The sequence below is a fragment of the Danio aesculapii genome, chromosome 17 (assembly GCF_903798145.1).
Source record: "Danio aesculapii chromosome 17, fDanAes4.1, whole genome shotgun sequence".
Taxonomy (NCBI): domain Eukaryota; kingdom Metazoa; phylum Chordata; class Actinopteri; order Cypriniformes; family Danionidae; genus Danio; species Danio aesculapii.
The window spans coordinates 29,444,798-29,584,456 of record NC_079451.1 but is presented as its reverse complement, the minus strand read 5'-3'; the positions used below and the strand labels follow the sequence as shown (position 1 = coordinate 29,584,456).

Genomic DNA, 139,659 nt, shown 5'->3' with positions numbered 1-139,659 from the left:
ACTTATTAAGAGAATAAGCACAACACTGTTAAACCATGCGCCAGGGTGCAAAGTGTATTTTTCCGTCCTTACACACCCTTAATGCTTTTGAGGCGCTTTAGACTTTGCTCCTGTATCATTAAAATAGAAAAGTTTGGGGACAAATTTGTTAGCGGAAGTTAACTAAATCTGATCTCTATTCGATGACATCATTACAGAAAGTAATTTTAAGAAAGTTGTGTTTATTAACATGTGGCTATTATGATTAGCTTTATATATATATATATATATTATATATATATATATATATATATATATATATATATATATACTGTATATATACAATAGAACTTTCATATTTGTCGTCATTTCTCTGGTTAGGTAATGAACGTGTGAAAAATAAACTTTTGCTGTGCTGATGATCTGTGTCGCATCAGTAATATTTAAGCTCTGTTAGCACACCACACACACACAGTCATTCACAGATCTGTAGTTTCTGCAGTTACACAGAATCTCTGATGCCTAGTGTAGGCAGGTGTCTGTAACATGGATGATCTTTCCTTACTGTCTATGCTTTCTCGTTTGACTAATTTGTCAACCTACTTTTGCACTGCATTTATCTCTACGTCTCCTCCTTATCAATGTTATTTGCAATACTGTTGTGAGCCGTAGCTCCTGTTTCCAGTAAAATGGCAGGCTATTTATAGAGCAAGAGTGTCGATGTGTGTTTGTGCCCTGCTGCGTATGTGCACGCATGTCTGTCTTCTGTCCATATCGGAGGGATTCTAAGCTAGCATTGTGACGGTGTATTTACGTTTGAAGTTTTTTCTTTGCTGAAAACCAGTAACATCAATAACTTCATAGTGGCTTGAGCATTAGCTGAACTTGTCATGTAGTTAGTTAATTACATTTTAATCAGTTTAGAGATTTAAAACTCTTCTTTATTGATTAAAACCACTGTGACTAGTACTGTAGTTTGCAAACTTCATTTTGACTTGATTTTTCCACAAGACAACAGGATTGATTTTATTAATCAGGAATTCATCCTAGGATAATAAATGTTACTTTATGTACCAAAATCCAGACAGACCAGATACAAAGTTTGCTAAAACAGTGCTTAAATCACTCTTTAGCTATTTTTGTTATCCAGTGGTCAGCAGAAAAGGAACATTGTTTCATTAAATGAATCTGTTATTAGTTGAATTAAGGTTTCAAAGACAATCATTCTGTTGACTACTGTATATCTAACTTTGCAACTACACATAGCTTACAGTCTATTCATTCTTTATTAGCATGTATTCACACTTGTTTGGCTCTCTTGGCTCAGACCATAAAACAAAAAATAATACGCTTTGTCCTGGTTGAACTTACAAGTGTTCACGCTTGCTACAAAACAAATGGCACATATTATATGACATAATATAACGTATATAATGATGTGTGCTGGGCTAAATGTGCTTGCTGTGTGTGCAGACATAAAATGCTTAATTAGCTGAGAACTCATCGTGAGCTAATAAAATGTGTAAAGGAGCTGAAACAGTGCCAGTGATTGCTCTGTCACGTGCACAAACAAAGATCTGCTGGAGTTAGATGTGATTCAAATGTCTGTTCTGAAACTTGTAAAGGAAAGATAGCTCTTGTGAATAGAGACACAATGCTTGAGCATTCTGTTCTTTTTGAGCGAATTCCCATATTGTTTTTGGTTAGTTTGCCTGTTCTGCACAATATATGGTTTCAGCATTGATATCACAATGCATTCTCAATACTCACTTCGAAGCATTTGCGACATCAAGTTGGAATTCAGAACAAGTTGGAACAATTTAGAACACATAAGATTTGAGAGTCACAAAGTTTAACCATAATAAAGTGAAAGTTTATCATCTCAAGAATCATCCGTCCATCTTTGCAAAAAGAGCTTTTTAAGCCATCGGGTGAAATTGTATTCATATCGCAATATATATTTTGCAGAAAAACTAATATTGACATTTCCAATATCATGCAACTCAAAAAATTACTTTTTCAAACTACGTATTTAAAATTAGTTGAATAAACACAGGTGTCACGGTGGCTCAGTGGTAAGCACTGTCGCCTCACAGCAAGAAGGTCGCTGGTTTGAGCTCCAGCTGGGTCTGTTAGCATTTCTGTGTGGAGTTTGCATGTTCTCCCTTTGTTCGTGTGGGTTTCCTTCGGGTGCTCCGGCTTCCCCCACAGTCCAAAGACATGTGCTATAGGTGAATTGAATAAGATAAATTGGCTGTAGTGTATGAGTGTGAATGTAAGACTGTATGGGTGTTTCCCTGTACTGGATTGTGGCTGAAAGAGCATCTGCTAGGTAAAACATATGCTGGATAAGTTGCCGGTTGGCAACCCCTGATAAATAAAGGGACTAAGCCGGAGGAAAATGAATGAATGAATGAATGAATAAACACAGTTCTTCAGTTTTTTGGGGGACGACATAATTGTTTTACTTAATTGTTAAGTAAAGCATTTTTAAAGCATTTGTTAAGCACCCGGGTTAAGAACCCGGGTTCAGATGGAAGCATTCACACTTAATGAAATGAATCACATTAAGCTGCCACAGTATATTTTGAAAATAAATTAACCAAACATGCCAAGTGTGAATGTATCCTTTGTAGATGTACATATGATAAACATATTGCATTAAAAAGACCATATAAAATGTAGCCTAGTTTTTAAATTTGTTTGATAATACATTTTTTGGAATGACATGCATCTATGAATTATTCACAGTAAGAGGAACCTTTGATTTCCTCTGTCTTCTACATAGTCTTCCCCTTTCTATCTATAAATCAGGTACAGAAATTCACACACTTTCTATAAGCGAAGCGGATGGCAGTGCTTTACAGCAAAAAGCACTTAGCTCCCATCAGAAGTCTCTCCTGTCTTTCTAACCATGTTAGAAACTGTTTGATCGGTGATCCTGAATCAGTCTTTCACTTGTTTCTGTCACTTGTACTCTATTTCATCTGTCCTCAAATTTAGTCAGACGTTACTGCTAGAGTCAAGCAGCACAAGCAGTTCTTTATTTATGTACGTTTACCTGTAACATTTCCTCATATCTTAACTGCATGCATGAATTCATTCAGTCACACATTAGCTACAGCTTTCATGAGAGCCACAAAATCCTGCATATACTGAACAGTCTACCTACCTCCGAAGTGACATTTTTATCACATTTGCACCCCCAAAAATGAACATTTCTTCAACATTTACTCAATAGCATTTTTCTGTTGAAGACTAAACATGATATTCTAAATAATTTTGTAAAAAAAAAAAAAGAAACCATTAAGTACGTTTGCATAGACACCAATAATCCATATAATTAATGCGATTAAGACAATACTCAGATTAAAAGTCTACTATGTAAACAGCGAGTTTTGATTAATTTAATCTGATTAAGGTCATAATCAAACTAAACAGAATTCGAATTAGGACACGTGGAGTATGCTGATTTTAGTCACAATATTGAAGTGCAGTACAGACATGTAAACACCTTAATCAAACTGTTACCATCGTGTAAGACTTTCATCGCATTTTGTGACAAGATATTCTATACACACATGGCTGTTTGACACTATTCTCTGCACCTACCGAGTCAGTGAAGGACCACAAAAATACCTGCATCTCGAAATGCAGAGTTTTTTTCCCATTCAGCTTGCGGTATCAAATTCCATTAAAACAACACTCCTCCAGCAGTTCATACTCACATCCAATATCTCGTTTGTCACGGGCGGCATGCATGAAATGTTCCTGAATGAAAGTGAAAGTGCCGAACTGCAGTTAAAGTCGACAAATTAAAAATGAAAGACACAAAATTATATGAAACTCTGGAGGAAATGTGGATAACGTGGTGACGCAAAGACGTCAATCAAATAATGCGCTATAACATGTAAAACGGGATCATGAAAGGAATGTTCAAAAACAAATCATGTAAACAGTCTACCTACCTCCGAAGTGACATTTTTATCACATTTGTACTTCTTATAGGAATAGTTTACCCCCAAAAATGAAAATTTCTTCAACATTTACTCAGTAGCATTTTTCTGTTGAAGACAAAACATGATATTCTGAATAATTTTGTAAAAAAAAAAAAAAAGCAACCATTGAGTACGTTTGCATAGACACCAATAATCAATATAATTAATGCGATTAAGACAATACTCAGATTAAAAGTCTACTATGTAAACAGCGAGTTTTGATTAATTTAATCTGATTAATCTGATTAACGTTCAAAAAGAAAATCATGTAAACACCTTTATCATATTATTGTCTTATTCAGATTAGGGCAAATAATTCAATCATTGATGTCAAACAGGTTCAGAACAAGTGGCAGATGAGTACATAATAACCGAATTTTCATTTTTGGGAAAACTATTACTTGAAATCTTTACAATGTGGAATTTTATACAAGACATGCAGAGTATTTAGGAAAAGTTGCATGGAAGTGTTTTGTAAGTGTGAAGCCCGCATAAATGTGTTAGTCATGATTACAGAACAAAACAATCTGTCCATGAACAGTTGGACATCTCATTTGGATGTTTCAAAGAATTTCTATGAATGTGTCTTTGAAATCTAAGTAAATTTTTGGTAAATGGGAGTCTTAGACAAGTGCGTCACGGTTTCATCAGAGACCTGAAATCTTTCACAGCTTTTCATGTGACTCAAAGCCACATAACAATCACTGAAGAGGCCATAAACTTGTATAATTCAGTCTTTTCATAATTATTACGAATATTATTCAACAGCTTTTCAGCAGGCCGGTGGAATGTTAGTACTTCATGAAGCGGTTTCATCCGTTTTGTTCTAGTCTACCGACGCAGCACACATCAGTAACAATAGCCCGATTCTAACATTCACATAGTCGTTTAAAACAAACACTGCGAGAGTGTGAAACAAACTGTTTGGCGGAGCAGGATATGTGCTCATTGTTTGTGTTTAGCCGGTTCTTTTTTAGACCCGAGGAGACAAGATGGTCTGCATCCCCTTTGAATGAACAGGAAGACAGACAGAAAAACAGCTGCTAGTGTCACACTTACACACACACAATACACTTAGAGAGAAAGAGAGAGATGGAGGACAAGGGTCCTTCAGTGTAGCCATGGCCCACTTTGTCATATGATGAAAATTCATTGAACTATTCATGATGTGAAATCAGTGTTGTGTTCTGTCAAAATGTAGGATATATTAAGCTCCCAGATTATGCTGTAAAAGTAGGCTACTAATTGGTTGAACTTCTTTTGTATTCATTGTGCTTTTATACTTATTAGGGCTTCCTTCAGTTGAACTAGTTAACCCATTAAACCCAGTGAAAGGAGTGCGGAGTACTACCACTATGTCGATTCACTTTTCAAACTGCTCATAATATCACATTAGCTGCATCCGAAACCACCTACAACTCAGTAGGTACTGCATTTGAATGTACTAGTCGGTCGTTAGAAAATTAGGTTCAATGCTGTATGCTGAATGTGAGTAGTATTAATGGAACTCGGACGTACTACGTCCGTCATTTTGTCATGATCACGTGACCTTCCCAAGTGAGTTGTGTCGATTCACTCCTATTTACGAATTCTTTCTGGTTGCATCATTGGATAGCGTAGCGTACATTGTCGGAAGTAGTAGGTCATCCGGGTACTTTTCGTACTATATAGTATGGAAGTATGCGATTTCGGATGCAGCCATTGTTTAAAAATAATCTTGGGTTTACATTCACCGACATTTTACACAGTACATCCCAAAACCAGTTAACGTGATTTGCATATTTGTTTTGTCAGTGATTGCATCGAGTTGCATGCAAAATCTCTCAAGGCAACCTTGTTTTATACATTACAGAATATACTTTATGTTTGGGCTGCACGACATTGGAAAAATCGGACATTACTATATATTTTTTTCTGTGATATACCTTGCAATATGAATACAATTTTGACAGATGACTTAAATAGCTCTAGTTGGAATGAAATCATTCATTTAGATTGAGTGAATCAAACAAATTGCATGCATAAATAAGAGTGGTCAGATATTCTGGTACAATAATTCGATACTATATTATCACAATATTTTTGCACCCAATAATAATAAAGACGATGACGACAATGATAGTTCAGAAAACAATCCACAATATATCATATTTTGTAAAATTGCAACATTGATGTGTTTTCGATCCACCATTACGAGAAGCGCCACCTCATGTACTGTGATAGATAGTAGCAGTGCAAGGCTGATTAATTAATTCAGATCTTTTGTGCTTTTAATTAAATATCGATAATTTATCACAGTAGCAGAACTATCATGATAAATCAGCATATTGATATTTTATCCCACCCCTTTATTATTGAATAATCAAATGTAGTGTAAAAAGTAAAATAACACTGTACATTCTTCATTGCTGATCAACTATAATCCCAATTCAACATTGCAGAATCTGCAATGTGACTATTTTGAATAGATACATTGCGATATCAATGCTGAAACTATATATTGTGGCAGCCCTACTTTATGTTATCCAAACTTAAATGGTCTCTTCTTCACTTATAGTTTTTTTGTTTTTTGCTCAACCATGATCATAAAGTGTTTACGTAATTGTCCCAAGCCTGTGAATATGAAGCATGCAATTTACTGTTGGATGTGAAAAAATTGAATGAAGTTTCAGATATTATTTTGGATCTTCAGTATAATCTTTAGTAGTAACTATACTCTGATAACTTTACTCAGTAGACTCCTGATTACTGCTCATTAAAATAAACAGAGTGTTAAATATAAGGGTTTTTGAAGCAACCCCCCCCCGCCCCCTCCACAAACAAAAGGACACAAACAACAGTTTCTAAAGAACAATCTATTTCTTAGAGTGAAGGTATTCTTGTTCTGATTTATTTGTTATGTCTGTATCAATTTTGTCTCTAATGTTCCTCCTAAACTACTTAGGATAAAAAGCACAGAAAAATGTGTTATACAATAAGTATAGTGAGCAATAATAGGCATATTATTTATGACATCAAAGCCCAGATCATGTGTTTTAAAAGGGTAATGATGGGAAAATTGTGTGTTCGTATAAAAGTGTTTGACTTTTGTTTGCAAACTTGAGTAGTTTGCAATATTGTTGCGATCCTATCCAGTCATTTTCCTCTGGGAAGGGATTTTCATTTGATCTGCAAGAAATTGATCTCTGAAAGATTTGTAGAAGCAATTGAGGAAGTAATTACTTTTGACATGTTTCCTTGAAGTACCACATAAATAACCCTATGGCAATCGTTCAGGATCAAACATATAGCCATAGAACCATTCTACTGGCCACTTATACTTTCATTTTTAACATAACGCCAGCCCTGAATGCAGTCGAGAGTTATAAATGCATCTCGCTGTATTTTCCTTCTTAGGTAAGAGCTTTAAACATTCAGCGGTTCTGCGAAACTCACCTGAAACTGGAGTCAATTTCAGTTGTTGCATGTTTAGCGGCTACATACTGAACCATTATATGTGCAAAGCTCTTCCGTTATGAAACCTGTCTTTACCCCTGTACACTTGCGTATTCAAACCACAGGCAAGGCAGATCGAAGAGCTCATACCTCAGACCCACTCAAACAGGCCGAACGGAGAGATGGGAAAACAGAAACATTCACAAGGCGTATTTAAGGCGGGGGGTGATCTTAACTGTGAGTAATTCCTGCCCGTAAATATCTGCGATTGAACGACAGCCTGCTGGGTGGGAAGTCCTATTGTTTCCCAATAAATCCTTCTCACTATGGTAACCAGAGGGGCTCGTCCCTTCAAAGACTGATTGGAAGCTGGGAAAAATTGTTGTACGTGGTAGTCATATTAAAAATATCTGCCGCTCATTTGAATAGAGGCCCTCCGAAACAAAAGAGAGAGTTGAGAATTGGGTTATCCATTGTTCGAATACCCTGTTAATGTCCCTCGCTTTTGTCCGGGCTGAGAGTTTGATGTATTCGCAATTGTTCCGCGGCTCTCGTTTGAGATCAGATCAAGGTCAGGCTGTTTATTGAAGCTATAGTTGCTTGGGTTGATTATTTTGGGGGAGGTGGAAACCACGTGACGCAGATCCACTGTGTGTCTATGACATCCTGTTCAAAAGCCACTGACTGGAAAAAAAACAAGCAGCCTTTATTTAACCTGCAGCGTGTGAGGAGAACCAAAGAGACAGTAATGATAACACTACAGACTATTGTCTCTCGCTCATGATCTTTCTCTTTTCCTCACTCACACCCCCTTTTCGCACACACACAAAAGGACAGATTGGTGGTCAACCACCACCCCTCCTGCGAGTGTATTGTGACGTGGTTCCTGTGTGCCGGCTTCAGTTTACGGTGTGTTTGGGGGTATTTTAGCCTGGCACAGGGACGCCTGCTACACAGACAGGAAAAAGGCCAGAATAGAAGGAAGTCCATTCGCCTTTTACACAAACAATCCCTTCATCTGCATCAGTGAACTGTGGGACAGAGGGAGAGAGAGAGAGAGAACGAGAGAGAGAACGAGGATGAATATTTCTCACATTTATTAGTGCCACATGGTGTTCTCAGGCCTTCTTGCAGAATTTCACAATGTTGAGGTCCAGAGATGTAACTCATGATATTCACTGTCTCGTTATTACAGAAACCGTTCACTTCCCCATTTCTCTCTGCATATATCATCTTAGTCAAAAGTTTTAGTTGTAAACAATTTTTCATCGCATTCCGCAAGTTAGCAAGGATAATTGTATTTGCAGGCTTGATTTCAATGAAAACAAACACTGTATAGATGTCTGAGAATGTTTTCTTATGTTTATGTTATCCATATAATAAAAACATAAATCTAAAATGGTGGCTCAGTGGGTAGCACAATCGCCTCGCATACCTAGAAGTAAAAAAATACCTATAAATTATATATAACATTGTGTTGGTGTAGCATGATCGCCTCACAGCAAGAAGTTGCTGGTTTGAGTTCCGGCTGGGTCAGACACACACCCTTACAGTAGGACCTAGTGAGACTCAGTGGTGTTTCAGTAGTGAACAGCTGTTTACTGTTCCTGTCAGCAAATTCTAATAATATACAGCTGCAACCCCAGCCACTTTCAGATTGATGCATTTCAACAGAGTTAAAGTGTTTTACTGTATTTTACATTTCTTTGTTAATTTTTAATGGATATGAATAGTAGATCAACAGATGAATAGTAGTCAGTCCAATTCAAAGCAGCAGCTGTTTTTTTACTCTGTTTCTCCTGTTGTCCTGTGAGGTTCATTTTTTGAGGGTTCATTTATATGTTTCTTTTTTAAATACTGTAGAAAAATAAGAGAATACTAGTAGAAAGCAAAATAAAAGTAAATAATTAGGGTTAAAATAAGCATCTCAGACAATCAGTTTAAGAGAAAATGTCAGACGGTGGGCCTTCAAAACATTTTGAATGAGGAAGTTGGCCTCAAAGTGAAAAAGGTTGAGAACCCCTGCATTAGTTTACCAGAGTACATGTGAAATTGTGTGCACTACAGAAATGGAATTTAAAAAAATAATAAATATATTTATTCATTCATTAATTTCTTTTCGGCTTAGTCCCGAACCGCCAACTTATCCATCACATGTTTTACGCAGCGTATACCTTTCCAGCTGCAACCCATCACTGGGAAACACTCATACACTCTCATTCACACACATACAATTTTAGCTTACCCAATTCACCTGTAACACATGTCTTTGGACTTGAGGGGGAAACCGGAGCACCCGGAGGAAAACCCACGTGAACATGGGGAGAACATGCAAACTCCACACAGAAATGCCAACTGAGCCAGTTGGAACTCGAACCAGCGACCTTCTTGCTGTGAGGCGACAGCACTACCTACTGCGCCACGGTGTCACCCTAAATATATTTATTTTTTGCATTTATTTTTTTATAAAGACCCATATATAGGATGTAGAAAATGCATGGTATTTGGCAATTGATTAGATTAGCTGCTGTTAAAATAAATGTTATTCTGTTTCAGTGTACAACATAATACCTTACATTCATTCAATTTATACCCACAGTCCACTCTGATTTCTAGTGAACACCTGACACTTTACAATCAATTGCAAGGTAGTGATAGAAAAAATGATGGCATAGTGGAAACACCGGAGGGGGCAGTTTATGAACATTTTACGGCAGGTTTAACTCAGGAGGCAGCTTGAGGTCAGTGACCCAGCCAAAATAATGTTTAAATAGCATATGGTAATACACTTGTGTAGACTCTTGTAAACAACAGTTGATTTTGTGATTATGCTATGAATGTTAGTTGTATAAATATTCAATTCAAAAACATTTGAAGTGCTTTTTTTAAAGAACACCTATTTTACTGCTTTTTCAAGATTTAAGATAAGTCTTTTGTGTCTCCAGAATGTGTCTGTAAAGTTTCAGCTCAAAACACTCGTCAGATTATTTAATATGCCTTTCAGAATGCTGGAATTTTCTAATCTGAACACAATGTAGCTGTTTTTTTTTTTGTTGCCTCTGCCTTTAATGCTAGTTCTCCCCGCCCACCTTTCCCACATGGCTGTCAGAGTGTGTCTCAATCTCCACCTCGGCTGCGTCAGATAAGCAGCCCAGTGACAGACATGAAGAAGGCAGATTCTTATGTAATGTTTGTAAGAAATACCACAGTAAGAACTTTCCCAATGATTATTATTTGATGTATTTGTTGTAGAGTTACAAAGCTGAGTCACACACAATGTCGTTACAAAAGTTCACGCACATATAGACACACACAACTCATTCTTGATCACCTTTGATGATGATTGATGATCACAACGAGCTGAACAGATCTTTTAATCCATTGCTTTGCGCACGTCCTGTCTTGTTGATATGATTATATGTGTTACTACAGAGACATGTCAATACATTGCTGTCAATCAATTCGGTGGACGGAGAAAACCGCACTCCTACGTCATGTTGCGGTTGGCCTCAAAATGGGAGAGATTTGGATCCTATTTTAACATCAGGAGATTTAAAAAAAGAGATTTATTGTGTTTATATCACCTCAGTATGACTCTGGACACACTATACCTACACACAGTTCTGTCCAAACAGCTTACAAAAGATGATTTTTATCATACACGCCCTTTAAAATAATAAATATTATCTGAAATGTTCCTGTAAACTCTGAGAGCTCATTTTATTTATCTTTGTTGTTTCCTCTCAGATTATCCACAGAATCCATTGTGGTCTACCATGGGGGTCCTAGAACCCCAGTTGCTGAACCTCTTGGTTATAAGACCATCAAGGAAAATACTATTTGCGTTACAGATGCATTAAATCATGAGGATTTTCCATGAGTAAATGCTGACAGAATCTTAATTTTTGATTGCACAGTTGCTTTAAATGGAAGTGTATTCAATAGCCCATCTGTCATGTGCTGCGATAGCCAAAAGCTATATATTCAGTAAACAGATTCCTCCCTTTTATCCAGATTTCTGATCGTGAGGGAAAGCAGTTGCTCTTAGGCCAGAATGCATTCCCTGCTTCAGTCTGAGTTATAAATTTAGCACTTTTCGAATGTTCTTGGAATATCTGAGCTCGTCCGGTTCCTCATCAGGTCTCGGTCTGTTGAAGTGAACAACAGACCAGTTCAGATGTTACAGTATAACTTTTAACTGGGTTAGCATTGGCACGGCTCTTTAAAAATGCATGCTTTTGGGGAAGTTTCAGCACAATGTGAGGAACAAGTGACAGCCGTGGCTTTATGAATTATACATGTCTTTTGTTCCTCTGGATTTTAACTTTTTCTATATGCCAATTTCACGCACACTTTAGTTCCTGCTGGGTCCCTTTGCAGTGTGTGGCAGGATGTTAGCAGTTCTGTTTCACAAAGTGACTTCACCCAAAGTTGTGTTTGAACTGCGTGCACGGATACTGTACCTGCAAGTGTTGGAGAGTACCTGATTAAATGCAGCAGTGATACTACCTTTTTCAGCTATGTTGTTTACAGTGGTTTCAGAGGAGGCTGTCTGTAGCTTTTCTATAGATCCAGCAGTTGTAGCATTGCACTGGCTTCACTAAAGTGAATGTCATGTTTGGATTCAAAATTAATATATAGGCTACCGTTAAAACCAGCACAGGCTCATTTGAAATACATTCAAGTGTGAAATACATACAAGTGTAAAATGGACATGTTTTGTTGTACGTTTCAAATGATAAATCCAGTAGAGGTCAGCAGAGGTTTAATTTTTGCGAATCTAAAATATGTTAGCTAGAGTACATTTGTTGGACATTTCACAAACACATCCTCCTTGTACATGTCCATGAGAAGGCGGGGCTTGACGTACAGATTACCTTGAGCAGTGTTTCTTAACCACGTTCCTGGAGGACCACCAGCTCTGCACATTTTTCCATGTTTTCTTAACCAAGCACACCTAAATCAGTTCATCAGCCCATTAATAGAGACAGAAGACCTGTAATGGGTGTGACAGACTAAGGAGATATCCAAACATGCAGTGTTGGTGGTCCTCCAGGAATGTGGTTGAGATACACTGACCTAGAGAACCTAAACCCTTTCCTAAACTCAAAAGCAAAAGCAAATGTAAGAGAAAAGTGCACTGTGATGTAGTTTTATCTTGGTTTTATCTCTTTTGTGGAACACTGCTTCATTAGACTTGAACCTGAATGCTCTGTATCACAGGTACGAGCAAACTGATCACAGCAGAAAAGTTGTCCATAGGGAGATACTGTAGATGAGGTAAACGTATCGCATTATATTATATTCATCCTTAAGTTGTTGTGTGGTATTCATTTGGTCTTGTGCAAAGAACTGCATGAAAATAATACTTTATTCATTGATAATATGTTCCTGTAAATATTAATGTGAAAAGGAGCAAAAGTTGATAGTGTCAAACTGCCTCGTTGTGTTCATTTTACATAGAAGCCTCAGTCAAATAAATGTAAGGATGCATTTCCGATTAGCATATGAAGAGTTTAGATGCAAAAACCTTTAAGTGCTGTCTGAAATTTTCTTTAAAAATGAGCATTTTTCTTACACTTAATTCTTAATTCAGAAATTTCACTTTTATGGCAAATAAAAGGTTATTTTCATCACTTTTAGCATAGAATAACTGAACATTAACATAAACAAGCTAAGAAAAATGCTCATTTTAGAAGAATATTCCAGATGGCACTTGGAGTTTTTTGCATCTGAACTCTTCATATATTGATTAAATCCAATGCAAACCACTTTGGATGAAAGCATCTTACAAATGCTTAGATTTGACCCTGGACCACAAAACTGTATGTTGCATTAGTATATTTTTGGAAACCGACAAAACACATATATGGGTCAAAATTTCACATTTTTCTATTATGCCAAAATTCATTGTGATATGATGTCTTATAAAGATATCAGAACTTTTTTTATTATGTATATGCATTGTAAAGAACTTGAATTTCAACTAAGGATTTGATCTGATTTAAGGGTGTTTTCTCAGTATTAACCCTAAGCTTTCAGATATTCTAATGCTGTGTCCAGGTCAAATATTGGCCAACTCTAACAAATTATATACATTAATGTAAAGATTATCACACTTTATCTTCACCTCTCATTTACCGAAATGTATACTAATGACTGGTTTTGTGGTTTAGGGTCACAGATATGAATGTCGAGCTTTTCCAGCAACACTTTTCATTGGAGTATGATTGCTATATAATTAGCAGTATATTATTTAAAAAACAAAAAATTTAATTGAAACTAAACATTAATCAAAGATTCTTTGTGTTGGAAAATTCAGTTTATTGTTGTGAATCCGTTTGTTCAAACAGCTGAACCACTTCAAATGATTCACTGATTTATTTCCCTACACAGGAAGTCCTCGTATACAGCATTCAATGTCTTTGGTGTAGCAAAACATTTAGTGCAAAGCTTTGACGTTAGGGTGTTTTCTGTTTTTAGCAGTTGCTGTCACCCTAATTGAAATCCTTTTTTGCCAGATAGAAGCAGCTGCGGTAAATAAATGATGTCACATTGCATTCTTAAATAGCTTCTGTGTTTTGTTTGTAGCATGTACTGGAGTGAACCCACAATGCTAATTATAAAGGAATTGTTCATACAGAAATGCTAATTCTGTCATAATTTATTCAACCTTATGTAGTTGTAAACTTGTTTGATCTTTAAAGAAAACTTTTCTTATCAGAACTGTTTTCAGTTCATTTATTTATATCATTTTTTTCTATGATTGTAAGTCCATAAAGTTGAATGTAATCAGAACAGTTTTGACTGATGCTTCACAAAATATCTTCTTTTGTGTTCTGCAAAGAAGTTAAGTTTGTAAATGGTGACATTATTATTGTTATTATTTTTGGGTGCTTTGAACTACTAATTATGAGGAAATTGTGGTCTGGTCGTTTGAGTTTCAAAGATGCTTTTCAAACATTGCTAGCATCTTCCCGTCATCTAGACAAAACCCTAATTTGGTTTACTGACAGGATGATTTGGGTCTCATAATTCCACTGAAAGAGGTAAATCTCTGAAGTGCACAGGTTTTGGCCCTGATTGGATTTGGAACTGTTGGCGGTGTTGTGTTTTGGGTTTGCTGGGTTCGTCTGTAGTAAATCAGGCTTTATAGAGCGACTGTCAGAGATAATCGGCTGTTGTCTCTGCGGGCTGAAGCTTTAGATGACTGTTTGATAATGAGGTTGCGGAGAGGTAACTCATTTACTGATTGCAGGTTTCTGGCGTTGTGTGAATGGTTCTTTCTGGTCTGTGTCTTTGTGTGCATGAGAGCATGTGTGAACGTGGTTGTGTGCGTGCATTGATGCATGTTCGTGTTTTCTTGTCTCTAATAGTAGTGGGAACTCTGAGAAAGCACTGAAGTGTGAATAAAGTCTTAATTTCTTACTGAATATTACTGATCACAATGCTGGAGGAGATTGAATTTGTACTGTATTTATTGTGTTGATACGTTAACTAATTATTTTGTAAATGTGTATTTGTGTGTGCTCTGTGTATTTGAATTAAACTTGATAATAAGCCCACAAAATGTTTCCAATCTTAGTGTTACTATAACGTGGAGAAAATATATTGTAGGAGTAGTTAATTTGTTATTTTTAACCAGATAACAAACAACAGTTCAGATCCCAAAATAATTTCTCTAAAACATTAATGACATCACTGTGAAACCCCTATTTTGGAACCATTCGTTTTAAGAGTGTGACTACACAAAAATAGCATTAGACTTTTAAAAATGAATGTACAATAATTTATTTAAACATTAGTCACAATCACAGGACATGTAGATCATCTCAAATATTTGAGTTGGTCTAACTGCCCAAGTTTAGTTACAATAAATAAGTCAGTGATTGATAATGTTCGATCTAATTCCAAGTCTGATTAGAGCTATCATTTATGTTATTTGAGAACCAATTATTCATGGACCACCTAAAAAATTGGAACCATTTGGATGATTAAACACCAGTTTCTAAAACCAAGAAAAGATTATTAATCCATCTTCATCTTCATATATATATATATATACAGTTGTATAATAAACCCTGTTTATTTTCAAGTTTCTGTTTATTGGAGAGAAGATTTTTTTCAACACATTTCTAAACCAAATAGTTTTAATAATTCATTTCTATTAACTGATTTATTTTATCTTTGCCTTTATGACAATAAATCATATATGACTAGATATTTTTCAAGACACTATTATTCAGCTTAAAGTGACATTTAAAAGGCTTAACTAGGTTAATTAGGTTAACTAGGCAGATTAGGGTAAATAGGCAAATCATTCTATAACGATGGTTTGTTCTGTAGTCTGTCCAAAAAAATAGCTTGAAGAGGCTAATAATTTGACCTTAAAACTTTTATTCTAGCCAAAATAATACACAAATAAGACTTTCGTCAGAAGAAAAAAAATTATCGGAAATACTGTGAAAATTTCCTTGCTCTGTTAAACATAAACTGGGAAATATTTAAAGTTAGAAAAAATTCAAATAATAATTCTGACTTCAACTGCGTGTGTTATATATATAAAATAAAATTTTAGGCTAGAGTAAATATAAAATATAGCCAACTTCACAATTTACAATAGATGTGGATTAATATTCATAGACCAAATGCATTATAGCATTGGCTGGAACACATATGTTTGTTCAGAAATTTGTTGTGGAGATTGAGAACCTGGGCCTTTTAGAATGATAATTGTCATTTTTCTACTGTAATACAGTATGTGCTTACTAGCCACTTCAGTAGGTGCGCTAGTTCAGCTGTTCTTTCAGGCATGTAGACGTGCTTAACACTCTTTAAAATAAAGCTTTCTGCATTTATGTCACTGCAGTGATTCCTTAGAACTTTTCAGGTTCATAAAATATCTATTTATTCCTTAGTTTAATAATCCCAAAAATTATTTTCCACTATAATTAATGTTTTCAGGGCCTCACGGTGGCTCAGTGGTTAGCACAGTCAGCTCACAGCAAGAAGGTTTATGGTTTGAGTCCCTGCATTGGGGTCAGTTGGCATTTCTGTGTGGAGTTTGCATGTTCTCCCCATGTTCAAGTGAGTTTCCTCTGGGTGCTCCAGCTTCCCCCACAGTCCAAAGACATGTGGTATAGGTGAATTGTATGTACTAAATTGGCTGTAGTGTATGTGTGAATGGTTTCCTAGTACTGGGTTGCAGCTGGGAGGGTTGATGGTAATAATAATTAAATATTTTTTCCTAGTTTATGGAAGTATCAACCAGCATTTTTCAAAATATATTCTTTTATGTTAATCTTTTAAGTGACATGAAGGTTGCTAATCTAATTACTTGTTTTATAATTTATAAAAAAAATTCACACACAACTCCAGGGTTTACAAAGAATTGTCTAAAAAAAATAGAAAAATACAGTGAATAAATTAAGACAATAGGGGATTTAACCTGCTACAGAAAGGTCAAAGTATCAGTATATTTATAGAGCGCATTTTTTAAAACAGCAAATGCTTGTCAAAGTGTTGTATGTAAAACAATGAGTCAGACACTCAATAGCAGAAAAAAACTCATAGTTATGCATTTAAATAAAAATACAACTGATTTGTATTAGTTATATTATCTTAATTTAATCAAATAACTATGACTTTTGGTTTTACTTCGTTAGGCATTAACTAAGAAAATCACATAAGACTAATAAATGCTTTTGTAGTGGTCATTACATTTGCATACAACAAATTATCTGATGTTAAAAAATGGACCCTTAGTCGGCGCCAATAGCCTCGGGGTTAGTGTGTCGACATATAGCACCCAGGTGCTCGCGGCGACCCGAGTTCGATTCCAGGCTCGAGGTCCTTTGCCATTCCTCTCCCTCTCTCTACTCCCCATACTTTCCTGTCTGTAAATCTCCACTGTCCTGTAATTAAAGGTGAAACCCCTTAAAAAGACCCTTACTGTACAAACTGTGTAAAATGCCTATAAATAGTCACAGAAATGTCAAAATCAAGTATTTGCTGCTGTTATGAAAAATCGATAAAACAGTCTGAATATTCTCTTAAAGACGTTCTAAACGTTTTAAATAATATATAATTATTCACAGTATTTTGATGTGATATTAATATTATTATGATATATTGATTTATTGAATATCGGCATACACTGTAAAAAATGCATGGTTCAACACAAATCATTCATATTGTCCCAATACAAATCGATTAAGTTAGCACAACAACTTAAGTGGAGTGAACCAGAGATTAATTCCCCCAAAAAAATCTTTTTTTGAACAAGCAGCAAAAATATTTTTTTTTATTTTTACTTTCCCCTGAGTACATTTTTAGTGCTCTATCAGTACTTTTAATCCACTACTTTATTATTTTCAGTCTATGGGGATTAGAAAAATCAGCCCTGTGAGTGGAATCAAATTGCACACTAAAGTAAATCGCATCATACTGAACTACCTTAAGACCTGCAGCAAACTGCTTGGAAGCATTAAAAGTGTCTAAGAGGATACTTTACACCAGGGTTTTGCAGAGTTTTGCTCCAACTTGCTTCAATACACTTGCCAGAAGCTTTGTAGAATACCTAGTAAAAGCTTGATTAGTTGGTTTTGGTTTGTCTAATTGTGGATAGAGCTAAAATTTGCAGGACACTGGGCCTCCAGGATCGAGTTTGGGCACCCTGTTTTACATGCAATGACCCAGAGATTGTTTAGATTGCATGTCACTGAAGAGAAGAATGCAGATGTCAACTGTATGATGACTGAAATGACTAACATGACTAACAATAACTAACAGATGCACTACAGAATGTTAGTATACACACACACACAAATTTCATGTAAACGCATCAACCTTTCCCAGCGTAATACTCACTACACTTGAGTACTTTTAAGGTACTTTTAACTTTTTTCATACTTTGAGTAATAATTACAACAGATACTTTAACCCTACTTGGACTACATTTTTGGGTAAGTAATTTCAGTACTCTTTCCACCACTGGGCCTGATTAATGCTTATATGGAGGCCATTACAATAGTCCAGCTGAGGTGAACCCAAAAATGGCCAGTGAGCGTAAAATTGAATGATGCAGGGACAGAAATACACTAAAAACAGACTGGAGGAAATACATCTACCGAGGTGTAAAGTCTTTAGCCTTATACAGTAGAAATGCCTCTATCAGTCTTTAGACGTATAGAAATTATGAAAAGCTTGACCTCTTTTGAGGGTCAGAGGGAGGAGTCTGGGTTGTAAACAGCTGTAGTTCGGTTCACTGAGAACCCAATGACTTCATCTTATGCACCCCACACACACACACACACACACACACACACACACACACACACACACACACACACACACACACACACACACACACACACACACAGATGCAGAGGGCAGCTGTTTATCTCTGGCTGCCAGAGACACTGACATCTGCTGCATCTGCTTTTCACCCAGACGCTCTGTCCTCCTGCTCCTGCCTCTTTCACAATGAATTCATCATCAACTTCTGTTGTCCATTTAGCTTAGTGACAATAAGTACCCTCCAACTTGTCCCTGAATACGAACAAGCAAACGCTGCATCTCTTTCACTTTTCGGCTTATTATTATTCATTTGATCCTCTCCTCTAGCTCAATTCTCACATCTCATCTTCACCCCCTCTTTCTCACTCTTTCTTTCGCCCATTTGTATTCATCTTGTCCCCTGTTAGTGGTTTGAGCCCTTCTGTCACTCTGATTGGCTGTGATGATCTGTCATATGGCCGTCTGATGTGCGTTGGTGTTTACAAACAGGCGTGGAGGACAGTGGGATAGCCAGTCTGTTCTGCTAGAGAGGAGTTCTCGAATTCTCATGAACCACTGCAGCTTTTAGAAGTTACACATCGGATTTTGCAGCCAATGTAAAGATTTAGGGTGAGTGAACATGGGTTAGTTTTTTTTGTGTTTTTGTTAGATTTGATGAAAAGCATCATCAATCTGTGCTCACTCTGTATGCTGTATCATCATATTCATCACATTCAAGTTCTGAGTCCTTGCGTTTTTCTCAATGAGTAATTCTCTCGCTCTCTGTTTTGTTCTGATTTTCGAGAGCTTGTTCAGTGCTTCTGCATTGGGGAGAATATTAAATGGCATTCAGGTCTGTGCAGTTTATTCCAGTTTTCTGCTATTGAAGGTAGCTTTTCGAATTTCACATTTTGAGATTTCAGTTGCTTGATGGTGTATTAATTTTTTCTTCTGGTAATGTGTTTCTCATTGAAATGACACATTTGGGTTGGACTAGACGGTTTTGTGATGTTGTATGAACTGCTGCAAGCTGATATTAGGGTTTGTGTGTTCTCAATGTACAAACTTTTATGATTGGACACAAATCATCACACTGTCATCAATGGACACATATACAATGCTCAGTGTAATTGAGTACACCCCATTTTGAAAATAAAGATTTTTATCCATTTCTCAGTGAATATAGGCAATGTATTTTGGTGCATTTAAACAAAATGGATTTATTAAAGGGCGTCGCGGTGGCGCAGTGGGTAGCGATGCCACCTCACAGCATGAAGGTTGCTGGTTCGAGCCTCGGCTGGGCCAGTTTTGCGTGGAGTTTGCATGTTCTCCCCGTGTTCGTGTGGGTTTCCTCCGGGTGCTCCGGTTTCCCCTACAAGTCCAAAGACATGCGCTATAGGGAAATAGAATCAACTAAATTGTCCATAGTGTATGAATGTGAATTAGTTTGTATGGGTGTTTCCCAGTGATGAGTTGCAACTGGAAGGGCATCCGCTGTGTAAAACACATTCTGGATAAGTTGGCTGTTCATTCCGCTGTGGTGACCCCTGATTAATAATGGGACTACTAATATTCTTCCACAGAAATATAAGAAATAATTCAGAAGGGAGAAAGTAAAATCTAATCAAATATTGAATCAAGTTGGCAGATTAATGGATATTCAAAAGAAGGATATAAGAAAGATTTGACAGCAAGATGAAAGTTAAAAGTGTAATTTCCTAATCTGTGATGTGCATCCATCACAACTAATGAACTGAAGCAATCTGTTGACTGAAAAATATATTTTGCTGCTTGTTCAAACTACTTATTTATAATGAGCTAAATCAACACAATTCTTGGGTTTTTATGTTATAACTTAATTTTGTTATGTTCAACCAACTTAAATTTGTAAAAACAATTAGGTTAACATGCCGTAATTGATTTGTATTGGGACAACAAGAAGAAATTGGTTGGAACCCTGCAATTTTTACAGCGTCTGGACTCATTTCTGCTCAAATCACTGTTTGCTTTATAGTTAAATCTCTAATAACTAGCATAATATAACACTGTAAATAGTACAGTATCTAAATCTATAGCCCTTGAGTCATAAATATGTGATGTTTGTCTTGACGTGATGCTTGTGTTACTGACGTCTCTGTGTATGACGGTCTGGATGAGGCGAGTCAGGACAGGTTCCAGCCGTCAGCACTCAAAATCACAGATGAGAGGGGTGAAAATTAGACTGGGATATTTATAACCGCACAGCGCTGGTCCCTTCATCTCTGTGGTCAGGGATCTCTTTTGGGTGCAGGTGTACTTTAAAATGCATTTCATGTGGATCAAGGTGGAAATGTCTGATGTTTTTGCACGTCTCATGTAGATTCCATCAAGTCATATGCACTTCCTTTCATCCACTCACTCGCTGATGTCATTGATGACATTGTGAGAAGGTAATGGATCGCGAACAGAGTTGCTGACAGTACCTCGCTTGCGTCACATGATATTCAATAACACAATTTATCGTGATAATGTACATGCATGATTTTTTAATCATGACACTGTAAGACATTGTGAATACTTATTTATTATTGAAACGTTTAGAATGCCTCTTGTGGTGTTCAGCACAACACCAAACACTTGATAGGATATTTATTTTCAAATATAAACACTTTTGTATGTTAATCAGCTCTAGGATATTCCCAAGATATTGATTGAGTCTTTATTGACCTGCTGTTTGTTATCACTGTGCAAAAAGGCTAATTAGTTGATTAAACTAAACTTAAAATGAAAACTACTTGTAAAACATACATTAATCCTAGATGATGTTAATTTCTTCGTTAATGTCTCAAAATTTGTCTCAAAATTTGTCTCAAAATTTGTTTTATTTATTGTTGTTGAAAATTGTTTAATGGTTAATGAGTTAAAGGTTAATTAAAAGTTCAGTTGTATTTTAAGATAATCTTTATTTGCACAACAATTATATTAATCTTAAGCCCCTTTCACACAGTGATACCAGTAAATATCCGGACACTTGGATATTTTACACTTTTGCATGTCGAGATGTACATAATATGTGTGTGCTGGTAATTTTCCGGAAAGGTCTGTATGTGTAAAAGGGGCTTTAAATTATGTTCTTTTATTATAATATTAATAATAATTAATAACAATAACTCCTTTATAACATTTATATAGCGCTTTTTTGAATACTCAGAGCCCTTTACACATATTTTGGGGGAATCTCCTCCTCTACCACCAGTGTGCAGCATCCACCTGGATGACGCAATGCAGCCATATTGCGCCCAGACCACACACCAGCTGATTGATGGAGATATGGGGATGGTTAGGAGGTCATAATGGACAGAGGCCAGTGGGCGAATTTGACCTACTCTGTTTCGAAGGATATCCTGGGATTTTAAGGACCACAGAAAGGTGGGACCTCAGTTTAACGTCTCATCCAAAAGACAGTGCTCACTGGGCAGTATAGAGTCCCCATCAATATACTTGGGCATTACGACCCACACAGACAACGAGTGCCCCCTTCTGGTCCTCACTAACACCACTTCCGGCAGCAAACTAGCTTTCCCATGTGGTCTCTAGGGTTGTCATGATACTGGAATTCGATACCACCCGGTACTGACATTTTAAAACATCCATTTCCCGCTAAATTTGCGTTTCAAAGTCATGCCGATCAGCTGGTTTGTCTATATTCTGACATATGAGCGATCCATCACGGATGGATGTAGAATCACCTCTTTAAAACGCTCCAGTGTCCTTGTATCTGTATTGTAAACAGCAGTGAGTTCGGTGAACTGATAACCTTCGCTGCCAATCACAGTCATTTCTGTTAAGCACGTGAACACAATGGCAGATCAGCGCTGTTTAAGGACATGCTTCACAACGCTCAAATCATGAGAAATGGACATTTTTACAATTTCAATACCGATTGGTATTAAATTCCAGTATCATGACAATCCTAGTGGTCTCCTATCCAAATACTGACCAGGCGCAGCACTGCTTAGCTTCAGTGGGCAACCATGTGAGAGTTGCAGATAGCTAGCTGCCGACGTATTAGTTGATGTTTAATAGCTCATTGAATACAAAAGTCGTAACTCTTTATTTGGTTTAATGGTGGTAATAATTAATAAAGCTCAATTGTATTTTATTTTAATTCAACATTAACATAACTTCTGTAGCAAAGGTAGCAATTGTTCACTGTTAATGTTACAAAATGCATAACAAATGTTTACTAATGAGACTTTACGTAAAGTGTTATTTTTGTACTTTATAATCCTTTTCCAGGATAATTTGTTTTAAACATTTGTTTTGCTCAGAACATTTATGATTAAAGAAGCAGTTCAAAATAGTCCTTATTGTTATTATATCATACTGTAATAATACTGTAAATCCTCATAGCACATGATCACAACATTAAAAAGAAATGATAACATCATATGCCAAATCCTAAACTGAAAGTCCCAAAAGATTAATCTGACCCTTCTCCCGTCACAAGCAGCTGCTTCACATCATGTGTTGTTTTTGTTGTTGTTGTTGTTATGACTAGAGTTGATTTCAATGTTTGTATTTTGAAGGCTAATTTGTAGTTGATCTTCACGATTGCACCTTTTTCTGATCTTCGCCACAATAAAAATAGACCCAAATCTATATTTAAGCTATTAGCTATTTATGCACAGGAACACGCACTTACCCTCCCTGTTTTGATCGCATAGATAAAGGACACAGGAAAAAAAACACACGTCATCTTCAAAACACAGGACAAAAATAAAGCAGAAAGAGCAGAAGAGAAGGAGGAAGGTTTAGTAGTGGTGTGAAGGGCCTGTTGTACTTCACGTGTGGACACGGACAGTTCATAAGTGTTAATGAGTAAAGACACTATAGTGTTATGTAAGCTCTAATCAGGTAGTGCACGTCCAGCTCAGTGGGCCAGAATGATGTCATGCCATCTGTGTGGATCGTGATCTGCGATGTAGCGTCAAGCAAACACTGCTCCTGCGAGAGCGATGAAATATTGATAGCTGCCATGGGGAGTTCAGAGAAGAATAAAGCAGTCAAACAATTCAACCTTAACATTGGCCTGTCATTTGGAAAGAAAGGTTTGTGTGGGGGGGAACATACAGAACAGAAGGCAGTTTTTTAATCCATTTAGGCACAAATCTCATGCTTTTTGAAGGGTTTTGTAGGATCATAAAGACACGGTGAATCAGGATTTAGACACATTGACTTTCTTTACAGAAAAAAACTAAAAATAAATAAATATATTTTTAATAAGATTTTTTTTTATTTATGAGGCTTTAGCAATCATTCCAAAGAAGTACCTCTGGTAGATTTCGACTAAATTCTGGCCACTTTTAGTTTTTTAATTAAATCTAGGTGTGTGGCATACGACAGAAAGATTCAGTCGACATCATTCTCGCTCAAGGAAATGTCAAAGTAAAGCTGTACGGGTCATCACATATTATAAGAAGTGCTTCTTATAACAAAGATGCTTTATACACACAAATACTTGTGTATAAATGTTCATGACCAACATTTCTATGAATATGATTTGATTATAATTGCAGATCAATGATCAACATCTGCAGTTATATAAAATTAATAAATAAATGCAACATATATGAACACACACATCTCCTTACCGTCTCCGAAATGTTAACAATTACAGAAAAAACTACACACAGTATACATGTAGTCCTTATTTGTGTTCAAAAACAGCACGCAACATATAACCCACAGTCAGTGCAAATCTCTCATCTGTAGCTTTAATCCTCACCAGCACATGTGACCTCTTGTAGGAAAGTAATTCCTTCATTCATAGTTCATAATAGTTCAAAAGGTGAGGATGATAATAGTTAAACATGGCAGTTTGTTCATGTTTTAGGTTGCTGAAAGAATCATTTGCTCCTTTGTTTTTTCGGGCTTCTCCTTTGTTTTATTCACACTTCACTCTCGCATTTGTCTGTTTCTAAAACGATGTCAGAAGCACTTCAATAATCACGTGCACGATATTATCATCAGCTCAAGAAGTTCGTTATTTCAAATATAGATGCGCAGCGAGCTCTATCGAAAACGCAAAACCACTTGCGCTTTAGACGGCCTTGTAAACAACAACGGGGCACAGGGTAGATTCTGCTCTTCTTCTTGGCTTTGTGGCTGTTCATTAAGACAACATCAAGGTGTGTTTAAGCTTGGATCGACCATGGCTCGTTATTATATGTATATATTATTACTGTATATACATATAATGTATATATTATTACTAATGTCGCGGCTGTGTATTTAAAAAATGGCGCTTCCCTTGTTTTCATTCACCTGGCTTTGCACAAGTTAGTGACGTATCTCTGTAAACCAATAGCATTAAGCTACACGTCTGGCTTTGCTTTTTGGTACCCTTTTGTTGTGCTTGGTACCTTTTCAAAAGGTTATTACAAAAAGTGGAATGGTGTGGTTCACTTTTTGGTACCTTTTGACATTGGAAACGGCCATAAATAAATAAAGGGAGTATTATGTAGTACAATCACACAAAGTGTGAAAAAGACAAAGATGGTCTCACAAACTTCTTAGCAAGAGGTGATTACTAAACAGCATCCGTTCATTCATTATAAAGCCTCATCAGTTCATTCACTATAAAGCCCCTTTGGTGCAAGCATGTGAAAAGCTTCATAAAATATTTCTGTACATTTTTTTTAGTTATTAACAGTGTTTTGTTTGTTCCTGCAGGGAGGCACAGAGTCAGTCATTCTTCTGCTGAGCACATCGAGCACATTTAAAGCAGAGGAGACGTGAAAGAAAGGCGAGAAGAAAAGAGAGAGAGAGAGACAGAGGCTAGCCTGCCTGATGGCAGAGAGCTGGATGTCCCAGTGAGGTCAGGTCGGACGGAGGTCATGGGGTCATTTACGCTGGGCAAAGCTGCTTCACTGGAGCTGCTACTGGATGCCTGCATTCATGCATTTGGTAAGTGAACACTAAAATGACTAAACTATCAATTTATCCACTATCATCTTATCAGATACCATGTGGCTCGAACATCATGTTAAACACTGTAAATGACCTGTTCACATATTCCCCACATAGTCATATTCTTGTTGGGTGATCAACAAATTGCAATAATAAACACTCACAGTGTGTTGTATCACTATTGAAAATCATGATTGTAATGTTTACATCCATGCTTCATCTCAGATGGTCAGACTGTAGTTCTTCTTTTATAAATCATTAAAGTGATGGTATCTGGGAAGTCCAGAGACTGCAGTTAATGTCGAGATTTTGTAAAAGATTCACTGTAATGTGTGATATGCCTAAACAGTGGTCATAAACAGCAATTGAGATGCAAATGAGAGAACACTTGGAGACAGAAACAATATATCAGGTCACAATTTAGCAAGTGGATCGGTTGTTGCTATCATAGATTGCTTTGATTTGCTTAGTAACAATTGCTCATTGTAATAGATTTTGTTCTTATTAATTGCCTCATTAATTGATTATTTTAATCTCTGTAATTACTTGTTGATCATCATGGGTCTTTGTGTATATGATTGTTGACCTCTTCAATGTCTAATACCAGGTGTTAATAACGCTGCTAATTGATTTTGATCACTCATTCATTAAAGATTATTAACATTAATTTCCTCATCATTTACTGATACTCAAGTGACTCTAAACTTCTCTAAATTTCTTCCTTCCGTTGAACACAAAATTTGATATTCTTAATAAAATTGGGAAAAAGCAGCCATTGATATTGGCATATGTTAACTAATCTCTGTATAATAACCATAGCTAATCATGGAATAGTTCACCCAAAACTGAAAAGTTTCCCATAATTGAATCACCCTCAACCCATCCTCAGTATTTATGATTTTTTTTAAATCCTGGCTGTGTAATGTTGTTGCCTTGTGTTTTTTAAGCTTAAAAAGGGCATAAATCTGTCATAAAATCCATATGCAGCTTGAAGGTTAACACATGTCTTAAGGAGCATACTGATGCATTTTTGTAACAAAATTATTACCGATGGCACAATGACTTTTTTTTTTATAAGATGGGGGCCAAACGCATGTATGACATATGACGAATAGCATTAAACAGGTAGATACATCTAAGCAGCATTGTACACAAAAAAAAGGATGTCTGCAAAATTGTTGCAAACAATTTATATGGGTTGAATTTAAGCAAACTAATTAAATTTAGTAATGTTGAACTTAATTTGTTTGTTTAAATTTAGTCTAAATAAATTATTTACAACCACTTGAATAATCTTTGAATAATAATAAAAACTTAATAATCCTTGAGTAACGCCAAGCCAACTAGTTGTCTTTTGAGGTAAACAAACTATATGATAAGTGGTTCCCGTGAGGTGCGTTTATTCGCCAGAGAGTCCACTTTGAATGTGTCTTACGTTATGCACCATATCATATATAAATTTTTTAAAAGTATTATTTAAATGTTGATTGTTTAACTTAGGCAGTGGTAGTGTTATTTTATTAAATCAAATTAGTTAGACTGAACACTTGTAGATGTCCAATTAAATTAATCTGAAATTAAACTCTTCATTAACTCTTGTTCATTGAACTCTGGTCAAAGTGGATTATATTTACACCAATGAAATGCTAAAATGAACTCTCACAGAGTTAATGCGCATTTGGTTGCCACCGGAAGTCGCTATGTAGCTATGTTTTCATACAAAGATGCGAATTAAATTTATGCACAAAACTTGAATATCGCATATAAGACATGCGAATAACGCAGATTTTCCATCCAAGTAGTCAAAGAGAACAAAATCGTCACTTCCTGATTAACTAGCACCAAATATCAAAAGTAAAAATGCGCCTCAGAAGACCGTATGCTAACGCACAATAAAAACAAGTTGGCGTTTAAAGGCATTAGACATGGAGCACAGATGCTCTTAACAGTTCTGGAGGTAATTAATAATATAATAACACTAATACTGAAATGATTAAGGCATTTTAGAACGAACAAAACAGCATTTCAAATGTTTTACAGTGTGCTCAGCTGGCTGGTTTGTCCATTTACACATCATCACATGATTTCTTATAAACCAATCACATGACTTTTTTAATGCACATACTGGAATTTGTTCTGCAAAAGTGTTTCCATCGTAGTTTATGCACATCTTTTTTATCGAATAAAAAAAGTTTATCCTTCTCAGTTATGCGCATATGTTTTCATGCGCATCTTGACATTTCCAGCTGTTTTCAAAATGCACATAAAAATTGGTGGATGGAAATGTAACTAGTGATTGAAGTTCATATTTGAAAAACCTGAAGTGTTTTTAATACAAAAACACATTGGTCCACTACATAAAACATGCATTAACTCCCAAGCGCTGTATGAGTTAGTTTTACAATGCATTAATGCGCATTTGAAAGATCAAAATAAAAGCCACTATCAAACAACACCATTATACTGTATGGAATAGCCAGGATAAAATTGAAAACTACTCCGACTGTGTTAGTCTTACTGAAAAAACTCACATACACCAAGACATGGTTGAGGGTGAGTAAATTATGGTGTAATTTTCATTTTTGGATGAACTATTGCTTTAAGATGAATGAACATATTAATGATTAAAAGTGACAGCTAATTAACATCTGCTTTCATTGATCAGTGTAGTTGGCCAAATGTTTACTGATATCCTTCATTTTATCTAATGTTTTTTCTTTATATAAATATCACACAACATCTCATATCACATTCAAGAGCTGCTGTTTATAAATATTCTAAACATATATATTCCTCTTTCTATATTACGCACTTGTCTCATTATTTTTCCATATTACGAATATATGTGTTTTACTGATAGTATTTCTCTCTCTTTCTGTCTCGGTCTGTTGTAGATGATAAAGGAGAGCTGCATGAAAATCAGCTTCCTCGAACATTTCTGCTGATGCATCGCTGGTATGTTTCCTCCACCGAGCTCGCTGGGAAGCTTCTGATCATATATCCTCTGGCAGCCCAGTGTGTGTGTGTGTGCGTGCATGCCTGTGTGTGTGTGTGGTTTATGCATATGATTTCGGTAAATCTCTGTTTTTAAGAGTGTGTGCTTTATGAATAATATTTCAGCAACTCTCTGTTTTAAAGTCTGTGATGTTAGAACTCTCAGTAGATACCGGGGGGCATCTTAACCATTAGTTAACCATTTCACATCTTTTTGTGAAATGTTTTGCAAGAAAATAAATTGTCCTTTTAAATAAATGCCACTAATATTATTATGTTGTCCAATGCAAGGTCATTCGGTCATTGAATATTTGTAAAGCAATACTATATATACTGTACATCTATTCATTCTCCAGCAAGTTTAATTCTCCTTGACTTTCTATCACGTATCGTGACTGTCGGGGAGATGACTGCCAAAGGACACGACTGAAGATCTGTTATTTAATGAGGTAAATAAAAACATCTTTTGTTTAACAAGATAAATAACCCATTTATTCCACATGAATTTCCTCTTCTGAACATTTTAAGGTGTTTATTTGCATTGCTAGGCAACAGGCTATGATAGGATATGTCGTGAGGAGGCTATTATTTAGTGCGCTTTCATTTTTTTAAATATATATATATATATTCCCCTTCTGTTCTTCCTCTTTTTCTCTGGGGACGGACTGACTGTCGCCTGTGTCTAGAATGAGAATTGATGATGTCACAGAAACCGGCGTTACTCCTTCGGATGGACGTTTGTGCACAGTGGACATTTTGTGTTTTAGCGCATGGCAAAGAATGATTCAGCATCTCGTCCATCCATTATTCACAGAGCACATCTCCTCAGGCCACTTTTCCTTTCTTCTCTGTTCACATCTGCCTGCCACTTTGCATCGCTCCATCAAAAACACAAGCTCTAGGATTTGTTTTGAGAAATACTGTATAATATCAAAAAATACTGGATATTAATATGTGAATCAATTTTTTGATTAACAGTTTTTGTTATTTATCTTTTGGAATTTCACATTTTCTATTTTGACAACTCTTTAACGGGATAGTTTACGCTGAAATGAAAAGAAATTGCTGTTAATTTACTCATCTTATTCAAGATCTTTTCTTTAGTAGGATATTAGAGAAGATTTATAGCTGGAACTTAATGGCGATTCATATAATGGAAATCAAGATAGTCAAGAGCAAAAAAAACCCATATACTACCTCCTGATGATACATTGTAGTTGAACGTTACTTGGAGCATTTTTCAATGCATATTTTAATAATAATATACCATCGTTATAATATACACTGTAAAAAAATCCTGGTTGCCTTAAATTTTTAAGCTGAATCAAATTAACCTTATGAGGCCATTGAACTTATATTATGTTAAACTGACTTAAAACAGCTTGCGTAACTTAAAAAAATAAGTTAGAACATGATTAACTTAGTTTAAGAAGTTTAACAATGAACTAAAAACATATGCTGTCATGACTAATTGATCATAAGCTATATCATATGTAATCTCTTTAAAATTTAAATCAGAAAAATTTAAGTTTATGTTTGATTTTATTATATAAAAGACAAAAGGAAAAAATTAATTTCAATTCAGTTTTATTTTATTTGTATAGCGCTTTTTACAATAATTATTGTTTTAAAGCAGCTTTATAGAAGGTGCACAATATTGCATTACAGTGAAATTAAGTTAAAGTTACAAACGAATTAACCTGCAATTTTATTACATATAGCTGGTGCCTATGTGCATGTTTAATGAAGTGTATTTGTATATTAAGTGTACAGTGCATCCCGAAAGTATTCATAGCGCTTCACTTTTTCCACATTTGCTTGTGCTAAAGCCTTATTCCAAAATGAATTAAATTCATTTATTTTCTTAACATTCTACACACAATACTCCATTATGACAATGTGAAAAAAGATGAAATTGTTGCAAATTTATTTAAAAAATAATGCAATTTATTAAAAATAGGGATAAGTATGTCCAGGTGGAAATGGAGAACAAGGGAAACAATTAGCGGTGCTGCTGTTCATAATATATTTGAAAAAGAGATAATAAATATCACTGCAAAAATGAAGTGCTAGAAATGGAAATAGCAGTTATATAAACAAACACAGAAACAAATATATAAAGCATATGAGTCTTTCTAACAAAATGCCTGGTGCATTAACAGGAGGAGTGTGTCCTAAAGGTGGTTATCAAGCCCACTCAGCATCATACCGTTATGTTGTGCATTGTGTGTATGGTTTTAAAAATAAAAAGTGTAAAAACTGTTTTAATTACTCAATAAGGAATTTAAGTCTCAAAAAGTGCATACACTATATATATGAACTAATTTAATTTTAATTATAATTTTTTTTTAAATGTGATACTTAAGCATTTTAATTTACTAACATTCTTTAGTTAACAAACAGAATTACCCTGCAAAAAGATCTTTGTATTAAAACATTGAATGTTTCAAACCAAGGACATATTGCATACATAAAATATAATATCATTATTTTTGTACTTAATTCATTGTTTCTTAAAGATGTGCAAGTGAATGTGTCTGACAAGTGAAACCTTTCATTTAAAAATAGTTGTTATTTTCTAAATATATTTGTATAAAAACATATACAATTACATGTATATAAAATGTATTTATTTACAGCATTTAAGACAAGTAATGATAATAGCTGTATTTACTGTAGCTGACCTAAAAGTGAACAGTAATCCCTTACTTGACTTTTTCAGTAAATTAGTCATTTAATTAGAGTGACTATTTACTGTACTTTGTATCTAATTACACCCAACACTGCTTAAATGTCAATTTCAATTTTCAGAAGTTGCGTAAATGTCATATGCCCAGTGACCTTTTGACCCGTGCTCTCATTGGTCTCATAAATATACACTCTTTCACAATACAAACACCCTTGGGTTGTTAACTCCAAACTACATGATGTCACTCTGACTCACGCTGGGCACACACAGCATCTGATGTTTGTGTCTGAAAAAAAAGCAAGAAAAAGAATGTGTTTTTGTGTATCTGTACCCTTAGTGAGTCCGGCAGTCAAAAACATCTACATAATTAATGATAAACGGCATGCTTCTGACATAAATACACTTCATCCGTTCCTTTCTCCGGGGACTCGGTTAGAGTCACCAAAACAAAAACATCACAAATTGAAGGAGGTCAGTGTTTTGTAGACCTGTATCCTGTTGGGGGAGAAGTAACTTTGCTTGATTTTAAATCGAGCCTTCATATTTACTCGATTTATCCAACTGGCTGAAGCTGTTGATGTGTTTTGGTGGGTCCGCAGGAAATCAACTCCTTTCCCATATAAACAAAACCTGTGCACATGAAGCTGAGGAATTGGGAGAGTGTGCTTAAATGGCTGTCTGGTAGAACTGCACTTGGAAAACAAGCACTATAGTAATACAGTTGCTTTGTTTTAATATAAATAATGATGTAATGGTTTTAGATGTGTACCAAAGCACATTACAAGATGAAAGATGACAATACAACACTTACTATGACAATCATCAGCACTTTTTATAGTTTATTTTACAGACTAATAATATGCTGTTGTTCTATTGGAATTTTCATTCAAAATGGCCGCCGCGTGACACTAACGGCATCTAGTGGCTGTTTCCCAAACAACAACAGAGTGTCGCCTCTTGGTGATTCTATGCTCTTTGTGTGTACTATGGTGCATTTTAAAGTCATATTCAGCTTGAATGGAGAAATTCTCCAAAATTGCTTGCCAAGTTTACGATTAAATTTTATATTAGGAATCACCAATTAAATTGAACAACAACTGTCTCATAAGTTTCGTTTCTAAATGTTCGGATCGCACAAAGTCTGCAGAAACTCACGTCTAGTCTGAGACCTTCCCCAGAGAATCCTCAGTCTATAGCGATCGCTGATTGGCTGCTGTACTAGAAGGCGGGGCTTAATTCCCCATATTGACCATTACACTTTCCCCATTCAAAACTATATGAGTGACATGTCTTGAGTATTCTAGAGTCTTTGTTGCAACCTAACAGACACCTCCTCCTCAGCATTTCTGTTTGTTGTCATAGCGCTGTCAAAACTGATAGCTGAAGGGATGTGTTTAAGTATGTCAACCATGCCCAATACCGTTTTATGCTAGATGAGATATGGTTGTTAATGAGAATGATCTATATTGTTTATTAAGTTACCTCTACCCCAACCTCTACCCCTACCCTAAACTAGTAATTGTACAGAGTATTATTTAAGTTATTCTTTAAATTACGCAATAAATTGTATTATATTAACATCTACCCCAACCCTAAACCTTAATTTTGTATATATTTGGGCATTTTTTTATGATTTCCTCTTAATTAAATTAAATCACTTTTGTTGACATTTTTCTTTTGCTTCCACCATCACATGGTAAAACTGCCACACCTTAAATGTTACCCTTTTTACCCTAAGCTAACATCAAAGGAGTTGTAACACAACCCTGATGGTAATTTAAACATCTTAATTATTTTTCAACAGTGTCACAAAATTGATGCCATATTGATGTGCGTATCTGCGGCTGTATCCTATCTAGACTTTCCCCCATACCTCAGAAAGATGTAATCTGAGAATTTCACTGAAAACAAACAGGAAGCACATTTTCAGATTTCAATTTTAGATTACAAGGGCAAAGTAATTTTCTTTTCTTAATCACATGCACATATGAATTGTTCACTTCAAAACTAGCAATGTGAGCGAACAACGTCAGAATGGTTAGTTTTAATTTCATGTGTACTTTAAAGTCCATATGAACCAGAAGTATCTGACACTTTTATTTTAGTATGTATTTTCCACTGAAATGGAATATTGAGTAGGGGGCAGGGCTTTCTTTTTGCCCATCATTCTCTCATAGCATAGTAAGAGTGGCGTAGTTAAGAATATTGTGGCTTAGCAGTGTTGCCAAGTCACTGGAATTGGGCTACTCTTGATCTGTGTCTGCGGGTTGTTTTAAAAGATGTATTTTTTTTTATGGAATCACATATTTTTTGTTTAGGGATTAGGATTTTTGGGGCTAGTTTGAATGGTCATTGGGTTGTGGGCTAGTTTTGATTGGCCATTGATCTACTTTTGTTGTGAAAACCTTTGATTGAAGATTACAAAAAAAAAATTTATGTCATTGAATTAATTGTTTATCTAAACATTGTAAATGTACTTCAACATCCAAAAGAAGTATCTTATACTCACCAAGACTCAATTTATTTAATCAGTACAGTTATACCCACAAGAAATATTATAATTTAAAATAACTTTTATTATTATTATTTAAAATATAATTGAAAACCTATTTAAAATAGATTTCCTCCAGTCTTGAGTGTCACATGATTGGTCAGAAATCATTCTAATATGATGTTTGGTGTTTAAAAAATCTTAATATTTCAATTGTCTGACTATTTTGGCCTAATTTACCAAAATATTACAGTCCATTGGTTACCCAGCCTTTATTGTCAGCAACATAAAAATTACTTTATGGATACCCAAATGAGAAAAGTACTGTAGTGTTTTTGAACCATACTATCGTAAAGCACTTTAATATAATCAAATTACTGGAGTTTTCTACAACTCAAGGGTATATAATACTGCAATACACCACAGTTTACTGTAGTAAAACCTATACTACTGTAAGTATACTACAATATTTATTACATCTTATCAGTTAACTATAGTTAATGCTAAATTATGATGTACAGTAACATTCGTTAAAAACTAGTTGTAAATACTATAATATATACAGTGCAACACTCTTCACTGTAATTCAAAAAGTACTGTAGTATTTACTGTAAATTACTATAGTAATGTTTCCTGTTTGACTTTATGGTTAGTTATTATTTCATATTTGCATTCTCTTTTTTTTTTTGCCTTTTTGTCTGCAACCTAGAATAGACCTGCAACCCATTTTTGGGGCACAACACCAGCTCAAACCAAGGCTTTGAAGTTCCATGCCATCCAAACTATGTTTTTTTTTTTTTGCTTTAAAATTATGGCAATCTTTGCAGTGAAAAAACATTGTACCAGCTTTTTTTGTGAGGGTTAGATGAATTAAAAACACACAATCCTACAGAACTAATGTTTGTAGCATTTTGAGCTGTTACTATGTTTTGCGTTTGTGGTTTAGACAGACTGTGCTCAAGGTTACAGTTCCCCACAAGTAAGTATGGCGAGGCTGCGTTTCAACAGTTTCTCAAGGCTCTAGTTTCACATCTTACCTGACAACAAGCAGAACTGCACACAGCCTCAGGAAACTGATGTTTATCATGTAATTGGGCACAAACGTATCTTTTTTTTTTTCGTTTTGTACATGACAACAAAATATGTTGGGGTATTTAAAATACTATGTAAAAATTATCTAAATTTGGAGAACATTTGTACACTGTCAAACACTTTGTGGCAGATTTAGTAAACAAAGCAAAAACACATTACATTACAATCCCATAAAAATCTCATAAAAGTTGCAGATCATTTCCATATTGACCAAGAGCATCAATGTTATAAATAGGTCTAAAATGCCTTTTGGTTACTTTATTAGATTATTATTATTTAAATGAATATTTTGGATCATTTATTTAATCATTTGTCGTTATCACTTAGCACTTTTTTGCTATTTAGTTTACATTATTTTAATTTTATTCATTTTAATTTGATTAAATGTAATACATGTATTTGTTTATTTCTTTTATACCAAACCAATGAGGTAATTTAATTATCTTTTAAAAATGTGTGTTCATTTTGATCTGAACATTTGTGATTTGAATGATTTTGATTTTAATAATAAACAAAACTCCGTTTCAACAGACCCCAACACTCCTGTGTAGAGACCCCAATTTGAAAACCTGTTAAGACACAAAACATGTATAAATCAAGTTGTTTACATTTTAAAACTATACTTTAATATTTTATTATTATTATTATTATTATTATTATTATTATTATTATTATTATGGACCCTTTTCACAAGCCTAATGTAACACGTTTAATGGTCATCGTAATCTTAAATCCTTAAAAGTTTTTAATATTTTGATTTTTTTTTATGTATTAACATTTATATGCATTTATCTTTGCATCAAATTACAAAAAACAAATTTGGTGTTTCTAATTTTCCTCCTCCGTCAGTCTCACACAATTCTTTTTCTTTTTCTGAAAGTCTTGATAAAACCACCGTGGAGTTTTTCTTTTATTATTTCAGCAAATAGGATTGTTAAAAAGATTATTTGTTGTACCCTCCCATTCACTGCGCTCTAAGTTTTCCCAACCTTCCGCTACTAAGAAACCCGGAAATGTGAAAAGGGTCTATTATTATTATTATTATTATTATTATTATTATTATTGCTATAATGGGACCTCCTTGGGAATGGGAATGAGAATTCCTTAACTGCATGTGTAAAATAGTCATAGTGATAATAATTCACTGTGTGCTTTCAGTAAATCCTGACAGTAATTTTAAAAGACAAAAGTGAATCTGCACTGATTTTAGTCCCTTTTTGTGTACTTAATATGTACTTTTCCAAGAAAGTGCTGGATTAAATCAGAATTTACTGCATTTAATGTTAAAGGGGTAGTTTAATCAAAACTGAAAAGAAAATGTATTCATTCACCTGTCACAAATCCATTTGAGTTTCTTTTTTTCTGTTGAACACGAAAGAAGTTTTGCTTTTTAATTGAAAACCTGTAACCATTGACTTCCATACCATTTTTTTTTTATCTACTATAGAAGTCAATAGTTACCAGTTTCAAACATTCTTCAAAAGAACTTATTTTGTGTTTAACAGAAAAAAGAACCTCATACCACTCGGGGGTGAGTGAATAGTGAGTACATTTTATTTTTGTGTGAACTGTTCCTTTGGGTTCATGAGTTGGTTTGCTAATATGTTCATGGCAAATGAACTGTAAAATAAAGTGCTACTGTTTAGTTACAGTAATGAAATTTCAAAACAATTTATAGTTTTCAAACCTGTGTTGTGTAGGTACTGGATTGCTGAATTCCCTGCAGAGTTTGATCTGGATCTGGGTCTGATCCGTCTTACAGAAGAGTTTCGAGATGCAGCCGCTGAGCTTGGTGGAGACAAACACATTAAACTACTTGACATTTCTACAATGTGAGTGTCGGTACAGCACACAAACACTCTGTGTATCCCATCACAGCATGCCCTTCATTGACTATGACATTATTACTATTGACCTATTTGCTTTTGATGAAGAGTAGCGTTTTGATTGAAATGAATACATGCTGTTATAAATTCAAATGTTGCCCTTTTGTGAAATAATAACTTGACTCTAATGAGCATGTGTTTTAATCATTGATTTAAATTATGTGGAAGTGATTGTACAACATTATGCACCTGTCGTTTAGCCTCATTAACACTGAATGGCATTCAAATTTGCACATCAGAATTCATGAGATTATTTCGTGGTTATCTTATTTGATAATGGCAGATGTCTTGTCACATCTGGGTAATGAGCTCAAACCAAAATGTGTGTTTGTGCGCCACAGTTTGACTTTCTATTGAGAATTTTTTTTATTTGTATACTGAGTAAATAGTGTTAGATTTAACAAGATTGTAAAGGGTTAGTTCACCTGAAAATGTTATTACTCACTCATGCTTTCAAACCCTGGAGATCTTCCTTTATCTTTTGAGCACAAATGAAGACTTTTTTGAGCTCCCTCATCCTTCATAGAGAGCAATAGCCCCGTCTCTTTCAAAGTACAAAATAACAGTTCAAAACATCATCAAAACAGACCATTTGTACGCTGTAACAAAATTCTTGCAGCCTTAAGTTTTTGAGTTGAATCAAATTAACTTTTCTAGTCAACTTATATTAATCAAACTGACTAAAATATTAAGAATAACTTTGTATAGCTGAAACCTGATTAACTTATTTAAATATGTTAAAGCAACATTTTGTTGTTGTGATCGCCAGCGGTGTTTTCTCTGCTGGTGATTACTTCTGGTATTCTTAGCGAACTTTTAACTCCCAGAACTCTTTGCGCTCATCAAATCCTGCCACAGTTGACAATAATTTGGACACTCACACCCACACACACAGCTGAAAGTCATGATTACTGATTACATGGACTATATATACCACTCACTTTTACAGACACTTTGCTGAGTCTTGTTTTTCTGCTAACATTACAAAATGTCTTTCCTTGTCTAGTCTGCTGGTGTTTTGACCTTTTGCTGGTCATGAGCAAAGCGAGACTTCATGAAACACTGAAACAAATGTGTCGAAGCAAATGTGTTGCTGCTTCGAAACGTTTTTAAAACCCGTTTCTACAATGACACCTAGTGGTCATTTTTTATGCATTACTCTGGAAGCTGCAGCAAAGAAACAGTTAAGCAAATTGAGGTATTAAACCCAACATTGTAGAGCTGAGGCTTCAAGTGATTTAATGAAGAGGTGAGAGTTTCAGACTAGCATGCAGAAATAATGGGTTTGTATCCAGGGTGATGCAGCTATAGATGTTAGTTTTTAAATGCTCTGTTCTTGTAACGTGTTTTGTTTTAACAATGGTCTGACACCTGAATGAACATTTTGTGAATAAATATGTTTTGTTTTGGTCATAAAAAAAGTAGCATTAATAAAATCGTCAAGTCATAATTTCACATAAGTCAGGATTTAAACTCCGGCCATCAGCAGCACAGTCACTCTGTGGACACGCACAGTCCACTAGCTTAATGAGCTTTTTTCCAACCTGTCAATTAAACACAGATTTGCCAGGTCTTGAAACACTTCTGAAATAACCGATGCCTTGAATAGCTTTAGTCACGTGACCAGGGTGTTTTTTGAAACACTTTAATCATGTGACCTGGGTGTTTCAGGTCATGCTTCAGTGCAGTGTTTTGAAAGACTTGAACTTCATGATCTCAACTTTGTGTCAAAACGTCAGTTTCACGCCAACCATCCCTAATTTTGCTTGTTTGATTCCTTGCCGCCTAACCTGACCATTAGCCTGTATTTTGACTTCATATTTTGGATCACCTTTGGATCACCATTGCATGCATGACTTTTCTTGTTATTGCTATACGTGGATCCGCACACCTATTGCCCAGCGCCCTATCATTACAATTTTCTTGACTTTTTGTCATTAAATAGTTTTAAAGTGCATTCAGTGGTTTAATCTGAATATTATCCATCTACTATGATGCTTTTGTTCGCTCACAAAACAAAAATAACAACTTTATCCAACAGTTTCTTCTCGCCTGTGTCAGTATAGGGCGCACACTCGCTCGAAGCTTGGACATATTCTCCAGCTCCCAGTCTGCAGCTCTGCACAAGATGTTGCATAGGAGAAATGGTCGTGCCCAACTGAGCCTGGTTTCTCTCGAGGTTTTTTAATTCTTCACTTTCGCCACTTGGTGAAGTTTTTTCTTCGCCGCTGTCGCCACTGGCTTGCATGGTTCGGGAACTGTAGAGCTGCACATCGATGGATTTGCTTCTTTAATAAACAATTAACATGATTTTAATTTTTGGGTGAAAAAATTTCCAGTGAAAACATGTTTGTCTTTTTAGCCCCTCGTATGACTGGATGCGTAAACTGACTCAGCGGAAGAAGCAGGTGAAGAAGGGCAAAGCGTCACTGCTGTTTGATCATCTGGAACCCATCGAGTTGGCCGAACATCTTACCTTCTTAGAGTACAAGTCCATCAGGAGGATATCGGTTAGTGTGCACTGTGGAAATGGAAAAATAGAGTGTTTCTTTCACTTGGGAAGGCCGTCAGCTGTGGAGGACTTGCGTCAGTGATGATAATGTGTGTGTGTGTGTTTGTTTTGTGATATAGAAAGAAAAAAAGACTATGCATATGAGAGCTCGCTTTTAGTTCTCTTATCAGAGCTGCTCTTTTTTTCCATCGCCCTGCATTGTTATTCTTAGCCACTAACACTCGAGTGTTTTTTTAGTTAACAAACATCCTTCCTTTATCTGTTCCTCCCTTCTAAATCAGCTTTTGAGCTTTGGAAAATTATTGTGATGAAAGCTCTGGAAAAGCTTGACATTTAAATGAATCAGATTTTTTTTCTCTTACATCAGTTTACAACATATATTTGAATCAGTGAATACTTTTTTATATGTGTATTTAAATAAAATAGACAACCAGATCATTAGAATGAACTTTCTGAAGGTACAATTGAGTGACACTTGACTATTAAAGGTAAACCAATTTACTAAAATGAGTCAATGAATTGGATTTTTAATCAGTTTATTTAGAGTAAATTGAATTGAATTGCTACATATGAGAATGTGGACCACTGAATGGAGAAACCAGTCCACTAGAATGAATCAGCGAATTGCTTTTAATTTGTTAATTTAAATTAACCATTCAGTCAATTCATTAGAGTGAACTGAAACTTATAAGGCTACTGTAGGTATGACAGACAATGGACCATTTAATGTAAACTTATTCACTTAAATGAATTAGTAAACTGGATTTTTAATCCATTTAATTATAGTAAGCTTCCAAAACCAACCATTTACTTGAGTGAATTTTAATTTTCAGAAGCTACAGTGGACAATTTATGGCAAAGTCAATGAATTTGGATTTTAATCTGTTTAATTATAGTTGTTGAGTAGTTGAAAGCTGAATACGAGTATGCAGGTCAACCTAATATAAAAATGCAGTTTTATCCTCATTTTATTATTATACATCCATTTGATCTAATATACGCAATTCAATAATACATCAAAACTGAGAATCACCTGCATAACAATGATATGAAACATTGTATTTTTGGAAAATGTGGACCAGTGGAAGCATATAATGGGAAAACATTAGGTCCCAAAATAGATCCCTGGGGCACCCTGCACAACATAGATGTGGAGGATGAGAATAAATGTCCTAAGTTTATAGAAAAAAGTATAATCTTTACTTATACTAAGCATCCAAACAAATAAACAACTAGAATAAATCAGTCTATTTTTTTTGAGCTAAGCATGAAAGTGGACCATTTAGGGCAACAGTTTTGGGTGCAGTTTTGCTTCAACCCTAATCAAACACAGCTGATCCAACTGATGAAGATGTTCAAGACTATTAGAGACTATTAAGCAGGTGTGAGTTGGAGGTGGTTGGAGCTAAACTGTGCAGAGCTGCGGCCCTCTAGGAATTAAGTTTGAGACCATTGATTTAGGGTAAAATGAATCAGTGAATCACAGTTTTTATGTTTATTTAGTTAAACCATCAAAAATACATGTTAACTAGAATTAATAAGACATCCCATTATTAAATAAGAGACAAATAGGACTATTTAGGATTATTCAATTGACGAAATAAATTCCTGATTTACTAGAATGAAACTTTTAAATGAATGAGGTTGCCACAGCGGAATGAACTGCCAACTTATCCAGCATATGTTTTACACAGCGGATGCCCTTCCAGCTGCAACCCAGTGCTGGGAAAACACCCATACACACACACACACACACACACACACACACACACACACACACACACACACACACACACACAGACACACACACACAGACACTAAGTTTAGCTTATTCAATTCACCTATTGCACACGTGTTTGGACTGTGGGGGAAACCGGAGCACCAAGAGGAAACCCACTCCAAGAACATACAAACTCCACACAGAAACGACAACTGACCCAGCCGGGGCTCGAACGAGCGACCTTCTTGCTGTGAGGCAACAGTGCTAACCACTGAGCCACTGTGCCACACTTTCTGACCATTTTACTGAGAATTTCCAATCACTTAAAGATATATCCCAAAATAAGCTACATTTGCTGGTTTAATCTTTGTTTAATCTTTAAAGTTAACAATTGTGCTTGTTTTTGTTTAATCCTAAGTATAACATCGTCTCTATATGTTTATTACCTCAGTTCACAGATTACCAGAGTTATGTGATTCACGGCTGTCTGGTAGATAACCCTACACTAGAGCGCTCCATCGCTCTGTTTAACGGCATCTCTCAGTGGGTTCAGCTGATGGTTCTCAGTAAACTCACCCCTCAGCACAGAGCAGAGGTCATCACCAAATACATCCACGTCGCACAGGTAACAACACGTATTTATCTTCTTTTCCGAAAAGATTTAACATGTTTAGATCTTGCTGATGAAAGTTTGTTAGCTTGTGCAAATTTCCAGAAGCATTATACTTAATAAAATATCAACACAACTAAATCTAAAAGAAAAAACTCAAGAAGTGCAACAACAGGAAATGAAAACCAGTTATAAGTATGGTAAAAGGCCAGTATCCTGAAAAATAAGCATGCTTTCCGGATATCACACTGAAGCGACACGCTGTCTAACTGTAACGTTGATTACGCAAATGTTAGACCCTTCACCCAGCAAACCAGTTTCTGTCAGTGCATTCTGAAAGCAGCTAGATGACATTTGCAGGCCCTTTGATATGTTAATGTGTGCCAGTGAAAGAGTGTGATGGAGCCGCCTGCCTGCTCTCACGCTGCCGGGGGTGAATGAAACTCCTCCATTGTGAAGAGCACCCAGGCATCCCTTCAGTACAAAGCCTGTGCTTTTAGTATCTGTTTTAAGGCCTGCTGGGCATGATCCGTGTCAGCTAATAGATGTTAAGTGTTGAGCTGTCGAGTTGCGGGAGCTCTAGTAATAAAGCAGAGCTGTGCTTTTATGAGATCGGCCAGCACTTGTACAACTACACTGCCAAAGAAGAGCCCTGTGAATCACATGTGAATTAATGGATGGATCGATTTATCTATCTGTTGATTCATCTGTCTGTTAGTGTATCTGTTTATCGATATGTCCGTTTGTCCATTGATAAGTTTAGATATCCATCTGTCTGTCAATTTATCTGTCTCTTTTTCTGTAGCGCAATAAAGTACGATTGGAGTTAGGTTGGTTTTATATTCGCACATTCGAGTCTCGTTAAGTCCGCATTATATTCGGACTTCCTCCTTAATGATATGGTTTCAGAAAATAAATAGGGAAATCATATTAGCAGCCAATGACTATCAAAGGACAACATTGTTCAGTCATACTTACATGCGATTTTAGAGATTGAATTTATCAAGACGATGCTTTTGTTTATCCCTCTGTGCCTGTCAGACTGTCTGTCTATCTAACAACCTGTCTGTCTCTCTGTGCCTCTTTCAGAAACTGCTCCACCTGCAGAACTTTAACACATTGATGGCTGTGGTTGGTGGTCTGAGTCACAGCTCCATTTCCCGCCTGAAGGAAACTCATTCACACCTCAGCCCAGAGGTCACTAAGGTGCAACAGTCACAGCAAAAAACAGCTGTTTAGTTTTTTTGGAGTAGTACACTACCTGACAAAAGTCTTGTCATTGATCCCAGTTGTTAGAGCAAAAAATAATGAGTTGACTTCTAGTTGAGCATTTGGAAAAGTGGCAGAAGGTAGATTTTTCCAATGAATCATCTGTTGAACTGCATCTTAATCATCACAAATACTGCAGAAGACCCATTGGAATCTGCATAGACCCAAGATTCTCACATAAATCAGTCAAGTTTGGTGAAGGAGAAATCATGGTTTAGGGTTACATTAAGTTTGGGGGCATTAGAGAGATCTGCAGAGTGGATGGCAACATCAACAGCCTAAGGTATCAAGACATTTGTGCTGCCCATTACATTACACCGCAGGAGAGGGCAAATACTTCAACAGGATAGTGCTCCTCCTCATACTTCAGCCTCCACATCTAAGTTCCTGAAAGCAAAGTAGGTCAAGGTGCTCCAGGATTGGCCAGCCCAGTCACCAGAAATGAACATTATCGAGCATGTTTGGGATAAGATGGAGGCATTGAAGATGAATCCAAATGATCTTGATGAACTTGAGTCCTGCAAGGACGCGTTCTTTGCCATTCCAGATGACTTAAATGAGATGAATCATTGCAGAGATGTATGGATGCAGTCCTCCAATCTTATGGGATTCATACACAATATTAATTCTTTTTCCACTGCACCATGACTTTATATTCTATACTGTACATTATTTCTGTTAAGTGACAAGACTTTTGTCTAAGCAAATTCAGACCTAATTAAATAATTAAAAATTAAGGCATAATCATATTTTATCTTGGTAAAATAAGCATAATCTAGGGACCTTTGCCTTTCATAAAAGCCACCTCTGATACCAAATTATTAACTAGTCAAGTTATTATTTGTTGTTCCTAACTTGGGTTAGGTGACAAGACCTATATATATATATTCACTCCCTTGGCTCTTTATAGTCAAGTTGTCATTGAAGGCCAGCTTCCACTGCTGAGGGAGTTCATAACATACTTTGTGAAAAAATGTTATAAGACATTTAAAGATTTTCATTTAAAGAGGTTCTACTCTAACCCAGAGTAGAGAAGTGAGTTGTATGAAAAGGCATTATGCAGATGTCACTTGTTAAATATGTTGTAATTTGTTATGAAAAATATTTAGGGGTATTAAGTTCTCTTTTATAGGTAACATTGTAGTTTGAGGACAAGTTCATGCTAATAACTGATTGCTTATTAGCTTGCACATAGCTAGCACATTGGGTGTTTATTGCTACTTATTAGTAATTATTCCTAACTCAGACTTAAACTGTTCATGAATGTGTAATTTGCTGCTTATTAATAGTTAGTAAGGTTACTAACTATTAATAAGCAGCAAGTTACTTGTTTATTAAAGTAAAAATCGTTGTTAATACTATTTCAAATACCATTTTAGACTAATTTATTTGAGAAGTGCCCTAAAAAAACGAGTTGGTCAGATGTGTGATATGTAGACCATAAAACAGAGAAAGGTGAATAATTTCAGTAACTGTCATTTTCTCTTGCTATTGACAGATCTGGAATGAAATGACAGAGCTGGTTTCGTCCAACGGTAATTACTGTGCTTACCGCAAAGCCTTTGGTGAAAGCAAAGGCTTTAAGATCCCGATTCTAGGTGTTCATCTGAAGGACCTGATCGCTGTACATGTGGTGTTTGCGGACTGGGTGGAGGATGGGAAGGTGAACATTGCAAAGATGCAGCAGCTTTTTCTCACCTTTAACGAGCTGGTGTCTCTGCAGAGTGCTGTGGCTCAGGTGGAGCCCAACATGGACCTCATTTACCTGCTCAACGTGAGTCTTTCTCATCTATCTGGGCTCCAAAATCAATTTACTGGAGTTTTGTGAACTAATGAAATTAGTGGTTTCAATTTAAATGTTATGTCTGTTTGTGTAAAGCTGTCCTTGGATCTGTACTACACAGAAGATGAAATTTACGAGCTGTCCTTGCTCAGAGAACCCCGCAATCCTAAATCTCAGGTAAGACTATAGGTTTGCTCACACGCTGGTTTTTTCTTTATTATTAAATTGATCTCTTCTGAAATTTTGAATTGATAAAAAAGCAAGTATTTTAAATTGTAATGTTCTTTTACAATAGAGCTTTTTTTAGTGTGTGTGTTTTTTTTTTAATAAATGCAGCTTTATTGAGGAAAAAATATTATCTGACATACTGTGAATATTTCCTTGCTCTGTTAAACATCATTTGGAAAATATTTAAGAAAGAAAAAAATTCAAAGGGGGGCTAATAATTATGACTTTAACTGTATATATAAAAAAATAACTCTGTGTTATATATGAGATTCTTTATAGTTTATTGTAAGAAGTATATTATAAAATGTAATATAATATATAATTATTGTTATGATTGAATAATATTTATTTTCTATGTATTTGTAAATATTATTAAATTAGGAAGTTACCATGGCAGCTTGATGTAATCAGTTTGGTCATTTAGCTTCGGCCCACAACCCTCAATTAAGTTGGTTTTTGGCCCTTCATAAGAAAAGTTGGGCACCCTGATTTATCGTATGATATGGTGAAAATTGCTCCATAAAACATCTGTTTTATTCAGAGCCCGAAAAAATAGATGTCAATGTTATCTGTGGTGTATTTGTAATGCAAAAGAACACAAGAAATGCTGCTAATTTTTTCTCCAAATGTTGAGATGTCTTTTTAAATCCAAGCTTTCAAATTTGGCTTTAAAAACTCTCCCTCCTAAATATGAATGGTAGTTTATGATAAGCCTATTATTTAACAGGTTTTGATTACTTATGTTTTTTAATATGATTAATAATAATAATAATAATAATAATACATTTTATTTGTAATGCACTTTTCTCAAACCCGACGTGTTACAAGGCAAAACAATAAACAGAAAAATATAACAATAAGATGACAATAATTCATTCATTAAAAACACTGCTAAAAAGTGAGTCTAAAGAAGCTTCTTAAAACAGTCCATAGAAATGCCATTTCTGATGGTAATTGGTAAAGCATTCCATAAATTCGGCGCATGGTATGAAAAAACCCTACCACCCGTGGTGTTAAGTCTGCAGCATGGCTGGAACAGTGTAAGACCCAAAGCAGAGCAAAGACTGCAAGGAGTAGAAAGTGTCACAAGATCACAGATGTAATCAGGAGCTAGCCTATGGACTGCTTTATAAATAAAATCAGACTCTTAAAATCAATACGTGACCTAACTGGTAGCCAATGAAGTTGCTGGAGAACAGGTGTGTGTGTGATGGCGGGAGAATATATGAGTCAAAACATGTGCAACAGAATTTTGAATATACTGTAAACTTATATACTGATACTTATATACTTATATTCCATCAAACCTTTTTAACCTCTGCTTAAATGTAACCTTAACATATTGACTGGTTTGTTTTGTAGAATTTAATTGACTTGACTGAACTGATTTCGTAACTGTCTTTCTCTTTCTGCAGCCCACATCACCCACAACACCCAACAAACCTTTGGCTCCACTGGACTGGGCTTCTGGGGTAACCACCAAACCAGATCCCTCAGTGGTCAACAAACACATCAGGAAAGTTGTGGATGTAAGAATACAACAACAGTTCATGCTTTCTCTACATCTACATTATATTTCATAATTCATCACATTTATTAAAGCCACCAATTGCTTTGCAGTTCCATTCAGTAATTGAATATAAGAGGCTGATTATGCTGACTCCAAACTTCCTCAGTGCTTTATTCAGATGAATTTGAATATATGGTAGATTATATCAATGCACGCTTCAGTGCAAAAAAAAAAATCAGTCCCAGTAATTAACGGATAAATATTTCACTTTTGTGCATCACATAACAGTTTATAATGTCTGTTATGAATTTATGTTTTTCATTGCATGCTCAGTCTGTCTTTCGAAACTACGATCATGATCACGATGGATACATATCTCAAGAAGACTTTGAGAGCATCGCTGCAAATTTCCCTTTCCTTGATTCCTTCTGCGTGCTGGATAAAGACCAGTGAGTAGGAAACACACACACACACACAAACAAAATGTGTGATTCTTGTAACAGACCCCTGCAGTGCCAACATGCTAATAGCATTTTTTTTGGCGAGAGCAACTCATAGTGTTGATGATCGTTTATAAGCCTGGGCAGAGATTCAGATATTGGTGGGGGCACATTTTCGGTACATCATCTCCTTTCTGACAGGGTCAGTGTAGTCTGTCTGGAAATTCCTCCAAGGGTTGTTTTCAACCATACTAAATATGTAAGTGTTTTTATCACAGCAAATGAAGCATAGAATGGCGTGCAGACTACACAACATCGTGATGTAATATTTAAACAACAATAATACATTTTTAAAGAGCATTTGAGTGATTTTGGATGGATTTTTATGGTACTTTCTCCTTCACTGGAAGAACATATAGAGTGTTCAGCATATATAAATTACACCCCTCTAAAATCTATCTTTTAAATTCATATTTTTATTAGGAAGCTATACAATATTCTATTTGTGCATATACATTAGATTAGTCAGTACTGAAGTTAAATCTGGAGCTATTTAACAAAATAACTTACGATAACAGCTCAAAAACTAGTACACCCAAATTTATATGTTATAGAACAATATTAAATACAAATTTAAAAAAGAAGAAAAATCAAGAGAAGCAAAAAAGTTGAAAGTTGAAATTTAGCATGTTGTATAAAAATTAGCAATATTTTGCTTGAAATTAGTTGTATTATCTTTCAATTTCTAAAAATGTTTGGTAACTAAAATATTATTTTAATAAATATATTTGTTTAACAAATCTGTTTGTTTAAATGCACCAAAATACATTGCTTATATTCACTGAGAGATTGATACAAATATTCATTTTCAAAATGGGTTGTACTCAATTATGCTGAGCACTGTATAGTACGTAATATTTATTCATATACATTTTTAATTATCAGAGGTAGGGGTGTAGTACTGTACAGATTGAAAGTCTGATATGGTCCCACTGGTACTCCAGTCTCGACCTAACCTCCTGAATAGGCTCATAGCCCATTGAAGCCCCATGTGGGGCTGGAAATGAAGTCCATTATTGTATGAGTAGGTGCCCAGTGGTTCTGATGGAGTATAAGTCTGACCCTGGCTCAATTTTTGATATCACAGAATGTGGATGTTGGAGAAAAGCTTTTAAGTACACCCTTGGATGCAAAATATATTAGCACAAAATCCTCTGTCTAATTGACATGCATATCCATGACGGCACTCATTCAGTGAAGTCTGAGAAGCTAAAGCCACTAAAAAGCAACAGACCGGAAAGACATTATTTTTAATATAAAGGTTAGGGAAACAGTGTTAAAATTGAGAAAATGTAGGATTAGTGCTTTCATAAATCTGCTAATGGGGGAACTTATTAAAATTATAAAAGAGAACTATTTATAAAATACGGAATGTCCTTTTCTGGGCTCGCATGTTTTGTTGTAGATTATGAAGATATAGATGCAACAAGGTACACTACCTGACAAAAGACTTGTCGTCAATCCCAGTTGTAAGAGCACAATTAATGAGTTGACTTCTGGTTGATCATTTGGAAAAGTGGCAGAAGGTAGACTTTTCTGATGAATCATCTGTTCCCCAATCATCACAAATACTGCTGAAGACCTATTGGAACCCAAAAAGACCCAAGATTCTCACAAAAAATCAGTCAAGTTTAGTGAAGGAAAAATCATGGTTTGGGTTTACATTCAGTATGGAGGCATGTGAGAGATCTGCAGAGTGGATGGCAATATCAAAGGCTTGAGGTATCAAGACATTTGTGCTGCCCATTACATTACAAACCACAGGAGAAGGCAAATTCTTCAGCATCATAGTGCTCCTCCTCATACTTCAGCCTTCACATCAAAGTTCCTGAAAGCAAGAAGGTCAAGGTGCTCCAGGATTGGCCAGCCCCAGTCACTTGTAATGAAACATTATTGAGCATCTCTGGGGAAAGATGAAAGAGGCATTGAAAATGAATCCAAAGGATCTTGAACTCTGAGAGTCCTGCAAGAACGCTTCTTTGCTGTTCCAGATGACTTTATTAATAAGTTATTTGAGTCATTGCAGAGATGTGTGGATGCAGTCCTCCATGCTCATGGAAATCATAAACAATATTAATTCATTTTCCACTGCACCATGACTTTAATTCTGTACTGTACATTATTTCTGTTATGTGACAAGACTTTTGTCTAAGCAAATTCGACCTAATTAATAATTAAAAATCAAGGCCATGATCATATTTTTATTTTGTAAAATAAGCATAATCTAGAGGCCTTTGCCTTTCATATAAGCCACTTCTGATACCAAGTGATAAACTAGAAGTCAAGTTATTATTTTTTGTTTCCTAAAACTTGGATAGGCAACAAGACTTTTGTCAGGTAGTAATTAAGTGTAACTAGAATAAAAGATGTCTTTAAGAATAGCAAAAACATATAGCGTTTTAAAAATGTGTAAAATGAGTTGAACTAAATTTCTTCTTCTGCAGAGTTGATTTATATACAGCAGTACCCATACACTTAACCCATCACCTACTTAACTTTGTTAAGATCAATGCAAAAAGCAGACTTTTTTACTCAAGAAATATTGCCTCAGATAACGTCAGGTAAACTTTCTTATTTCTTCAAAATATTTGAACTTCTGCTGGTAGACCTGACCAAATATCATGTATTCTAATCAAAACCACTGATCTACATATAGACCATTATAGAGATCTCTGATTAAAGCTATGAGCATGAGGTTAGAATTGCAATAGTACATGAATGTCAGAGAGTTATCGAGTTTCAGCATGTGCATTAATTAGACAAGAGGATATTTCGCTCAAAGATTTTGTGATCCAAAAGTATAAGTAATTGAAATCTCTTCACCCAATAACAACAGTACTATAAACTGAAATATGTTTAATTCTAACAATATTGAATGTTTGAATATATAGACAGACACTGTTTGTTCAGTAATTCCCTGTTGTACCAAAAACATACACAACCATGACATACTGGACAATCATTTAGTGTTAAAAACGCCGCATGTGAGCAGTTTAGTCATTCCAGCACATGCAGCTTCTCAGTGTGGGTTATGATTACCTGCAGCAGTGGTAAAAGACTGAAGGTCAAGACTCATGGTGAAGGACACACAACATCATACACACACATACACACACTTAGGAATTCCCCAGGTGTTCTCTGCGGTTCATCTCAGCACAACACAGCCCCAAACCACATTACTGGCAAGTGAATGCATGCATTTATCCTGAGTGCACGCTGACTCTTAACAGACTCTTAACATTCAGGTGTCAAAACCTGCTGGGACACAGGAAGAACAATAGCAGAGCAGGATTTGTTGCATTATGAGCTAGAGAGGATATGAATATCTTTTTTTCCCAGGGATGGACTGATCAGTAAGGATGAGATGATGGCGTATTTCTTGCGTGCCAACCCGCTGCTGCAGTGCAAGATGGGGCCTGGATTTATTCACAACTTCCAGGAGATTACGTACCTGAAGCCGACCTTCTGCGAACACTGCGCTGGATTTGTAAGAGCTCATTTTAATTGGCTGATTTAATAAATAAATAAATAAACTTTCCTTGCAATTGATACTGCATATTGGGAGATTTCTGCTGTGCAACACTTATGCAAAGATACTCTCTGTGGCAAAAGTGCAGTTTGTACACGCGCGTGTGTGTGTACGTGCATACAATAACACCTAGCAGGAGCTGCGTTTGCCACCACATCACTGAACATCGCAGACAGTTTTTAAAGGTTAAATCCAACCACAATGTCTAGCTATTTTTCTCAGCACTTTTAATAATAGTGTTAAGCACATTTTTGCTATTTTACATTACAGGGCAAGTCACTGACTTGATTCTATTTTTCAAAATAGTAATAAAATACATTTATGTTCAAATGTTTCTGTTAGGTAACATTATTATTTTGCTTTAATTACGAGGCAAATTTAGTTAACAGAATGGATTAGCTTGACAATGCAAACCCTAAAAATTGCAAATAGTTGTGGAAAGTTTCCAATGAATTAATGAAGACAGACACTCAACACCTCATTTTTGTAATATCTAATGAAGCCAACAAGTCAGTGTAAATGATCTGCAAACAAGAAGGGTCCATGCAGGTAATCTAATAGTAACACAAGTTCAAAAGTGCTTAAAACATGCTATATGCCCATCAAATAACTGTGCAAAATCAGTAAACAGTCTAGTGCAAAACATAGTTAATCACACTTGTTTGAAATTGTAGTAATATTTTACATTTTAATGAATTTTGGCTTAAATAAATGCATCCATTGGTTTCCCTAATTTTAAGTGTCCCTAAGGTACATTTATTACCATTGCATCAATGCATCAATGCATTAAGGTCGCCCACTGAAGCTTAACAGGGCTGCGCATGGTCAGTACCTGAATGGGATACCATATTGGAAAACTAGCTTGTTGCTGGAAGTAATGTTAGGGAGACCAGCAGGCAGGGTCGGCGCGTCCATAGAGGCGACCTAGGCCCCCCCCCTCGCCACACCCCACACCCCAACCACCCCCCATAGGCGACACAGTGGCTCAGTGGTTAGCACTGTCGCTTCACAGCAAGAAGGTCGCTGGTTCTTGGCCGTAGTGTATGAGTATGAATACAAGAGTGTATGGATGTTTCCCAGTACTGTGCTACAGCTGGAAGGGTATCCGCCGTGTAAACACATACTGGATAAGTTACCGGTTCATTCTGCTGTGGCGACCCCTGATGAATAAAGGGACTATGCTGAAGAAAAATAAATGAATATCGTATGTATGTTGCATTTTAATGTTGAAAATTAGGCTAATGTCTCGGTTACTGATGAAAGGGTAGAGACATGTTATGTTAAAGACAACATAGTTTAATTAAGATTAATAAATGCTATCTCAAGGTCAGCTTTATTTATATAGCACCTTAAAACACAATATGAATATTGACCAAAGTGCTTCACAAACATGTAAAAATAATAAACAATTACACAGACAGGACAATATATGCTACAGTAAAATTAAAAAATTAAAAAAAAATCTGTACAGTCATGAGTCCCTAAAAAATATATATATATATCAGTAGGCCAAAGAGAAGTAGGTTTTAACTGATTTTTAAAAATACATAGTGCCCTATCATACACCCGGCGCAATAAGGTGCAAGACGTGTTTGGTGTGGTTTGTTGATGTTTTCACACTAGTGCAACACTAGTTTTCATGTTTTGCCTCACAGTGTTTAAATAGCAAATCTATTTGTGCCATTTTGTGGACTCATGGGTGTTCTGGTCTAAAATGGAGATGTGTTAAGGCACAGTTTTTGTGCGTTGCTATTTTGAAGAACTGAAAAAGACTGCACCATTGACCAATTAAAACCTGGTCTAAAGTCCAGTGCAGAGCACGTTAGTTATGTGCCTATGCAGGTCCAATACACACAGGATGTACAGCAATACACAAATGTCTTTACATAAGAAAAAAAGTTAAAGAATTAAAATATTACAAAATTTATTATTTTCTACCTAAATATAAAAACCACTATCTCTATGCCTCATCTCGGGGGGCTTTTTCAGTTTATTCATGCCAATTTGCATTTGTATATTGCTATTATTATTATTAGCAGTATTATTTATTATATGCATATTTATATTTGTTTTAATAAAAACAAGTTTAGAAATGTCCACCTGTTGGATTTTGGAGACGTCTGCATCACCATATGGGGCAAAAGAATAGGACGTGTGTTTGGATATAACTCATATGGATACATTTGGATACAACTCATGTGGTTTTTTGACCACACCTCGTATTATTGTTCACTTGCTGGAAATTAGAACTGAATTTAGAAATAGTTTTGAAACTAATCTTTTTGCTTAACAAACTAAATTAATTACGTATGCTAATGGATGTCTTTAGTGGAGTGAGTACAACACTGTTTCCTTATCCACGAAAGTAAAGGAGTAAAATAAAGAGTAAAAGTAAAGCGGCAGAATGGAGAAGGCTCTTTCTTTATCCTCGCGCTGCAGATGATCTGTTTAACTGTTTTCTCACTAGTGAAGCCTTCAGTTTTTCCTCTTACAAAGTCCGGCATGTTAATAGCAAATGCGCCATGGCAATGGGAGATGAATCGGAATGGGAGATGAAACTCTGATTAGTTTAATGCACTCATTACTCTTTAAGAGAATAAGCACAACCCTGTTAGAACATGTGCCAAGGCACAAAGAGTATTTTTCCATCCTTAGGAATAGCAAATAGCAAATAACAAAGGTGGATTCGGACACACCCTTAATGCTTTTGCGCCATGCGCTTTAGACTTTGCGTCTAGATCGTTAAAATAGAGCCCTTAATGTTGAGCCCTAATTTCTAATGTTATGTGTTCCAAAGTATTTTTATTTTTTGCTACCAAAAAGCTGGATACTATATTTTTAGTACTACATTCTCCAGAATTACAAAACATAGCTTAGAATTTTGTCATGCATATAAAAAAAATAAACGCAACATTTATTTATATTAATGTAACAATAAAACTAAGGCATTCAGACGTTGCTGTTCACATGCTTGTGGGGGCCATTGTATGAAAATTAAACATTGTGTTGTCAACAGTGGCCACCGGCTCTGCGCACACAAAAGAAATGCACATAATGAATGCATTACATTTCCTGTTGGCACTGATCCGAGTGTTCAGCGCTGATACTATAGAGAGAGTTTATACACTACAGCGAGTGTTTAGTCACAGTCACTGCTGCTCAGATTGTTCTCTATTTACACAGATGGTTAGACAGGAATCTGCTGAGTTAACACACACACACATGCATTCTTTTAAACACTCAAGCACACACACACACACAGATCCACCTTCTCACACTGTATTGCACAGGAAGGGTGCAACATGTGTGGAAGTATCCTGTTTATTACACATGGCATAAACCATCAACCCGCTGTTTCTGTCCTCATTTCATATTTACTCACATGATTCTCTGTATTTTGTTCTCTACATGCCCTTCTTCCCCACCCTGTGGTCTGTGCTTCCAGCTCTGGGGGATTATTAAACAAGGATACAAGTGCAAAGGTAAAAAAAACATAAAAATCATTTAAATAAAGCAGATTACAATAGATGTGAACATGGCACAATTTGTGCAAATTCACTAGTTTTTATACTGTAGATTATTTTAAAGCTATAGCTAGACATCCTGTTGATCATTTTTAGGAATAATACAATTAATATAAATCTATCCATTGCATGTGTATTCTGCTCACCAAAGCTTACATTTTTTACTTTAATACTGTAAAATTGTTCAGAAATTATAATATTCTGATTTTCACTATTCTGTTATCATCAGTTATTATTGGTATACAATAATAAAGAATTATTAAAGTTGACATCCTAAATATATCAAAACTATGTCAGTTTTTTTAGAAACCGTTTCATACAGTTTCATACAAGTGATGTATTTGAGTCTCTCAAAAAAATGACGTCTCACCTGCGCCCTCACAATCATTACACTACATGGAAGGGGGGGGGGGGGGGGGGGGGGGTTGTTTTGCAGCCTGTGCAATAAGCAGACGCGGATGAAGCTCGAGTGACTTACATGTGAAGTCAATGCAAAGATGCGATTTGACATCCTGTGGTGCAAATTAAGCGTTTTGTGCATGTGATACGCTTCTGACTGCAAAGAAAGTAGGAGCAAACATCTAACAAATGGGGCAATGGAACAGACAGAAAAGCAAGCAGCTACAATGATAGAGATTGGTTCAAGGATGGTAATAAGATTATTTTTTATTTATTTTTATTTTAAATAAGATCATTTTAAAATTTTTTATTATTTATTTTTTTCGCAAATTTCTGGAAGTACCACCCCAAAATCTGTAATTTTTTATCGCGAAAAATCACAAAATAAATCGTAAAATAATTAAAGTAAATAAACTTGGGGTCTAATATAATATTAACAGTGTTAATATTTAATTTGATATTGTTTTAAATTTATTCATATCTATATAGGTTTTGATAACTATTTGACTACTTCAAATGTGATACATTACAATTCAATATACAGTTGAAGTCAGAATTATTAGCCCCCTTTGAATTTTTTTTCTTTTTTAAATATTTCCCAAATTATGTTTAACAGAGCAAAGAAATGTTCACAGTGTGTCTGATAATATTTTTCTTTTTAAGTTTTATTTGTTTTATTTCTGCTATAATAAAAGTAGTTTGAGTTTTTTCATGTGCAATTCAGGGGGTTAATACTTGTGACTTAAACTGTATATATATAGTCTATATAGTCTAATGTTACTTTTGAATAGTAATGCAATAGTTATGAAAAAAGTAGTCAAACAGTTATCAGCACTGATAATAATAACAATTATGAAGGCTTCTTGAGGAGTAGATCAACACATTATAATGATTTTTGAAGGATCAAATGATGGTGAAGACTGGAATAATTATGCTGAATAAAATGTAATGAATGCAATTTTAAACTACATTGAACAGGAAAATAATGTTTCACAATGTTTTAATTTTTAACTGTATTATTTGATAGTTTACTGTGTTTTTTGCTTTGGTGAACAGAATAGGGTTTTTTTAAAACATTACAAAATCTTACTGGTTTGAAATATGAAATTTTCCATATAACAGTTTCAGTGGTGGAATAAGTGCTGAAAAATCATACTCAAGTAAAATACCCAGAGTACTCAGAGTATAGGTAAAAAGTAGCCCTTTCAAAATGACCCAAGAGTAGTGAGTAGTATACTGTGAAAGGCTGATGCTTTTGTATGCAATTTGTGCTGGTGTGTGTAAAACGTAACATTCTGTAGTACATTTAGTTATTGTTTAAGACTATTTGGCAATTTTCAGACTGTCTAAACAGTCTCTTGGTCATTGTGTGTGAAGATATTGACCATCTCCTTGGAAACTTTTAATGCTTTCAAACAGTTTGCTGCAATTATAAAGCGCCCATGTCTTGAGGTTGTTCAGTATGATGCGATTTACTTTCTCTATGTGATTTGATTGGACAGAAATCAAATCACAGGATTGATTTTTCTAATCACCATATACAAGTAAAAAATAAGAGTAGTAACTTCAGGTGGAAGGAAAGTAGTGGGGTAAAAGTAGCAATACAGCACTAAAAATTTACAAAAAAGTACACATCTTTTAAACTACTTAGTAAATTACAATTCCTGAGAAAAATTACAGTAATTTGAGTATTTGTAATCTGTGACTTTGCACCACTGATCAGTTGTCATTTATCTAGGTTAATGTATTTTGTTGTTGAAGTTGAGTGTGTTGTGTTTCAGATTGTGGAGTGAACTGTCATAAACAGTGTCGTGAGCTGCTGGTTTTGGCATGTCGTCGTCTGCCTCGCTCCACGTCTCTGGGCAGTGTGTCTCCTGGAGTGCTCACACACAGCTCTTTACCCAGCAGCCCCAACCTGCCCACCTGTAAAGGTGAAACACACCTTCGCATTACTTCTCCATCTCATTCATTTAGAGTTTAAAAAAATGTGTGAAATGGAAATATGAAGGGTGATCTCTTTCTCTCACACACACAAACATACACTTAATGAAAAACCTGCTGTCTTCTCTGTTGCCTGTTCTATAATTAAGACTCCAGTGTTATTTTTTTTCTTTAAATATTATTTTTATCTGTCATCTCTTTCTCCTACTTTGCTATCTGTCAGTCCTCCTTTCCATTAAAGGAAAGAAATACTTAAAGATAGGTAAATATAAAATATATATATATATTTATACATTTTCTTTACATTTCTTTCTGTATAGTTTTTCTCTAAAGTAGTATTCTTGTGTTTAATCAAGACATTTTAAATCAAGATGAATTTACTTCAGAAGCAAAATAACGCTAAAATAAAAACATCATACATTTCATACATTCAAATCATACATTTAGTTGAAAGATTTTAATACATATAGAATTATAATATAATCTTTATTATGGTGGCTTGAGAAAACCAACATACTGTTATACTACTTAAACTACTTATTCTTCGACTATTTTAAGAATGCTACAACCACCAAACTAACTCCAAACCCCCAAACTATGCTGAATTAAGTTGCTATATCTTTTCCAACTGATTCCACTTACGGTTTTCCCAATACTGTCCTGGAAAATTTGGAAAAGTCCCATTGACTTAACATTGGACCAAATTTTGTGACTTCATAACTTTGCGCCAGACTGTCATACAGATTTGAAGTTAAGCTCATTTAACTACGACTACCAGTTTTCCAACCACTGATGACCTTTTAACTTACTAGCCACATCCTAGCAACCACTTACAGCACCCTAGCAACTGTCCCATAGACTTCTATTGTAAAAAAAAATAACTGCCATTGAATTTGCATTGGACATACTAACAACATAACAATCCATACTAGCAAATATGCTTATTCATACTAGAAACATACTAGCAACATGCTAATTCACACTATTAACATACTAGCAACATGCTAATTCATACTAAATTCATGCTAGCAACATGCTAATTCACACTATAAACATACTAGCAACATGCTAATTCATACTAAAGTCATGCTAACAACATGCTAGTTTATACTAGAAACATGCTAGCAACATGCGAATCCATACTAGAAACATGCTAACATATGTAGTTATAACAGTTTTAAACTTCTTAAAAGCTACCTAATTCATTAAAACTTTAAAACTACTTCAAACTTTCATTCTAATAAAATTTGTCTACCAACTTTTCTTTTCTAGTTACTACTGTTCTTATCTTATTTGTCATTTTATATGTATATTTAAGTATATTCTCTAATGCTGAGTTCAGACTGCACCATTTTCAAAGTGGTCCCACCAGAGATGTTTTCACACTGCATGACTATTTGGGGTAGCATTCTGTTGCTGCTGTGTTTACACTGCAAGTGTACATGTCTTTACAGTAGGAAGAATCGCAGACAACTTTGTCTCAGCCCGAAAACTGTCTCTCACGCTAGAAGTGACATGGAATTAACATGAAGTCATATAATTTTTTTTTTGTTGTTAACTACATAATGAGAAGGAAGCCTTTAGTGGGGTGGAAAATGTACTTATTTGAGCACGTGGCTTTAAGAGAATTAGCAATTTATCCTCAACTCCTTTTCCAACCCGGTTGTGATATTGCTCAGATGACACAGACACGGATGCTCCTGCCAAATTTCCATTCGTGTTTCCTTCACTTCTTGGGTCCAAATAGACCAGGGATGGGCAAACTCGATCCTGGAGGGCCGGTGTCCCTGCAAAGTTTTGCACCAACCCTAATCAAACACACCTGCTTGTAGCTTTCTAGTGATCTTGAAGACACTAATTAGGGTGTTCAGGTGTGTTTGATTAGTGTTGGAGCAAAGGTCTGCAGGGACACCGGCCCTCGAGGATCGAGTTTGCCCATGCCTGAAATAGACTGTGAAGAAGCACTTTTAACTTCTCCCCCAATCTCCCGCTGGCCTGTAGATACCCATACTAGTGGATGCTGCTCTCTCTTTGGCTGTAGGTGATCGCCCGATGTTATGTTCAATCAGAACACATTTCACAAGGAAGGATTTGATTTACTGACAGCTCTAGATATTTAGCACACCAAATATCTCACGGGTGTCAGAGCCTCATCTGCGATTCTCTCAGATTGCGTCCTTGATAGTTCACACTCACGTGAACGAGCACCGATTTGCCTGTGATTTCAGGCATTTGTCTGCTATTTCTCAAAACCTGTCAGCGAGTCAAAATCGGGGCTAAAATAATGCATTCTGACTCGGCATAAGACAAATATAGCATTATTGTAAATATTTGTATTGAAATGAGACGGTTTGAATGATGCAACTGAACTGCTTTTGCCATGAATGTTTCTTACACAGCGAAATTATGAATATATAGTAAATTAGGACAGCATCATGAATGCTCTGACCAACAAATTCAAATTACACTGAAAGAAATGATCTATGCTAACATTCTATTATCCTGTTATTCCACAGACGACGATGAGGTGTTTACGTTTCCCGCTGTGTCTCCATCATCCGGCTCTGATCTGGAAGGAAAGTCCATCACCCTGATGACGGGTTCTGCCCAGCGCATTTCAGTGCGGCTCCAGAGAGCAACTACCAGCCAGGCCACGCAGACAGAGGAACACCTGTGGCCTGAAAACGGCTGGGCAGCCGTCGCTGACAGCGGCTCGCACACCTTCCCCAAAATGAGGTACAGGCCACATCGCAAAGCCTCCAAGAGCAAAGGCTTCGCACGTTGGGAGAACGACACGCAGGGCTCGATGGGGACGAGGAACAGCAGGAACTCACAGGAGCACAGTGAAGAGTCACAGCAGAATGGACTCACAGAACAACATACCAATAAAACCAGGACCTCTGAGGTAAGAACAAGATCCTCAATTCTGCACTGACAAAAAAATATTTATTGGATTTACTATTATATTTTAAGTTAACTTGTTGCAAATAATTTATAAGGGCTGAATTTACCCAGCAGTAACACAGCATCATTAGACATTAATATTAGCTTAGATTTATGTCGTGACGTCAGGTGACCAAAATTCAATGTCTAGCAAGTGTCTAAGGACAATGTTATTTTGATATTTGGTTCATTTTAAGTTGTGTTGTAAAGTGACCAAAATCCAAGGTTGAGCCAACATCTTAAACCAAAGTCGCATTGGCGTCAAATACTGACATTTATTCGTCATATATAGCAACCAAAATCCAACATCTGATAGATGTCATAGTGGTAACGTCCACACGTCAAGCTGTGACATCATTAGATGTTGATTTTTAGTTAAACGTTGGACACTGACGTCAGCCTGACGTTGTGTTCTGACATCAACCCGATTTTCATTTCCAAACAAAATGCAACGTCCCCACGACGTTGGGGTACAATGTCAATCTGATGACATTTGGAAATTCTCTGCCTGCTGGGTAGAAAAACAAATAAATTTGAACATTACTAAACTTAATTTGTTTGTTTAAATTCAACTCATATAAATTGTTTGCAAACAGTAACCTTAAAAAATTGTAAATGCGGTAAATCATTTTTTTTCAATGTGAGCAAACGATTGTTTAAAGGAAACATGTTATGCCCTTATTTAAAAGATGTAATATAAGTGTCTGCTGAATGTGTCTGTTTCTTTGTTATAGCATGTTACATTTGCCCCTGTTTGGGTGTGAGCAAAAAATAAATAAATTGTGCATGTCCCTTTAAATGCAAATGAGCTACTGCTTTCCAGAAAAGGGAAGAGCCTTTATATCTTATTCGGTCACTCTAGAAACAACAAAAGTTTTGGGGAGACTCTGGAAGAGGTTACAACGTCTAGATTGGCCTGGATGTTTCTGTATGGTCAGTGGATAAGTTGATATAGTTGTTGAGGAGTAAAGTTGATTCAGATCACTGACATACAGAAAATGAAAAAGAAGTCTTTCAATTAATAGTAGTGCTACTCAATTATGGGGAAAAATCATACAATTATTTTGGTCAGTATAGTTATCATCATTATTTAAAAGCATTATGATTGGGCCAAGTGACCAAAATGTTGTTTTGATTCATTTAATTATTTATTAACACTTTCACAATTCTCAGTACCACGTTGTAACTAAAACAAACAATAGATTTACATCTTTATCAACATTCTTCCTCACATTTCCTTTAAATAAAAACGTCCTTTAAGGTCACCTGAAGTGCTTTGAAATGTGCATTTTTATTCGATGTTGGATGTAAACTTAACTAAAACTTTAAAAGATGGTAGCTCCTCCCCTTTTTAATAAACAGCCAATAGCAATTTGTTTTATAACAGTTCTGCCAATGAGAATGGTTAAGCTCAAGCACATCAGCTAAAAAGAAAACATGAAATGTCTTAAAGGGTGCGGGGCGTGCCAGATACTAGAGAGAATTTGATGGGTCAGTCGCTGAGCCATTAAGGCCAGGGACGTCCAAACTCGGTCATGGAGGGCCAGTGTCCTGCAAAGTTTAGTTCCGACCCCAATCAAACACACCTGGGCTAGCTAATCAAGCTCTTCCTAGGCATTCTAGAAACATCCTTGCAGGTGTGTTGAGGCAAGTTGGAGTTAAAATCTGCAGGACACCGACCCTCCAGGATTGAGTTTGGACACCTCTGATTTATGCAGAAGTGACAAAATGCAAGCTTTGTATGTTTAAATCAGTTTTATATCTTCTAAACGTGAATTTTGTCACTGGTTTGGAGCACATTAGCTTATAAACATCTTTTAAATTAACAATACTCTGACTAACAATATTTAAATTTCAGGGGACCTTTAAATGTTCTCAGTGGCTTGGTTGCCAGGAGTCCTTAGAGACAACAGAACATCTGGATTGTTTTATGGCACATACATTGTAAATCTCTAGCTACTACAGTAAGCAGATATGGTGGACTCCTGCAGATCTAATGATAATCAGTCATTGGCGAGGCTTACATATATCTTACATAAGAAAAGGAAGAGGAGAAACCATGCATTCAGAGATTTTTATCATTATAGTATTGTTTTATACACACATCTGTGTTCAAGCACAATAAATGTTGCACAATAGGTCTCCTTTAGGTAAGCTGTATATAAGATGACAAAAATAACTAGTTTGAGCATAGAGAAATTTGTGAATCCCACGAACCACCTTCTTGATTCGCACTCTGTTAATTCCCCCATCCCATCATGCCTCTCTCAAGGTCCTGGAAGATCTTTTTATGAAACTCCACTCGCTCGTTGCCATAGAAATGCCAAGGTTTTGCGGTGCGGCCCTTCTGCTGTGGCTCTAGAGATAATCTTTGCTCAGAGGCCGCAGCTCTCGCACTGATGAGGGCCCTAAATATGGAGCAGCGCTAACCTGAGCAGGGCTACAGGCTGTTATTTTAGGGCCTGGCAGACACTTTGTTTTGGGTTAAAATGCAGAGCATACGTCTGACTGGGATTGGGTTGCCATGTTTGTTAAATTCAGATCTGTGTGTTATTTGTAGAACTGGCTTTTTAAAAAGGCAGGGTCACTTGACCCACTGGGATTAAAGCACTGGCGCACCTGTCACCATTACAATGCACAACTCATTTTTTTTTACATGAGCTGTTTATGAATACGGATGCCTAACTCTGTCTGACTTATTTTAGGTTGGAAATATAAAACCCACAAATCTACAATCAAAGTATTCTTAAATAATCATTATAATTTTACGTTCAAATTTTGATTTTACTATATCATTCAAAAGTTTGATGGGTTTGTAGAAGAACATTTTTCTAAGACATTGCTTACTGTATGCTCACATATGCTATATTCATTTATTCATTTTCTTTTCAGCTTAGTCCCTTTATTAATTAGGGGTCGCCACAGCGGAATGAACTGCCAACTTCTCCAATATATGTTTTACGCAGCGGATGCCCTTCCAGCTGCAACCCATCACTGGGAAACACCGTACACTCTCATTCACACACATACACTATGGCCAATTTATCATTCATTCATTCATTTTCTTTTTGGCTTAGTCCCTTTATTAATCTGGGCTTGCCTCAGTGGAATGAACCGCAAACTCAGCAGAGGCTCAAACCAGCGACCTTCTTGCTGTGAGGCGACAGCACTACCTACTGTGCCACTGCGTCACCACGGACAATTTACCTTAGCCCAATTCACCTATAGCACATGTCTTTGGACTTACCTTTGTCTTTGGAGCACCTGGAGGAAACTCACGTGAACTTACCCAGCCGAGGCTCGAACCAGCGACTTTCTTGCTGTGAGGTGACTGCGCTACACACTATGCCACTGTGCCACCCAGGCTATATTTATTTAATCAAAATACAGTAACAGTTCTTAAAAAACAGTTCTTAAAAAAAGTTATAATAGTATTATAAAATATTATTACAATTTAGAATAATTGTTGTTTTAATATATTAAGTAAAAAATCCCAAATCCTTACTGAAATTGTTGTTACCATGCAGCACTAAATGGCCGTGTGCACATCACTGTGGTTTTCAATTACCCAACCTAGTCATTTCCAGTGAACTGTCTCTTGTCATTATAAACTCAATGGGCTTTATTTTAATGATCTAGGAGCAAAGTCTAAAGCACATGGCATAAAAGCATTAAAGGCATGTCCGAATCCATGATTGCTATTTTAAGGATGGAAAAATTACTAGCGAGAAAACAGTTAAACAGACCATCTGCAGCACGAGGATAAAGAACGAGCCTACTCCATTCAGCCTCTTTGCTTTCTCTTTACTTTTACTCTTTACTCCTTTACTTTTGTGGATAAGGAAACTGTGTTGTACGTGCTCCACTTAAGACATCAATTAGCCTACATATTTAATTTTATTTGTTAAGCGCAAAAGTTTGTTCCAAAACTATTTCTAAATTCAGTTTTATTTTCCAATAAAACAATCCAAACACATGTCCTATTCGTATGCCCCATATGGTGATGCATACGTCTTCAACATCCGACAGGTGGACAAATCTAAACTTGTTTTTCATTCATTAATTTTCTTTTCGGCTTAGTCCCTTTATTAATCCGGGGTCGCCACTGCGGAATGAACCGCCAACTTATACAGCACATGTTTTACACAGCTTCTAGCTGCAACCCATCTCTGAGAAAAAATCCTTACACACCCACACCCATACACTATGGACAATTTAGCTTACCCAATTCACCTGTACCGCATGTCTTTGGACTGTGGGGGAAACCAGAGCACCCGGAGGAAACCCACGCGAACGCTGGGAGAACATGCAAACTCCACACAGAGACGCCAACCGACCCAGCCGAGGCTCGAACCGGTGACCTTCTTGCTGTGAGGCGACAGCACTACCTACTGTACTGCGCCACTGCATCACCCTAAACTTGTTTTTATTAAAACAAATATAAATATGCATAGAATAAATAATTCTGCTAATAATAATAACATTATACAAATGCAAATTGTCATGAATAAACTGAAAAAGCCCCCCAACATGAAGAAGGCATAGAGGCAGGGGTTTTTAACTTTATGTAGAAAATAATCATTTAAAAAATATTTTAATCCTTTAATTTTTTCATATGTAAAGATATTTGTGTAATGCTGTACATTCTCTGTGTATTAAGCAATGTGCAAGCGTTTGGATCATATAGGTGCATAATTAACATACTCTGCGCTTAACTTTCAGCTGGTCAATGGTACAGTCTATTTCAGTTTCTCAAAATAGCAACGCATGAACAATGCAACTTAACACACCTCATTTTTAGACCGGAACACCCATGAGTCCACAAAGTGGCACAAATGGATTTGCTATATAAACAACGTGGTGCACAACATAAAAATTAGGGTTGCGCTGGTCTGAAAAATAGCAACAAATCGCTCCAGACACATCTTGGCCTTATTGATCCAGGTGTATGATAGGGTTCAACGTGTTTAAGATCTGCCTTCAAAATCAATGATCTGCACTGCCTGAGCAACACCAGACAGTTTTAGTGTTTGGACACCAATTACTGTCTTGTGCTCTGCTTCTGTATCCTCACAGTGCTTACATTTAACCATATTTTTATCTTATTTTAATAATAACTAAATGATTGTGATGCTAAAAGAACACCAATAAATCATTACATATTCATAAGAGTAGTATTAATCACTCACCTTTATTTTTCATTTCAACCTCCTAGGCATGGGCCGGTATAAGATTCTGATGGTATGATAACCTTGGATATAAATATCACGGTTTCACTGTATCACGGTGTTGTGATTACTGCTCTAAAATTTATTCTTTTTAAATGTCTGGGTAATAAACAAAATCTTTTCCCTTTTGTACACAATATATTTTAATTTGGGAAACATTTTAAATATTTTGGAGCAGTAAACATATGAGGCTAAATAATTCAAATAAATTATGCTGTCTTCATTTGTTTCAAAACCACAGATTTATTTACAATATAAGACGGCATCTTTGGATATCTTTTCTGCTGAAGATAATGTTGTCCTAAAAAAATTAGGTAAATAAAAAAATCTTTCTCATACCTTAGGAACGGAAAAGTTAGAAAATTTTGCCGTTTTAAAACCTTGACTTTTCCAAACCTTGAACATTTAGAAGAAATTTGAGAGCTCCCTTATCCTCCATAGACAGCAAGGTTCCAGAAAAATACACAAAAAAATCCTCAAAACAGACTAAATGCTATCAGTGATTGTCTAAAAATGATCAAACTACGAGAATATTTTTGTATAACACAAAAAATAACAATTTTAACATTTTTGGATCATTTTTGGGTGAACTAACACTTGAAAAACTTTTTATGAATGTGGTCGATTAGTTTTCTTTAATAACATGAGTCAGATCTTCGTTTTTTTCTCTCTCTCTTTCAGATCAGCTGACTTGACCGCTCAGTGGGCCCATGCAGGACACCCTGGAGCCTGTCCGGACCCCGGCCCAGAGGCCTTTCCTCACTGGTGGGCATGCTGGGGTGCCTGATGCCTCCAGTGGATCAGGAATAGAGCCACTCTTTCCACAGCCTCGGCAACTGAGAAACGGCAGGCTCTCGACCCGCTGACTCAAAGGAAAGGTCTCGGACTAAACAAGGAGTGACTGCACTGCGCTGTCCTGAGTATCCAAACAGACGCGTTGGAAAGCGAACTGAGAATCACTGGATGCTGATGTGAAGGATGCATCAGCCGAATAACAGATGCATGAGCAAGAGTATTTAAGGTATGCCGCTGACGTGCTTTTGACACGCTCTGGTTTTCGTTCTCCAAAAAAAACACTATGCGGAATGAGACGCAATGGATGTGAAGGTTAAGTTTGGTTTGTTAGAAACTGAAGATGTAGGTATGTATGATAGAATATTAAAACACTAACTATTACTCAGCAACACATTATGAGCTCAGATTGAAGGTACGTCAAGTTTCAAGACCCCAACTATAAGATTACACTCTTTTCAAGGATTGTTTCACATGTGGCGAGACCATGAAGTGACCTCTGACCATCTGCACCATTACATCAGTGTTGCCTGGTAACAGTGATATCTATATAAGGGTGAAATGATCTAAATAAATTCAGAGACTTGAATTCAGCAGACACACGTGTGCCGTCAGCCAGGTGTTTGTTTGGCCTCTGTTGCTAAGCTCCAGACAAGTCCATCAGCAACACGGTGTCCTTCAGTGCCATATGAAGTATGTTTGACACCGAGACAGGCTCAGTTTGAGCTCGAAAGGATTTGATGGGACAAGCTTCATGCCATTATTTTTGCTGACTGCATGTGTGTTTGTGTATGAGAGAGAGAGAGAGAGAGAGAGAGAGAGAGAGAGAGAGAGAGAGAGAGAGAGAGAGAGAGACGACACAGGTGGATCAAAAGATCAAATAAGACAAACAGTGATTATAGTCCTTGAGTCGATAGGATTAGATGTACTTCTGGAATCAAAAAAATATAGAACATTCTGTCATTATTTACTTCATGGCTTTCTAAACCCAAACGATTGGCTCTGTAGGAAACTAGCAATTTTAGCTAAATCTCTGCTCTTTTCCATACAATAGAAGTGAATGGTGAACCTAACTTTTACATTAAGTGGCAGATTTGCCGAAATTGATTTCCAGAGGGCATTGTGTTGTTGTTAATTTGGCATTGATGTTGTAGTTCCACTGACATAGCATATCAGCTCATTATGTTACGGCATACTTCCCTTTATAGTATGTGAAAAACTGGATGTACACTCATTACACCACTATTTGACAGTATTAGAAAAGCAGTAAGTACACAGAAGTACTTCCACCTATATTTCTGCCTCTTTTCATGAATTCTTAGGTCATTTAGCCTCAAGATGCTCTTGATTTACAGCCTTCACGGTATAAAAGACCATTTCCACCATGAAATGAAAAAAAAAGTAAATTAAAGCCACTCTGACAAGTTTACATCCCTTTTTTTGGTTTTGGTGTATAAACTCAGAATTATGATACAAACTTGAATTATTAGCCCCTGAATTATTAGCCCCCCTGTTTATTTTTTTCCCCCAATTTCTGTTTAACGGAGAGAAGATGTTTTCAACACATTTCTAAACATAGTAGTATTAATAACTCATTTCTAATAACTGATTTATTTTATCTTTGTCATGATGACAGTAAATAATATTTGACTAGATATTTTTCAAGACACTTCTATACAGCTTAAAGTGACATTTAAAGGTTTAACTAGGTTAATTAGGTTAACTAGGCAGGATAGGGTAATTAGGCAAGTTATTGTATAACAATGGTTTGTTCTGTAGACCTGGGGTTTTAAAACTGTGGGGCGCACCCCACCAGGGGGGTGCCAGCACCTATTAAGGGGGGCGCGAGAATTTGAGGCATGCACTCGAGTGTGTAGACATTCAAAAAAATATATAGCTTAATGGGGCTAATAAGTTTGACTTTAAAATGTTTTTTTTTTTTTAATTAAACATGCATTTATTCTAACCGAAATAAAATAAATAAGACTTTCTCCAGAAGAAACAATTTTATGAGACATACTGTGAAAATTTCCTTGCTCTGTTAAACATAATTTAGGAAACATTTAAAAAAGAAAAAATATTAAGTTCAAAGGGGGTTTAATAGTTCTGATTTCAACTGTATGTCTTAAAATTTTAACTTGTCTGACAAGATATAATACTGTGGTGGAAACAAGCAACTGTCAGGTCAAATTTTCTCAGTTTCAATTTAAATTTAAAGGTGCAGTAGGTGATTTGCCAAAATGCTATCCGTTAGCATAAAAGCTTTAAAAACACAGTCCCTCCCCTGCCATCCAAAGCCAGTCCTCCTGAAGTCACGAACACGCACCCCAGTGACATCATTTGTAGAAGAATCTAGTCATAATGTGCAGTATTTCATGCATTCAAGGATCGCTGGTCTCACTCTCTCACGCTCTTTGTCCTAAAGCCACTATGTCTAGCAAGCCATATGCTAAGCCATACTTACATGCTACTTCAGACAAACTATTCAGAGTAGCATGGTAAACAATATAGGGAGCGCTTCAAAAATGAACCAACGTGAATATTAATCCAACTTCACCTCTGTAATTCAAGCTAGAGAGAATAGCGCTATTTACTTATCTTTTGTTGTTAAAATAAATAAAAATCGACATTATTGATGTTGTAAAAGGCCCTATGAAACTATGAGTAGCTGAACAACACTTCCATGCATATAACCCATTTGTGAAACAACACAATCTACTTCAGCTTTGCGTGAGTAAAAAGAGTTTTAAAACATAACATTACCTGTCTAAAAGAAGTACTTCAGCCATGGTGTGATCCTTCCTCCAGCGTGCAAAAGTAACTCCAATATTGATTCAGGATTTGAAAAAGTTTTGATTCAGCATTTGTTTTTATTGCTGCGGATCTGTCTGCGTGAAGAGAGGTGCACAGATGTATAAATCTACATTTTACATACAGTTTTACATACATCTACATACAGTTTGAGCTACTTATCAGAATTATGTTAACTGGATGAACAGACAAATGTTAATTGGATGAACATTATTTGTCTTGTGCCTTATCCAGAATATAAAATACATATAAATACATTTAGATCATTTACCTTTATCATTACTATTGGAATGTGAAGAGATTTTCAACCAGCACAACAAAAATGTTTCTGAAGACAATCACCTACTGCACCTTTAAGTATACTCCTTTCTGTTGTTGTTGTTGAGCTATTACACTTTTTTGTTCCCGTTCACTTCCATTATATGGAAAGCAAATAAGTTATCATACACAGAAAAAGTCATACAGCGGGAATAAGTGAATAGATGACATAGGCTAATGATGCTAATATACTGAAGCATCTCTGTCATCTGAAGCCTCTGTATGAAGTTGTGCAAACAATTGCCTGTTGTCATGGTCATTATTCTAATCGTGTGCCAATGATTCTGCTCTAATCTGTCTGATAATATGATGCACATATATCTTTAGTGCTGGTCAGTGTGTAAATTGAACCAGCGAATAAAGGAGAGGTGTTGAACATAGCATATAGCCTACTACTTAGTGACAGTTGACCCCAAAATGAAAACTTTTTGGATTGTTTACAAACCCTCATATTGTTACAAACCTTTATTAATTTCTTTCTTCTGTGGCACATAAAAGTTTGTATTTTCAGAAGTTTTTTTTTTCATTGGGTGACAGAAATGTCTGATTGCTAACACCTTCATGGATGCCATTTTGTATTATTAATTTTTATCTAAATTATTTCTTTAATTCTAAGCAGAATTTCACTTCACCAGAGCCTCATTTGAGAGAATTATGATACCTGATGTCTTATTGATGGGTGAGTATTATTGCTAAAGTGTTTGTGATATCATTTGGCCAAATCGTTGAGCACACATTATTTGACTTGCGAGCAGCAGCACCCATATCAACACAATTTCTTGTGCAAACATCTTTACGTAACGCTAGCTTTGCAACATCACGAGAGGTGTATTGAAAAAACTGATGACTAGGCCTCCAGAAGATATTGCCAGTAGTTACTGTTGTAAAATGATCAACCTTGTCATTTCTGTATTGACTGTAGCCATAGGCCTATGAATGTTTCTGGCCGATGCCAGGTCTACTTGAGGAAGAGGTGTACATTTATACTGTAAGCTGATTTAGCTACACAAAGTTCATGTCTACTACATTGTGAGCTTAAACACACACACATATATGTTTATTCACAGTTGCCGCTGCAATTTTTCCCCCCTCGGAAATGTATGAATACGCAATGTGAGGTTTTTAAATATGTTGAAATTAGGTTGTGTGCAGCGAGCAGATCATCTCAGTGTCTCAGGGTTGCCAGTAAAAATAAGCTTGACCCATAAAACTGAATATTAAACACCAAGGGATCCTGACTGGAATATCTGGAGAACATTCGTGTATGTTAGCTGAAAAGCATATTTCTGATAGAAATAAAATATTACATTAAAAGTATTTATAGTGTATTTTTAAACAACTGGATGTAGATGTGAACTTGCTTGAACTGGAACGACGTTCATTGAAGAATGTGACATGTAGACATATCCCATGATTCCTTCATCGCACTCTTGTAATTCACTTGCTATTCATGGAAAAAACTCAACAAATGCACTACCTAGCTAGCATAAACTTATGGACTTTTTAGAACTTTAAAAGATTTACACTTTGTGTTCAATATTTCCTGATGACTAGTATTAAACTGTGATTGTGTGACAAATGTTTAGGATTCGCCCCCATTTTGAAGGTGTTAAACTGAAATCTGCTGATCTCTATCGCCCCCATGTGGCCGCTGTATGTCTATGCACGTCACATCCGGATTGTTTCATGGGAATCTGCATAATGTCTGTGGAATATTTAATTTAGAAAAGTTGTTTTTGTCTTTGTAACTGCTGATATTTTACCTTACAAAGTAAACGATATTCAAATGATGCAAGGAAATTAAAGAGCCTGTCTTCATTTAAACTGAAATAGGTATTTTCTGTTATTAATGTGGAAATCAAATTTAGAGAATCTACAATTTCCTTGATTTTGAGGTTAGTTCACCCCAGAATGCACCTGTTTGACTTTCATTATTCAGCTTAATATCAAGGAGGGCATATTAAAGAATGCTGGAAAAACGGCAATTGAATTTCATAGTATTTTTATCCCTACTATGGATGTCAGTTGCTGCTTTTCTCCAACATTTTTCAGAATATCTCATTTTGTGTTCTGAAGTGGCGAGAACACCGATTTTTTTTTTCATTTATCAGTGTTAATCAGGCGCCTTGTGGTAATTTCCTAATTTTCTAACAAAACCTATTTAAAGCAGCCTAATTTTAGTGTTCACTGCGAGATGTTTTAAAGTGGCTGAAACTATCAGGCTGTCCAGATGAAGACAAACCCTTTCACAGCAAGAGAAGACCACTCTTTTGTGACCAAACCATCATCAGTGGAATGAATCAGAAGTCTAGACTAACCTCTGCTAAAGAGCATTTTTGTGAACAGAGAACTTAATGATGAAAGTGTTCAGAGAGGGGAAAAAAGTTGTGAAATGAGGAGGTTTAAGGGATAGTTCAACCTAGAATGAAATTTACTCTCCCTCAAGTGGTTCCAAACATTTCTGAATTTCTTTATTCTGTTGAACATAGCAGAAGATATTTTGAAGAAAGCTGAAAACTTGTAACTGCTGACTTCTATATTGAAGGAAAAGCAAATACTATGGAAGGCATTTGTCACAGGTTTCTTTAAAATATCTTCCTTTGTGTTTAACAGAAGAAAGTCGTTTTCTTTTTTGGGTGAAATATGTTGTTATGGTGTTTTCTGAAGCAAGTGCCCTCATAGTTTCATGCCTGAGGGAATGCAAATATTCATGGGAAAACTTGTCAGTGCACAATGAGGGCAAACACATAAAATAAATAAAATAATCATTCATTAATTGTAATGGAGTTAAAATGTTCAATTAATCAAGATTTTGATTTTAGGCCAAATCACTGCACCCTAACTAGTGATGTTCTGAAACTATTCAAACAAGCGCCTGAACACTCCCTACTCTGCTAAAAACCTTCAGACATTTTTTTTTATTGCTGTTCACTTATTTTGTAAAAATCCTCTTCTACTAACGTCACAGCTAAAACTCAAAAAGTAAAAACAAAAGCTCAGCTCTTTTCTTGGTTTATTAAATCATTCAAAAACCTTTTACCATTGTAAAGGTGATCTTAACACTGTTTCCCAAAACACCAGAAATCTCAAATCAACTCAGTCAGTCAGTCAATCAATTTAAGGGTTTCCACACAGTCAGTCAGCAAATAAACATTCACACATAACCGTTGGCAGACTGTCTCGCATGTAAAACAGAGACCAAAAAAAAACATTAAGTGCTGATTGAGGAAAGAACAGTATGGACCTTGAGAACTAATGTTGTCAAAGTAACATTTCCATAAATAAAACTAGAAAAACAAAAGATCTTCATAAATTGTCTAGTATAAGGCTTCATCAGATTCAGAGTCGGGGCAGCGTAGATCAGGCAGTAGACTGGACCGATGTCGATCACCAACGAGGAGAAGAAAATAAAAAAAGAAAAGAAACGAAGCCCAGCAACGCAAAGTTCATCCTGGGAGTTTTTTGGACACTTGCTCTGGTGGAAGCAGAACCGTTTTGACCAACAGTACACATGCAGAAGCCCACTGTTCATTCACAGGAGATCTCGGTAAAGCAGACTCCAGAGGCACCATGGGAATGATGAGATGTAATGTCTACCTGCTCATTCAGAGGCCTGTGTACTTCTCTCTTGGTTTCCCGCCCTCAGAGAATTCTGGGTCCTCTTTGAAGCCATAGATTGCAGAAACAGTCTGTTTTCAGCTGGTAAACTGTCTTCCCTGGCCAAACCCTGCCTGGCTGTACTGATGCCCACCTTGCTGGAAGAACTGCTCAAACTGCCCGCCCTGGTTAAAATTCTGCCCTCCTCTTCCACCCCAGCCTCCTCCCTGCCCAGTGCCTCTTCCTCCACCACCTCCTCCTCCCCGTCCTCTTCCTCCACGACCTCCTCTTCCACCTCTCTCCTGGTGCCTTCCTCCATCCTGATAGTAGCCCTCGTGCTGGTAACTGCCTCCTCCACCCTGGTAGCCTCCTCCTCCTCCTCCACCTTGGTATCCTGGTCCTTGTTGGACACCTTGGTAGCCTCCTCCTTGGTATCCTGACCCTTGTTGGGCTCCATGATAGCCACCTCCACCTCCTCCTCCTCCGTAACCTCCTCTATATCCTCCATCCTGGTAATGACCTTGGTATCCATCCTGCCAGTTGCCCTGGGCTTTGCCTCCCCGGTGGTCTCCTCTCCCACCTCTGCCGCCTCCACCACCTCCCCTGTCATGACCTCCACGGCCTCCCTGCTGCTGATCATAACCCCCTCGCCCTCCACCTCTTCCTCCGGAGTAATACTGGCCTCCTCCACCACCACCACCACCTTGTGGACCGTCTTGGCGTTTCTGCCATGTGGGCATCTCTGGAGGTGGGGGTTCGATTTCATTGGGTCTCCCTCCTCGATCAGGAACACGACCCATCAGGACCTGGTAAGAATAACAGTGGTAAAGTTGAGATTTAGAGATTTATGAAATTAAATTAGTATGAAGACTTCCATTTAATTGGAAATAATTTTTAAAAATATTTATACACTATGTTGCCCTATTCACAAAAAAACAAGTTATGCAAAATATTACTGGCTAAATAGCTATAAACTGCTTGCAACATTTGCTGCTCATTCTTATGTCACTGATTTTTGTGATAACCAAGATACGATGCACCATCATTCAAATGTTTGGGGTAAAAAAGTAAATAAATAAATAAAATAAAATAGAAAGAAAAATTAAAATGCTTTTATTCAGCGATGATCAACATTAATAATAATAATAATAATAATAATAACAACAACAGTAAACATCTTATCTTAAAATATCACTTTGTGTGAGCTACTTATTTTTGTGGAAAAAGTGATTAATTCAAAAGTTTGAAGTAAAAACAAGTTCTTTTATTCAGCAATATTACATTAAATTTCTCAAAAGTGACACATTTTTCTAACATTATGAATGTCTTTACATTAAATAAGAGCTGTTGTTTTTTAACTTTGTTTTTAAAGAGTCCCGAGTAAGAGCATGGTTTCCACCTAAATATTTAACAGTAAATCAATAATAATAGCATCAATAATCATTTCTAATACAGCAATAATAATGCAGCAAATCAGAATATTTGAATAATTATCATGTGACACTGAAGACTATAGAGTAATGGATGCTGAAAATTCTGGTTTCCTACCACAAGAATAAAGTTACAATTAATATATCAAAATAAAAATATATATTTGAAAGAATATTTCACAATATTAATTTGGGCTGCACGATATTGGGAAAAAATGATATTGCCATATTTTGTTCTTCTGTGATATATACTGCAATATGAATATAATTAAACAAGATGACTATTTGAAAAAAAAACTTTGATTTGATTTGACATTGATTTGTGGTGATTTTGTTGGGCTGCACATCTACATAAATTATAGACAAATGACACAAAATAATATTTAAAGCACAGATTAAAACAATAGAACAAAGATAAAAAAATTAATAAACAACACAATGGCTTTCGGTGGAGTCTAACAGTATTGAGATATAGAAATTCAATAATCAAATGTAAAATAACAGGGTCTTCATTGTATAAACATATAAACCCAATTAATCAAATCTAATCTAATTGTTAAAGCAGAAAACTTTAGAACATGGGTGCCCAACCCTGTTGCTGGAGATCTACTTTCCTGCAGATTTCAGCTGCAACCTTGATCAAACACACCTGACTTTAATTACCAAGTGCTCCTTCAAGTTGGTATAGTTGTGTTGATTAGAGTTGGAGGTAAATTCTGCAGGAAGGTAGATCTCCAGGAACAGGGTTGAGCATCCCTGCTTTAAAATGTCTTGTGCCCAAATAGTTTAAATGAACTTGAAATCTCTTGAGATCCTGCGATATGACTATTGCAGATTCGCACATTGTGATATCGACACTGAAATGATACATTTTGCAGCCTTAATATTAATGTATTTATGATCAAATAAATGCAGTCTTGGTGAGGCTTCTTTCAAAAAAAAAAAAAAGATAAATAATATTATAATAAAATAATAATAGACAGACAGACAGACAATAAAACAACAAAGGTCATTCTAAACTAGCTCACCTTATTGATGGCACAGGCTGTTTTCTCCCTGATGTGGCCACTGCTGGTTCTCAGGATCTTTGATAAATCTTCTCTAGCAGCAAACAGGTGAGCCACAGACACTCTGGTTTTTGTGGCCAGTGCCACACGAAGAGGCTGGTATACTTTCGAAAGTTTATCAGCGTGCGTCTGTAAATAATTACAAATTAAGACTCGTTACATTTCATTCGAGGCACATGTTTGCTTGTTATTTTAGTTAATCAGTGTACATGAGCTATTTTATTTTATATAATAAAAGTAAGATCCTGATACCTTGGCTCTTTCTGACCAGCCAAAAGACTGAACTGTCACATCCAGTCGTTTCAACAACATTTTCCTTCTGACTTCATACTCATTCTCAAGTGCTTGGTTTATTGCTTCAATTTTCTCCTGCAGGTACAAAGAGGCCCATAAATATATGTAATGCAACGACCACATTTACAAATCAAACATTTTCTAGAGATTATATAAGATAAATTTAAATCTGGGCTTACCCAGTGTACAGGGCCTAGTGGTTTCTTCATCAGAGGTTCTCCTATATGAGATGGAGGGACCTTAGACAATGCTTCCTTCAGCTGTTGGAGAAAAGAATAGCATTTGATTGGAGCATACTGATACACTGCACTGTACAAACAAGCACTGCACATTATTCATTCATGTTTATGCATTAATAAATAATTCAATATTTAACAGACTATTATGCTATCTTGGATTGGTGCATTCCGTCACAGTTACTAATCAGCATGTGCCCTAAATAGCATTTTAAGTATTAAAATAATATAAAAAGTTAATTCAAAATTGATTTAAAGAAATCACTGTCAACTGAAATGGAAATATGAACTAAATTACTCAAGCTAAAACAGAACTGAACAACATTAGCATACTAAAATAAATCAAACTGAAAAAGGAAAACAAAAGGCATATTTGAACCTTTATAAATACTACCACACACAACAAAGCATTCTGAGAATAACTGCCAAGTTCAGAGGTTTTACTGTATTATTGTACTTCACTCTTACGATTATGTGTGGACTCATGAAACACATTAACATAAATCAGCTGTGAATAAACCTCACCTTTTTCTCAATACCACTGAAGAACTGGAACATGGTGATGTTGGATGGAGGTTTGGACATGCCCAGGGCCATACAGATGCCCTTCAGCTCCATGAACACTTTACTGCCGCCCGTCTCCTGCACCTTCTTTTGAGGCTGATTCACCACGATCATTCTGGACGACTCCAGCTCAGAAATCAAGAAGCCTAGAAAGATGGTATGAATATCACATTTATGGTTTAAGGAGGTCTTGAGCTAATATTATTTTATATTATTTTAAATGAATCACTTCCCCTTTTAATATTAACTAAAACAGTAGCTTTGTTGTAGATAGATAGATAGATAAATAAATAGATAGATAGATAGATAGATAGATAGATAGATAGATAGATAGATAGATAGATAGATAGATAGATAGATAGATAGATAGATAGATAGATAGATAGATAGATAGATAGATAGATAGATAGATAGATAGATATAATAACCATTTATTTTAAAACAGTGTATAGGCAATCTTTTGTAAGTGATGTATTTTTATAATGAAATGACATTAACATTTTCTAATATGTAATTAGACGCAAAGTTCCTAATTTTTCAGAAAAAAAAATCAAAAAAATAAAATGACAAAATAATGGCCTGAACTGTAATCCTAACATAGCACTGTCTTATAATGTCATCAGATAATTCTTGTTCTAAATATGTCTGATAAGATTTTATCAAAGGTTTTACTGAATGTCATTTTGGCAGGTGTTTTCGGTAAAACGTGTTAAAAATAGATAGTCAATAAAAAACTAAAATGTTTCTAGCTACATGTCTAATGTAATTTTTATGCTTAATTTGTCAGCTTTGACCTGTATGCATGCAGTAATACATGTACACTGTTCGGACCTAGTTTATATTCATTTGCTTTGTGTTTTAGTCATTTTTGAATATAAACAAAATAATTAATAAATAAATATGAGAAACACTGCCTTGGCAACCAGCTGACATTTATTAAAGAAATATTATTTAATATTACTTTCAGTTAAACACAGGGCTGCACGATTAATCGAAAAAAGATCACGATCTTTATTCAGTATTTCTACGATTCAGCCAATTATATTTTCAAGTTAGGGTGGGAAGCATAAAGGCGGTCGCACAAGTCTTCACATTATTTTACATAAGTTGCTCGGCAATGTGGACAGGTAATAAAGTTCTAAAATAGTATAAAATTATTACATTAAAGTAATAATTTGATTTCTATGCAGGGGCGGATTTACCCAACAAGCAAGGCAAGCGGTGACTTAGGGCCCCATGAAATCTAGGGGCTCCCAATAAATACCTAGAAGTATAAAATACACCTATAAATTATATATAATATTGTTTTAGTGTAGCACGATCGCCTCACAGCAAGAAGGTTGCTGGTTTGATCCTCGACTGGGTCAGCTGGCCTTTCTGTGTGGAGTTTGCATGTTCTCCACGTGCTTGCGTGGGTTTCCTCCGGGTACTTCGGTTTTCCCCACAAGTCCAAAGACATAGTATAGGTGAACTGGTTAAGCTAAATTGTCCGTAGTGTATGTGTGTAAATGAGTGTGTATGAATGTGTATGAATGTTTCCTAGTGATGGGTTGCAGATGGAAGGGCATCTGCTGCGTAAAACATTTTCTGGATAAGTTGGCGGTTAATCCCGCTGTGGCGACCCCTGATTATTAAAGGGACTAAGCCAAAAAGAAAATGAATGAATGAATGAATGAATGACAGATTGCAAGAATATTTCAAACATAATAATTCAACTTCAGAATTATGAATAGTTGCATTCTGATGTCATCACTTTACTGTGAATTAACAACCTGGACATATTTTAAGTCTAGTCAAGTCCACCATTTCAAGTCTATATAAAACGTAGCATTTTAACCAACAGTGGAGCCACACATAGACCTAATATTATTGTTGTTGTTGTACCATATGTTTGAGAATTAACAATAATAGTAGCCTACTCATATTAATCTCTATTTTACATCTATAGAATCCTGAGAAAATCATGATCTTGATTTTAAGCAAACAAAATCGTGATTCTCGTTTTAGCCAGAATCGTGCAGCCCTAGTTAAACATACCACATTTCCCAAAATAACGTATCACAAGCTCTAAAGAATCACAGAAATGAGCAGAATCTTTTTGCTGTTCACATACTTAACAGTAAGATGCAGTTGTTAGCATTCAGCAGACGTTTGGTGACCTCTCCAGAGGTAAGAGCAGGATACGGACAGCACAGCTCAGCTAAAAGACCACTCATCTCCAGCTGAAACCCCTCCGCCTCGCTCGGACCTGCAGAGACCACACCTAAACCCATCAGGCAAATCCTACACATTTCAATTCTGCAGGAACACACCCTCAATGACACTTCTTTGGTTTGATTGATTATATGATGTGCGCAGAATCAAACTCACAGTTGGTCGCCTGCACATTCTCCTCAAGTTTGCAGTAAAGCTTCAGCTCGGACACAAGCCACGCACACAGTTTGGTGAACTCTGGAGATTCAGCACCACCAGTCACAGCCGTCTCAAGAGTTCCATCCTCTAGAAGTGGACCCTGGTATCTGCAAACACACATTCACTTTCACTGTATTTACATCTCGAGAGGGTTTCCTGGGTCATGCTGCACTTATAATATTTGGGTGTGTGTTAACTGACCAGATGTTGTGACACTGCAAAATGTATCAGTGCTCATCTCTGATATATATTCCTAAACCTTAATGTTTTAAACATATTATACAGATATATGATATTATACAGCAATTAGGTACAATTATCAAATAGCATTAGCAACACCTTACATCCAAAAACCTAAACCCACCCATCCCTGTCAGTTCTGCACTGATTCTAGAACAGTCTATGGGCTTGATAATGTTTTAAACTCGTCTGACACACTAAGAGCAGTGGTGACAGAGGTGTGTTCGTTTAGGCTATGATGATTCAGGCTATTTATGGCGCTGGGGATATTTGAGATATTTGAGCACTGCTGACGCTGCACGGCCCAAATCAGAACATTGATCACAGAAACCACGCTGTCAAATACATGTGCCAGTAGCCCAGGCTTTGAAATGACTTGACATACAACAGATCACGACTGCTGAGGGTTACAAAACGTTTGAAAATAACAGCTTAAAACAGATTTAAACTACAGACGTTGAAAATAAGAAAAGCGGATCTGAGTGTCAGATCATGCAGAACACCCGGCGAACCAGAACACGCGTCCTAAGGACCACCTTTGAGCCGTTAAACCAAAAGATAAACCTCTAATAAGACAACGGAAACACGTATCACAAATGGGGATTTCATTCACATACCCCAGGTCCTCCAAAGAGTCAAGAATATCAGTAACTTCCATTGTGAATCACTCCCTCTAGCAGCCGTAACGACTGCAATGCTAGGTTGGCATAATGGGGCCCTCGACTCAGCACTTTTAGCTGACCGAATATATGCCGGGTTATATTTCCAAAAGTTTTAACCATCTCTGTCTGAGCTACTGAATGCATGTTCATGCTTCACGCAGTCTCCTAGAGATAGGAAAAACAATTAAATTCAAATAACTATTTATTGATCATGAAATGAAGCAGTATTTTTATTTAACATTTTTATAAATATCGAAAAATTTATGTAGGCTACAATGTTTTCATGTAAATCTAAAACCAGAAAAAACCTGAACCAAATCTAAAAAAAACTGTCAAGATAAATGTTTTTTTTAAATAAGACTAAAATAAATAAATAAATAAATAAATAAATAAATAATCAAAACAAACACAAATCAGTAAACAAACAAACAAATAAATGATGTGCTGTGATGTTTAACTTTAGCATGGTGGTCCCTTTTTCGAGTATCTTACATCTTGGGTTCTTTACTGGCATCAAAAAGATTGGAAAGTATGTTGCGTCTATGATGAAGAAAGGGAGTATAAATTGCATAAACTCGGAAGAAAATAACTTGAAATATTTACAAATAAATAGAATTTAAGCAAAAAAAAAAAATAAAAACTATATAATTAATGGTGTAATTCGTGTGAATTCGTCATTTTGCCTTTGTAAAGTGAGCAAAACCGTTTTAAACAGGCATTCGGAGTCGCCTAGATAATATGTGCGTTTCTCTTCCAGTCCTGCAGACGGCGCTGTGAATGGGCTCTCAGACTCATTTTAGACCCAGAAGAGCTCAGAGTGAATGAAAACAAACTCGTTATAACAGCACATGTATTCATGAGATATTAATGCTTAAAAATGTACCGAGGCCCGTCGAACCCCGACTATCACCGGGCACCGGTACCCCCATCACGTTTCGGACACCCTATAGCACCTTTTGGACCTCCTCCGCCGTTCTGTCCTCCTTTTGGGGTTCCTCCTCCGGGGCCTCGATACTGCGGTCCGCAGCCCGTTCCTCCTCCGGGACGCCCGTACGGACCAGGCAATGAAAGCTACAACAGAGAGTCATTCTACGAGGTGCGAGTTTTTACTGTGCATTTATAAAAACAACCTGCACTTATTTGTCAAACAGATCGACCTGATAGAAATGCCGGATGTACGTTACGTCTTTTCAAATATGTTTTATTGTACTATGTCATGTAAATTAATGGATATAATACAAGAAATGCATTTTGATAGCGGTGCATGAATTAATGGTTCGATGATTTTGTGATTGCATGTGAGACTTGGCATGCAATCAATGAGTGTGACGTCGTGTGAGTGTGTGACATCAAACATGTGTTTAAGGGTTGTTTAGAATCTCAGTAATTAATTTAACGTTATATGCCCATTTACCTTTATTAAAATAATTTGACGATATTCTTTAGAGACTTAAAGAGAATAAAACATCATTGTGGTTTCTGGGCTTTGTACTATGTCATACAATGTCATATATTTACTTGAGTATCACATTCACAGGATTATTAATGATGGATTTTTTTTTAAATGTTGCTCTCTCTTCCCTGCAGAACCGACCCTTCGGTGGTCTCACTACTGACCAGAGCGGCTCCACGATGATCACACCATCAAATCAGCTTCTGCTCAGTCAGTCCACACAAAACTGGTCGACTAAAAGTCTGGATGAGCAAAACCAAGAAGTCAGGTATGATGGGGGAAAAAGAAATAGAGTCAAAGTTTGTGTTTAAAGGAGTGTTCATTTGTGTCTCACAACTGTATGTGGGTCAAGGGCAAAAGTTAAAAAAGGATCAAGTAAATAAATAAAGCCATATAAACTGTACTCTAATGTTGCAATGTTTTGCACTGTGAGAGTCTTTTATCGTTTTAATATATTATTGTGGCTTTAAAATGCCAGACAAGATGATTTGATATATAAACTATAAATACACTAAGCAACATTTTAGTTGGTGCATTTAGTAAATAAACAATTGGTTGCCACCGGTGACAGTCGACAGAGTTTATTTCAGTTATGTGAAAAAAGATTGACATTTCAATATCAGATAATCAATCCTGATCAGAGCTTAATGTAAACCAAAGTTATTTTCATTATATATATTTATATACCCCTGTTATACGTTTACTTTCCATCAAATATGGCCACAGCCATATCACCCTGCAGCTCAAAACTGGTTACTCACTGAAGCTAAGCAGGGCTGAGCCTGGTCAGTACCTGGATGGGAGATCACATGGGAAAACTAGGTTGCTGTTGGAAGTGGTGTTTGTTAGGCCAGAAGAGGAGATCAAACTGTGGTCTGTTTGAGTCCTAATGCCTCAGTATAGTGAGGGGGGCACTATACTGTCAGTGAGTGCAACTTTAGTGCATTTCCATATAACTATCCGTATAGACCATTTTATGTGGTGATGTCATTGGCCCATGAACAGTTCCTGCTTGATGTTAAACTATTTCCTAACTGTAAGAATAGGCAATTCAATCATAACTTAATGTTAAAACAGCTGTTATAACATTATTTATCAATATGTGGATCTTTTTGGATTCTCTGAAGCTATAGGAATAAAAAATGTAAAACAGGAAATATGTCAGGACCATTGTTATTTTGTAAATCCCTCAAAATGGTCTATAATCTGTCTTTCGGATGAGACATTAAACCGAGGTCCTGACTTTCTATGGTCATTAAAAATCCCATGGCACTTCTCATAAAGAGGAGGGGTGTAACCCTGGTGTCCTGGCCAAATTCCCTCTATTGGACCTTACCCATCATGGCCTCCCAATCATCCCCATCCACCGAATTTTATTGGAAAATTACCGGAAATGTTTGTACGGACCGTTTTTGAAAAACGGTAAATTCGTTCTGGAAATTTTCCAGAAGGAGAACTTGTAACATTACTGGTAATTTGCCGGACAGGCTACTCCGTATGAACGCAGAAGGAAAGAGCGTGTTCACGCTTAGAACGCGCTGACGTGAGACATCTACTCCAGCCAATTAGAATATTCAGATGCATTCACATCCGTGCTGTTTATGAAAATAAAAGTCTTTGAATATTTTTTCAGATACATTTAGCTGCTAGATGTCAGATAATGTTTCTGTGTTCCTTAATGCCAACTGTGGAAAAAATGATTGATAAAATGCTTATGGTAAACCGCTGTTTTTTACCTTCAAGCTCTGCTTTAGTTGCTTGACGCATGTGCATGTGAAGAAGTGCTTCGGTGAGCGCCAGCACACACACATATTATGTACATTTTGACATGCGAAAGTGTTCCTCCATATGTTTTCATCGAAGTTGTTCACAATACTTATTTATCTTTATTTGTATAGCACTTTTAAAATGTAGATTGTGTCAAAGCAGCTTCACATAAAAGGTCATAGTAAATTGGAACAGTGTAGTTCAGTTTTCAGTGTTTAAGTTCAGTTCAGTTTAGCTCAGTTCACTGTGGTTTAAAAGTCACTACTGAGAGTCCAAACACTGAAGAGCAAATCCAACAATACGCAGCTCTACAGATCCCAAACCATGCAAGCCAGTGGCGACAGCGGAGAGGGAAAAAAAACTTCACTAATTGGCGAAGTGAAGAAAAAAAACCTTGAGAGAAACCAGACATGGGCACGACCATTTTAATTTCTCCGCTGGCCAAACGTCTTTGTGCAGAGCTGCAGTCTCTGAGGCTGGAAGCTGGCCTCAGCGAAGAATCGTCTGTCCCTGGAGCTTCACATGAATCAGTCTCATGTTCTCCACTCCTCCATGACCACCACAGTCGCTGCTCGGGATACGACCTGGTCCAGGATATGGAAACCATGGGATCATCTCGTCTTGGATTGAATCAGTGACTCTGCATAGTCTGAGGGCCTCGGGAAGAGTATCCCCAGGTGGAAATGGAGAATAAAGAAAATAATTAGTGTAGCTGCTGTTCATAGTGTATATAAACAAGATGCAGAAACCTGTGTGGAAACCCGCTAAGTGATGCACTGAGTGTATGCTTTACTGAACAGATAGGTCTTTAAACTTATCCATCCACAGAATTTGTAATGTAGTCAAATGTGTAAACATTTAGCTGTGGTTTGTGCTTCTGCCTTTAGATGTTTCTGGGGCAAAGCAGCTGCATGAATGCTAAAGCTTTAAATAAAAGTGAAACCATCAAGAAAAGCCTGACCCCTTCTATATTTACAAATACAAGTGTGGCTGTTTAGAGGTTTGTTTCTGGTTAATGATGTCAGAACTTACAGCTATTTTGAAATGGATTTGTGAGTGGTCTTTTCTGGAAAAATTTCGGAGCTTCTGTCCCTGTGTGAACACCTTTTTTATGAATTTACCAGTAAACTCATTCTGGAACTTTTATGGATATTTACCCGTATCAATGTGTGAAAGGGGGTATTGTCTCTCCACTCCACCAATAGCTGGTGTGTGGTGAGTGCACTGGCGCTGTTGTCCTGTGGCTGCCGTCGCATCATCCAAGTGGACGCTGCACACTGGTGGTAGTGTGGAGAGACCCCCCCTCATGATTGTGAAGTGCTGTGGGTGTATGGCCATACACAATAAATGCGCTATATAAATATACACATTACATTACATTTCTTTCTGCTTCTAAATAGAAAAAAGGCAGAGGAGTTTCTCCGAATCCTGGGGGCAAGTGACCGTATTGAGCCAGCAGGAGATAAAAATGACAGCACAGATCGTACAGCAGACAAACACTCAAGTCGAGCGCGCAGTCGGAGTAGAGGAAGGAGCCGCGCTCGCAGTCGCAGCAGGAGTCGTGGCAAGAGCCGGGGCCGCAGTCGAGCTCGGAGCCGCGGAAAGAGTCGAGCTCGCAGCAGATCACGCAGTCAAGGTAAAAGCCGCACTAGAGCCAAAAGCCGAGCCAGGAGTCGCAGCCGTAGCCGCAGCCGCAGTCACGGGAAGAGCAGCACACGCAGCAAGAGTCAGCCTCGCCTGAGCCCCAGCCGCACCAAACAGACTCACAGAGGAACAGCAGAGGGCAACCACAGCACCAGCAGTGGAGGGACTCAAAGCTCTAACACCATGCCTGATCTCTTTCAAGGACTAAGACAGATCCTTCAGAACAAAGAGCTGGAGAAACACCTGCCTTTGGTCAAGAACGCCCTCCTTAGAAGCCAGGTTTGCACTTCTGTTCTTTTATGTTTTGGAGTTGAGATCTTTTTATAGTTTGTGGGTCAAACGACTTGATGTTATTTTTTGTCATTGATTTAAGGATGCACACTTTTTTTTTAAATGCACGATCACAATCAGTGTTTACACCTGATATTAACAAGCATTCAAATGCGTCTCTCATGAGCAAAGTGTTCATGAACAAAGCCATGTTATGCCAATTATGAGTTAGTATGTTGGTGAATGAAAAAGATGTGGACTACAAGTGCATTCGACTACATGAGCATGTGCACTACAAAAGCATTCCAGCCAAAGTTGTTTCAAATATCTCTGAAAGTGGGCAGACTTAAAACATCGTCAGTTTACATCTGTATTTAGTGTCATCTATTTGTTGAAACTCATCTTCATGTCAGGGTTAAATGGAGCCTTTAACATGTTTTGTCTTGCTGACATACCTTTTCTTCTATCCAGATGAATGATGAAACGATATATCCAGAAAATCAGTCTGCGGTGAGAAGCTTCCAGGACCCTGAGCCGAGGTTTGAAACCGAACCCTCTGCTGGACTGTATTACGGCTCCTCGTTTCCTCACGAGACGACGGGTGTAGACAGCAGCAGCAGCAGCAGCAGCTTTCCCAATTTCTTATCCTGGAATACAGCCAACCTTCCTCCCGAAGCCAAGCCTGCATTACAGAGTGTTGAAGATGAAGAGAAGTTCCTTTATGGAGAGGAAGAAGAGAGATCCAAACCTCAGGGTGTGACGGTTCCTCTGGCCCAGACCAGATCTGTGAGATCTCCGCTTCATCATCTCAATAAAGACCACCAGTCCCACAGTCTCAAGGAGCCCACAGCACACGCCGTACCTGCTAGCATGACGCCCGCTGCTTCCAGCACATCCAAAGTCACCCCGGAGGAATGTGAGAAGGTGAAAAACTTGCTGAAGACCATCGGCCTCAATCCAGGCATGGCTGATATCTGTAAAATGGCAGCCAGACTAAAGGAGAAAAAGGAAGAACATGGAGCGAATCCTTCACTTTCAATGCTCAAACCAGCTCTGGAGGCTCTGCAAGCACTGTCTAGAGGTCAGAACCAGCTGCTTTAATGTAATTATTATTATTATTATCATTAACCCTTGTATGCTGTTGGGGATGTTTTCATTTACTCTGGGTTGCTTTTGAGTCTTAATTTGGCCACAACTTTCTCTGAGTTTCAGCAAATGGAATGGTTTTTAGTGGCAAATATGATCTTGACACATATTTTGGGAAAATGCTTTGAGAATTTTCAAAAACATAACAATATACTTTTTTTTTTAAGTTTTTACCCCATTGACTTCTAGTATATTTTTTTGATTGCAAATCCAAATATTATGTATACTTTTTTATTTTTGGTGTTTTACCGGTTGGGAAAAGGTCAAATTTGTAATTTTTGCTTTTGATCATCAGTTGCAGTGCAAAAAAGCTTAGTTTCTGGCATTTATATGGAGTATAGTGTGTGTGCTTGTGTGTCTTGAGTGTGTGAGAGAGACCTTTGTGCACTTAGACATATCATGGTGAAAAAAATCAAAATAAGCACCTCAGATATCAGAACATAGTAAACATGGTAAGTGTAATTATGCACACACAATATAATTTGTATATAATACTTAATAGAACTCCAGTGCTTCCCACATAGACTTTACTTGGGTGGGCCACTCAAGTATATTTAGTACGTTTTTTACTATTATTATCCTTTTACACTTTTTTTTGTTTTTGTTTTTTTTTGTACCCGCCTAATATAACCAAACATCTGCAATCGATTAAGTAGTGGAAAGAAGAGCGTGAGACCTGTTTACACTCCCACAGACTCCCACTCTGCAGACCCACAGAGACATGCCTTTTTGGGACTTGATGCGTCCTGCCACAGTTTAAAAATCCCTTGCTTTCTTGTTTTTCAAAATCTTTGCTTTCTAAAGCTCTCGTGAAATGTATGCAAACAGCCGCAAGAGCGAGAGAAACATATTTAATGTTTAAATTTAAATTCATTCTTTAATGTAAACGACTCAGAAAAACTTTACTAAACTGTCGGAGAGGACAAAATTAGTTCCAAATTGGCTGCAAAATATTTGTACACCATCAGAAATGGCTAATCAACTCATTTGCCTTATTGAAATAATCTACACTTTTTATTCTTGTAATTATAATTTAGATATTGTCTGTTTTTATTCCTTTTTTATTTGATCTATTTCTCATTTGCTGTATATTTGATTAATTTGATGATGTTAATATAGTTAGGATATTTTATACATCAAAAATGCTTTGGCAATACTGTACAAAATGTCATGCCAATAAAGCAACCTGAACTTGGTTAGAGAGAAGCAGATTTTACCTGTGAGTGGGTGCATTTCTTTAACCCATTGAAAAGAAACAGTGTATAACAGTTTCTTAATAAATCAAAATATTGTTAAAAATCAGAATATGTTTTGTTTTTCGCAAATAGTTAACTATTTATGTGATGTGGGTAAAAAGTGTATTTTAATCCGGCTACCACCGCAAGTATATTTCAAACCTGCGGGAAACACTGAACTCTGTAAAAAGACAGAAACGTTTTTTTTGTACAAGCCTATCTAAAGGGTTAATTGTGCCAGCTGATGATCAACAGTATAAATGACAAATTTGACCTCTCCCTTACAAGGAAAACCACCAACAATCAAGAATACATGATTATTTGGTGTCAAGGCTTTGCAATCAAAAAATGTAGTTATAATGGAAGTCAATGGGACAAAAACAGCCACTGACATACTGAAAGGGTAGTAAATCTGAACAATACACAAGGGTTAACTGTCATTTGACAAATTGTTTAAAGAGAAACCTGGAAGTCTAATGAAAAAACACTATAAAAATATTAGGATGACATCATTAGAGCTTTGAATGTTTCTGTCTGTGTCGTTAGCAAGGTTACTGAGGTTAACTACAAGCATACAATTAATAAAAATATATATTTTGCTCCAAAGCAAATTTTCACTTTGATTATTTACTATAAATGTATTAACTAGAATGTGATTTGTAATATTAAAAAAAAAACATCAAAACAAAAAATGAATTAGCAATTTAAAGGGACAATATTCATGTGCAAAATTCAAGGCACCCAATATTCTCATCCCTCATCATATGTACTCACCCTCCACTAGTTCTAAACCTGTTTTTTTCTTCCTCTGTTGAACACAAAACAAGATATGTTGATCGCTGGTAGCCACTGACTTTCATATTATTTTTTCTCCATTTATAGAAGTCAGTGGCCACCAGTTTACAACATTCTTTGTTTTTGACAGAATAATGGATCTCTGATGTTTTCAACTCTTCGAGTGCAAATGAACGTAAAAATGTTTTGTATGAATTATCCATTTTAATGAAGAAAAATAGTGTCAGTTATACTAAAAAACACTGGTCAGGTTTTTAAACTCTTTAAAGGGTTTAGTTTTAATATGAAGTGGAACCTGTACTACAGTTGGTTGGAATTTAATTAGCTTGCCGGATTGTGTCAGGAAGGTGTATTTTAAGTGGTTGTGTTGCATCATATGTGTTGCAGTGCTCTTAAAAGCCTGTCAGGCGTGTCATGAAGTGATAAATAGACCTAAAAGACTTCACAACAACCTTGGGATTGTAAAGCATTAAATATTAAATATCTGATTTCAGCATCCAAAACTGACGACAGTAGAAGTAATCGCTCTGGAAGCAGCCATTCTAATCAAGAGGCCAAACGAGACAAGGTACAAAGAGTCTGGAAATCTGTCTTCCATAGCAACAACAACATTTGACAACAGTATTATGACAAACTCCCAACATACTTGTATTTCATTAGATTTTTGCATGTGTGCAGTAGCAAACACACACAGTCTAACACACACATAACCTTTGAAGTAAATTCTAGCTGATGTTTATTTTTGTTTTTAGAGTAGCAGAACAATATTTAGAACTGTTTAAAAAAGAGTTGTGTATATATTTTAATCCCCTCATATGTGCATTATGGGCATCTGTTTTGTATTGTTTATGCGTCTTTCGTTGTTGTGTCTGGTTCAGCATTGTGGATAAACAAAGTAGTGCAAAATACTTTCAAAGCTTGTGAATTTGGGATGCAATTATTAAATTTTTTTTTCTTGTACACTGGAATTTGCATATAGTGTATTTTGTCATTAGCACGTTTTTTTAAAGCCACGATTCTGTATAGACAACTTTGACTAAATATAAATGAATTACTAGTCATTTTGAAAAATAATAGGGAAATTTAAATGTTTATTTATTTATTTTTTATCTCTGGTTAAATGAAATGAAAGAGTTATTAACTCGTTTTTAAAGACTTTAAGTTTCATTACTGGATGAAGCTGCTTTTTTTGAAGCATTTCTAGAATGAATTATTCTGACTTTTTTTTTATTTATTTTTTTTTGTCATCATCGGTTGGCAACAATTGTAATTCCTGCAACCTTCATTTGAAGCATCATGTTGCTTTTTAAAATGATTTTGATTGCTACTGTTAAGTGTTGATATACAGTTAAAGTCAGAATTATTAGCCCCCCTGTTTATTTTTAACGGAGAGATTTTTTCAACACATTCCTAAACATAATAGTTTTAATAACTGATTTATTTTATCTTTGCCATGATGACAGTAAATAATATTTGACTAGATATTTTTCAAGACACTTCTATACAGCTTAAAGTGACATTTAAAGGCTTAACTAGGTTAATTAGGTTAACTAGACAGGTTAGGGTAATTAGGCAAGGTATTGTATAATGATGGTTTGTTCTGTAGACTAGCGAAAAAAATCTAGCTTAAAGGGATTAATAATTTTGACCTTAAAATGGTTTTTAAAAAATTAAAAACTGCTTTTATTCTAGCCCAAATAAAACAAATAAGACTTTCTCCAGAACAAATAATCTTATCAGACATACTGTGAAAATGTCCTTGCTCTGTTAAACATCATTTGGGAAATGTTTAAAAAAGAAAATCCATCTAAGGGGGCTAATAAATCTGACTTCAACTGTATAAACCATACACTGTTATCCACTGTTGTGCACTATCAAGTGAAGTATACTTTAAAAGTGTTTAAATGTGCAAAACATAGTTTCTTTCATCTGTTGGACATGGAACTGGTTGCCTTTGACATGCAGTCGCTCCCAGTTCCAACATTCTTCAAAATATCTTCTTTTTTTGTAGCCACTTGTAGGTTAATAAATGACAAGTTATTTATTTATGTTTGTGTGAACGATTTGTATATATGTTTGGGCTTAATTTTGAATATGTGTGACTGTTGTAGAAGACTGATGAGAAGGAGCGTGAGAGACGAGAGAATCAGATCCACAAGAAAAGGAAGGAGTATCTGGTGAAGGAACTGGAGGGTCTGCTGAAGCAGGAAGGTATTCAATGATTGAGATTAACTTGAAGTTACTTTAAAGTGATTTTAGCAATGTCAGCCGCTTTTCTTTACTGAATTTGCAGGTGCTGAAAGAGAATGTTTACAATTTTAATATCAATCCAATGATTTAAAAACATGTCTTTTTTGAATCCTGTAATGACAGGTTGTCTTTTGGTTCATTTTGTTTTATTTTTTTTGCAATAATGAGCCATTTCATAGTATTGTGTTTTGGTCAATACAAGTTTTACTTTAAAGATATATATATATATATATATATATATATATATATATCTTTATTATATATATATTTGACTATATTGTTTATGTTAAATTTCTCATTTTGTGATTTATAAATTTTTTTATTTATTATGTTTCAATGGTTTAAATAAATAATTATATATTTTTTATATCTTAAAACCAAAAAAACAATTCTTTTAGAACTTAATTTATAATCAATTAATATTTTTTTCCATCACAGTTTAATTATACTTATTTAAATTTGACTCATGTATGGTTATTTCAGGCAGTGGTGATTTGATCCCAGTGATGGGCTTCTTCTGCCAGCGCTGTGAGGAGTTTTTCGGGGACATGCACAGCGCCGAGAAACATTTAGCAAATCACAGTCGCCACGACAGGAGCAAAGTGAGATTTTAAAGCTATTTCCCACAGATCACTAGCTCCAAATGACATTAAACTCCATCTGTAAAGCAGAATATTAAACTGTGCGCAATAATAATACATGTTGTCTTTGCAGACAACAGAGCAGCACAAGGACTCCAAAAGACACGTAGAATATCATCACCCGTCCTCTAGCAAATGGGACAGTCCGCCCTCGTCCTCACGCTTCCATCAGGACCACAAAGAGCGCAGTCCCGACAGAAAACGCATCAAGGATGAAAGAAGCCCTCATTCTCTGGACGTCAAAATCAAACAAGAGCCAGAGTATAAAGATGGGAAGAAAGAGAGTAAAGACAAATCCAAAGAAAAGAAGGAAAAAACAGATGATGATGACGACGATGATGATGCTGAAACGAAGAGTGAGAAGAAGAAAAAGAAAAAGAAATTGAAGAAAAAAGAAAAGAAAAAGAAGAAGGACAAGAAGAAGTCTGAGAAGGATTCACCTTGATGATCAGACGTTTTTGTTTCTCTTTCTTTCTCTGCTGTGTTTTTGAGCTTTTGACTATGTTCACATCGGCTGTTTCACTACATCTGAAGTCAGCAGATTGTGGGTTTTCTCTGGTTCGATGTCATGGGCTGCTTAAAAATGTCAATCAGTTGATTAAAGGGATCAAACCCAAACATGTACATTTATTTACTCGCCCTCAAGTGCTTCAAAAACTCTTGAGTTTCTTCTGTTGAACACTAAAGAAGATATTTTGAAGAAAGCCGGAAACCTCCAACCAATGACTTCCATATTAAGAAAAACAAATGCCATGGAGGTCAATGGTTACAGCTTTCCAACCTTTATCAAAACATCTTTTGTGTTTAACAGAAGAAACTCGTAAAGGTTTAGAACAAGGGTGAGTAAATGATGATGGATTATTTTTGGGTGAACTATCACTTTAATGCATCCTGCTCTCCGATAACAGCAGATACAGTACAGTGGAGATTCGCTTTCAGGTAGACAACTTCAACCTGCTACATTTACACTCTACAGCAGGGATGTCCAAACTCGGTCCTGGAGGGGCCGGTGTCCTGCATATTTTAGCTCCAACCCTAATCAAACACACCTGAAGCAGCTAATCCAGCTCTTACTAGATGTACTAGAAAGTTCCAGGCAGGTGTGTTGAAGCAAGTTGGAGCTAAACACAGCAGGACACCGGCCCTCCAGGCCCGAGTTTGGACACCCCTGCTCTACAGACCTTAAGTAAAAAAAAAACTGGCTGGAAATTAAAATCTAAACGTTCAGTTATTCTGGTTAATGTCCCATATTTCATTGTTCTATGAAAGGGGTTTCACCATCCAAACATGCCACAGCTCGCTCTGCTGAACGGATCCTTTCCTCAGTTAAAAGCTCATTTAGATGAAAACAGAAATAAATGTTTTTGGATTAGAGGTTGTGGTCATTGTGGTTTGTTTTACTATTATATTTTCATGGATCAGTTTTCCTCAAAGTCACAGTTTTATATTTTAACACACAAAAAAGCTTTTGTAATTTTTTTACCATTTGCTACTGAGGACTGACAATTAACTGCACTTTTGAGTTAAAAATAAAATTAAAAAAAATTAATAATTTACAGCATAAACAATTTTATAGTTTTTTTTATTTGGTTAAATTCCACTAATTATTGAAAATTATGTTTTTTAATTATTTAATACAATTATCAACCTGACTGAACCATGAACATGTTTCATATATTGTTTTTGCTGAAGTCATTTCAGATTGGAAACAATCATGACTGGCATATAGTGGCCAAAAGTGCTCTAATCTGGCCACTTCACAGGGTCCGTCGGACATTCAGAAAGGCTCATCCCTATGCCCTAATCTCTTTGAATCTGTCACTGGAGGGTAAACCCTTCTAAAGGATTAGGGCACAGGGATAAGCCCTTCCGAATGGATGGTACTGTACCAGGACGCTCCAGCAACAACAAATGTGTTTTAAAACTGTCAGTTTAAACTCCTGATATGTTTTTCTTAGCACACGAACGCAGGAGGCACAGACAAAGAGCCGGTTACCAGAGGCCATGTTGAGTGAGTGTTACGCTAAAGTTCTCTTTCACTTCAACTGTCAGATACACACATGTTTTCAAATGCACAAGTTCACATAATGCTGGTGGTTATGTCTGTGAATATAAACAGCTGTTGAAGAAAATGTGTGTTATCAGTGTATCATACCTATAAAACCATCTCTACCACCACACACAGTGTAAAAATGCATAACTGAAACGCCTGAAGTGTTTTTTTTTGTGTGTGTGTGTGTGTGTGTGTGTGTGTGTGTGTGTAAAAAGCATCTAAATGAATACATTCTTAAAAAGCCATTGGCATTTTATAAAGGGTATACATTTATAGTTCAGCCAACCTCTAAATAGTTTGAGTAGTACAGGGGGAAATTCTTCAAATCCACTAAAACATGGTGTGATGAGGCCATATTCTGATTGTATTGTGAACTGCCTTATTACCACTTTAACAGCAAGTAGCAAAGTCTGGTTTATGACTGTAAGCTAAGAGAAAGAGTTTACCTAAAAATGAACATTTACTCACTCAATTTGTTCCAATATATGTAGGAGTTTGTTGTGTGCTCAACACAAAGCAGAATGTACTTCCATAGTAGTTAAAATATACCATGGAAATCAATGACTACAGTCAACTGTTTGGTTACCAACATTCTTCAAACAACATTTAATGTACAACAAACACATAAATTGGAACAAAATGAAGGAAAATATTTTTCTTTTGTTGTGAGCAATCCCTTTAACTGAATCAATTTTAATTAAGCAATTAAAATAATTCAGTAAGGCTTTGAAGGGTTAGTTCGCCTAAAAATTAATTAATTACTCACCTTCATGTCGTTCCAATCCAGAGACCTTTTATATCAATTAAGATTTCAGATGATTTTTTAGATGAAATCTGGGAGCTCTCTCATACTTGACATTCAGCAAAGCCCCAAGATGTACAGAAAATGAACTGAAAACATTTAATACATTCAATGTTACTACAATGGTTCACCTGTAATCAGCTGAAGTCCCAAAAGCAATTGTGTGTGCCAAAAAACTGTAAATATGATGTTAACCTCTGTTCTCTCCCACATCAGATCATCAGGGTGTGCATTTACTACAGGGAGAATGATGTATTACCATTAGAATCAGCAACCTGCAAGCCTCATATTACCCAATATAATCGGAGGACAAAGGTGAACAAAGTCATTTGTAGTTTTTTGGCAGCTTCATACGATTACAGTTGAACCACTGAAGTAACATGGATTGTTCTGACAATCAATGTTTTTGGATACTTTCCTGGACTTTGAACATTTGTGAACCCTCGGAGGATGAGGAAGCTCTCACATTTCATCCAAAATATCTTTCATAATATATCAATATAACAGAAGTTTCAATTTTGTGTGAACTAACCCTTTAACTCACAGCTTTAAATCACAAGAGTCAAATCCAGTCCGTGGAGGGCTGTAGCTCTGCACAGTAGAGTTCAACTCCCTGATTACACGCATCTGATCAAACTAAGTGGGTCCTTTAGTTGTTTAAAACCTACAGGTAAGTGTGTTCAAGCAGAGTTTGATCTAAACTGTGCAGAGTTGCGGCCCTCCTGGAACTGAATTCGACACCTGTGCTTTAAATGATCGATTTTGGTCTCCAACATAAGAATCGACTTAACTTCTGTTTTGAAAGATGAACATTTTAAAGGAGCGATTCAAACTAAAATTAAAGAACGCAAGGTCTTGACGGTCTAGAAAAAGCACAAAAAAATGTCTGTCACGCATTTACATTTAAAAAACAATGGAGAAGAATCGAAGTGGAATGCAAAAACACATTCAGTGTGAATGACCCCCAAATTCCAAGAAAACGTATATTTCTGAAGTAGGGATTTCATTCAATTTAATGTTTAAAACCAAAGACTTCGGAAAACACATTTTCCAACGATCTGCGGATGGCTGTCTTAAATACACGCTAACCCCATGTTTCAGTTCGCACCTTCTAATGACTTCTGTGTAACATTACATTTCATAATTAAAATAAAATTTAAAAAAAAGAATAAAGACAGGAAGACGGCAAGTCTCCAATATTGAGATTTTTCCACATCTACACTACAGCCCTCACACCAGAAATGTTCATTAACAACGGTTATGTAAGAAAACTGTACAACAGTGAGGAAGTAAACAAAAAAAGAGAGAAAAAAGCAAGAGAAATAATTCATAAATAAAATAAAGACATTAAATAACTGAAAAAGAAATCTGGAAATGTCAAGGTTCATTCATTTGGAGTGTAGAAGGTGCAAAAGTTGATCTCTTGTTTGCTGCTGGTTAGTTTGTGTCCATCTGTAATATTTCACTTCATTTAATATAGTTGATTTCTAAATAAGTGATCAAATCTGGAGTGCTAATACTGCTCTAAAGATATTACTATATGTTCATTTATCACTTGATGTGTTTTTGCACACACTGAGGAAAACTCAATCAATGTTAGCAAACAAGCTAAATTCAGCTAACTGGAGAGAAACAGCATAAACACATTAACGACAGATTTGGTATGTGCTAATGAAAGGCTACTGCAGGTTTATGTTGTGTGTTTATAACAGAGGGCTTAGCGCTGGTTCATAACAGGGAGTGTTCAAATCATGTAGCGTTTGGCCTCTCTGTGTGTGTGTGTGTTTGTGTATGTGTGTGTGTGTGTGTAAACGCTTCAGATTAGTTTGTTTTCTCATAGTTACAACATTACAAAAGTAACATTGACAAAGTTGGCACATTATACGGTCACCCGACTCACATTTGTCTTATACTCAGGCTCAAACATACGCACAAACAGGCTGGCGAGAGCTAGTGAAGAGACGTCTCCTCCACAGGACTCAGGGTCCAGCGTGAGCTTCTTCAAACAGGACAGTCCTCATATGTCCTGGTCAGGCACACACTGCTGAGGGTCAAAGTGCTGAGTGACGTCTCTAAACATCCTCGGAGGCCGCTGTTTTCAGCTTCTTAAGGCTGGACTGTTGCTGTTGCTGTTGTTGCTGATTTTGTCAGTTTCTTTAAGTCCGTCTTTCATCAGAGTGGAGAAAACCTGCAGGAGGAGCACATGGAGGAGCACACTGAAGGTTCTTTAACTGTTTAATGCCATTCGGTTTTTTAATCCTGACACCTGAAAACTCCTGGCTCATTTCTTTAAAATAATAGTGCATGTTTCTCACCTGGTTCCAGCGGCGGTTGTTGCTGATCATCTGTGTGTTTGCGATGCAGGAGAAAAGTGTGTGTGCAGGAGTGTTTTCAGGCAACCGGGAAAGAAACTGTGCACTATGAATAAAATCCATCTGCAGCAGAACATCCTGGTACAACCGCAGGATCCCCAATCCCGTCCGGAATAAAGCCTCCTCTCCGTCTCGACAAAACACATCCCAAACACGACACGCCACATCCAGCGGTAAAGACTTACTGTACAGAGTGAAGATCCTGACAGCAGGACAGAGACAACAGAGCTATCAATGACTAGGAAAAACAAGCTCAGATCGGCTGCTCTGGATGTGTGCAGATGAAAATCTAAATCAATACAGTAGTTCTTCATTTTTAATTCAGGTTTGTCTTTTTAGAGTCAACATAATACAACTGTTCATAATGTAGTCATTTCTCATAATAATTGTAATAATGCATTTTACAGTCCTACTGACTTTTCTTTTGAAGTCAACAATATAATTAACTCCTAATGTTTAATTAACAGGTCGAGATATTTGAAATGAACAAAAAAAGATGAACAATTTTGTAAAACATTCTAATGTAAAAAAGCTATTCTTTAATATGTGACAGATCTTTTCGGATGACAGCTTAACCCTCTACCGCATGGTGTTGCTATATGGCAACATGATACTTGTGTTAATTTCCCTGCCACTGTTTCTTTAAGACCAACATTGATTTTTTTTTGTTGGAAAGAGAAGACCTTAGTGTAGCCAATGACGTGCTTTGGTTAAGTCACATTACATGCAGCGTGATTTCTGACAGACTGGCGTTTATTGTGAGTAGTTGCTGAATGCAAATGTAAACGTCAATAAAAATAAAGGATTTACTCATGTCAGATCCACGAAAAAATCTGAAACATCACCTCCAGTAAGTTATGATGACACTTTCACAACTCAATTTTTTTTAAATCTAATTAGTTTTTTGTAAATGGATCAAATGTATGTGTTGGCAACACAGTCCAATAGTGGAACCTGCAATATTGCAATAGCTTAGCTAGCAAGGACAGCTGTGAACTTTTAAGTTGTAACAATAACAACATTAATGCTAGTAATATAATGTTGATTAGTTGTATGTTAAAGGCATTTGCATTAAGGATAAAATCTAGTTTAAATGGCAGTGCTACTTTTGAATAGATATGAATGCAGGAAACAGTGTATTAGCGAGCACCACCATGGTAAGTGAAAGAAGAAAAGGACAGAACTGTCTCTTCCTGCAGATGAAAGTGAGGATGAGATGGGTTTTAGTGACCATGAGAATGATGCAGATTGGACATTTGATAAGAGCAATGATAAAGACAGTTCAAGTAAGTTAGCTCTGAGGCAGATAAGACAGGTGTAGTAAAGTATATAGTATAATATATCAACACTGTTAGCTAGTAGCTACATTATTCTGATGCATCTGGATATACTAGACTTGTTATTTATTATTTACTTTAGAAAATATTTATATTTACTGTATGTTGTATACATGATAATACAACATTATGTTTGTTTTTAATAATATTCAGCAAAAAATGGAATAAATGAAAGCTGTTGGCATAGGAGTTGTTGGAAAGTATGTATAAGGTGTCATTTATAAGTTCTGTGTTAAAGCTTAAAATACTACAACACCAATTAAATCATTTCAAACAACAAAATTATTATTAATTAAGGAAAGTTCTAAATTTGACATTTCTAAGGTAGATCCACTGTTGGGCATTGTTGACATATGGAAACATATCACAAAATACCTTAAAAAGAGAAATTTTTGCAGTAGAGGGTTAATTTTATTATTCAGGCATAATATAATCGTCTTATACATTATGTAATGTATAATAAAGATATAAATTATACTGCTGCACAATATATTGTTTCAGCATCGATATCGTAATGTGATCATTCGCAATAGTCACATTGCGAGTATACGCAATGCTGAGTCTGGATTACAGTTTATCGTTTGGCAAGTCTCACTGTGTGAGGGTTTTATAAGCAATCAGGCATAAGAAATTGTACCGTTTGTAACATTGGCAAATTAATAACAATTCATTTTATTAAATTGATTCTAAAACAAGGACTGCAGTATTATTTTACATTTGATTACTGTATGCCTGAATACAGTTTGACTCTTAGGAAAACATTAAATGCAGCTCAATTTATTTGTATATTTTCTTGATTGAATTTCTCTGTGCATGTAGATTGATTATTATATTTTATGCACTGCTATATGGAATCATTCAAATTAATCTAAAATGATCAATTTTTTCCAAATACAGATATTCAAGTCATCTGGTGAAATTGTATTCATATCGCAATATAACTTGCAGAATAAAAAGAAATATTGCAATGTTAGATTTGTCTAATATCATGCAGCCCTATTATACATTTATAAATATAAATACCCTCAATTTTGAGCAATTTAATGTATTCTTTCTGAATTAAAGTAACTTTTTTAAAGCTGAGTGAATGGTGGGAAATAATAATGAGGGAACATTTGTGGTAACGTTTCATTCATTAAAATGTTTTTTGAATACAAACTAAAAGGAGTTGACAATCACTAGTTTAAGATATACAAGATTATTATAAGAATAAATCATTATAATTAATTTTAAATCATTCTCTAGAGAATTTTGAAAATTTATCAACCAGTGAAGTCTCAAAGCTAAATGATTAAATTACATGTAAAAACAATTACAGTAGCCCTTCTGTTAAATCTTAATTCTCTTTCAAAATATTTCCCAATCAATGTTTAACACACAGTAGATCCTATTATATTTTTCATTTGGATAAAGTCATATTTAAAACTATTAGGTATTAAAAGTTACCTTATTAACTTTAGTTTAAAACTATGGATCCTTTTCACAAGACGTTTAACAGTCATCATAATCTTAAATCCTTGAAAGTTTTTAATATTTAGATTTTTTTTTAACTTATGAACATTTAAATGCATTTATGAATGTATTATATCATCTTTGCGTCAAATTACAAAAAACGAATTAGCGCTTATGCGAGGTGTTTCTAATGCATCGTCTAGTAATTTGTAAATTTGACCTCATCTCTCCTCTGGCTGCCGTCATCAGTCTCACACTAATTTTGTCCTTTTTCTGAAAGTCTTGATAACACCATCGTAGAGTTTTTCTTTTAATATTTCAGCAAATACGGTTGTAAAAAAAAATATTTGTTGTACTCTCCCATTCACTGCCCTCTAAGTTTACCCAACAATGATGAAAAGTGAAAATGTGAAAAGTGTCTATTGTGCTAAAAAATAAAATAAAACTTCTCTCCATTAAACAGCGCTTAGGAAATATTTGAAGAAAAAATTCTCAGCATGATCCCAATATATGATTATATTAACTAAAGGGAAAAAGGAAAGACATATACAGTTCAACGTACATCTCTACAACAAAAAATAAATGAAAAGTAAATGCTGACAATCAATCATTTAGGGATAGAAATCATTTGTTTAGCAATAAGACTCCACTTATAGATATGCTGTCAAAACTTTACACTAATTCAACCACCCTAGACTTGTTTCAGGCTTGCTTTTCTAGAGGAAATATGAAAAAATTCCCTCTTGTTAGACAAAACATAAAAGCAGCCCTAGGAGGCGATAAAGAGTTGCAGTTGGAAAACATAACAACCTCTGCTCTCCCATTTCAAAACAAGAAAAAAAAAGCAACACACAGACAGAAGAGAAACGAGCAAATACAGCAGGAAGAGAGATTTTAAGAGCTGATTTACCAGTCTATGAGGTAAAAGTCAGGCGTCAAGCTGTTGTTCTGAAAGTGCTGGAAAAGTCTGGGAAGGTTCTCCTCAAAAAACACCTCAAACGCTGCAAAATACTTCAGCATCTTTGGAGGAAAACAAAGTATTGTTACAGCGAGTCCAACTTAATCACAAGCCTGATCAAAAGCAGTGTGTATGCTAAAAGCAATGTTCGTCAGCAGATTACCACTTTTGGGAGTTCTTGGCTCATATTTTCTAACTCAAAGTGTGTCTGGCAAAATAAATCTCTATAAAGTGGGTCAACAGATGGTTGGAATAAATGCTGACAGCAAATGCAGACACAACGCTCCCTCTATTTTAAGAGCAAATATGGGTGATGTTGCAGGTCTGGCGCAAATAGGTTGGATGAAAAGAGTGTGTGTGTACCAGGTCATGGTCCACTCTGAAGAAGGCCATCTGGCATGGTTTGTTGAGAAGGTTGGCAAAGGCAATGAAGGCATCGGCTTCCTCCAAATTCAGAATGAGAACAGCAGCAATGAAGGACATCCCCTGAACCTAAATCACACCAGACACAAATGTAAAACTCCCACAGAATGACATTCATGAACGAACAAGGACAGTTCATCAATAGGTAAGTCTCTATTACCTTCCAAACTGCACAGATTCAAATTATACATTAAAAATATGCCCAATGGAAACACATACGGTTGAAGTCTAAATTTTCTTTTCAAATATTTCCCAGATTATTTAACTTAACCATAGAGAAAGGATTTTTACACAGTATTTCTTATTAGGATTGTCGTGATTCCATTAATTCATGTTACGATACTATACCAGCTGAAGTATCAAGATACCAAATAGTATTGCGATACTGTAATTCACAACTCAAATTATATTATTTAAAAAAAAGTATTTTTGCATGTCTTTTTGTATATTTTGTAGATAAATGACCGACAACATTGACCAAATGTTGAAATGGTGAAAACTCGATTTGCCGCTCGCCTCCTTTTTGTTCTCGTTTACACCAGAGATTGTATTTTTTGCGGAGGTTGCGTCTTTTTGGAGTTAACAAGAAACTCATGATGTTGTTTTATAAAGCAGTTCTTGAAAGCATTGTTAGATATGGTATCACAGTGTGGTTTGGCAACCTATCTGCTCAGTGTAAATCTAAATGGATGCATCTCTTAAAAACAGCATGGAAAATTTTTGGGCACGATGAATATTTTAATCCCCGCGTTTTATATGAAAATTGTGTCCTCAATCAGGTGGAAAGGATTGTAAACGATCCAACTCATTTTTGTTTCCTCATTACGAACGGCTTCCCTCTGGTAGAAGATATAGAGTCCCAAAGTGTAGGTTAAACCGTTATAAGAAATCCTTTATACCTGTATCAGTGGGTTTATTTAATAAGAGTCTATCTTAATTACCATTATAAATTTTGTAACTGTTGTATTTTGTATTGTTTTTATTGCTTGTTTTTAGTGAATGTCTGCAGCAATATGGCGATGCCCATAACAAATTTCCTGTCAAGGACAATAAAATTTTACTACTACTACTTAATAAAGATGCGGTTCCAGTTGGTGATGATTGTCCTGTCTCTACAGATTTGGTAAGTGCATATGTTTGGTGTTCTTTGTTTGTTTATTCAGATGGCAAAGTTAGTTTGTATCATCAGCAGTACTCTTTCAGTGTTTAAAGACAGACCTTAGTCAAAATGATTTCTAAGTTTACAGTACGTTAATATCACTACAATATTATGGACTGAAAGATCCGCTGTAAATGCTGCTCTCTGAGTGTAAACATGTAAACACCGCAATCAAACTATTACCGCCGTGTAGGATTTTTGCCGCATTTTGTGACAGGAATAACATACACGGCTTTCTGACGCTACCTACTGAGTGCATCTAAGTTACCGAGAAATGCGGAGGGTTTTTTTCTCTCATTCGCCATGCGGTATCAAACATTGCATTAAAAATACACGCTTCCAGCAGTTCCTCGAATCAAATATCTCGTTTGTCACGAGGGGCATGAATGAAATGTTTCAGAATGAAAGTACCAAAGTGCAGTTAAAGTCCACCATTTAATAATTTGGCAAATAATTCGATTACTGATGTCCATGTAATCACGGTCACTGTCTTTCTCCTCTGCGTCTGTGTGTTTGTTTTGCCTCTGTGAAAATCAGCATGTGCCCAAACCGAAACTCCCATTTTTATGCAAATTTTTATGCACCTTCACTCTTTCCCTCCTCCGACACTCCCCCCTAAACAGAGCTGGACAAACCCACTTTCCTGACTTTTTCCAAACTAGAGGTGTGAAAACACACTGCTGAAACAGGAGGTTTCGTGGCCCTTTAAAAACATTTATAAAAATTGCAAACCTTTTGTGCAAACTTTTAATAAAAGAAAGCTTTATGTCCAGGGCACATAACTAGTTCGCAGTTGTGCATGCAAGGTTAAAAAAAAGAAAATGCAGGTCAGATAAAGTGCTAGAGAACAGCTTTTGTCTAGCAGTACTGTTGACAAACTTGTTACCCAAGTTACTGCAAAATCAAGAATTTGCCCATGCATCACTGGTAAGATAATTATTACAAACGTCTGGTGTCAACTGTGTTAGTCTGGTGCACGGCTCACTTAAACTCTGGTACAGTTCACTTCAGATTTGAACAATCCAACCAAATCATGGAACTGAGCTACTATTAATTACATACACTATGGATTTATGTGGTTATTTATGAGTTTAATCAATTGCTTTCTTGAGACGCATCATTTACGTGCTGCAAGAAGAGAGAAAGAATATCTAATTTCTGCACAACTTCAGCAGAAAACGACTCTCTATTTTTGTTCATTCAATGAACTTTAAATTCATGGTAAATGGCCGTTCAGCGCAAGAATGCTGAAAATGAAACTACTTTTCAACTCAAAAGTTCAAAGTTGAACAATCAAGCAAAATGTCAAAGCACCAGCAAATCATGCAGTTCTGCACATAGAATACAGCCAATATATGTTCAATTTCATTTTAAAGATAAAGACAAAAACGAAAAAGGTATGTGCACCCCTGCTTATGTCAAGCAAAGAGAATACTTACATAGCCTACGTCAGGCCTATAGCAGGTGTAGGCCCCCAACACACTGTGCAATATATCATGATATGGTCCACCCTGATGGACAGAGAATGACAGTCATTTTGGGAACAAATTATACAACCATGGGAAAAAAAACACATAAAGAATGGGTTGCAGAGCCTAGACACCTGTTTTTACCTTCTGGAATATGTAGAGTGAGGGGAAGGTTCTGGAAATATCCAGCTTAATTAAATCCAGACTAGACTCTCGGTCGGCCAGTGACACGCCACAATCTAATCAATTAAAACCAGATACGGTCATCAGTCAGACTGGAGATGGATAACAGAGCTTTATTTTTCAGTCTTTTGACAGAATTCAATCTTTACGGTTTTGCTCAGAAATTACTTTAAAAATATATAAATATTTAGACAGAAGCACCTGCTTAATTATTACATGCAAAAAGTTATTTTAAAAGTTTTTCCCTCCTAGTCACATAAATGAAAAATAAGGTTTGTAATAAACAGCAATGCTAAGAGTGGCATTTAAATCAATATGTAGAGATTTCATGCAATAATATAGAAAGAGCCTATCAATAATAATAAATTAAAGAATGAACAAGTAAAATAACAGTAGCAAGAATACAGAAAGCACCCGATAAACTATATACACACACCTTTCAAAAGTCTGTTCTTAATGATTTTTAAAAACACTATTGGTAAATAAAGTCTTTTTTCCGCTCCCTGACAAATTTCTTCATTCAAATACACTAAGACTAGTAACACAGTAAAATATGTTTTAAAGGGCACCTATTTCACCCTTTTTCAAGATTTAAGATTTATCTTTTGTGTCTCCAGAATATGTCTGTAAAGTTTCAGCTCAAAACGCCAGATTATTCATTAAACCTTTCAGAATATTGGATTTTTTCTGCTCTGAACACATTTTGGCTGTTTTTGTTGCCTCTGCTTTTAATGCTAGTTCTCCTCGCCCACCGTTCCCACGTGCCTGTCAGAGTGTGCCTCACTCTCCAAAATGTGACAGGATACACGTTAATATCCACTGCTGTATGGATATCTGTTATGTTGATGCACAAAATAAACCTGATTTAACATCCACAAACTGGGATTGAAGCATCTTCTTCATCTGCGTCACGTAGGGCCTCAAAATGGGAGAGATTTGGATCCTATTTTATCGTCAGGAAATTTAAAAATTTTATATTCCTTAAAAATTTTTAAATTCCTACACACGGTTTACCAAACAGCTTACAAAAGATGATTTTCATCATAGGTGGCCTTTAAAATAATTTATAAATTATATGTTCTGCACAAAACCAGATATTCTGACGAACGTTGGGAAGCAGCAGCCACTGACGTCTATAGTAGAAATGTGTTGGAGCTATTTGTGATATTTATATAATTTAAACTTTATTTGTTTATTTGCTTTATGATTATTGAGTAATTAAGATTAATAATATTATGCTTTATTATTCTGTGTCACGGATCGAGTAGTTTACTGATATGGATTAGCTCCAACTACTTTTTACATCAGCTCACCTGCTTACAAAAGGGCACACAGGTGATGGGTGATCAGCTGGCAGGAGTAGCAAGGAAACAGTTATTTGACCGTGTTTTGTTTGTGGCATTTGTAAGACAAATAAATGAATTATATCAGATAGAAATGCTTAGACGCGTCATAAAACATCCCTGCTCCTGTCAAAACAACTCCATGTTAACCGTTGTCGGAGACCGTTATACTAAAGTCGTCAATAGCTGCTTTTTTTTTTTGTTCAACATTCTTCAATAAATCTTCTTTTGTGTTTCATTTTTTGGGTGAACTACCCTTTTAATGTGCAAAAGAATGTAATAATTTATCAGAATTCTCCTAGTTTACAGGACAATTAACATGAATGTAGCATAAAAAAGGCATTACATTGTCCTTTACGAGTCAATGTAGATAAGAAAAGTTATTATCTGCTTTGTTTGAACTCATCCATGAAAGTAAGGCTTCGCTTTCAAAGATAAGATTGTTTAGAGACATGCTTCTTTGCATTAGTTTAGTTTACAGTTAGATTAGTGAAGGACAAAAAAAAGATTGACTACTATCATTGTCTCAACAAAAACAGACCTTCATTTTCACTGACTGAACTGGTCTCACTGAAGCTCCTCCACTTCTCTTTGGCTCTGGACAGGAAGATCTCATACAGCTCTAAAACACACAAAACACAACAGCCGTGACAAACACAACAGCTGCTTCAGCGTCAACACAGTTCATCTGGACACAATCTGTGTTTGTATGATTCGTCAGACTGATGTTACACTGAGCCAGATGGCCACAGATGATCAAGAAAAAGCTAATGTGAAAAGTGCAGCAGCTGTCATGTTTACCTGGAGTGATGTTGAGTTCATTCCCGATGGCGAGGCACCAGACCTTTCCTCGAACGCTGGGAGGAACGCCCTGCCACCAAAGGTCTCGTACCCGCCGAGTGTTACGCCTACAACATGACAACAAAAAACATCATAAGAGGTTGACAAATCCTAAGTAAGGATCAATAAAAACTAAATTTATCCTGCATATTCAGAAAGGGAATCATTTGATGATATTCCGCGTCAATTTCCATAATTTCCATGATCATTGTTTTTTACTTTAACTTCTACCAAAGACTATAGATACACAAACATGGTTAACTTGCATTACTATTAATGACATAATTTGCAATGCTCAGTAAGTTCGCCACAGTAAACGTCCCACCTTCAAATCAGAAAACCTTTAGCCAATCAACAATCTTTATAGCTTTGGAGGCGAGGTTTGTTACTTGTTCGTTAGGCATTCCCTGTCATTTGGCAAATACTGTGTGCTTGCCCTGATTTTGACTAGGCCGTTATAAGATTCTGATGGCATGACAACATTGGATAAAAATATTACGGTTTCACGGTCTCGTGGTTAACTTTTTAAATGTCTGCGTAAAAAACAAAAACTTTTTTCCCTTTAAACGCAATATATTTTATTTTGAGAAACATGTCAGGCTAAATAATTTAAATGGATCACAGATTTCTTTTAAAATGGCATCTTTGGATATCTTTTCTGCTGGACATACTGTTGTCCTAAAAAAATAAAAAATGAAAAAAAAGCAAAACAAAATCTTGCATAAACCACAGAAACGGAAATCTTGGTAGTTTTAAAACCTTGACTTTTCCAAACTTTTCCAAACTTCCAAAGGTATACCTTGAAACGGTTATCGTCCCACGCCTAATTTTGACAGGAAAAATTATATCGCATCACAAATTGTGTTTTTCAGGTGTCATCCTCTGGTCTTTGCTTTGGGTTTTGTCTGTATTCTTCCAGCTTTTGTTCCAACGTCCTCTGGTTACCATTGAAAAAGCCATAAACGAGATTGATGTTATGAAATATTTGCCAATCATTGCACAAGCACAGTAGCTGGAGTAACCTGGAGTTAAATGTTTTAAATGTAATTATAACTTAAGCAACAAATGCTATGAGAGAAGTTCTGATTTTGTTGTTGAAATATGTCATTTAATTGCAGGTTCAGCATGCTGTTTTTGAGATTTCAGTATTTCACACTCATTTAGATAGGACTTGGTTTTGGATAAACTTCCCGGAGCGGTTGCAAATATGACTGCTGAGAGAACAGAAAAAGGGATTTTTCTTCAAAAAAAAAAAAAAAAAAACTTTTTTTTTCATCAATTTCCTTGGTTAAATTGTGTTCAGGACACCACTCTCAGCATATTTTCTCAGTTTTGCTTTAATTTGCTTCTTTAAAGTGTGTGTACTTCTAAATGCAAAACTGACGGATGTGTTAAGGCTGATTTATACTTCTGCGTCAAGTGATCGTCATGACCCATGGCGCCTGCCTTGCACGTAGCCGTGCATTTATACATCTGCATGCTGTTTGTGTTGCTCCACAATAACACTTCAAAATCGCTAGCTGGTTGTTATGTTCCTCTGTGTAGAGTTTCTTCACGTGTGTTTTGTTTTTCTGTGAATGCTACGTTAATGCACAACTAGCTAAAACTCACTCATTCAGAGGCGGGAACCGGCGGACGTGCAACAACTTTAATCATAAGGTAAACACAAAACAACAGTTTTCATCTAGAGCTATTTCTTGACAGGAGACTTGACACGAAATCATTCACACCCGCCCACACTGGTCACAGTTACCAAGCCAACCAATCACAGAGCTTGCGCTACACGTCATGCAAAGGCTACGCCGGACCATAGGCATGCACTTGATGCAAAAGTATAAATCAGCCTTAACAATCAGGACACTTACATGCTCTCCCAGTTCGGCAGGACTTCAGAGTTCCAGATCACCATGGCACTGGCGATGTTCTCCTCCTGACGGTATCGTTCTTTCATTTGACGCTTTTTCTTCTGCGCCTCTTTCATCTCTAAATGAATAAAAAGGTGTATGTGGGTGAGAGGTTAGGTAACAACATTAATGCAGCAGTGTGTGTGTGTAAATGTGTGAGGTGCATGGTCTCAAATGTCAAGTGTCAAAACCATTGCAAACATACTCTAATGAGCATCTGCACAAAGACACACATTACTCACCCCTTCTCTTGGCCCCTGCAACCATTTCACTGTACTCCTGCCGGTGTCTTTGAGATTCCTCTTCTGATTTAGCTGGCAGGTTTCTACAATTATATGAATAGAATAATTATATAAGAAGTTGAAACTGCATTAAACTGCATATATAGTTGAAGTAAAAGAATTATTAACCCCCCTTTGAATTTTTTTTCTTTTTTAAATATTTCAGATATGTCTGATAATATTTTTTCTTCTACCGAAAGTCTTATTTGTTTTATTTCGGCTAGAATAAAAGCAGTTTTTAATTTTTTAAGGTCAATATTATTAGCCCCTTTAAGCTTTATTTTTTCCCGATAGTCTACCGAACAACCCATCGTTATACAATAAATTGCCTAATTACCCTAACCTGCCTAGTTAACCTAATTAACCCAGTTAAGCCTTTAAATGTAACTTTAAGTTGTATAGAAGTGTCTATACAGAGGGCTAATAATTCAGGAGGGCTTATAATTCTGACTTCGACTGTAAACTGATTTCTGTCATTCTAAACCTGCCAAAATTTCTTCTGAACACCAAAGACTTTTTTTTTTTAAAAGCTGGAAACCTGTAACCACTGGCTTCCAAAATTGTAATTTTTCATACCATAAATTGTTACAGGTTTTTGGCTTTCTTCCAAATATAGAGTTTAACAGAATAAAGAAACCACATAAGGGTAAGTATTTTCATTTTTGGGTGAACCATCCCTTTGACAACAATGCTGAAAGAAAAACAAAATTAGAAATTTATGCTACTATAGATTTGTATAGAAACTCCAATGCTCGTCTTTTGATCAATGTCATGAATGTGACTTACTGAGCCATACATAGTACCCATACACAGATCTAAAGCTGCAGTGTGCAATTTATGTGGCACTATTAATAACCAGAATTACTCATCACAATGAGCTTCATAAACACTTGCAGCCTGTCATTAGTAGGAAAAACCAATAACACACACAACTAGACAAGCCAATTTAGTTTTTTTGTATATAAAAAACTTTAACATGGATAAAATGCTTAAGCATCAATTTAAAAATGACAAAACCATATTTGTGCCATGAAGCTAAAGTGATAATCTCTGATTTACACATAAAATCTGACCACCTGTTATTACAAATAACTGGAATTTTCTGCAACAATTTCCAGACTTCAGAGGAGACTTATCCTTGTTTTCACTGGTAGCCCTCCAGTATGTCAATTGTTTTTTTGGTTTAAATCCTTATGTCAACAGAAGGATTTTACTCTGACTTTTAGACATTTTCTCTTTCAGAGCAAACACAAAACCACCTTACACAATGAGAGGGACACATTTACCCAAGTATTTGTCTTTAAAGTTGTTAATCCTCATGTTAAAAAATCTTGTTTATCAATTCCTGAATATGCAGTTACATCTCTGCTCAAAGAAATATTTGCTCTCTATTATTATGTTAACTGGAACGCAAAGCAACTACATTCCAGCTAGTTTTACTCCACCAGTTCCCAAGTTACATCAATATGAAAAGTAATCTCACTCATGTGTGAAATTTGTCTGGTTACGAGTAACAGAGGCTCACAATAACTATACTATAAGCAGCCACAACTTGTAATAAATAACAATACGCCAAGCACAAACTTTTCTGTTCGATCACCTTAATAATAAAACCTGCTCTTCAAGTTCATACACACACATTTGGTGTGATGGCTTATGTTTTACTAGCAGCGGGCAGGAAATTTGGGTAAATATTTGATTAAATGGGTGCTTGCAGAAGTTTAAGCAATGCATTATGGGAACTGAACTTCACGTTTCACACTTACGCAGGTCTGTCTTCCAGAATAAGAGCGGTGGTGGACAAAGGCTCAAACTCCAGATTCTTGCGTCTCTGTGGAGGGTGAAGGGGTGGTCCTGTAGCAGGCCCAGCCCTGGACTCGTACTCCTTCAGAAAAAAAAGGAAAGAAGAGAAATCATTATGAGTTTACAGCAGGTCCGTGTCTACAATTCCTCAGCTGTATCTGGAGGAGAAGTGAAGGGAGGAAAAATTCCATCATGAGATTCCCACATGCTACAAGAGAAAGGCCCCAAGGTTAGGGCCCTAATGTTAAACCCATATTATAACTGAAGAATGTGCATTCGTGAGTCAGTGTGTGACACAGCTCTCTGTTTCAAACACAAATAGACAACAGCTGACCAGCCTGACTCCAATACAAGGTCAGCAAGAGACAAAACACATTTGCACATGCAATCAAAATTTAGATTTCAAGCTAGTCTTGACAATCAAATATAAAATGTGTTAAAAACACTTGTTTAAAATCCCTTGACTTTGTCAGTTGTAGTTAAACTGATTTGTATACATGCTGAACAAAGTCAAGCTAAAATACAGTGTCACTTTGTCAGGAAAAAAGGTATATATACACTACCGGTGAAAAGTTTGGGGTCAGGTTTTTTTTTTTCATGTTTTTTTTTTTTTTAAGAAAATTATTCTGTTCATCAAGGCGGCATTTATTAAATGTAAAAAAAAATAATAAAAAAAAGTTAAATTGTAAAATACTTATTAAATATTTATTTATTACTTATTTTATGTAGTTTTAAACTAAATTATTACTCCAGTCATTATTGATTTTATTACTATTACCATTATTATTAATAATAATAATAATAATTAATATTGGAGTGATTTCTGAAGGATCAGGTGACTCTGAAGACTAGAGTAACGAAGCTAAAAATTCATCCAAATCCCTGGAATAAATTATTAAATGTAATTACAAATCTACTTTTCTAATAAAATTTCACAATTTTCCCATTTTGACTGTATTTTTGATTAAATAAATGCAGCCTTGGTAAGCAGGATAAACTTATCTTAAAACATTTAACAATCATACTGACCCCAAAATGCTATATATATATACACATGGCCATGGTGCTGACATACAATACTTGGCCATGATGTTAAATGGTTAAACAACACAGGTCAGCAAGTTATTCTGTTAACTCTACATTTTTATATCAGCAACTTTTTTAACTGCGAGGCCACAAGAGACTTTTTAGCAGTTCATAATCTCCTGAATGAATAAGGGTGTTTTTCCTTTTAAATTTCCGTGTTTTTCAAAACTGTAAATTTAAAATATGGTGGCTCCTGAGACCAGTATAGAAAAGTGAACTTCTTGTCATATTCAAGAAAACACTTTGATATTATTTGAGCCTTGAATGACAGGCTATCCAGCTGGATGTGCCCATCACATGATATATTCTCAACAAATATTCAGGCAGGCTGTGCCATTGAAACTATTCTCAAATTGTACTAGAGGTATGGTACTAAATGTTACCAAAGATCTGACAAGAAAACATCCTTCACACCATTGCACTAAAACCAGCAACCTTTTTAGACAACTTTTAAGACAATAGGAACTGTCCATGCATTTTATTGTTAATGTCAAATTCTGACCATGCTATAAATGTCACAACAGAAATCAAAAGTCATCAGATCACGTGACTTTATTCAGATATGGAAGTCAATGGTTGCAGATTTCTCAACAGTTTTGGAAACTCAAACTGTTTTGAGTAAATAATTTTGAGTAAATAATGGGTAAATTTTCATTTTGAGGTAAATTATACTTTTAAATCCTATTCTGATGTTCAGTTTGAATTTCAGCAGATGATCTTGAACACATCTAAATGCCTAAACGCACTGAGCCGCTTGCCTTGTGATTGGTTGAATAAACATTTGCATTAATGTGGCCTGTGAGTGTATTTAATTTTAAAATATACTGACATTCCTTTAACAGTACTTCTCACAGGTTTAAAATATACTTGCGGTGGTAGCTGGATTGAAACATGCCATTTACCAACATCACATAAATAGTTAGTTATATTTGACAAACAAAACATAATTTAATTTAACAATTATTTTTTTTATTATGACACTGTTATACGCGGTTTCTTTTGAATGGGTTAAAGTAAAAAAAGACTGTTAAAATAAAAAGAAATCCACTATTTCTCTCACTTTTATGCTATTCAGGAGCCATGTGCACCCACTGACAGGTCAAATCTGCTTCTCTCTCTCTCTCTCTCTCTCTCTCTCTCTCTCTCTCTCTCTCTAAAGTTCAAAGCAAACTTAAATGCCAACGCATTTTAGATGTATATAAAATAGCCTAAGTAATATATTAACATCATCAAATTAATACAATATAAAGCAAATGGGAAATAAAAGACAGAAAAGGAAATAAAAATACCTCTAAAAAAGTATAATTACAAGATTAAAACTTGTAGATTGTTTAAATAAGGCTAAAGCGTTGATTAACTAATGGTGTACATATATTTTGCAGCAAGTTTAGACCAGTCATTTTGTCCTCTCCGAGTATATAGTATAGTAAAGTATATAGTATAGTAAAGTATATAGTATAGTAAAGTATAGTTCTGAGTCGTTTAGATTCAAGAATGAATTGTTGAATGTTTCTCTTGCTCTTGCGTGCGCAGTCAGCTGCAATGCCAATCGAAAGTACTTCAAAAACACATTAATCACAGCTTTGAAAAGCAAAACCAAATCCGAGACATTTTAGGAGATTTAGAAACCCTGGCCAGACAAATTTTTTAGGTGCCAAAAAGGACCGTCTCTGTGGGTCTGCAGAGCACGTGAGACTGTCTGTGGGAGTGTTGACAGGTCTCGCGCACATAGAATGAAATGGGTAAACGAGAGAGGATTTTCTATTACTTAATCAATTGCGGATGTTAGGTTATTTTGGACAGATAAAACATAGTGTAAAAGTAGATAATAATAATAGTAAAAAAAGTGTCACTAAATATACTTGATCAGCTGTTAATATACCTGGTAATACACTGTTTAAGAATTAGAAGATAACAAATTTAGAAGATAAAAAATTTTCAGGTTTTTAAAGATCAATAAAACATAATTGTCAGTGTGTGAGTTTATTGGCAGTCTTTCTCTCTCTCTCCATGGAATACAGAGAGACACCTGCAGAGTGTGAATTGAGCGCAAATCCTTAGCTGAAAACAACACAGGCTCAGTCATCACTTACTGAAGGGAAGAGTAAAGACAGCTGCACACATGCAGACACACACACACACACACACACACACACACACACACACACACACACACACACACACACACACACACACACACACACACACACACACACACACACACACACAACACCCACGCCTGGCCCACACACACTTGTTTCTCCTGGCTGACACACAAAATGACACACAGTTTCCAGCAGCAATCTCAATCCCTCTTTATTTCACTGAGTCAGGCTCTCTTGGTTTCTCTTCCTCTTCTTTCTCTTTTGCTTGCTCTCCCTCTCTTTCTCTCTTCTGCAAATGCTGCTTTCTCTTGCTACATCCTTTTCTCTGCACAAATAAGGTTATGAACTTCCACAATTCTAGTCATGGAAACAGATGTACTGTTTCTAGGGTTATACACTCAGTAAGGAACAGTTCATGCAGTAAGGAAAATTAGATCATTAATTATTCACCCAAATGCCATTACAAAACTGTTTGACTTTCTCTATTTTAAATGGAACACTTTAATTATAAGAAATTCTTTTTGAGCACCAAATCTGCATATTAGAATGATTTCTAGAGAAATATGTCACACTGAAGAGTAAACTAATGACTTTTAATATCACCTACTAAATCAGGGGTTACCAAACTTTTCAGCCTGCGACCCCCAAAATAACAATGCCAGTGACTCGAGACCCCCACATTTCTTGGAGGTGGTTATAAATATACAAATGTTGCGCACACAACAATAGGCCTATATAAACACGAGCATATTGACAACACAAAAAAGTGCAACAGTCTAACAATCATATAGTCATTTATTAATTAATCTCACTTAATGAGACCGGTGGGCACAATTTTTTCAGCCCAAGTCTATTCTTGGTTTAATTTTCGAGATCGCCAAAATCTTAATATTATTTGTGGCCTATATTTATTTTTATGCATTTAATAGCCATAAAGGTGTCAATGTTTATCCTGGTGCTATAAAATCAATCTGCTGCATCCGACACTATTGCTGTGTTGTTAATCTAACTTAAATCAATCCAATGGAAAAAAAAAATAGATAGCTTTTTATTTGCAAGATGTTGTTTTTTTTATGTAACTATTAACTACTATTTTGATCTTCTGTGAGTTATGGATAAAATATGGTAATTCTAATAGTATAATCAAATTTATTTGACTTTTGAAAATCACTAAGGTACCCCCTGTCATTGTTTCCTGACCCCTATTTTGGGAACCACTGTAATAAATCACAAGAATATATCCCATTTTAAAACTTAATTGTATTCACCTTTCACTATGTTACTCTTCTGGTGCATTTTAATCAAATAAATGCATCACTGCTGAGCAAAAGAGTTTATGTAGAATTAAAATTGCTAGTGTATGTTGCCATTACATTACTAAATTGCACTTTAACACTGTAAAATATTATAATTTCGTTTTTCAAATAAAATCAAACATAAAAGATTCTATTATGTGCCATTTCCCAAAAACAAATCTTAAAAGGTATAGAATGAACAAAAGAAGACTGAATTCTCATGTTTAAATCTTAACCATCTCTCTTACCTCTTGAATGGTTCTGGAGTCTTTCAGAGAATTGTCCCGAAGTTGAATTTTCCCAAACAACTTCCATCCTGGAGCACTCTGGGAAGCCACTGCCCTTGATTCTTTGGGCTTCCAGGAAAACAAACTCCTGTGAAAAGAGACAGACAAAATAAGAGAGAAAAAGAGTGAATTACTAAAAAAAAAAAACACACAATACACTACTTTACCTTAAACACTTGGAAGAGAAAGTTAGGCCTGTCACAATATCTACTTTTTGTTGTACAATATATTGCATCAAAATATATTGCGATAAACAAAATTACGATATAATATCATCATAATGCAAGTACACTCTTTGAATGAACACATAATATTTTTATTTTTAAGAAGATTTCATTTAATTAGTTATCTCAACAAATTAAAAATTAGGCATTGGTATCAGAAAGTGAAAACGCATATCCTAAATAATGTTAACAAAAAAGTGCAAGGTAAAAAGTAACAGCCTGCGATTTCTGTTACCAGATCTATTTTCCGTTGTCAGACATCCAGAAAATATACAGTAAATACTATAGTGTTTTTTAACCATACTGACACTGACTCCTCCAATAGAGATGTTGTGCAATCAGCTAAAATGTTGCTAGAATAGTTTTTAATGTATGGGCGATTTACATTGCATCACCAGGTCATGTCCATGTGTTGTGCGATAAGTCGATATATTGATTATTATGACAGGCCTATCAAAAGTATTTTCATTTGTGTTCAACAGAAAAATGAAAAATCATGCAGGTTTGGAAAAATTCTCATTTTTGGGGGAACTTTAAATTTTAAGTCTTGTAATAGGGGCCTTAATATGACAACAATTCAACTCATTAAGAGTACAGAAAATTAAGATCTTGGGACAGCTCAGCAATGCATAGTAGGTCTAATGGTTTAATGTGCCTAATGCAGGGAATTTCAATGTACTCATTGTGATCCTGCATCCTGCAAATAAAGCCTTGAGTCACAGTCACAGGTGCCCTTTACAAAAAAAACACACAGCTAATGAGCAGACCCAACTGAGATGAGCTCATTAAACCTCTGAACATGCTTTCTGGCGGGACGATCGATCCAACGCTGTCTTAATTACACAATAAAGCCAGTGAAGCAGATCAATAATGTGCTGAGAGAGACAGATTGGATGACGGACACAACAGTGGACAATGAGAAAGTATAACAAAAGTGAAAGATATGCTAACATAAAGATGGAAAAGAGAAGTTTGCCCGTGTAAAATAGGGAAGTGAAGGCATGGAGAGTGCAAGAACAAGGCAGAACGCTATGAAGCCCTGAAACTCATAAAAGCTGACATTAAAATTCCACAGTGTGTGTTTTTCCAAACTAAGTCCATCAAGTTCTTTGTAAAGACCAAAGCTTCTAGGACTCCCTCTGAACTCTGGTATTGCTTTATGGGTGGAATAAGAAGCTTTCAACCTAAACATAACACAAATGGTGCAGATGCGAGTCAGAGATGAAGGGCGATGTCATGTGATTTGGTTCTACTGTAGAAATTTGACTTCATGCGAGACTGAGATAACTGTGCTTTTAAACTGGATTGGACTTTCATAAAGCAAAGAGGCTTCTCTTGATCGAATATCTCAAAACAAGAGAGTGTTATCAAAGTAAACAGCACACCTTGGACCTTCTGTAAAGCATTTCAGTGAAGAAAAAAAGTTCACAGGTAAGTGGTAATCAAAGCGCCTGTCACTATTTACCTGATCATGTGTACAACAGTGTGACTTAAGCTCTAAAACAATAAAAAGCTTGCTTACACAGATCTACACTTCACAAAAGCATAGTTAATACTTTAAAATACTGATCGTTGGTTTTATATTCGCACATTCGTTCACTTAACGATCCCTATATTGCTTACAGGCTACTTTGAATATTCGGTCTGAATTAGCATGCAAGTATGACTTCAAAACAACATTAGCACTATTTAATTAACTGTCAACAATGTTGTACTTTGATAGTCATTGCCTGATAATATGATTTCACTATTCAGAATTTACCGGGTCCGTGAGCTCATGTACTTCCGCATTCTTTACATTTTAAAGGTCAGTACTGGCCCAATACCCCCATAAGTGGCTCCGTTCTCTCATCAGTTGGAATAGAATAACTTTTGCATAGATTATGATAGAGACATTTTTCTTTTTTCTGAATACTGACATGTGCAGAAACCACCCAAATTAATTACAGCAACCTAGACCACACAGAACCTAAAAGATACACTTTCAAATTTGAGTTAAAAAAAAAAAAAAAAGCGTCTCTTTTTTTGGAGGGATTTATTACAACACAGACAACATATAAAATTATTTTAATCACTTTCAACAGTGTTTTATTCAAAGAAAATTCTAAGGTTTTTCTTTAGAATGATACCAAACATTTGCATTTACACCTCTGCATGTGGATTTGGGAAGCTTTTGAACATGGGTAGGCAAAATCTAGGCGGAAACCCCAAAAAAGCACTTGACCTTATTAAGGAGAATGACCGCATGTGCGAATATAAAACCAACTTTACCTCATTTTTCAAAATAAAATGCAATTCTTCATGACATGAAAAAAAAGTCATTTTGTACAAAATTGTAAAAAATACAATACTGTGAAAACAGATCTTGAAAGTTAGATTGTTAACGGCAAACCGATATTAGAATGCTTAAGTGAATCTGAGCATCACAATATGAAATAAAGATTCAAATAGTTTTGCAGGCTAAAAATTTAAAATTATCTTTGACATACTATCATCTAAAATTTGCGCTAGAAGATGACTAAGCATGTAGCTTAGTCAATAATAAGACTATCATTCAGAAGTATGTGGCCAAGTATAGTTTTTTTTTAATAAATAATCCATTGACAGATTAAATTGATCAAAAGCAATTGAATAAATTGTTTTTAAAAAGTGTTTCTTATACATTCATCAATTGAATACATTGAATTGGGGGTTTCACAAAACTATTTAACATAAAAAAAAATTACTATTTTTTTTTTTTTTTACAGTGCTTTTGATCAAATTAATGCAAATAAATACAAATGTCACACACACACATACAGTGCTCGGCATATACAAGTACACCCCTCAGAAATCTATCTTTTAAAGCCCTATTTTTAATATGAAGCTATCCAATATTATATTTGTGCATGTACATTAGATTAGTCAGTACTGAAGACAAATCTGAAGCTCATCTAACAAAATAACTTACGATACCGGTAAAAAAAACTAACACACCCAAATTTATGTTATAGAAAAATATGAAAAACAAATTTTAAAAAGAAGAAAAATCAAAAGAAGCAAAAAAAGTGAAAAATTCAATTTTAGCTTTCAATTCGTAAATATGTTTGGTGACTAAAATATTATTTTAATAAATATATCTGTTTAGTAAATCCGTTTTGTGTAAATGCACCAAAATACATTGCCTATATTCACTGAGAAATTGATAAAAATATTTATTTTCAAAATGGGGTCTACTCAATTATATAATGTTTATTGACTTCTTATACTGTATTTTAACTTCTTATCAACCCCAAACTTTGAATGATAGTGTATATTTAATCCCATGCATTTCGTTGCCTTGTACTTGTACATGTGTGATGACAATAAATTGAATCTAATCTAATCTAATCTAATCAATAAAGAAAGAAAAAAACACTCAAATCAGCCAAGAACTGATATAATCCTGATCATATCATTTCTTCTGAGCTTAAAATAAAAATACAATCAAACAAATAAAAAACTTAACTGATTGTAGTGATCTGAACCACTGTAAAATAAAATTAAATCAATCTGTGCGCAACTGCCATCTACCTGGTGAGGAAATCAGCAATGCCATGTCTCTTGGTGCCAAGCGTCTGGTCAGATGAGGCATCGGGGTCAGCGGCCACTCTGTCTGGAGCACTCTGCCGCCGGCCACCCTCAAATGTATTCCCAGAGCCGAGACATTCATCCACACTACCCTCTGCCCCAAAATACCCATCATCCTCAGGACTCAGAGGAGTGGCATCACAGCTGAGGGAGATTGGGTGCCCGGGGTTAGTCCGGAGGTTCTGAGGCCTGACTGGGGGCCCCGTGTCGCTGAAATCCTCCTCCGGACTAGGCTCTGTCTCGGTGTAATCGCTGGTGTTTTCTGCCAGGGGTGACAAGGACAGCTTGGTGCTGAGATCTGATAGGGTGTATGCTGGATCCGGGTCACAGGGCTGGGCCTCATCTGCGCTGGAATGACTGACCCTTTCACATGACCTCCCAGAGGAGAGGATACCATCGATCTTATGAACAAAGACAGGGTGTTCTGGAGCAGGAAGGCCACCTAAGGCTCCAAAAGGGACTTGAGAGAGGGTGTCATAGCTGTTCACAATCAACAGCCCTCCATTGCCCACTTTTACACCCCTGTCTAAAGCAGCAGACGCCTTCCTGTTGAACCCTTCTGCGAAATTTAAACATCTTAAATGAGTTTGATCATGATCCATGTGTTCATGGGTCAAATCTCCATTAGGCATCTTCATATCTGGGGAGGTTTTACCCGTGAATGACACTGCAGACCTCAGTTGGGAATTTAAATACGCCTTGTCGGGTTTATCTTCGGTCTCTGAAGTCCCTGAAACCCGACCCGTGTCTGACGGCGTCCCCTCCTCTCCATCCGGACACACCATATCCAGCTGTTCGGGAAACCCGTTTAATACCCCGGCCTTGCACCCCGCCAGCACTGAAGAACGAGTCTGCTGTCCAGCACCGCCCGGATACGCGTATGGCGAAATGTAAACAGAGCCCTCCCGTGCTCCGTCTGTGTCTGAACCGCAAACGCGTGCTTTATGCTCCTCCCGGTTGTCGTTGACATCGATAAACGGTGCGAGCTTGGGCTCACCAGCATCCTCCACCCTCTCCATCTCACTGGAGGTGTCGCTGGGTCGGAAAGGCGGATGAAGCCCTGCTGCAGCGGCGGCGCCCCGGTTCTGCTGGGCTGTCTGCAAAACAAGCTCTCATCTTATGTAGTCCGCTGATTCGGCCGGTCCGGTACACTCATGACATCGCGTCTCCGAAGCCTTTAGCGTTAAGGATGCGGGGTAACGCCACTGCTGGGTGTTGTTTATACACATTTTGATCCACGTCCAGCGCAGTCGCTGATAGAGGCCATTTTGAATGTGGTGTCGGCGTGTCTCTCTTTTCCAGCGAAAGGCTGGAAGTGGGATTTCCAGGAGTTAACGCGACATCCACCGGACAGCTGGAGCAACTGCAGACACTGTGTGTTAAAATTGCAGCCCACAACAACCAAGTCATAACAGTTTTATATTTTTCTAGACGTATATTTCCATTAATAGTTCATATTCTTTACTCACATTTAGGCTATGCAATGCAAATACGTATATATTTATTTATCTATGCCTATTTTCCTTAATCATATATGGAATGCTAAAACATTTGGAAGAAAATGGATATAAAGTTTTACCATATCTACCGTTCTATCTATTATTCTATCTAATGTTCTATCTAATGTTCTATCTATCTATCTATCTATCTATCTATCTATCTATCTATCTATCTATCTATCTATCTTCCATTATTCATATATGGAACAAAGGCAAATAGGAAAATAACGTTCTACATATCCATCCATTCATCCATCCATCCATCCATCCATCCATCCATCCATCCATCCATCCATCCATCCATCTATCCATCTATCTATCTATCTATCTATCTATCTATCTATCTATCTATCTATCTATCTATCTATCTATCTATCTATCTATCTATCTATCTATCTATCTATCTATCTATCTATCTATCGTTCTATCGTAGAATTCAAAATGACCAATAGAGGGCGGCAATACACAAGTCTTTTTTTGTTTTACGACTACGGTGACAATAAAAACATCTAAAAAATTACAAAAATATTTGTACATTTATAAATTGATAATTGCCTTTCCTATGTCTATGAATTTACTCATTTATTTTTTTTAAATCAAGTGAACAGGTTTTTATAGAACAGGTTTGTTTTGTGTTGCTGAATTTGTCCTATATTCCGCAGGGAATGAAATATGACACCACAGTCTTTTATGCATTGTTATTTAAATTCTATAAGAGACCTTCTTGTGTAAGCTTTCTTTTGTGCAAAAAAAAGATGCATTTCACTTTGAACACATATGTAGTTGGTGTAGTCTCCAGGCTTTAAAGTCTTGGTATTCATAAATTAAAATATTCTGTTATTTACAGGAAAGTTAGATTGCATTCATTTAAACACATTAACGTACCCATAGCATTGATATTAATTACCAACATACAAGCGATGAAAAGCCCCTAGCTTTTTTGGGGAAAATTAAAAGAATTATTATAAATTATTATTTGCTCTTTAAATTATTTTAAACAGATGATACTCACTAGATTCCGAACAAATAATTAAATAAATCACAATATACTAATAAATAATATTTTTGTGAAATACTTCAAGCAATTCTGGAGTTTCTCAGTGCACTATTACTGGAAAACAAATATGGCAATATCCAGTAACTTGATTGACAGTTATATAAAGAGGAGTTTTTCAGTAAATAGAATGGGAAACAAAACCAAAGCAGAAGTCTGACACAGCTTGACACATATAGCAACGATGCACAAATACTATCTTTTATACTTGTTAAATTAAAAATGCATTACTACAAATCATCTGACTCTATGTGCAGTCATTGCATTAATAACATTCCAAGATATTATCATTCATCTTATTTTCATAATGCTTGAAAATGCGCATGCAAGTTGTTTTGTAGTCGAGTAAACAGAATTAAATTAAATACATATTTGCATAAATGCATATTTAGGCCTACATTGATTTATTGATTGATTTATTGATTGGTTGATTGATTAATTCTGCCAAAGTATTCCATGTGAGGAGGATATATGATTTTGATTTTCCTCTTGGTAATTGCAGAACTCTTCAACTTCAACAAAAACATTGTTAATATCAGGTCTATTCATTTTATAATATTAATAGTAATAATAATAATTATTATTATTAATTATTGTTGTTATTATTATTATTAATATTATTATTATTATTGTTGTTGTTGTTGTTGTTGTCGTCAATTTGCTCCGTCACCTGTCAATTGTTATAATTTGTCTAAATGTGTGTTATTACTCTTTATTTATCGTTTGCAGGGTGGCATTTTTTGTCCGTATTTCAGGTTAATTGGCAACTAGTCATTCGGAGAGAAGGAATGTCGGTGCTGATCACACAGAGTCAGCGGTGTGGACATAAACCAATCACAAAGCAAGAACTTCTCGAGCGAGACGCACTAGCGCGTAAATGTGGGTCATTCCACGCACACAGCACCGAGAACGGACGCAGTTATCCCAACTTGCCAACATGGGACAGAGCTGGATATCGGACAGGTCTCTCCTGAAGACTAACTTAAACAATGTAGCTGACTGGCTTTGGTGATATGCTGTATTAATGGATACGATCTTAGAAATGGAGAACGGTACAAATCACACGCAGGACCGCGCGCACGGAGCGCAGGAGCGAGAGGATGGAGACGGGCAGAACAGCGTGCGCGCTCTACTTGGTTTTGTGCTCTTCCTCCTGATCGTCTCCACGCTTTTAGGGAACACGCTCGTGTGTGCCGCCGTGGTCAAATTCAGACACCTGCGCTCCAAAGTAACCAACTTTTTCGTCATTTCTCTGGCCGTTTCAGATCTCTTCGTGGCCGTTCTGGTGATGCCGTGGGAGGCAATATCCGCGGTGGCTGGCACATGGCTTTTCGGCCGGTTTTGCGGCATCTGGATTGCTTTTGACATCATGTGCTCCACCGCGTCCATCCTCAACCTGTGCATTATCAGCGTGGACCGCTACTGGGCCATTGCGAGTCCGTTCCGATACGAGCGCAAAATGACCCACCGGGTGGCTTTCATGATGATTGGAGTGGCGTGGACCCTGTCCATCCTAATCTCCTTCATCCCAGTTCAGCTCAATTGGCACATGGCTGATGACGACGAGGAGGGCGCAGGGGGAAACGGCACAGACTACAGCGACAACTGCAAAGCCAACCTGAACAGGACCTATGCCATCTCGTCTTCGCTTATAAGTTTCTACATCCCCGTAATCATCATGATCGCCACGTACACGAGGATATTCCGTATTGCGCAAACGCAGATCCGCAGGATCTCCTCTTTGGAGAGAGCGGTGGAACACGCGCAAAACCACCACCAGTCCAACGACTGCTCCAACGAGAACTCGCTGAAAACCACCTTCAAGAAAGAGACCAAAGTTTTGAAAACACTTTCTATCATAATGGGGGTCTTTGTGTTTTGCTGGCTGCCGTTTTTCGTGCTCAACTGCATGGTACCATTCTGCCAGTGCGTCAGTGACACGACCTTCACCATATTCGTGTGGTTCGGATGGGCCAATTCCTCCCTCAACCCCGTCATCTACGCGTTTAACGCGGACTTCAGGAAGGCGTTCTCCTCGATTTTGGGCTGCAATAAAATTTTCCCCAGCACCGCCGTGGAGACGGTGAACTTCAGTAACGAGCTGGTGTCCTATCACCACGACACGACCCTTCAGAAAGAAGCGCAACCGCTTGCTGTCCAGATGCCGAACACCCGAGAGGAGCAGAGTCTCCCGTTTGACAAGGACTCTGTCACCTCGAACGTTTCTCGGAATCACAAAAACATGCTGTTACCGAACATCGGGCAGTTTGAGTGCGACGGGGAGATTTCACTGGACACGATCACACCATTCACTTCGACGGGACTCATGGAGTGCGAGGGAATCCCAGGCCAAATCATTACTGAATGACTCAGGGGGGGTCAAGAGGTCATTTACCTTTCCAAAGCAAACCAAAACAAATGGTTGAATGTTTTACAAAGTACTGAACAGATTCAGTTCTTGAAAGAAAGCTTTTAAATGAACTTTTCAGCGACCAAAAAAGTATCGGCAACGTTAGGTTATTCGTGAAGTACCAAAACAGTCAGTTTGCTAAACCATAGAAACAGTAGCTTTTTACGCCGCTCGATCGCTTACAGTATTAAATGTTGCATATTAGCAAAACATAAATACTGTTACTGTTTACTACTTCATAGCACATTTACTTATACATCTGAATATTGGATATCAGGAGGCAAACCTCAATAACCGTTTGTATAAATGATTCCTCCAAAAGACTTTTTAGTTTATTGATGCAGGTGGAATGATAAAACTACAGGAATGCATAAACTAGGTCACATGTCCCATATTGATCTCAGTGGTTCACCTGCATCCTATTTTTTATTCTTTTAATTTAATAATATGATTAAGCACAAGTATTTCAGTCAAGTTCATGTTATTTTTCCAATGCACATTTGAAATGATGTTTTTTTTAAGTGAGAAAATTCAATTGAAAATCTCTGCAGATCACGTATCTATACAAATCATTGCAGGAAAATCACATTATCTTTGCACCTTTCTGTCAACTGCTTTATTTTAGATCTGTTTTAGATCTGTTAATGACATGCCACATGCTTTCTATGGCATCCTATTGAATATCTGTCTTCTTTACATTCACTTCCAAGCATACATGCTCAATTCACATATCTAGAAATGTAATTTCAACCATAAAAAGCAGAAGCATTTGTTCTGTCAAACGTCTAAAACTCTTTCTGCATTCAAAAGTTAATGACATATATTTTCAGTCATTCATCCAAGAATCCTGTAATAGGCTTCAGAGTTTGCACGTCCAGATTAAGGTTATTGATTCTGAACATAAAGTGTATAAACATAATTTTTTTTTCTGTGACTGTAATTTTAATCACCCAATCATCAGTTGTCTTCATGAAGTGCATTCATATTCTGAGGTCAAGTAATCTGATATTTTTACTGTTTGAAGGTAATTGTTCACAGGACAAGCAGGTCATTGAGTGATTTATGTCTCAACTCCTCCCTGTTTCTAACCTACTTCACAGTAGTGTGCATTATGCGATGAATAGACATTCTCATGCTAAAATGCAAAATATCACAAACAGGAATGTGGGCATTAAGACCGCAGCAGCTGAAATCTCATCCTCAGATCCTCTTGTGTAAAACTGACCTTGTTGTATAACATTGCATGGGTGATTAAGTAGATTTTTTTGCATAGTTGATCTGGTAAGCACAAGAAAGACGAATATGATCATGACACACATAGGCAGCTCAGAAGGTAAATTCTAAAGCAAAAGAACAACATTAACAAATGATAAAACATCTATGATGGTGGATATAATTTAGAGCTTTACCTGTCTGTTATATTCTTAATAATATGTTTTATTAATTTTCAAATTTGTAAGAAAAATTAAAAACCTCAAGAAAAGCACATCTGCTTTGTTTTTATATTCTTTGATTCCCATATATAAAGCCTGACTTTTGCCTTACAGATTAAAAGGGTTATTTTGAGCAATTTTCCAGCAATTTGTTTTGTTTCTGTGTCAGAGCGAGAGAGTGAACTTGCGCAAGGATGAAGCCATTTCGGCTGATTTGCTTTTCACAGTCATCCTGCTTTCAGTCAGAAATTCTTCAGTCTCGAAGCTCTTCAAAACAAATTGAAAACCGAGGGGGAAAAATGTATTGATAAAAAGACGTTGCTCTGAGCATCACCTGGCTCGCAAAGTGTTTCATCTTCTCAGAACAAAGGCTTTGAGTGACACTGCAACCTCAATCCAGCCTGACCCACCAAGACCTTTCAAAAACCCCAATGGCCAGAGCATGCAGCTGTGTGTGTAGAAACATGTGTGTGCTGTAAATAAAAACAATCCAGCATATAGCTTCACAATAAATAATTGAGAACCTACATCCAAATGTAAAACCTACAATATACTCCCCTGGTAGTTTCTGGAATGAACTGCTGCATACCAAACGTTTCTGTTGCTGATTATTAAGGATGTTCCCCAGCATGCACTGTGGCATGAATAAAATTAGTAGATACTGCTATAGGAATTTTACGTTTTTGGGCTGACTCTAAGCATGCTTTCATACTCTTTCTCAAAATGATGGTGCAAAACATGTCATAATAGTTATAGATAAAATATTGTAACATTTCCAGAATTAATTAGTAACTTTTTAAAAAAAAGTTTTTAAATGTTTTTTAAACATTAAACACAACGACTTACACATTTGGTACAACAAACATTCATTGTTATATTTCCTTCGGCTTAGTCTCTTTATTAATCAGGGGTCGCCACAGTGGAATGAACCGCCAACATATCCAGCATATGCTTTACACAGCGGATTGTTGTTGTATTAGAAATAAGTTATATTGATTATACATTATATATATTATTTACATAATGCTTTCAGTGTATTAAGCACATCAGTGATAAGCACAGTTACTCTGCAACATTAACGTTAAAGTGAGCGGCATTCGTCTGACAGATCTATTTGTGGTATAGCACCCTTCCAATGGATATTGGTTAAGACGAAATGGCCAAGCATCCAGCCCGAAATATACAACTATCTCATTGAAACACCAAGTGATTTTACGAGAGAGAAGTTAAAGGCACTCCAGTCTTTGGATGCCAACAATTTTGTTCTGTGTGGTCATGTGCAAGAAATAATGTTCCATGATTACCAGATTCAAAACTTTGTAGAGCTAAAAACCGAGGTTCTGCCTAACCACAGACAAGGAAAGAAGATGGAGCTACACAAGGCCTGGGTAATCATCAACAAGCAAAACTGCATTCTGACAGCGAACGGCCCATGTACAGCAGGGTATGTCAACTTACATTTTTACATTTTATTCTAAGCATTCAGTGTCTGCAGTTTAATTCACCCTATTTAACTGTTTTTGCTGAAATCATTCCTGCAATCGAAAACAAGTAATGTGTATGATTCAGCATAGTGTGAACTTACCTGATATGAAAGTACACCAATGTTTTTTCCTGTGATTTTTAATTAGGTCGTCACTTATTCAGCTCCCTTTAAGCCAAAGACGTCTGCGGTTGGCATTAAAAGCAGTGTGGTGTACGGTGACATGTTTGCTGTTGCAACCGGCCTCTTTTAGCAACTGGGGACCCGTGTGACATCATGCGTGACTTGGTTGGTAATTCCTCTATATAATTCAAAATTAAATTGGCCATAGGTGTATGTGTGTGAATGAGTGTGTATGGATGTTTCCCAGTTTTGGGCTGCAGATGGAAAGGCATGCGCTGTGTAAAACATATGCTGGATAAGTTGGCATTTCATTCCGCTGTGGCGACCCCTACTGAATTAAGGAAATAAGCTGAAGGAAAATGAATGAATAACTATACAATTCAAATGTATTAATGTTTACTCTAAGTATAACAATTTATTTTATTTGAAATGTGACTGCTTATCATGCTAAATTGTGCTGAAGTATGATATTTGCATTCTGATCTATCATTAGTACAACAATACACAGCATTCTCAAAACTGGTGCTTCCAATTACCTTCTGTGCGTGATCATCCACAGCTCTCATCCACAGCCCTCTCAGACATGCAGGAACATCATATGATATGAAGAAGGAAAGAAAAGAGAGGAGACAGGTGAATAATGAGAAATTAAAATGCCACATGAATCATAGGCAAACTCGTGAAGGTAGAGGTCGCAGGCCAGAGAAAGGAAATAGAGCCAGAGACAGACACAGAATCCTAATATATTTTCATTAAATGTGATCTGCTTGTCACAAAACATGAAAACAACTGCCACGAAAATAAAGTTACAGTGGCAATGGGATTTCTTTCAGCAGCTGTGCTCCCTAAGCGCTCATTATAAATGAAGATGTGGTTTCAAATCAAGAAAAAAAAACTGTGGGGGGGGGGAAAGATTGTGCTATAATGATTGATGACAGCCAACAAGGAAAACAGCCATTGTAAATTCTTGAGGAGAAAAAATGACATGATATATCAATATTTGAACGGTCTTATGGGTAATCTATAAAAATAAAAGTCCAATGACAGTAAATTTCATTCTGAGCGAGTCACATGTGCTCATAAAGGGAAAATCCAGGGTCACCAAAACACAACCTGATACAGATGACCTATTAAAATATAAATTATGTATTTATGCGGGCAGTGAAGTCATGTCTCTCTCACACACACACACAAACAAACAATAAGTCATGGTTTACTGACTCAAACGGTTGTGAAATCGATTAAAAGGAGGGAAAAGGCTTCACATTTGTTATTAAAAAGCAATGTGACTTTATGAATGAAAGATGAGTGTGGCAGATAGACAAACCACCCACTGTTTTATGCTGCAAATAGAAGAGTTTGATTTGAAATTCAATATCATGCCCCATTTCAGTCAGTTTCTCTGCAAGAGGCCACTACACACAGCATCTGCAGCCGGTCATTAGGACCAATAGAGAATTAACAGAGAGAGATTCCTTCTCAAGTGAGTCTGAAAACATTCAAATAAACCTTATTTATATTGCGATCATCAATCTAAACCTTTTTCCTGCTCCAAATTCACCGGTGATGAGGGTTACATTAGGGTTGCAATGCCCTAATTTGAGTGGCTGTGTTCTACAAGGACAGGTTTTGGAATTAAATTTTAACGACTGACAAATGTGGATATAGAGCTTACATGAATGCTTAAAAAATAAACAACAACAGACTTAAAATGTATCTGTTCTGGGGAAATGGCTGGAATATAAAGCTATATACCCCATTGTTGTATAGTAAACAGTAAAAAAATACCTGTAAAAAAATACCAAAATAGGGCTGGGGCAATATTGCAAAAGATTTCAAAACAAATATATATACAGGGTGGGCCATTTATATGGATACACCTAAATAAAATGGGAACGGTTGGTGATATTAACGTCCTGTTTGTGGCACATTAGTGTATGTGAGGGGGCTCATAAAAGAATAAAGTATACGTTAAAACCAAGCACACCATTGGTTTTTCTTGTGAAATTACCAATAAGTTTATTAAGATTTGGCCCACCCTGTGTAAATATTATATATATATATATATATATAAAGTAAAAAGTCCATAAAGTCATCATGAATTACGTTTTCTGTAAATTCAATTATTTAATCATTTGTATATATTTACTACATGGAAAAGGGTGTATATACTCTGTACTTGTGATTCTTTTTCTCACTTTATTAAGAAACTTAGGTCAAATGTTTGATTAAAATGTAGAGCTATGACATTAATAATAATGAAATATAAAGTAGCAGTGTGATATGGCTGTATATCGGCAATATACAATATACAGCCATGACAATATACAGCCATATCGCACTGCTTTGAGTGTGATATTATGTTTATACAACAGTTTGACGGCATAATTGTGTATATTAAAAAGTAAATCAAACACAGAGAGTCTAAAAACCCTTTTGTATGAGGAACTACTTTCTTCCACCATTCATTCACATCTGCAACTGACGTCAGAACAGCAGAAACCGCTGCTTCTTCACTAACATCACTTTAGACCTAGTATTTGAATGATTCTCTAGTGTAATATCTAAAGTGATGAAAAAACAGGTGATTTTGATAAGATTTTAAGGCTGAACGGCATGAAATGTCATCAGTCTCCAGAGATTTCTCAGTATTTCTCTGTTGCAATCTGAAGATGACAATAATTAACCCCAAAAAATCCAAAGCAATGCAAACACTACCAGATTACTGTTGTGTTTGCGATAAGGAACGAGTTTTTCTCCTCTAAGGGCTTATTATGCAGTCCCTGTCACCATCTTGTAGCGGTACATCAATGCTCATTGACAGGCTGATGGATGCCGACGTGCTGTATCTGTGAAATTATAAATATTTAAAATAGGCGCTGTCCTTATAAATAAATTGCATTGTTGCAATCTAAACAACAACATTCTCGCCTAAAAAGCCTCCAAAGTACATTATGTTGTCCAACAGCTGCAATATTTGTCAAACTGTAGTGAGTTCATTGATCTGCTGTAACTCTATGTGGTTGGAATAATACACAAGGGTGAGGAGGCTGTACGAGTGCTGATATTAAAGAACATCATCCAATCAGAACTGTTGTAAAACACTTTTCAAAATGAACGATTACATCTTGCCATGTTGTTATTAATGTTTCTGCATATCTCTGTTGTTGTGAAAAAATTTTGGTCACCCAAATAATTAAAAAAATATTGCTGTAAACACAAATTTTCATCCATACACACTCATTCACACATGCACTCATACACTTCGGCCAATTTAGTTTATTTAATTTACCTATAGCGCATGTCTTTGGACTGCGGGGGAAACCGTAGCACCCAGAGGAAACCCGCGCGAATACAGGAACATGCAAACTCCACACAGAAATGCTAACTGGTCCATCCGTGATTCGAAACAGCAACCTTCTTGCTGTGAGGTGACAGTACTAAGCACTGAGCTACTGTGCCGTCTATTTTTAACTCTTGTGTCTTAAAATGATGCACTTTAGTTTGAGTAGATACACTGAGGTTTACCAAGGTCCACTCACTTTAAAATCCCTGGCCTCGCCATTGCTCCTCATTTGTGTGAAGATATTGTCTGTAATGACCACCTCACTCTTTTCTCTATGGTAAAGACACACTTGCTGTTCATTAAACTCAAAATGCATCGCAAACATTTCAAACCACATTTTCCCCAGTAAGCTTATATGTGATATTTAAGCGATATAAACTCATACTCATTGTTTCAAGGCATTTTAAATAAAGCTGCCAACGATATATGTTCCTGATTTGTGCCTCCATTTTAACTGTAGAGGATACAAACAATGCAAATGTAGTTGTTGGAGGCGTGAAATGTGTAGAAGGGTCAAGTGCTTCAGGATGGCATTACTGTAGCATCACACAAAACTGTGCATTTAAAGCACTGAAAAAAATCTCATTCACTGGGAGGAAGAGATATTTCTAAAAATGGAAAACATAAAAACAAATGTCTGGAAATAAAACAGCAAACGGCATTGGACTCAATACAGAAATGAACAGATGGCAAGAGGTATTTTAGGTTTAATAACACTTTAATACATACTTCTGAAGAAATGTGTCTAAAATGTTTTATATCTAGTATTAATAGTAATATTATTTGCTAACTAGTAAAACACTGTTGAATTCTGATTATCATTTGGGTATTTACAGTCATAAAATATATACACTACCTGATAAAGGTCTTGTCGCATATCCAAGTTTTAGGAATTACAAATAATAACTTGACTTTAAGTTGATAATTTGGTATCAAAAGTGGCTTATATGAAAGGCAAAGGCCTCTAGATTACGCTTATTTTACCAAAGCTTGGAGGACTGCATTCACACATCTCTGCAATGACTCAAATAACTTATTAATAAAGTCATCTGGAATGGTAAAGAATGCGTTCTTGCAGAACTCCCGGAGTTCATTAAGATCCTTTGGTAACACTTTATAATAACTACACACTATGAACCATTTAATAAGCATTAGCAAATAGAGAATTCATTATCTGTTAAGCATTAACTCCACATTAATAAACGCTAGTAAGCTGTTTATAACTGCAGCTACAAATGCTGTATTCTTGACTTAAAACCACATTTTTAAAGTGCTTAACAATTATACTTTCATACTTTGTTAATGATTTATTTTTCATTACTAAATTCAGTATTGCATTATTTACAAACCAGTTATTTAAGCATAGTTGGTGTTTATTTCATCATTTAGAATGCGTAAGTAAATGATTAATAAATGATTCAAATTAACATTTCTATGTCTTATTATTCAGACATTTACTAATAGTTAATTTGTATGTTAATAAATGCTTTCTTAAGTCAACTTCATCCAGTTTTGTGACCTAATCTAAAGTGAGGACTATTAATGCTTTACAAATCCCTTATAAATGACAATTAAAGGCTCAGTTAAAGTCTAAGAAAAAAGAACATAAATGACTTTATTCATTTCTATTCATTTAAAGATACACAAATAAAACTATCAAATGAAATATAAATCTTTGCATCCTTATCTAAAATAAAATTACTGTACAGTTTAAACATCGCATCCTGTCATGTTGTTAAATTAGTATATTGTTGTTTTATCCAATTATATGTCGTATTTTTGACACTCACAGTAATTTTACTTTTTAGATAAGATTGCAAAGATTATTGTTCATTTGATACCAAACCTTTAATTGTCATTTATAAGGGATTTATAAAGCATTAATAGTCCTCACTTTAGATTAGGTCACAAAACTTGAAGTTGAGTTAATAAGGCATTTATTAACATACATAGTAACCATTACAATATGCCTGAATAATAAGATATATAAACGTAATTTCAATAACTTATTAATCATTTACTCATTCCGAATGATCTTAAAAACCTCCAACTACTCTTAAATACAAATGGTTTGTAAATAATGCAATACTTAATTTAGTAATAAAAAATCAACCAGTCACCAATTATGAAAGTACAATTATTAAGCACATTATAAATGTGGTTTTAAGACAAGAATACAGCATTTGTAGCTGCAGTTATAAACAGCTTACTAACGTATAATAATGTAGAGTTAATGCTTAACAAATAATGAACTCACTGCTAATGCTTAATAAATTATTCATAGTGTGTAGTTATTATAAAGTGTTTCCAATCCTTTGGATTCATCTTCAATGCCTCCTCCATCTTACCCCAGACATGCTCAATAATGTTCATGTCTGGTGACTGGCTGGCCAATGTTGGAGCACCTTGACCATCTTTGTTTCAGGAACTTTGATGTGGAGGCTGAAGTATGAGAAGGAGCGCTCTGCTGAGGAGTTTGCCCTCTCCTGTGGCTTGTAATGTAATGGGCAGCACAAATGTCTTGATACCTCAGGCTGTTGATGTTGCCATTCACTCTGCAGATCTCTCGCATGCCGCCATACCCCAAACCATGATTTATCCTTCACCAAACTTGACTGATTTCTAAAAGAATCTTGGGTCCATGCGAGTTCCAATAGGTCAAATATTTGGGATGCAGTCCAACAGATGATTCATCGGAAAAATCTACCTTCTGCCACTTCTCCAAGTTATCAACTAGAAGTCAAGTTATTATTTGTTGCTCTTACAACTGAAATCAATAACAAGACTTTTGTCAGGTAGAGTACATATTTTTTTTTGCATTAGAACATAAGTTTAGATGCTTCAATGCACATTTTATTTGACACATACAGTGCAGGTGTAAAAGACAGTATAGCACTTGTACCATTTGATGAAAATATATTAAACATTTCCACATGTCAAATTCTCAGATCTTCCCAGACTTTCACTGACTAAATAGCTGAGTTTCTATGATCTTAATGAACAAAAAAACAGGCCGCTGTCTGGTTTTGCATAATATTAAAATGCTTTTTAGCTTGAATATAATTTAGAAGAATAGCAACAACAATGAATGTAGTTTACCTCAGATTAAAAAGAAAAACAAAAACTGAGGTACTGCTTGTATGGCTGTGAAGTGCACCCTCTCCCTTATTTAATATAGTATACTGAATATATACATTTATTTTTTCTGTGGTCTATTTTAACACCCAGTCTATGAAGTGGTGATTTTGAAGCCAAAGCTCCAAAATCTTTATAATCTAGGTATGCATTTGACACTTAAGTGACTGCCAGTTGACAAGCATAAAAAGAATATTGAAAATGAAACAACACTATATAAATGAAGTGGAATGAATATATGGAACCTAACATTTAAAACAACAAGCAAAATTTTCTGTTATTGCATGACTCTGACTAAATAAATTATTTCAATTAATTTCAATGTCTAGAATATACCTTTTAAAAATTCATTATATTACAGATATTGTATGACAAGGACCATGGCATATGTATTTTAACTTATTTATAAGAAAGTGGAGCTTTAAACAATCTCTTATAAGGACTTACTTTGCGTCTGTGGGCATTTTTTACTCCTACACAACAAAATAAGTCTTCTACTTTGACGCAGAAAACTGAATTCCTACATTTTATGTTTGAATGTAGCTTTACTGACAAAAGAATTTCAATTAGTTTTAAAAAATGTGAATGTTCTAATATTTGTTTAATTTAACTTTTGTGAGTTGAGTTTAAAAGTTCTGTCTAAGAGTTCAGGATGGTCATTCAGGGTAGGTGCATTAGGGTTGTGATATTGAGAGGTGTGGAGGAGGCAGCAGAGGGTTGAAATAGCCGCAAGGCTTTGAGTGCTCTGGGTCTGCTCTCCTTGAGAGCCTCATCAAAAATGCAATCACCCAGCGGCTTCTGTCTTTCCATTTGAGTCTAAATCAGACATTTGGGGAAAAAAATTGTGGCATTTTATTAGTCCTTCCTTCCGCCTCCAGTTTTTATACCTATTTTCCTAATACCGTCCCCTCCTTAGTGCATTGTCCAATTCAAATGACTTTATTATAAAAATGATAATAACTGCCCCATAATTTCCCAAGCTTTTAAATGTATAAGTCATGATCCAGATAAAGCATCCAAAGAATAGTGTATCATGAAAAAAAATCTGATTATAATTTTATTTGTCACTGACACACAATAAAACTGAGTCAAACACATTTAAATCTCTGAAAGTATAATTGTCAAATTTAAAAAGTTTACTAGACAGAAACTGAAAGTCACTGTTTCTCACAGTGTCAACAACATATTTTAACTCTTTAACTCTATTTTAATTTGTAAATAATTTCTTTAGATTAACACATAAAACTGCATGGCTCATTTTAATATTGATCCATGTCTTAATACTTGGACGCTAATAATTAATTTATTAACTAACTTTTTTATTTAATGAATTGCTGCTATTGAGTTGGAAGATGGTTAAGGGTTGGGGACTGTTGTTGTGGTTTAGGGGTGAGGTTTGACGGTAATTACATATGTAATTATGTGCATTCATTCATTCTCTTTTCGGCTTAGTCCTTTTATTATTCTGGGGTCACCACAGCGGAATGAACCACCAACTTATCCAGCATATGTTTTACGCAGCAGATGCCCTTCCAGCCGCAACCCAACACTGGGAAAGTAATTATGTGCAGGTTTTATTAAATTTAAGTACAATCTAAAAACATACATGTGTATAATAAATGCACTGCCTCAAATGATTAATTGAAATGCTTGTAGTTAAAGATGATTAATATAAGACTGGTCCACAGCGTTTTATTCTATCTCTTTTTGTACAACTACCTTGCATGCGAACAAAGAGTAGAATAAATTAATTTAAAAGCACACAGGAGCCTGCCTTTCTGTCTGCTCCAACAACAACAACATCTTGCACTGGCATGAATTGGAAAGAGGGAGAAAAAAATAGAGAGATAGAGGATTTTTATAAAAGTTAACTTTTAAGCAGCTGGAGACCTCTTCACAGCAGTTTTGTCTATATTTATTTTAATGAGTTATTTATAAGGAACATATAGAAATGTACAATGAATCATTGAATAAGTCTGTTCTGGATTTATGAAGTTAATTAATGCACAAATGTGTCATCAAAAGGCCACTTCAGTCATTCCTTTACACAGAAACCATTTGTGTGTGTGTATATATTCTTTGAAATCTATTTCTTACTAACTGAGAAACTTCTTTTTAAATTCTCACACCTGATCTGATTGACAGTGAACTTCAGTTTTCCTCCTACTGTACATTTTCAGGATAAGCTTGTTATTTCCGAAACATTCTGGGGTGTTTGCATGGAAACATAGCCGCCTGGCCAGTACAGGTGTTATTATCTGAACACACACTGAGAGATTGTGTTCCACGTATCATTTGAACTTATTACACTGCTGGAAGTGTTACTGCCAAACCGGATCTACAGCTTGTTTGATTTTAAGGGCTTTTCCACATTTAATCAACTTGCTATGTGGTCAAATCAATCTGTCAGTTCAAGGGCTAAATTCTCTTGAACGTGACTTCATGCTGCGAATAAATGAGCTGTCTCCACTCTAATCAAAAACCTGCTTCAAATCTGTACAGCATTTTTCAAAACTGCTCACTGCTCTTTTTAAAGCTATCATGATAAAGTGCAAAGGAAGTAAAAGGAGCAGGCTTGTTAAAAATACAGAGAAAAGGTCTCAGTGATGAAATATGGTATTAGGGTTTCATGAAGCAATGAACAGGTCTGTACTGTATTAAGAGGTCCTATTATGTCAGTGTGTCTAGCCTTGTGGTTAAATGAACAAATTTGTAGTACATCTGCACATTGCAGTCTGAGTTTGATTCCCCCTTTCGATCCTTCACCATTCCCCCCTTTTCCTCTTTCTACCCTACTGTCCTATCTGCAAAACCAGGATAAAGGTGTATATTACAAGATGTAATATTAAGGCTCTGTTGTTCCCAGAATATATCTGTTTCAGTTTAAGAGTGCTTTCACATATGCTTCTTTTAGTTCAATTAAATTGCATTAGAGTTTGCTGTCCTGTTTGGTGCGGTTTATTTGGGCAGGTGTGACTGCAGCAATCACATTCGAATGCCCACCAAAAGTAAACCAAACAGGCGTACTAAGACCTGATGAGGTGTTTTCAAGTGAACACTGGGGTGATTCGTTTATGATGAGAACATTACAATTTGAACATACCGAACTGCAATTATTATACTGTGCATTTTTGGACTGAACCAGCTTTTGGGATGACATTTTGAAGGTTACTATATTAGTGGCACAGAAATCTTTTATCACTATATTTTCAGTACTTTTCCTAATTATCATTTTAAAGGTGCCATATAATGAAAATCTGAATATACCCAGGCATAGCTAAATAATATTTCAGTACATGGAAATGACATGCCATGAGCCTCAAACTGTCATGGGTCAGGTTTGATCTGGGCTTCTCTGTCATAATCTGTTGTCTGTTTCAGCTGTTGCCTCTTACAATCAGTGCTGGTGCTCACGCATTAAGCTGCAGTCACACTGGGCTTTTCCTCCCAAAGACTTTCATTCATACGCACGCGAATGCGTCAGACCGGAAACGCAAGGTCATGCGTCAAGTTTCGCATGTTGCTGCAGTGCACAGTTCAAGCTTGGTGAACTCTGACCTGCGAAATCGCATTACTTGACTGCGTGAGACCAATCGAGGATTAAAACAGGACCCCTCTGGGCAGAAATTTAAAACATGGAGCAATCGCTAGCTTTTTTTAATGTCTAATCATCTTGTTTAATTTTCGCAGTGCCGCATGACAGAATTTCGCACACACAAAGCCCAGTGAGCTTAGAAAGTCTGAAAAACTTAGTTTCAGAATCAACCACTTATTGGCTTCATATTCATTCTGAAGGAAACAAAAATCTTCTTTACTCACCTATTGCTCTTTTGATCTGATTCTCTCCACTACATATACTTGCCCGTTCTTGAGGCTCATTGCCAGATTATTGTGTATTCAAGTCTACAGACACTATGTTGTTCTACTCTTCGTTGCTATTTTCAGTTTATTATTTCTGTCTAGTCCTGTACTATTATTTTGTGCATAATTTCATGACTTACCTGTGATCAGCGCGGTCACCTCGCTGTTTGAGTTCAGCCTCTACCTCCGTGCTCGCCAGCTCCAGCACTCGCTCCGCTGCAGGGGTTCTCTCCTCGCCCTGCTCCTTCAACCCATCTCCTTGCCAAGGGTCCCGAGGCCCTGACAAAAACATTATAGTCAAATATTGTTCCAAATATGGTCAAAGTGAAGCTTTTCATTATGGAGGAAGTTTTTGTGGTTATAAGTGAGCACATAACCCCATTTCTGGAGAATTTCTGAACTTACCTAAGCCACATAACTACTATGTAGATATCAATAAACAATTTAACTTATTGAAACAATACATTCTATTGTACCTTTAATATTAATATCATTTTTAAATGTTCATTTTTATTTATTTATCTCTAAATAGTGCTTATGGAAAAAATATGGATTTAGTGTGTGTGTGTGTGTGTGTGTGTAAATGTGTGTCTATATATATATATATATATACACGCACACACACACACACACACACACACTACAGAATTAGGTGTTCAACTGCTTGTTATTGCAAAATTCTAATCAGCCAATCACATGGCAGCAACTCACTGCAGTTCAATCCAAGCATTAGAATGGGGAAGATAAGTGACTTAAGTGACATTAAACGTGACATGGTTGTTGGTGCCAGACGGGCTGGTCTTTCAAAGTATTTCAAAAATTGCTGATCTACTGGGATTTCCATGCACAGCCATCTTTAGGGCTTACAAAGAATGGTCCGATAAAGAGAAAATATCATGCGAACGGCAGTTCTGTGGGCGCAAATGCCTTTGGCATCAACACCACAGCGTACCAGAGTTTGCTGGTATTGCTGGCCATGTCCATCCTTTTATGACCACAGTGTACCCATCCTCTGATGGCTACTTCCAGCAGGATAACGCACAATGTCATAAAGCACGAATCATCTTAGACTGGTTTCTTAAGCATGACAATGAGTTCACTGTTCTCAAATGGCCTCCACAGTCACCAGACTCAATCCAATTGAGCATCTTTGGGATGTGGTGGAACGCGAGATTCGCATCATGGATGTGCAGCCGTCAAATTTGCAGCAACTGCGTGATGCGATCATATCAATAAGGACCAAAATCTCTGAGGAATATTTCCAGTACCTTGTTGAATCTATGCCACAAAGGATTAAGGCACTTCTTAAGACAAAAAAGGGTCCAACCCGGTACTACTAAGGTGTACCTAAGAAAGTGGCTGTCTGACAAATGATGAGTTGCATAAGTTTTAAACTATGTTCTTTCAGGTCATATATTAAAAGCACATCTGTAAAGATCTTTTTCATACTCAAACAGCAGCAGTACACATGAAAGGAAGCTGAACGTGTAAAACGTGTAATTACTGAGAGATCCATGAATAAAAGAACAGTGTTACTCTTAACACTTAGATGTTCTCTATTATTTTATATTTACACATACACTGTACACCAGCACTGCAGCTTAGTTTACAAAAGCACACAGGAGTTGAAAGAGCCATCTGAAAAATATTTTCCAAGGGTTTAATATTGTATTCACTCAAAGTTATTAATAAGTAAATTGCTTCTAACATTCTACTGCACTGCCATTAGAAATGGCACAGAATCTGCATTAAGAAACCCTATATATGTGTTCCTGAGGGTGCCTGCAAAACAGGTTTCGCTCTGAAAAATGAGCTTCTTGTTCTGAAACTAAACTTGATATTGCAGTGTGTCATGCTGAGACTTTTACACATTATACCTGAGACATACAAGATGCAGAGGTGTGTCACTTTGTTTTAATACTAGGTCATTTCAAAAACCATAATTACGCTCTTTCTATAGAGACAAATCTTTACGTGTTGTCTGAGAGTACTCGTAACTCAATCACTCCGTCACAACAGACTTTATCAGCAAGTTAATCCAGCTACCCTCTACAAACCTAAAATGATCAATAAAGCACAATAACAAACCCACTGCAAGCAAGATTGCTTTAGATGATGAGCTTTAGCATGGTAATAATTAAATGCACATAAACATACACATCCATATTGTTGTATGTAATCAAACAATCATTTACGTGAGTATTTATGCTCTACAGTATAGGCGACACCAAGCACCAACAGCTTTATTCACTAATTAGCTGTGTAACCATGAGAACGGCTGCGATGCTCCCAGAGGACTGTTGTTGGCGTAATAAATCGAGTCGTGTTTGTTTTTTGTGTACGGGGGTGTGTAATTATCACCATTCGACTTTTCTTAGCAGCACTCTTGCTCTCGCTCTCTTTGGTCTTTAATTAGTCATCAGTTTGGCAGTCAAGTTTCTTCAGGTGCGTCGTGGAGAAATCTGCAGAAAAACATTCTTAACCTCATCAGACTTTTAGGTTAATGCGGTTTTAATTAACAGCACCATGTGGAAAGACTGAAACCACTCAAGAAGGCAGAACACCTTTGTTTGCATTTAAAAACTTTTTGAATACTGTACACATTTAGTTTGACTTCTGCCAATTTTCAGACTTTCGCTTTGGCTAATTTGTGGATCAATCTAGTTTGTACTTAAAACTTGGCATTGTATAGTGCAAATATCGCTGCCTCTTGGGATAAATTGATTCTGGTTTCCTTCATTCGTAAGTCGCTTTTGATAAAAGTATCATAAAAGAATGCATTGGCTTGAATATTTTATATTTGTACATTTTGATTCAACCCAGGCTCATTCTGAAAACGTACCTCTATATACATTGATTCAACCCAGGCTCATTCTGAAAACAGACCTCTATATACATTGATTCAACATTGATTCAACCCAGGCTCATTCTGAAAACGTACCTCTATATACATTTCTGGAGACCGCGAAATACATCCCAGGGGTATGTTTTTGCAGTTTTTGTTTTCTCGAGTCCACCAGAGGCTGCTTTGTACGCTTTTTCAGATCTCAAATTTCTCTCGTGAGTGCCATTCGCACCTGCTGTTCTTGCGTAAACCCACCAGAGGCCGCTGTTGACAGACTGTTTGACTGACTGAATGACTGACTGGCTGATCGACTGACCCACCCTCCTCCTTTCCAAAACCCAGCAAATTATATTAATTGACCCCACCCACTTCCCTAAACCTAACGAACAATTTTCAAAAGCAATCCAGAAAAAGAAAAGCACTCGTCTGATTTTTATCATTTTTACCACATTCTCACCCTGGTATTTACTTGTTTATTTTATTTTTTGGATTCTGTTTTTGTCTTACTTTCTGGAACTATTCTTCACTGGACTCGAACCCCGTCATCGTGGTCAACTCCTCTCTGCGTCTCTAGTCTGCCAACGTACATGGCGAGCTAACAGGACAAACTGGTTACAGCGGGAAAGCCATCTATATGGAGGTAAGCGGTCAGCTGGTAAGCGCGAGAAGGAATGGCATTATACCGCCCTGTAGCTTTCATTTAAAAAATGAAATGCAGCCATACGTAGCTCTGGCTATAATTTGCGGTCTCCAGAAACGTATATAGGGCTACGTTTTCAGGATGAGCCTATGTTGTTTAGATTTGACAGATGAGTTTGATATTAATAAGTTGTTCAAATGCTTTGAAAGCATTATATAAAAATGTAAGAAATTATTGTTAATTAATTATTTGCAATTATCATGAATAAAAGAATGTATTTATAGAGCGCTTTTACTGTGTATTGCCATACACACACTTTACAATCATATGAGGGAGTCTCTCCTCACTACCAACAGTGTGCAGCATCTACCTAGATAATGAGACACAAGACAACGGCACCAGTGCATCCTAAACACCAGCCACAGGTGGAGAGGCAAGACAGTGACAATTCAGTGAATAGGGATGATACCCATACTGGAAAAGGCCACATGGAGGAAATTTGGCAAGGACACTAGAGTCACATGCCTACTTTTATACGAGAAGTCCAATGGGATTTTTATATACCACAGAGAGTCAGGAGGTCTAAAGTCTTATGATGCCCTGTCACTATACTAGGGCATTAGGGCCCTCATACAGTGTAAGAAATATCTGTTAATTCCCACAGTTTCTGTATTTTGTTATTCACAAATGTTTTCTGTTATTTACAGTTATTAATTGCATTACTGGATGTTGA

General features: G+C 36.2%; 5 protein-coding genes across 5 annotated transcripts; 3 read left to right on the top strand and 2 right to left on the bottom strand.

Annotated features, from left to right (window-relative positions):
- Positions 1 to 25,406: 25,406 nt before the first annotated feature.
- On the top strand, positions 25,407 to 70,213 carry rasgrp3 (RAS guanyl releasing protein 3 (calcium and DAG-regulated)). The gene is made up of 16 exons (XM_056477031.1): positions 25,407 to 25,637; positions 28,535 to 28,637; positions 29,021 to 29,083; positions 36,607 to 36,738; positions 39,155 to 39,302; positions 41,476 to 41,649; positions 42,724 to 42,840; positions 44,402 to 44,677; positions 44,783 to 44,863; positions 46,330 to 46,443; positions 46,758 to 46,873; positions 50,264 to 50,411; positions 53,899 to 53,935; positions 56,158 to 56,307; positions 58,834 to 59,222; positions 65,170 to 70,213. Exons 1-16 carry the CDS (start codon positions 25,568 to 25,570, stop codon positions 65,176 to 65,178), a joined length of 2,127 nt encoding a protein of 708 aa, XP_056333006.1. The 5' UTR covers positions 25,407 to 25,567; the 3' UTR covers positions 65,179 to 70,213.
- Positions 70,214 to 72,015: 1,802 nt separating this feature from the next.
- Positions 72,016 to 78,981, bottom strand: fam98a (family with sequence similarity 98 member A). Its single transcript, XM_056477485.1, has 8 exons — positions 78,867 to 78,981; positions 77,968 to 78,116; positions 77,711 to 77,845; positions 75,559 to 75,743; positions 74,977 to 75,057; positions 74,756 to 74,872; positions 74,465 to 74,632; positions 72,016 to 72,812 (listed from the first exon to the last, which is right to left on the bottom strand). Exons 1-8 carry the CDS (start codon positions 78,905 to 78,907, stop codon positions 72,105 to 72,107), a joined length of 1,584 nt encoding a protein of 527 aa, XP_056333460.1. The 5' UTR covers positions 78,908 to 78,981; the 3' UTR covers positions 72,016 to 72,104.
- Positions 78,982 to 79,695: 714 nt separating this feature from the next.
- si:ch211-195b21.5 (serine/arginine repetitive matrix protein 2) lies at positions 79,696 to 91,486 on the top strand. The gene is made up of 8 exons (XM_056477706.1): positions 79,696 to 80,007; positions 80,499 to 80,632; positions 83,532 to 84,054; positions 84,517 to 85,126; positions 87,716 to 87,789; positions 89,333 to 89,432; positions 89,955 to 90,073; positions 90,186 to 91,486. The coding sequence occupies exons 1-8, from the start codon at positions 79,789 to 79,791 to the stop codon at positions 90,555 to 90,557; spliced, it is 2,151 nt and encodes a 716-aa protein (XP_056333681.1). The 5' UTR covers positions 79,696 to 79,788; the 3' UTR covers positions 90,558 to 91,486.
- Positions 91,487 to 93,962: 2,476 nt separating this feature from the next.
- On the bottom strand, positions 93,963 to 118,393 carry tbc1d12a (TBC1 domain family, member 12a). Its single transcript, XM_056477705.1, has 13 exons — positions 117,041 to 118,393; positions 113,226 to 113,352; positions 108,455 to 108,573; positions 106,650 to 106,732; positions 106,369 to 106,486; positions 104,465 to 104,571; positions 104,205 to 104,285; positions 102,282 to 102,376; positions 102,108 to 102,179; positions 99,450 to 99,578; positions 99,039 to 99,148; positions 95,283 to 95,541; positions 93,963 to 95,155 (listed from the first exon to the last, which is right to left on the bottom strand). Exons 1-13 carry the CDS (start codon positions 118,114 to 118,116, stop codon positions 95,066 to 95,068), a joined length of 2,466 nt encoding a protein of 821 aa, XP_056333680.1. The 5' UTR covers positions 118,117 to 118,393; the 3' UTR covers positions 93,963 to 95,065.
- Positions 118,394 to 120,507: 2,114 nt separating this feature from the next.
- Positions 120,508 to 123,546, top strand: LOC130244552 (D(1)-like dopamine receptor). The gene has a single exon (XM_056477037.1). The coding sequence runs from the start codon at positions 120,675 to 120,677 to the stop codon at positions 122,016 to 122,018; it is 1,344 nt and encodes a 447-aa protein (XP_056333012.1). The 5' UTR covers positions 120,508 to 120,674; the 3' UTR covers positions 122,019 to 123,546.
- The last annotated feature ends 16,113 nt before the right edge of the window (positions 123,547 to 139,659 follow it).

Coding starts and splice junctions, on each gene's coding strand:
- rasgrp3 (XM_056477031.1), top strand. CDS start 25,568: ATGGGGTCATTTACGCTGGGCAAAGCTGCTTCACTGGAGCTGCTACTG. Junction 25,638..28,534: donor TGCCTGCATTCATGCATTTG/GTAAGTGAACAC, acceptor GGTCTGTTGTAG/ATGATAAAGGAGAGCTGCAT. Junction 53,936..56,157: donor ACAAGGATACAAGTGCAAAG/GTAAAAAAAACA, acceptor GTTGTGTTTCAG/ATTGTGGAGTGAACTGTCAT.
- fam98a (XM_056477485.1), bottom strand. CDS start 78,907: ATGGAAGTTACTGATATTCTTGACTCTTTGGAGGACCTGGG. Junction 75,058..75,558: donor TCAGTGGTATTGAGAAAAAG/GTGAGGTTTATT, acceptor TTTCTCCAACAG/CTGAAGGAAGCATTGTCTAA. Junction 74,633..74,755: donor GCTGGTCAGAAAGAGCCAAG/GTATCAGGATCT, acceptor AATTATTTACAG/ACGCACGCTGATAAACTTTC.
- si:ch211-195b21.5 (XM_056477706.1), top strand. CDS start 79,789: ATGTACCGAGGCCCGTCGAACCCCGACTATCACCGGGCACCGGTACCC. Junction 89,433..89,954: donor GGGTCTGCTGAAGCAGGAAG/GTATTCAATGAT, acceptor TGGTTATTTCAG/GCAGTGGTGATTTGATCCCA. Junction 90,074..90,185: donor GTCGCCACGACAGGAGCAAA/GTGAGATTTTAA, acceptor TTGTCTTTGCAG/ACAACAGAGCAGCACAAGGA.
- tbc1d12a (XM_056477705.1), bottom strand. CDS start 118,116: ATGGAGAGGGTGGAGGATGCTGGTGAGCCCAAGCTCGCACCGTTTATC. Junction 104,572..106,368: donor CTGCCGAACTGGGAGAGCAT/GTAAGTGTCCTG, acceptor GTCATGTTGTAG/GCGTAACACTCGGCGGGTAC. Junction 99,149..99,449: donor TCAGAGTGGACCATGACCTG/GTACACACACAC, acceptor TTTCCTCCAAAG/ATGCTGAAGTATTTTGCAGC.
- LOC130244552 (XM_056477037.1), top strand. CDS start 120,675: ATGGATACGATCTTAGAAATGGAGAACGGTACAAATCACACGCAGGAC.